This window comes from Cololabis saira, chromosome 6 (assembly GCF_033807715.1).
Source record: "Cololabis saira isolate AMF1-May2022 chromosome 6, fColSai1.1, whole genome shotgun sequence".
NCBI classification, from domain to species: Eukaryota; Metazoa; Chordata; class Actinopteri; order Beloniformes; family Belonidae; genus Cololabis; species Cololabis saira.
In genome coordinates this window covers 32001172-32145350 of record NC_084592.1, presented here as the reverse complement: position 1 = coordinate 32145350, position 144179 = coordinate 32001172, and the positions used below count along the sequence as shown (strand labels likewise).

Below are 144179 nucleotides of genomic sequence, written 5' to 3'. Positions count from 1 at the left end.
TAACTACTACTACTACTGTCATTTAGCAGAAGCTTTTATCCAAAACGACTTACATCTGAGAGAACAAACACATAATTTCGCCCAGGGTGCAATTAGGGTTAAGGGCCTTGCTCAGGGGCCCAGGGTGGTTCATCTTGGTTGCCATTCCGGGGCTATGAAATAAACCTGGTTCCTCCAGACCCAAGCCCGCCTCTGTAGCCACTAGACTACCACTCCCCCTGTAATGCAATATTGAACTATTGATATATTTTGAGCTAATATTTTAAAACATTGATCTACAAGTGATTAATCTTAACCCCTCTTTAGCAACTTCTGCAATCTGGTCCTGATTAGGAATTTTCAAGGACTTTTGCCCCTATGGCATATAAATACAAAAACAAGATTGTTTTGATTTTTTTTTTCTGAACATTTCAAACACTAGAATTAAAATATTACAAAGTGAGATGATAACTTTTTACATAAAAAGGTATTTTAGAGTTCCAGATAAAAAAAACAGATGCAGAGTGCCTGAAAACATTAGCAAAGCAACATTGATGGACTTCCAGAGAAATTGGTTGGTTGAATGAAAAATGTACTCTTTCGGCCTCTCAACAATAGGATGATACACAAGTTACACAAATCTTAATGTGGAAAAAAACTCAATTGACTAAAACAGAGATATGGTTGGATAAATAAGCCTCAGTATTTCTTTCTGGCAATGCACCAACTATAACTGCTGAGCTTGAAACTAGATTTAAAAACATTTATTGTTTTGCACATTTACTGAACCTTGTATGAATGAATTAAAGTTATGTGAAATTCTTGAAGTAACGGTATTAGGACCACTAAATGTTGGTCAAGAGTGCTGTTAATCTTGTTGTAAATTATCATGTGAAACTTGTGACGTGAACCACAATACTACATCTCTAACACATACAGTAAAAATCCAGTCTTCCAGAGAATTAAATAGGTAATAGAGTGTTTTACATTTCATTGTGACATTTATCCTACACATTCTGCTAACCCAACTTCCTTCTTTAATGTGAATAAAGATTTCAAACTTTGAATTTAGGAAAAAATGTCAATGTCTTGGAATGCTTATCCAAAGCCCAGACCTCATTCTGTCTCCTCATCATGGACTGCACCTGTGCCCTCGTCATCACCCTCATCCATTTCACCTGTTATCCTGCCTACTAATACCCTGCACAGTCCCAGCTCATTTAGTAGTATTATTTGGTCCGCATATTTGTGAGTTTCAGCCTAAACCACCTTACCGGTCTCTGCATGCATCTTTACAAACAATGTTTTCATTATTAAACCCTACTTTAGTCATGTCTGTGCTTGTGTCCGCCTACTGTTTTAAAACCTGACATTCACATAGAACATAAACGAAACTGTATTTCCCACATCAACTTATAATTTGTTGGAAACATACATTTTGAAATGTGTAGAAGACATATTTTACACACCCTGATTCTGAACATGGATAATTTAAAGACTTCATAAATTTAACACTAGACATCCACTCTTCAATTTTGTCAGCACCAGAGGAATTGATTTCACATAGTTACTGCTGAACTCACAAAAATTGAAGGTTGTATTGGTAAAGGAAAAATGAAAGAAGATGGAATCATTATACTATCCTTATTCCTGTCTGTCTCGTTGCTGATTGAGTCTTTTGTGACAAAACTTGTCCCAGGGGATGTGGAATATTAAACGTGACTGAAGGCTCACGCTTCCACTGGGAGGAAATGTCATGGCAACAAATGGGTAATAACTTTGTATGTAGATCAGCTTTTGGAGCTGCTAAATTGATAAACAAGTTTAGCTCAGAGATAGGAAAATAGGAAACAGCGGGAGACCATGAGCCCACTATCTGCTTTTAGAACAGAGAGCTGACAGACAGAAAGAAGAGACAGATGGAAAACTGGTTCTTGATTTAAATGGAACTGATTAACAGCTACTTTAAGGATAAGATCTAATTATAAGATGAACAGATTGAGAAACAAGCTAAAAAAAACCAACTGAACATCAGTCCATCAACTCTTAACACTACAACCACTGAAGCGTCTCAAAGACGGTTGGGGTTTTTATGGACGTAATTTTGCCTCAACAAAGTCTACAAGTTTGTCACTCCCTGACTTTTCCTAAATATGTGCAATTTATACTTTCTGAAGTTTTCAATGTATTAAAATAAAACACACACCAGTTGTGCCCATATATTTTCCCGACCACCACAGCGGTCCTGTAGACCGCTGTCATTGACACAACAGGTGGTCCAGTTGCAGAGTTATTGGTAAATGGGAGATTGTTACAAATTAATTTTCACGAGATGGTAAGCGGATTTTGTTCCCCCTGATTTTATCAAATTTTTCCTTATTTGATGTTCTACACCCTAATTTGGAGGGGGACAGAGAGAGAAGAAGCGAGAAGATCACCATTTTATTGGAAAGCTACCAAACAAATGCACAAAAACAAATGTGGATAGATGAAAAAGAAAAGACTTCACACTGTAGAAGAAACTTTGCAACTTTTGCAAGAAATTGTTGCGGTTTGGTATTTTAAAGGACCCAAGTGCAGGGAGAGAGAGGGAGGCCAGAGGCAGGAGTTCTCAAAAACAAAAGGGTTTAATCCAAAAAAAGGCAAAACACAAGGCGCTGCAGAGCAGGATAAACAAAAACCAGGAACAGGGAAAAACGACGAGGAGCACATGGAGGGAAGAACCAGTACGGACCGACAGGGAACCAAGGAATGACAAGACAAGATATACTGAGGGGATAACGAGACAAGACGAGACACAGGTGTGGACACAATCAGGGCAGATGGGACACAGGCGGGGCAAGACAGAACTGAAAGTTACAAACACTGGGGGGAAGTGTCAAACCCTGACAGTACCCCCCCCTCAAGGGACAGATCCCAGATGTCCCCAGAGTCCTAACCCAGGGTGGGCGGAGGGGGCCTGGAGGAGGGCCCAGGCCACACACGGCCAAAGCTCCGGGGGCCGACCTCGGGACCGGGCAGACCAGCGAGACCGCTCGGGGGGGCGTCCCCGAGGCCTAGGCCTGGGTCTTGGCGGGGGGCGTGACAGGGATTCTTGGCGTGGCTCGGGGACTTGACAGGGCTCGGGAACCTGACGGGGCTCGGGAACCTGACGGGGCTCTGGGACCGCCTCAGGAACCGAGGGCTGCGGGACCGCCTCAGGAACCGAGGGCTGCGGGACCGCCTCAGGAACAGAGGGCTGCGGGACCGCCTCAGGAACCGAGGGCTGCGGGACCGCCTCAGGAACCGAGGGCTGCGGGACCGCCTCAGGAACCGAGGGCTGCGGGACCGCCTCAGGAACAGAGGGCTGCGGGACCGCCTCAGGAACAGAGGGCTGCGGGACCGCCTCAGGAACAGAGGGCTGCGGGACCGCCTCAGGAACAGAGGGCTGCGGGACCGCCTCAGGAACAGAGGGCTGCGGGACCGCCTCAGGAACAGAGGGCTGCGGGACCGCCTCAGGAACAGAGGGCTGCGGGACCGCCTCAGGAACAGAGGGCTGCGGGACCGCCTCAGGAACAGAGGGCTGCGGGACCGCCTCAGGCACAGAGGGCTGCGGGACCGCCTCAGGCACAGAGGGCTGCGGGACCGCCTCAGGCACAGAGGGCTGCGGGACCGCCTCAGGCACAGAGGGCTGCGGGACCGCCTCAGGCACAGAGGGCTGCGGGACCGCCTCAGGCACAGAGGGCTGCGGGACCGCCTCAGGATCCGGAGTCGGGGCTGACAGGAGGCGGGGAGCCGGAGTCGGGACTGACAGGATGCGGGGAACCGGAACAGGAGCAGACAGCATGCGGGGAACCGGAACAGGAGCAGACAGGATACGGGGAACCGGAACAGGAGCAGACAGGATACGGGGAACCGGAACAGGAGCAGACAGGATGCGGGGAACCGGAACAGGAGCAGACAGGATGCGGGGAACCGGAACAGGAGCAGACAGGATGCGGGGAACCGGAACAGGAGCAGACAGGATGCGGGGAACCGGAACAGGAGCAGACAGGATGCGGGGAACCGGAACAGGAGCAGACAGGATGCGGGGAACAGGAACAGGAGCAGACAGGATGCGGGGAGCCGGCGTCGGGGGGCAGAGGATCCCCGGAGCTGCCCGAGTGGGGACCCGGGTCCGTGGCGCTGGCTGCGGGGGTACCCGGGTCCGAGGTGCCGGCTGCGGGGGTACCCGGGTCCGAGGTGCCGGCTGCGGGGGTACCCGGGTCCGAGGTGCCGGCTGCGGGGGTACCCGGGTCCGAGGTGCCGGCTGCGGGGGTACCCGGGTCCGGGGCGCTGGCCCCCCCTCAAGGGACAGATCCCAGATGTCCCCACAGTCCACATCCAGGGCGGGCTGGGGGGGAACACGGGTCCTCGGAGCTGGCTGAGGGGGGACACGGGTCCTAGGAGCTGGAGCAGGAACAGGGGTCGATGCGTCCAGGACCACCGCTAGAGCAGGAACAGGGAGCGATGCGTCCAGGACCACCGCTAGAGCAGGAACAGGGAGCGATGCGTCCAGGACCACCGCTAGAGCAGGAACAGGGAGCGATGCGTCCAGGACCACCGCTAGAGCAGGAACAGGGAGCGATGCGTCCAGGACCACCGCTGGAGCAGGAACAGGGGGCGATGCGTCCAGGACCACCGCTGGAGCAGGAACAGGGGGCGATGCGTCCAGGACCACCGCTGGAGCAGGAACAGGGGGCGATGCGTCCAGGACCACCGCTGGAGCAGGAACAGGCTGGGGCTGGGGCTGGCGCCGTCGCTTCCCCTGGGGCTGAGAACCCCCGGGCCCGCCTCGAGCCAGGCGTGTTCCCCAGAAGGGGGGAACAGGCTGGAATGCGTCCAGGACCACCCCGGGAACAGGAAGAGGTGCGTCCAGGGCCCCCACCGGAACAGGCTGGGGCTGGCGCTGACGCCGTCGCTTCCCCTGGGGCTGAGAACCCCCGGGCCCGCCTCGAGCCTGGCAGGTTCCCAGAAAGGGGTCCCCATTTTTCTCTGCCTCTCGGCGGAAGAACTCAAAAAGAGTAATATACTCTCCCGCTGGGTCCATGTTGGTCGGTCCGTTCTGTCATGGGTTTGGTATTTTAAAGGACCCAAGTGCAGGGAGAGAGAGGGAGGCCAGAGGCAGGAGTTCTCAAAAACAAAAGGGTTTAATCCAAAAAAAGGCAAAACACAAGGCGCTGCAGAGCAGGATAAACAAAAACCAGGAACAGGGAAAAACGACGAGGAGCACATGGAGGGAAGAACCAGTACGGACCGACAGGGAACCAAGGAATGACAAGACAAGATATACTGAGGGGATAACGAGACAAGACGAGACACAGGTGTGGACACAATCAGGGCAGATGGGACACAGGCGGGGCAAGACAGAACTGAAAGTTACAAACACTGGGGGGAAGTGTCAAACCCTGACAGAAATGAGCAAAGGGGGATGACAAAAAAAGTTCACTGACACAGCTGTTAGACCTACAATGTCCAACCTACAATAAAATATATCTAACACTATTATCATTATCATTAATTATAAAAACACAAACACAAAGTAAGCCATTAAAAAAAAAAAATAATAATAATACTATAAACCCAATAAATCAAGAATCAAGAGAAACATACATTTTATCCATGGGTACAGACATACCATCTTTTGTGTGTGGACTGTGTGTGTGTTGCCTATATGTTTTACATGTAGTTTGTCAAAATAATATGTTTTGAGGTGTGTGTTAGTGCTGCCAACATATTTCACATATTCTAAAACTTGATATTTTTATCTTCATGGCATAATCGGTATCAAAAAATGAAAGTTCTGATAATAGTCCCCCCCCACCCCACCCGCACGTACTCAAGCAGGCAGCGGTCTGTGAGATGGCTAGGGCGCTTGTAGGGGGGACTAGAAAGCTGGCGGTTATAGTGTCAAAATATAAAGGGGCTATAATTAATGGATGCATGTTAACAACTAGCTCGTGTTTTACACTGTAAAAGAACAGTGGTTAAAATAGAACAAAGATTAAAAAGAATAAAATGACTGACACAAATGTTTGAGGTTCATGCTCAGTTGTATTAATTCAGGAGTATGGACTTAGTTTGTAGATATTTTGAAATGATTGTATGATGTTGCAGAGCCCTTCAAAAGGTTTTTAGATAGATACATTGTCATTTTGCTCCATGAAAATCGACTGCTCCCACCTTAAAGGAGCTTGAGGCCGGATTGTGGCAGGATTTATGAAAAAAATTTGTATACATTTGAAGTTTTCTAGTAATAATGTCAGATGAAGCGTTCCAAACCCAAAAGAATGAGCCCTCTAGTGTATTTCTCCGTTGCCTTGAACAGGCTGTGTGCTGCAAAATGTGCTGCAATTCGGTCCCGAATTTCCCGCGCTGTCCTGCGGATGTGACGTCACATGACGCTGCATGCAGGTTCTCCCCGTTCTCCCGTGCCGGCTTCACTGTTGGCTGCAGTACCCCCAACGGCCGTCGTGGTGAAGGGTGGCGCTAGAGAGTCTCATTTCTTAAAAGGAGCCTCAAGCTCCTTTTAAGGCTTAAAATGCTCTAAAACCAGTGAAAAAAAATGAAATGTAAAATATCATTGACCTAATGAAAGTTGAAGTTTGAAAAGCATTCCGCAACCAAATGCAGTACTGTGTGGGGCCTGGATCGGGTTTCTGCAGGCAACGTCACTGCTCCTCCCCAATCATCTGATGGCAATATAGCAGTGACAGTTTTTCCCCAGCAGGCCAAACCCAGTCAAGAATTATAATAAATGTTACCATTATTCTGTGTGTTCGTGTGTGCATGTTTCCACACTGTGTAATGATCCTGCTGACTAAATAATGACCAATCAATAAGCACTTAGTCTTTAGTCTTTAATTTGGAGGCATCACACAGCACGAGCCTTAGTGAGGGTAAATATAAAACAAAATGAGTGTGTAGAGGTAAATACATGTCTCAGCTATTACTCTTAAAATATACTTGGATCGGGTTTAAGCAAACACGCAGGAAGAGAGACACATAGTGGTTGTTGTGACCTTTTGAGGATACAGTAGTTGAGCTCAAGCTAAACTTTAGCTGCAAGTTAAAGGTGACCTATTATGAAAAACACGTTTTTTCTTGTTTTAACATATATAAAGTGGTCTCCCCTCACCCTGCCAGCACAGGGGAGACAAAATACCATGAATTTCTGCAAGCTCTCTGACCCCCGCCGGACTGAGTCCCCAGTGTCACGTGGCCTTTTTTTGAGCCATTCTGAATCTGCGCCTAGGGTGACGTCACCATAGGCGCTCATTTCCATAGGTTCAGCCTCCGCTGCTGAAACCACGCCCACAACCAGCTCTCTGGCTCTGGCTGGAGCGGTCCATCCTTCAGCCAGTCGGACGCCAATCAGCACAGAGCCTCATTATCATACCCCCCCCCCCCCTTCCCTAAAAATGAGGCGCAGAAAAAGAGGTTAGAAGCGGTAAAACTAGTGACAGGGCCCACAGGCTGGATTTATGATTTATGTAGAAAAAACAAGCTTTAGATTGTTTTTAAGACATTCAAGGCCTGTTTAAAATATACATTAAATGCCATAATAGGTCTCCTTTAAAGGGGACCTATTATGAAAAACACGTTTTTTCTTGCTTTAACATATATGAAGTGGTCTCCCCTCACCCTGCCAACTCAGAAAAGGAGTAAAGCAACCAAATTCTGCAGGGTCTGTACAGCCGCCCGGATGAGCCGTCCAGTGTCATGTGACTTCTACGAGCCGTTCAGATTTGCGCATTTTCATTACATAAGCAAAATGCAAACCACGCCTCGGTCAGCCTCACTGCATGAAACCACGCCCACAACTAACTAAGCCGGAGCGTCCGCTATTGTTTCGAAGCGGTGTATCGTGTGGCTGTTTCAACAACGAGGGACAGTAAAAATTTGGTTTTGCATCGACACTTACCCTCATAAAAGGATCAGTACCAACAGTACGGACCTGATCTTCCAAGCAATGCACCTGAAGTTGTTTATGTACGACACCTTCAGAAGACATGCACGGTCCTTCCTTGAGCCAGCAATAGTGTATAAATGTTATTTTATTTTTTTAACAATAAAGTTGCAACTTGTGAACATTCAGTGTTGTGATTTCTTTACAGTTAACACATAGGCGCCGGAAGTGGGGGTGCGGCAGGGGCTGCAGCACCCCCTGGAAAAATTGAAATGACAATAAAAGATTATAAATATATAAATATTTTTGGTTGCTGTTTCTGTTCCACAACATTGTAAGCCACATTTGAGATGAAGGCTGAATATATGGGTAATTTTAATTAAAAAAAAGAAAAGTAGCCAGTCACACCCCCCTGGTCTGCGGACCGCTCAGGTGATCAGAACCGCAAATGTTGTTTGTAAACATCCGCATTTTTATCCACCAATTACAAATGCACAGCCAGCAGCGCTCCTTTCAAAACACAACAAAAAGCTCCAAGTCAAGACCAAGATGGATATACGTTCATTTTTTAAACCAAAAGAGAAACAGACACAAAACATTGCCGAAGCTGCTGCCAACAGCTGTGCTACCAGTGACAGTGAGTCGGAGGAGAGCGACTGCACCTGCAGCCACCGCGTCAGCGACCCCCCCAGTGTCTAACACCGGCTCACCTGATGGTGCAGCCGGCCATATGAGGACCCGGGAGGAGGAGGAGACTGCACTGCCGGTAATCCTGCTATTATATTGGTCAAATTATGCTCAAATCATTGTTACGCAACTGTTTTGGGTGAAAAAAAAATTCAAAATTTTGAAAAAATTTTGCAAAGCGCGGCCGCGAGGATTCCTCCCTGTATATAGGTTCACCAAATATTTTCAGTCACCCGCCGCCTATGTGACTATGATAATAATTATAGTCATGTTCCTTTTTTACTGTAGATGGTTGGTTCGCTATGTTTTGGTAAAGCTTGTGCGCACTGTCAGCTGTTCTTCATGCAGGGGAGGGGCAAGTGATTTCTTAAGGGAGAACCCCCGCACCCCGCACCCCCTGGCAAAAACGTCTTCCTGCGCGCCTGAGTTAACATGATTCATTTGTGTGCGTCGATTTAAAGCAGGACCGTAATTCAGGCTTTAAGATCCCACCGTGTCATAAATGCATGCGAGCGTCCGACTATCGCGTCGAGCTGCATGACATATGACGCTCTCTGTCCACACTGAAACCGTTAAACTCGCGGCCAGTTAGGGCAGTCACTGAAGCTCGGTCGCTCCTTCGCATCGCATGGGGCCGGCTGCTCTTCTGCCCGGAGCGAGGCTTTGTGTCCTCCCCTGCTACACGTCATTCAGGCAGCCAGCCAATCAGCACAGTGCCTCATTATCATAGCCTCCCCTCCCCTCAGAATCCCTCATAGAGAAGGAGGTTAGAAGCAGTAAAAATAAAGACATGGCCCAGAGGCTGAATTTCTCATTTACGTAGAAAAAACAAGCTTTTGATTGTTTTTAAGACATTCAAGGCCTGTTCAAAATATACATTAAATGCCATAATAGGTCTCCTTTAAACTACAGCTACAAACAACAGTCCAACAAGTTTTAGGGGGTTGTGTCACTTTCTTGCTCGTTACAACGGGGGTTTAACAAAATCTAAATGCATTCAGTGATAGTGCAATTGGCCCTTTTTTCTCATTAAACCTCTTTGATCAAACAAAGGCATATATACCATATAATTAGCAAATAGTAACTGAGGCAGTGATTGAATTGCCAGACAACAGGATAAGGATATAGATGTTTTATTTGTCATTGTACAGGAAATACAATAACATTTATGTTGGCATTTGTGAAAAGGAAATATTCCCCTTCTCACCACTGCATGAATGTATTATTGGTGGGGTTGGTATTTGGTAACCCACTTTTTCATGTTTCAATTTCAATTTTCAATTTCAATTTTATTTATATAGCTTCTATTACAACATAAGTTGTCTCTAGGCGCTTTCCAGAGACCCAGAACATGACCCCTGAGTAATTATTACATAAACATAACATAAACATAAACAGTGGCAGGTAAAAACTCGCCTAGTGGGAGAAAAACCTTAAGCCAAACAGTGGCAAGGAAAAACTCCCTGTGAGAAGGTGAGCAACCCCTCCCCTTCTCACCGTCACCTGTGGGTGGATGCCATGGTGTGGTGTCTCCCACGAGGCAGAGAGAAAGATTCTGGGTGGACATTCACTCACACACGCACACGCACACGCACACGCACACACACACACACACTCCCTTGGGGAAAACGAGAGGGTCGGTATGTTGTTGTTTATATTAATGATGTGTGGCGTTTGCCGACGTCGGGAGCGCGGAGCAACTCACCTGAAGCAGTTCTCTCCACACAATCATCCTGGCGGGTAGTGAGGTACCCACTGCTCGTCTCATTGTTCATCCATCCACAGTTGAAGATGCTAGTGCAGCACACGGACTCTCAAACATTCACAGACACTCGCATAAACGCACACATTCACCTGCACGTCTCCCAGCTCCGCAGTGGAAGCGCGCGCCACTGCAGGGGCTTTATCGAGCCGGGGCCCGGGTGGGCATAGCTCATGGTGCCCAGGGGTGGTTGGTTTTTGGTATGTGTCTGTAATAATTTTATGAAGTTGTATTAGATGTGTGGGCATTATATGAAGTGTTTAAAGGGGAGTAAGTATTGTTGATTATATTGTATTTTGGGTGAGTTTATATAGCAGTTGGGGACTGTTATGTTGTCGGTGTTCCCCTCAGTAATGGTTTGCCCCAATTAAGTTTGGCAGGCTGCTGTATTTAAGGAAGCCTCATTCAGCCCTTTTCAGCTCTGAGTGGAGGTAGCTCGCTGCAAGGCTATACTCCAAATCCGATCACGTGAGATCACTGTCTCAAAAACTTTTTGCTCGTGTGTGAGTGACTGTCGCCTCAGCCAATAGGAGAACCACTGACTCACAGCCTACCGTCTGTATTAGCCAATTAGAGCTGTTCCCAGAGCTGCAGGACTCTGGTGCATAATGTTTGTGTATGTGACTTCAAATCCCACAATGCTTTGCTGCATCAAGAGGACCCAGAATCCCCTCCCCACAGTTTGTATATCACAACTCCTCATCAACACTGTTGATCACCTGGAAACGGTAAGCCTCATTTCCCGTCCGTTCTGACAATATGAACATATCAGATTTTAGATATTTCATTGTTTTTAGGTAGGCAAAGTAGGCTATTATTACACAACAAAAAAAAACAAATTAAACTAGAAAACAACCAGAGGAGCATGTACAATATAAGACATAAAAAGAATCCAGACGTCATCTGCAGCAGATGTGGGAACAAGCAGATGTGGGAATAAAAATGACCGGCCCACAGATATTTTCAGTGGATGTTGTCAATGTAATTGTAACCAAGCGTTCTGGGTTTGTGTGAGGCTCACTTATCACCAGTCTGGAGATCAGACATGTCGTTCAGCCCACGGCTTCACTCTCCACTTTGAGTTCAGCTACTTTTTTTCCTCTATGGTAACCCTGCAGGGACATATCATCTCCAACACCAACACACATGAGACAGTCTGTTACATATCTCCCCCACTCAATTAGAAATGTCCCCGTCCCACTGTAGAGGACGACTAACCTGGGATCCTCCCATAGGAGGTGCCCTGCGGGTTTGGCAGGCTCTGCACTACTCACGCCATTGTCTAATGTCTCTCAACAGGAAAGGCCAATAGAAGGTCTGTCTGGCCTTCTCCCAAAATCACTCTGTGGAAAACTGTCCAGCAGCTGGATCCCATGCAGCTGCTGAAGAAGCTTGTGCACCAGAAATGAGGGGATCACCATCTGAACGTGCCTCTCTCCTGCTGGAGAGAGTATAGTCCTGCACAACAAACCATCAATGGTTGAACTCAGTCCATAGCTTCCTGAGGCAGGGGGAGGACCCTCTCAACTGTCTGCGAGGCGGTCTCACTGCGTTTCGCTGAAACCAACCTAACACCGCCCCAATTTCCGGATACTCACGTTGCAACCGCTGCAGCACTGAGTCATTGTGACAGAGAGAATATGCCGGCCATGAGCCGTTCCATGAGCGCCTCCTCATCCCCCGGCAGCACTGTCTCAACCACCGATCCTGCGGCATACACATTCGACAGGGAGCCTGCATGGTCTCTGGCCTCTGGAGACGCAGGCCGGCGAGACAAGGCATCCTCGTTTTTGTAGCGTGAGCCATCTTTGTGGATAATAGTCCAGTTGAATGGGTTGAGCTCCAAAATCCACCAGCCCATTCGTCCAGTAGGATCGTGGTCAATGGCCATTTTCCTGATGCCCCAGCAGCGGTCGATGATCCGAGATGATGGTGAACGCAGAGAGACCCACATAGTGTTTGAATTCACGCACAGCCCATAGTATGGCCTAGAGCTCCCTCTGTCGAAGGTGGAACATCTTTTTTGTGTGTGCATAAGAGCCTGGCTGGCATACGCTACAACTTGTTTGGCCCTTCCACCTGTTGAGCGAGTACTGCACCAACAGCGTCTTTGGAAGCATCCATGTATATCTTGAATGGGTGTGCAAAGTTGGGTCATGTCACCACAGGAGCGGAGGTCAGCACTTGCTTGAAAAACATGAAGGCTGTTTCACACTCTACATCCCATTTGAAAGGCACGTTTTTGAGTGCCAGGTGATTGAGCGGTGCCGCATACTGGGAGAAAGTTCTTATAAACCTCCTGTAGTAAGAGCAGAGGACCCTCTGACCTCGGATGGGTTGCAGGGAGTTATTTACTTATTTATTTAAAAAAAATAGATAAGTAAGAAAATAAATAAATAAATAATTAAACCTTTAAGAGGAAATTAAGGTCAATAAAATGACATAAAAGAATAAATAAGTAGTGCTAAACAAGTAAAAGGGGACTCAGTTAAAAGCTAAATTAAAAAGGTGAGTCTTGAGCCAACCTTTACACCGACAGACTCTGCGGCCCTGAGGCCCTCCGGCAGGCTGCTCCACAGGCGTGGGCCATAAAAGTGGAATGTAGCTTCACCAAAGGTTTTGGGTCTAACTATGCGAACAGATAAAAGACCTGTACCGGAGGATCTCAGGGTCCGCAAGGGCCGATATGGTAAAAGCAGGTCTGAGAAATAAGAAGGGCCAAGGCCGTTAAGACACTTAAAAATAAGTAAAAGAACCTTAAAATCGATCCTGAAGCGTACAGGGAGCCAATGCAGCGATTCTAAAACTGGTGTAATGTGAGCCCGCCTTCTGGTCTTCGTCACCACACATGCTGCTGAATTCTGGAGCAGTTGGAGCTGTGACATACTCTTTTTTCGGAAGACCAGAAAGCAGGGCGTTACAGTAATCTAACCTGCTAGAAATAAAAGCATGCATTAGCACCTCTGTGCTGGCCAGAGAGAGAAACGGGCAGACTCTGGCTGTATTCTTAAGATGGTAAAAATCTAACTTTGTGGCTTTCCTGATGTGTGGAATAAAATTAAGCTCAGAATCGAAAAGGACGCCCAGGTTTCTCACGCACTGTGAGGGTTTAAAATCATTCAATTTTGGTATTTCTCTCTCTTGCCTTTAGGACCAATAAGTAAAACCTCTGTTTTGTCCTGGTTGAGCTGTAAGAAGTTCTCTGCCATCCATGACTTAATATCTAAGATACAGTATAAAAGGGAATCAATAAGCCCTGTGTCATCAGGAGACACAGCAATGTACATCAGCGTAGCTGTGGAAGCTGATGCTGTGTCTCCTGATGACGTCCCCAAGTGGAAGCATGTAAAGATTAAAAAGTATTGGACCTAAAATTGAACCTTGGGGCACACCACGCTTACTTTCATGGATTCTTGAGGAACATGTATCCAGACTTACAAGAAAGTGACGATCTGTGAGGTAGGAATAAAACCAGTTAAGTTGACGCAATAACGAACTTAAAACAAAGAAAGACCAGCGCGGTCGACGAGCTGTAAGCCGCTGCATCTGTGCACGCCGCCATCTTGCCATGTCGTATATATATGTATGTAGTAATTGTGTCAACATCAATGTAATGTATAGTTTTCACAAAAGCAGCAGCTATAGAGGACTTGTGTGCATGCATGTGTGAGCACATTGAGGCAAAGGGTTATGTTGACGAGAGGGGCAGCAAGGTCGCTGGTAGTCTCCGAGAAAAACATTCATGACCAACATCAATCCTGCAGGAAAAATTACAACTGGAAAGCAAAAGACACAATACTGGTTATTTCACACAGTTATTTTTGGCAATGTGGAAGTAGAAGATGGGAGAGTGGAACTTTAAATGTCAGGGAGAAGTAATCAGTTATAGTTGTGTGTAGTCACTGCAGCTGAAGTAGACAAACAATCAGAGAACATGCAGCAGGAAGAGGTAGATCTGGTGGGAGAGCAATAAGAAAATAAAGCAAGATGTGGATGAAATTAGACAGTGAAAAGACTATTCAGGCTTTGATGCAGGATCACAAACCACCAGAGAAAATAAATGAGTTGATTTGCAAATGCAAATTGCAAATCATTCAAATATTGGAAGTGCATACAGCTCCTCTTCCCTTCCCTTTAATAAGCAAAGCAGATTAGAATTGTTGTGTGCAAGGTGAAGGCGAAAACAAGACACTAATGCTGGACTTGGAATGTAGATAAATGACACGAAGGCAGGATTAGTTACAGAATACAACAAATAAGAAAAGAAATCAGGACTGGGTCTGTAGAATTATGAAAAGCCATCAAAGTCAGAATGATTCTTAATTATGTTCCAAGAAAAGATGCTTTGAAAATACACAGTTCTGGTAAGTGAAGTGGACCGCTGCCTTTCCAAGTACTTTCCACAAGAAAGGGGGGCTTTATGCGATGATTCTTACAGGAGTATCCAAGACCCAAGAGACTCAAAATGCTGCATATATTTTTCAAAATGCCTATAAGATTAATAAATTATTACTGCAAAACCAACAACTGTCTAACCTTGTGTCTAACGTTGCTACAGGCCCATCCATCGTGGTCCAAGCAGAGGTCTGATCGTTCTATTATTAGCGTGGGTTCACTAATTTTGGATATCAGTTCAGTAGTGACAGTTGGTGTGGCAGAGTGGAGAGGTTGATGGGACACACGCACCTGTGTCCAATCCGCCTGAGTGGCTGCCGCTCTCCACCCTGCCTGCCTTATAAGGCAGAGCTGGACAGCAGCAAGGGTCGGAGGAGCTGCTGGTGGATGCTGCTCCGGGACCAGGGCGAGCATCAGCTCGCTGTGCTGGCGGCGCTGATGCCCGTGGAGCGACCCACCCCTGCGCCACGCTCGAGGTTCGCCGCAACAGCACGGGAGGAGCTGACGGCGCCGCAGCTGAGAGGCCGTGAGGCAGAAGCTGCGGGCCGCCAAGCGACGGCTCCCGAGGCGGCGGGGCCGACGGAGCGGCCCACCCCTGCACCCCGTCTGAGGTTCACCGCGGCAGCGCTGGCGGCGCCGCAGCTGAGAGGCCGGGAGGCCTTTTATTAATGCAGATCACCCAGATCACCGCCACACAGGTGCAGAAGCACCTTCTCCCACAGCATCCACCAGCAGCTCCTCCGACCCTTGCTGCTGTCCAGCTCTGCCTTATAAGGCAGGCAGGGTGGAGAGCGGCAGCAACTCAGGCGGATGGGACACAGGTGCGTGTGTCCCATCAACCTCTCCACCCTGCCACAGTTGGTATTCAGATTTGATAAAAATGACTGCAGAACAAAATTAATTAACATACTAAATTATCATAAGCTGAGACAGTCAAGCTAAAACAGACGTTTTGCGGACTGGAAAAGTCTGTCATTGCCAATTTTCAGCCCTGGTTGTTGCGCCTATTTGCAACATCCTGCACAGTATGAAGCTGAACAGAGCCTTCCACAGCACTCTTTACAAAATGTATGTTTGATTTCTCAAGAGGTTTGTTCAGTTCTAATACCGTCTATGAGGAATCTTCATAAGAAGCATGAAGGAGAGGAAAAAAAGGTACACAGTGATAGAGGACACTTAACACTTATCTCACATCCATCGTTCAGGGGAAGCTTCAGGGTTGCTTTATGGCCTCACAGTACCATACACCTTGTGAGCCACATAAAGATGACACCAAGGTGGTGACTGTGATAAACTTCATTAGCTTCTATCTGCAGAACTATACTGCAAAGACGAATACGATGCTTCCCTAATAACACAGGGGATTACTTTAAGACAAAACGTGTAATACAACAGTCTTTTATTTGCTCTTGTTTAAAGTTTAATCTGAAAAAATAATATTAATTTATTAACACATGGTGTTATTAAATGGAAGTTCATCTTGTTCAGTTTACATTTTATTTATTTATTTAGCATCAATTCACAACAAAAGCAACCTTGCAATACTTGTACTTGCAATATTTGTTTGTGTTTTCTCCAGGTACTCCCGCTTTCTCCCATAGTTCAAAAACATATATCCCAGGTAAATAATGATTCCAAATAGCTAATAGGACAGCCTGAGAGTATTTTTGGATGTTTGTCTACATGTGGCGATGGACTTGTAACCTGTGCAGGGTGCAGCCCTGATTTCACCTTAAGATAGCTGGGATAGACTCCATTAGTTTTCCATGACCCTGAACTGGATCCACAGATGATGGGTGGATAGATGGATCTTTGTCATTGTAACATCCACAATGACATTTGAATTTAATCCGCAATACAGAGATCAGTTAGAAAAATAAATAATAACACATGTGTCTTAAAGGGGACCTATTATGGCATTTAATGTATATTTTAAACAGGCCTTGAATGTCTTAAAAACAATCAAAAGCTTGTTTATTCTACATGAATCATAAATTCAGCCTCTGGGCCATGTCTTTATTTTTACCGCTTCTAGCCTCCTTTTCTATGATGGATTCTGAGGGGAGGGGAGGCTATGATAATGAGGCTCTGTGCTGATTGGCTGCTTGAATGAAGCCTCACTCTGGGAAGAAGAGCAGCCGGCTCCGTACATATTAAAGCGTGTCCCATGCGATGCGATCGAACTTCAGTGACAAAATCAATTCCATTGCTTTATTTTTTTCTATTGGACTGTCCGAACTGGCCGCAAGTTTAACGGTTTCAGTGTGGACACAGAGCGTCCGATGTCACGCAGCTCGACGCGATAGTCGGACGCTGGGTTAAATCCGTTGGTGTAATGCGGAACCATAAATCAGCCTTTAGTCACCTCGTCTTCACACAGGAAGATTTAATTGAATTCTAAACCGGGACACAATTTCTTATGTTACAAGAGAAATGAATCATGTTATCTGTAAAGAAATCACAACACTGAATTTTCACAAATGGCAACTTTATTGTTAAAAAATAAAATAACATAAGTTGTATATAAATAACATGTATGCACTATTGCTGGCTCAAGGAAGGACCGTGCATGTCTCCTGAAGGTGTCGTTGAACAGCTTCAGGTGCATGGCTTGGAAGATCTGAAACCATAAACAGAAATAAATGTATTATGGTACTAATAGAGCTCCGTAACACGGAGTAACACCGGAGCTAAGCTAAATACTTAGCCCATGCAAAGATCATACTTGTAAACAAATATAAATAACAAAAAAATAACGTCACTTACCGCTGACTCGTGTGCAGTTGCCGGGTCCGTGCTGTTGGAACTGATCCTTTTATGAGGGTAAGTGTCGATGCAAAACCTCATTTTAACTGTCCCTCGATGTTGAAACAGCCACCGCTTCTAAACAATGGCGGGCGCTCCAGCCGGCGGAGTTAGTTGTGGGCGTGGTTTCAGCAGCGGAGGCCGACCTATGGAAATCAGCGCCTATCGTTACATAACGATAGGCGCAGAATCCGAACGGCTCGTAGAAATTTTTTACTTACTTACTTTATTTTCTACTGTCCCTCGCTGTTCAGCAGCCACCGCTGTTGAACAATGGCGGACGCTCCGGCTGGCGGAGTTAGTTATGGGCGTGGTTTCAGCAGCGGAGGACGACCTATGGAAGATTCTGAACGGCTCGTAAAAGTCACATGACACTGGAAGGATCCTCCCTGGGGTGAACAGACCCTGCGGAATTCAGTTGCATTCCTCCTTCTCTGAGTTGTCAGGGTGAGGGAAGACCACTTTATATATGTTAAAGCAAGAAAAAATGTGTTTTTCATAATAGGTCTCCTTTAAGAGAATACATAAAAAAGACCAGTACAGTATATGCAGAGAGCAAGTTGCATGTGAATATTACATTTCAGCAGCAGTACAGCAGGATAAAAAAAAACAGCCTTTTGATTTTATTTTCATTTATTTTTTCCTTGCCGTTATTGTTTGTGTGAGATGGAAGCATTTCATAGAGCAACCAGGGTTAGGATGGTATAATGTGAGCTTTTTATTGAGGCAGTGGGAAATGTGTAGCTTTGGGCTATCTTTATGAAGGAAGATTCTGAAAGGCTTCCCTCTGTGCCACTGTGCAGCTGGAAAACCAAAGCTAAAAATCAAATCAAATCAAATCGAATAAATTCATTCAAATTCAGTCCAATATATGGTATCATGAATCCCAATTCTTAAAAGCTACAGAAACTAATACCCCTTTCAGACAGAAGATAAAAGCACCTACATTTGGTGGTCTATCTGAACATCTCAAATGCTAATGTGAGCATGGCTCTTAACCTGCTAACCCACCTAGTATGATTAGCTGCAATCCTTTAAAATATGATGAGTCTGAAACACAGCAGAGTGGTTAGGGGGTTGTGATGGTAACGTGGAGTAGCATACATAAAATGAATCCATTTATAAAAGTGCCTGTCCAACATAAGACACACAGGTAATCACTACGATTCAGCGGAGCACTCGTTCAGAAAGGTGACGGATTTTGGAAACAATATGAAACGAGATTGAAATAACGAAATTGAAGGATTTGGGGGAAGATCCTGCTGATGAAGAAATTCATCTGCAGATTAGTGAAGCTAGCATAAAAGAAAATTCATTATTATTAGGGCCCGAGCACTTACAGTGCGAAGGCCCTATTGTATCTGTAGGAATTTTTTCTTTATTCTCGTTTTTCTGATGAAAGGAGGGCCTTTTTGCCCCCCTAAACGTGCTCCAAAAGTCACCAAATTTTGCACGCAAGCCAGGTCTGGTGAATAATTTGATATTTCATGGTTTGCATTAATGGGCGTGGCAAAATGGCTCAACAGCGCCCCCTAGAAAAATTTATGCCTCAAGCCCCACAATACGGTTTGACGTACATGCACGAAAATCGGTACACACCTATATCATGGCGCAACTTAAAGAAAAGTCTCTTGGCGCCATGGCCGAAACCAAACAGGAAGTCAGCCATTTTGAATTAATCGTGTAATTTTGGCGCAATTTATGCCATTCCTTCGGCAGTTAATGTGCAAAATGTGCGTCTCCATCCTGCGACGACGTGCATTACTTTTCTCAGTCAAAAGCGTTACCGTGGTGATGCTAGACGCCAAAAAGTGCGCCCCCCCTTCATCTGATTGGTCCATATGTGATAGTTCCTACTTTTTGCCATAACTTTTGACTGGTTTCACATAGAGAGTCGTGGGTGGTGTCATTGGACATGGTGTTGAGTCCTTGAACATAATTGGTGCAAATTAACGCGCCCTTTCATCTGATTGGTCGATATCGGCGATGAACGGGCCCTCGCACCCTTGTGCACGTTCAGGCGTCCTGCAGTGGAAGCTTGTATGACTTGCATGTAGATGTCTTCAGGCCTGGACATTTAGCGGATGACACCAGCCACGACTCTCTATATCAAACCATTCAAAAGTTATGGCAGAAAGTAGGAACTATCAAATATCGACCAATCAGATGAAGGGGCGGGGCTAATTTGCACCAATTAAGGTGAAGGAGTCAAACCCGAGTCCGATGACACCACCCACGACTCTGTATGTCATACCATTCAAAAGTTATGGCAGAAAATTATGTTCAAGGACTCAAAACCGAGTCTGATGACACCACCCACGAATCTTTATGTCAAACAATTCAAAAGTTATTGCAGAAAATCGGAACTATCACATATCGACCAATCAGAAGAAGGGGCAGGGCTAATTTGCACCAATTAAGGTGAAGGAGTCAAACCTGAGTCCGATGACACCACCCACGACTCTGTATGTCATACCATTCAAAAGTTATGGCAGAAAATAGGGTCTATCAAATATCGACCAATCAGAAGAAGGGGCGGGGCTAATTTGCACCAATTATGTTCAAGGATTCAAAACCGAGTCAGATGACACCACCCACGACTCTTTATGTCAAACCATTCAAAAGTTATGGCAGAAAGTAGGGACTATCAAAAATGGACCAATCAGATGATGGGGGGGGGGCGTGCTTTTTGGTGTCTATCGTCGCCACTGTAACGCTTTTGACTGAGAAAAGTAATGCGCGTTGTCGCAGGATCAAGACGCACATTTTGATGTATAACACACCTGGGTGCACGTTACGGTTCGGGCGAAGAAACGGCCAAAGAAATGGCATAAATTGCACCAAAATGACATGATTAATTCAAAATGGCGCCAAGAGACTTTTCTTTAAGTTGCGACGTGATACAGGTGTGTACCGATTTTCGTGCATGTACGTCAAACCGTATTGTGGGGTTTGAGGCACGAAATTGTCTAGGGGGCGCTGTTGAGCCATTAAGGCTCAGTTATGGTTCTGCAGCGTCACACCAACGCAGAGTACACGCCGCAGCCGTGACGCCGTGCTGAACCCTTCAGACTTCTCCGTCTCTCCATTTGGTCGCGGTGCAGTACCCCCCGCGGCCACTAGTTAGCGATCTTTTTCTGAATGGTTTATCCGACTTTTTCCGGTCACAGTAAATCAAAGAAATAAGGACAACTATTGTGTAAAAAACAAAAACAAAAAAAATCACACATAAACGAAGAAAAGAGCCCTGGAAGTTCACTACTGATTCAAACCGGAAACCGGAAATGCTTCGCTTTCAAACGAACCAATCACAGCCCTCTCGGTCTGCGTGTGGACGGCGTCTCCTCGACGCGTAGTTACAATTTTCGGGAGGTGCACGTCAGAGACGGCGCAGGTGACGGCGTGTCCTCTGCGTCGATCCAAACCACACGCCGTAGGCACGGCGTCATTTTGACGCGGAAGCATAACTGAGCCTTTAGGCCACGCCCATTAATACAAACCATTAAATATCACATTTTTCACCAGGCCTGGCTTGCTTGCAAAATTTGGTGACTTTTGGGGCACATTTAGGGGGACAAAAAGCCCCTCATTTCGTCTGAAAAATAAAAACAAGGAAAAAAAAAAACGAGGGAACAAAAAAAAAAATTCCTACAGATACAATAGGGCCTTCGCACTGTACGTGCTCGGGCCCTAATAAGTTGTTCCACAGAATGCAAAACACAGCACATCTTCAATACAACACAGTGATAAACGAATAAAGTAAAGGAGCCTTATAAGTTAAAGGATTTCTTCAAGTTCACCACAGTCAACTGTAACCTTTTAAAACTAATCATAAAGGGACTTTATACTATGTGTTTAAATAATGACTAACTGTATGACTATCATTTTCTAATTATCTATAATGCAGGATCATTTCCCATTGGGTATGAATAAAATATGATTGAACTGAATTGAATTAGGCCAAGGGGTTATTAAATAGTGGGGTTGTATTCCATCATTTATAATATTGCCTTGATATGGAATAAAGGTTGTAAAAGATGGACTTGCAGACTTGCAGCCATGGCTTGCAGGCTTATAGCCATGTTATGAAAAACATAAAACATAATAGCATTCAAAAATACCGTATTTTTGAAGCCAAGGCACAATAGGGTGTAATTAAATGCGTGATGGGGAACAGAAGGGATTGTGGCCGGAATAACGTAATCCTTTGTAACGCTACATCCAGCCAGAGAAGCCCCACCCTGTCAGGTGAAAAGAAGTGGCCTGCTCACGCCTCAAGTAAGGAGGACATTTGAGCTCAGTGTAGGGCCCTACCGGGGTTGGCAGAGGGAGAGAAATGTCCAGGACTGACTTAGGTAGGAGCACTGGTTTAAAATAATTGGGAAAAACTGGGGATACAAATCTTAAAAAAAAAAAAAAACCTACAGTAGGTTTTTTTTTTCTTCACAAAAATAAAAACATTGTGACAACCCAAGTGTGTGGGGGGTTGTTTGTGTCAGTGCATGGTGTCTTGCTCTCTCTCTCCCCTTTCTGTTGCAGGTTAGATTGGCTCATTGGGCTCTGGTGTGGCTCAGTGGGCGGGCCTGCGTCCATTAAATACCCGAGGTTTCCACCTGTGCGGTTTCTGCCTCTCTGCTTCCTATTCCCAGCTTGATGCTGCAGCTCACCTGTTGTTATTTGTTGTAGCTGGCATCCAACACCCACACACACAGCCATGCACCTGCACACACTACTGATCTTCCACCTTACAGATATAGGCCATTGTCTCTGTTAACCGTAGTTGCTTTTCCTCTGTTACTCTTAGTTGATTTACCTTTGTTAAATAAATATTGTTTACTCATTACTTCCCTCCTGCGTTTGTTTGTCAGAGAGCTGAGCCAGCTCTGACAATATATTGATCATAATGTAAATGGATGTTGGCGAAAAAACAACTATAATTAAATTCTAGTAACAAAATTCGAATGAATGAATACATCAGAATAAGAATATGAATAATATTATTATCTTCTCAGTATGATTCCACCCCAACCCTCACCATCATGGTTCTAATCACTCGACTATCAAAACAAAGTTTTACTGGAAAAATAAACCACCAAGAATCAAACTCACAACTCTTCAGAAATCCAAAGCACAAGGAGGACTCGCAGCACCAAACTTCTATCATTACTATCTTGCAAATCAGTTACAATACATATAGTACAAATTGATTCACCCCCACCAATCAGATAATACATGGCTGGACATGGAACAAACATATTGCAAAAACATGACTACCTTAGACCTACCCTTTCTTAGTCATTTGATCAAACACCACCAATACTTCAAAACAACAACAATATCAGCAACTCTGACAGCCTGGTGGAAATTTCATAAAATCACACATTCCACTTTAGGCCCATCTAAATTCACCCCGATCTGGCATAACCCAGACTTTCTCGGTAACCATAAACCAATTCACCTAAACACATGGTCAACAAAAGGCATCAGCCACTAACAGCACATCATTCAGAATAACACACTAGTTTCATTCACTCACCTGGTCCAGGAGATTGGCATCAGAAGCAATCAATTTCTTGAATACTTAAATCAGCAATTCAAGCTTCATTTGACGTACAAACCATTAACCTGAATCTTCCGTCATCATGCTCAGATTTAATTAACATTATATCAACAAAAAACCTTCTCTCCAAAATATACAGAATTATGTCACATTCAGAGAAAACACTCTCCATACCAACAATAAAATGGAAACAGGACCTATCAATTACTCCTGACGCCAACTTCTGGAATCAAATCTGTCAAAACATGTATCTCATTACAAAAAACACAAACCTAATGTTAATACAATACAAAATACTTCACAGGACACACTACACAGGACAGAAAATGTTTAAAATGGGATTCTCATCTGAAATATGTACTAACTGCATCATAAAACAACCAGACACTTACGGGCTGAACGGGCCCTCGAACCCTTGTGCACGTTCAAGCGTGCTGCAGTGGAAGCGCTTGTATGACTTGCATGTAGATTCTTCAGGCCTGGACATTTAGCGGATGACACCAGCCACGACTCTCTATATCAAACCATTCAAAAGTTATGGCAGAAAGTAGGAACTATCAGATATCCACCAATCAGATGAAGGGGTGGGGCTAATTCATGCCAATGAAGGTCAAGTACTCAATATCGAGTCTGATGACACCACCCACATGTCTTTATCACAACCCGTTCAAAAGTTATGGCAGAAAGTAGGAACTATCAGATATCGACCAATCAGATGAAGGGGCGGGGCACTTTTTGGCGTCTAGCATCGCCACGGTAACGCTTTTGATTGAGAAAAGTAAGGCGCGTCGTCGCAGGATGTAGACGCACATTTTGATGTATAACACACCTGGGTGCAAGTTACGGTTCGGGCCGTATAAACTGCCAAATTATGAATGGCATAAATTGCGCAAAAATTACATGATTAATTCAAAATGGCTGACTTCCTGTTCGGTTTCGGCCATGGCGCCAAGAGACTTTTCTTTAAGTTGCGACATGATACAGGTGTGTACCGATTTTCGTGGATGTACGTCAAACCGTATTGTGGGGCTTGAGGCACAAAGTTTTTTCTGTATGGACCAATCAGATGAAGGGGGGGGCGCGCTTTTTGGCGTCTAGCGTCGCCACGGTAACGCTTTAGACTGAGAAACGTAATGCGCGTCGTCGCAGGATGGAGACGCACATTTTGATGTATAACACACCTGGATGCATGTTACTGTTCGGGCCGTATTAAATGCCGCAGGAAAACCGTATTATGGGGCTTGAGGCACAAAGTTTTCTAGGGGGCGCTGTTGAGCCATTTTGCCACGCCCATTAATGCAAACCATTAAATATCAAATTTTTCGCTAGGCCTGGCTTGCGTGCAAAATTTGGTGACTTTTTGGGGCACGTTTAGGGTGGCAAAAAGCCCCTCATTTCGTCGGAAAAATAAAAACAAGGAAAAAAAAAAAACAGGGAAAAAATAAAAATTCCTACAGATACAATAGGGCCTTTGCACTGTAAGTGCTCGGGCCCTAAAAATTAAGGGTAGTTGTGCAAAAGGCTCAAGGAGCTAACCTGTTACACCCATGGATGTATTATATTAACCTGGATACCGGACCGGAAAATGGCCGCCGTTCATTTCAATGGAAGTTGCTCGCCTGGCGCATACGCCGAAAAAGTTCCTGACTTCCGGGGTTATGGGGCCCATAGAGCATGCGCAGTTGAGTCACCCCCCATGATACTCTGGGGCTCCCATCATGCCCCGGGGCAATGAGAACGAGTATTAATATAATATGTATTAATATAATATATTAATTAACGTATATTATTAATGTATTAATATAATTATTTAATATGTATCAATATAATACATTCATGGAGTGCACGGACACAGCCGTGACGTCACGCCCAGAAAGAGACTTTTCTTTGACTTTTCTGGCCGTTAGAAAACATTTTTGACGGATATAAAGTCCATGACTTAAAAATATAGAATACAAAGATTAGTAATTAACGGTGATTACAGCTGGAGGTGTCCTGTGAACAGTTTTAGAGGCTTCTCTTTTACTATTGCGGTCTATGGGAAAAAAGCGTTTTGGGCCCCATGGGATTTTTTGTTGCAGTACCGCGGCTGGCCACTGGGAAAGATCGGCGTGCCTGCTGAGTGCGAGACCGGGGGCCTGGTTATACCCCACTTTCCCTTTGCATATGGCCTGCTCTCTCTCTCCTACCTCTGCTCGTCCTTTGCCCACAACAAGTCTGGGCTTGTCCTCTGCGCTCTGCCTTTGCTGGATTTCAGGAGAAGCAGCAGATGGACTGAAACAGTTAGACAGTCATATAGTTGCGTTGGTTTTCTCAGTTTGTGTGCGTCCATGACCACAAGTAAGTGCTGAATTGTTTATAGCTAAGACATTTAGGGACTGTTGGTGAGTATATGGTGTTGTTGTAAGTCTAACAGCTATTTATGTGATAATTTACCACTGGTTTGCATTGATTGATTATTTCCTTTATCTGTCCCTTTTATTTAGCCTTTGATCATTATTCCTGTCGTAAATTAGTTAGTAATTATTTGCACTTTTTAAATTGTGTAACGGTAGAGTTTATAGTCTATTTAGTACCATAATGTTGATTTCCTTTATTCTTTCATTTAGAACCACACACAGAGTGAAGTTGCCTGTGCATCTGTTCTATGCCATAAAGCCACAATAAACCGTTTAAGGTTATTCCTGCCTCCCGTGTCCTGACTAGACACCCCATAGCGTTGACTACTTTTCCTGAACTACCAAGAGCTTCATTACACTAGTGAAAGTACATTGATTAAAAAAAAAAAAAGGAAATGTTGACATACACTTTCTTGGCGATCTTTACTTCCTTCACTCATAGAAGAAAACAGAGTACAAGTATTTGAAGGGGAGCTCATCATTTCTCTATTACAGCAGCTATTTGGTTATATTTAATCACATTAATCATTATATTCACCATGTGGGAGACAGGCACATCCAAACATATGATACAAGATATGGAAAATGTCAAAGGATGGATTTTTATTCATTTTAAGAGAGAACCACATTGTAATACTGTTTTAAAATCTCTGGGCCACAAGGGAGAAGAAAAATGTTTCAGGCCTTCTTCATTTTCATCACAGAAGGTATAATTTGGCGCTAGAAACTGCAACAGAATAAAACCTCTGAATTATGTAAGTGTGTTTAATTTCGGGAGGAATAGTTTTACATATCCTATTCAGCTGATCCTTCTTCAGAAAGGCTAATATAGTCCAAATTATCAGTATTTGAATCCTCAAATTCCAAAACTCCTCCAACCAAAAATGTCTAAATACTGTTTTTCTGTTTTGTTGTTTTTTTCTAAATTAACTGTTATTTCAGAGGGACAACAATTATAAGTAAATATTGTTTTCCAAAACTAAAAGGTCTACTTGTAGAAATTTGACAACTTATAATGGCCCGGTTTCCCAGATCAGTTAAGTAGTTCTTAACAGCGAAAGACTTCTTTCAAACCTTCTTAAGGTGCCTGTGAAAGAAAATCGCGTTTCCCAGAGTCGCTCTTAGCTTAAGTATCTCTTTCATTAAGAAGGAAATGAAAGATGCTGCTGACCCAGTCTTTACAACCATCTTAGTGAACAAAGACTCACAGATCCAGCCGCGTCAGGCAAATCAATATCACACCAAGCAATGAGATATTAAAACAATGCACCCCGCACAAATTTTGATCTATTTTATACTTTAGATTTATATTGTTTAGCATTCATTGGTGACAGCAAAGGGGGAAAAAAAAGAAAAATAAGGAATAACAAGTGTGTTCCTGTATATGCTTTATGCATTACGCACAAATAAAACGATCATCATGAATATCATTTATTTGATAATTTGGCTGCTATACAGCATGTTCTCACTGCAAATCAACCGCGTCGCCGTGCGCGAAGCAGAACTGTTTATATGAACGCATTCGTGCGTCAGCACTTCAGTCCCCTGGACGTGCTGTGGGACCGGGCTGTCCAGGCAGCCGTGACACCGATCCTCCTGCGCCGTACCCGAGCCCGAGCACATCTATATGTGTGATGACAGGGAATCAGTGCATTGAGGAGCAGCGCTGCGTCTCCACCAGTGTTGTGCTAGTTACTGAAAAATAGTAACTAGTTACCGTTACTAGTTACTCCATTAAAAAGTAACTCAGTAACTCAGCTACTTAGACCAAAAAGTAATGCGTTACTAGGAAAAGTAACTTTTTAGTTACTTTAAATAAAAACATTATTTTAAATGCTCCCATTTCATGCCCCTCTAGCCTTCATTTCAGCAGGTACTTTATGGATTTGCATTGTGCATCGTGTTCTGCATTCTAAACAGTCTCCCCACTTCTTCACTTCCTGTATCAATAACGTTGGTTGCTTAGCAACAAGCTGAGAACGGCCAATGAGCTTCAGCAGCAGCTCAAGAACAGGAGCCTTTGATGAATCGTTCATTACAGTCCTGAAATATAATAATAACCGATGGTGGCATGTCGGTTTATAAGAATCTTTTTGCCCAGAACAAAAAAGAGCGACCCATAACTATTTTCTTCTCTTGAAAAAACCCACCTGCACCGCGGCTTTAGAAGAAAAAGACGCTACAGAGTTGGTATGCGGCGGCATCAGAAGAGCAGTGGAATACGTGCGAGGCGTGGCTGATCTCTGCAATTTGAAGCCCTCTATAATTGTAAAAAGAATTTCACTTATCACGGGTTCTTTTTGGAACATAACCCCTGCGAAAAACCAAGGATTGCTGTAATTCCACGTTGCGAAACTCGCCTTCTCTTGGCTCGCCATGACCGTCATGTTTTTGAACGCACACACGCCCACTACGTTTCCTCTGGTCTCCGCGTGCGGGGAAAAAAAGCTTCACTGTAGCCAGAAATAACGGAGTAACGCACCGTTTGGTAGTGGTAATAGCGTGACTGAATTTAAAAAGTAATGCGTTACAGTATCAGTTAGTTACCGCAAAACTAACGGCGTTACTGTAACCGGTTACTAAATAACGTTAGTCCCAACACTGGTCTCCAAACATCCGCAAATACAACGTTGATGAATGAAATAGTGAAAACGGTCAAGCAGCTAAATAAACTTCAGAATATTTTTTTGGGGTGAAGGATTCTGTTTAACTAGTCAGGAGGATACAATGTGGTCCTATATGCTGAATGATCGTTAAGTTAATTTCTCCTTTCGTCCATCTTTCACATTTAATAAAAACAATAGAAACTACATTTCCTCATTATTCTCTTACCAAGGCTACTTCTTATTTAGTTGCAGCCTTTTTTTCATAATGAAAAGGGGTCATTGAAGTATATTTATCATCTTAATTTTTCATTATAACGCACAGGCAGCAGGGAATTAGTGCGTTAGGTAGCAGTGCTGCGTGTGAAAATGCGCTGATAGTGATCGGTGATCGATTTGCCTGGCATCGATTGATTTGGTTTCAGAACCGGACAGCTCCTCCAAAGAGCTTCTGAAAGAGCGAAACTAAAGGACGGTGTTAAGAAGTCATCTGGGAAACACCCGTATCTTAGGGAATCTTCTTAGTTGAAACCTTCTTTGAACCTCTCTTAAATCCTTAAGAGAGGTTGGATCTGGGAAACCTGGCCAATAACAATAAAAATGTTGTCAACCTCAAAATCAAATTTTAAAAGAAAATCAAGGCTTCCTATTTTTTAAAGAGAAATTTTGGTATATGGAATCATAGTGACTTTAACTATGACAGAAATGTTTTTATTAATCCATCCATTCCCTATACCCACCTATCCCTTAAGAAGCCTCTCTTAGCTCTTTGAGAATAAGCCCAAGGCAGGCCCAGACTGGCTATCGGGACAATTCCCAATGGTCTTGGGCTCTGAAGTGGCCTGACTGGCCCGCTTGTAAAAAAAAAAAAAAAAACAGAAAAGTGCAGGAATGCAGGAAGATTTAGTAGACATATGTGTTGTTCAAGTTCGAGTTTTTTTGTAAAGCACTTTAAAAACAACAACAGCTGGACAAGTGAAAGAAAAATAAAAACAAAACAGGACAGCGTAAAACATAAAACACATAAATGTGTTGTGTTAGACATTTGATATTTTAATACTCGGGCTGCTTTGCTATACCAGTCTGACCACATACTGGTATATTGTCCACATCTGTCCCCGTCCAACACAGAAATAGTTGCAAAACTGTGCCAGTGATGAGGATTTTATTATCCACGTTAAATGCTGATGAGAGAACTGATTTCCCGGGAATCAGTTTAGTGTGTTTGTCTGGTTTTGCTGTAAATTATGTGATTGTAACTTTTTATCTTTGCTGGTTGAATGTGTTTGAAGTCTGAGGTTTATGTTCACAAATCCATACAGAATATGTGCTTTTGTGTGAGTGTGTGTGTGTGTGTGTGTGTGTGTGTGCGTGTGCGCGTGCGCGTGCGCGTGCGCGTGTGTGAGATGCAAAGCTTGTTATAATGTAGGTGCAGGGGGTTCAGAGGGAGGATCATCCAGTATAAAGATGAACTGGAGGACAGTCCAGTTAGTTATATTTGGCAGCAGATACAGAGCAACAGCAACTAATTGTTTCAAGAATTACACTAAACAGTTAAACATAAACAGAATACAAATATTTAGTGACAGTCCTATAGATTAGTTTTTCTTGATGTAATTATTACACTCTTTCTCCTTATATCAGGGTCATCTCAGCCTGGTTGTAGCTCAGAAGAGCGTACAAGTATGAGGGAATCTATAATAGAAAAACAAGTTTTTAGTTTAAGTTTGAATTATGTATTAAATATTATTGTTATTAATATAAAATAGAGCTGCAAACATTAATAGATTAATCAATTACTAAATTAATCACCAACTATTTCAATAATTGACTCAATGTTTGAGTCTCTTTATTTTAAGAACAAAAAATATATATATATTTTTTTACGTTACGTACAACCGCGATGATTATATACTGTAAACAGATTCATGTTGGAGTCCCCCTGCAGCATAGGCCTATAGCAGCATATCTACAATGAAGCTATGTTTGAGACAAACTATTTTAGTCTTGTCCTATAGCTGCAGGTATTACTAATGACCCTAACACACTAATGTTTGCACTAACTATAGGCTGTACTAAACAGAATCGTTTGAAGTTTGGTTTTAAAGGTGGAGGTGGTGTCAGGCTCCTTAAAACTGGTAGGACTGGTAGGAGAACTTCAGCCATCATTATTACAAACTCAGGTACTCCACAGGGATATATCCTCAGCTATCCTCTATATGCCATCAGACTTATAAACAGCTGACAGGAGTTTATAATCATGGACTACCTCATCCATCTGTGAGTGAAGGTGTAAAACAATTTCCACATGTGGAATTGCAGAATTATTTACTAAAAGCTGCACATAATTAATAAAATGATTGTGCACAATATACAGTTTAGTTTATTTTCACTCTTTTTTTAATCTACGTATATATAATTTTCCTAAGCTTATGTTTTACATTTTTCTATTTCTATTTCATTTTTTCATTTGCTGCTCATTTGATTTTTTAAGGCTATATCATTCATTGTGGACATTAAAAAAGATTTTCATTGTACAGGAAATCATATCTCCAAATGTATATGTGAAAATTAAACTTTGAATCTTGAAGTGATTCAACGCCCAGGTTATTTCTACTCTTTCCTGAGGGAAGATAGTGTTTTTCTGGGAGTGTTAAGTTTCCCCATGTTGTCACGCAATGTGTTATGCCTGAGTTTTGGTGTAAAGCTTCACCACTGCTGAGAACATCACTCTCTGTGATAATTTAAGATGTTGAAATTACTGTATTAGACAACGTCCTCAGTGCACAATGCAGTTTAATTGGTGGTCCTTAAAGTAGTATGACAGGTTAATTACATCCTTACTTTTAGCAGCTTTCATGTCCTCAAAGGCTTATTTATAGAAGTTTTTGATTCAAGTGCGTTAGTCATATTATACTTGCGTATTTTCTATGTAGTTCAGCTGTCTGTATTAAGGCTTGTGTCCATTCAACATCTCAGGGATATATATGTCCATCATGCACACCCCACTGATAATACTCCCACTTAATTTCTTAAATGGGTTCTGGCAGTCATTTCTCTGTGTCTTCGCTCTATTATCAAGCTGTCTTCCTCTTCTGGCTGCCTATCTTAGATAGCTGATATCCCTCCCTTTAAAAACTGACCCCAGACACCAGAGATTTAGCGAACTGCAGACTCACTCCCAGTTCCTTTCATCTCTGCAGCTGTCACCAGACTTTAAGCACACTATATCTCTGAATAATTTTGCACTGGACTCAGAGAAGCGCACAAAGTACCATTATCAACCACTGCAAGTACTTTTCTGTTCTTAAAGTTGAGGATAGAAAATGATGGTAAATCCAGAAGTTACACAAATACTGTTTGTACATAGAGCCTATAAATATGTGATGAAATCCCAGAATCTCAAACTAAAGCCACGTTGTAAAAGAAAGTGCCAAACATATAGATTCTCGTGATCTGTTTGAGTTGTAGTCTCTCTTTTACTGGTACTGCCTGCCTCGTTCCCATCAACCTTTTTGCAATTAAGAACGTCGATCGTATGTGAGAGAAAAATCCATGCAATACTTTTCATGAAAATAAATCACATATGCCTGTGAAGTATATCATATGCAAAAAATTAAAATGTCTCACTTTTGTTGGTTTATTATTATATATTTTACTCAGTAAGTTTCCAGCATCATCTCGTGGAGCTGGAGCCTGTATGACATCAGTGGATTGTGAGGGACTTACTTCTGCCTGTTCTGTAACAACATGAAGCCTCAAAATTACTTCTACAATCAGTGAGTAACAAACTTTGATTCAACCTTTGCTTAATAAGAGCCCATGTCTTTTCAAGGGGAGAAAATACATGTAAAAAGAAAATGGTGACAGGGTTTTTTTTATTCTTACCTTGAACTATTGGGGGCTTAGTCTGGCCACAGTCTGTGAAAGAAAACCCATCTTTTGTATGGCCTAAGATGGTTTCAGAAACCTACCAAAAAAAAACAACTTATGGCCTGTCTTGAAAACCCACTCACCACGACAAGGTGCAGGCTGGGAGTGGGAACATAAGACAAAAACACTGGTAAAACTGACAAGAGCACAAGACAACACTGTTTAGCTCCGCACCCTTGCCCCTGAGTGGGAAACAGCAGAACGTTAAAGGTGTGTGGCTAACACTAACCCTGACCCAGGTTAGGGTCATCTGAAATGAGAGAAACGCAGGAAAACACACAACAAGCACACAAGCCTTTGGAATCTGCAGGAGATAAAAACAAACAAACAGAAATAGGAACAGGCAGAGACACAAACAGCAACCATTTCAGGTCTCTAAAACTAAATCAGTACGAGGCTACTGCTATTATCTGTTCCCAAAACTGTAGGGTGAGCACACTGCAAAAAAGAAAAGCTTGAGAAAACGTAAAATTTCATGGTAACGTGATGCAAGAGATTTTTGAGTTTTCTCAACTTTTGCCTACTGTTGTTGACTTAACTAAGATTTACAAGTTCTGCCAAGAGTTCTGCAAACTTGGATTTTCTTGTTCACCTAATTAGGATAATCCTCAAATGCTAACAAAGAAATTCTGGTTTCAATACTATGGGCCAAATCCACAAAAGGATTGCGCGGCTTTTGCGGCTGCTAAACCGGTGCAAATGAGACAAAAAGAGAGCGTCCAATTCACAAAGCACCCGCAAAGGGCGAATTGCTCCACAAACTGCGCTGCCAAGCAAATAGTGGCAGTCTGCGCCGGTGCCATTTGCATGCATGCAAATTAGGTAATATTGATATTACGGCGCGAAATTGCCCCCTTTCTATGCAAATAAGCCTCATTGCAAAAAGCGCCTAATTCAGAAAGGCCAGGGCTATTTGCCACACGCAAAAATAGTGGAGCAAATACCGTCTTTCAGAAGCGTGTATTAAACTGCGCGCAAACTCCTCACTCCCCGTCTGTCTCTGTTTCTCTCTCTCTGTTTCAATATCCTTCAAGCCTGTGTGATAATGATATTAAGGGTGAAATCTACATTCAGACATGTAGACAATCAGATCAAGTGGGGTTGTGGACTTATCGGATTTAAAAATAAAAGTAACAGGACGGAGCTCAGGATTCATCCATACAGTAGGAGCTGCTTTATTACAAACAATTCCACCATAAACAATCTAGAATGTGTGTGTTTAACAGCTGACCTGTAGGTGTGTGTAGCAAAACACAGAACATGAATTACCGTCAGATCCTGATCTGGGACCTCATCTATAAAGCTTGCTTGCGCACAAAAGGGGCCTGAAAGATGCGGCGACGCGCACTGTACGGTGCGCGTTGCTCTGCGTCGATTTAACGCGGAACCTAGAATCAGCCTTGAACAGCACTGAGGGAGGAGGGAGGAGGGGGAGCGGGGCTCTTCGCACGTAAATCCACAAAGATCAGATTGCGCCCGCAAATAGCGCTGTGAATTGCGCTGCATTTGCGCCCGCAATTTGCCCCGCTTTAAGGTCCTATTCACAAAAGATTTTGCTCTAATGATATACCGGCGCAAACACGCCCATAAATCTCTGCACCTGAGTGCAATTTGCGGCTGTGATCGCAATCAGCCAGGTGACACATTATATAAATGTTGCCTTTGCGTCAAGAACACAGTAGACACGAAAATGGCAGAGAGAAAGCGAAAAATTAAATTCACAGACGACGAGCTAAATGTCCTGACCAACGAGGTGCAGAGGCATTCCTCCAAACTTCAGGCAAGAAATTTAACTCCGACAGAGAGAAACCATATCTGGCAATCAATATCCCAGTCTGTCAGTGCTGTTGGCGTTTACAAACGCACACCTTCAGACTGCAAAAGAAGGTGGCATGATCTGAAAAGGAGGACTAAAGAAAAGATATCATTTAACAACTCGCAAGCATCTGCAACTGGCGGAGGTCCACCACAGGAGCAACAGTTAACTGACATCGAGGAAACAGTGCAGCAAACCCTCCAGCCTGAACAAGTTATTGGCCTGGAGGGAATTGACACAGGCAACCTTCAAGACTTTCAAGGTGTGTATAGGCTATACCTTTTTCTGTATGCAACATATGTCACATGTTCAATTGGGATTATTTTGTTTAATAATATAACATATTTAATTGTGCAACCCCTTTTCAGATCAGCCGATGCCTGGCCCTTCCTGTACCAACCAAGTGGTCACCCAAACTCAGGAGGACACCCCCCCATCCCACCTCACACCATCCACCTCGGTGCCCAGACAAAATCTGGTCGACAGTCCACCCCCCTCAGTGCCTGTCGATTATGAGGACATCGACAAACTCCTCCATGCCGAACAAAAAAAACAAACGTCTGCACAGGAACAACTTGCCTCAACCCTAAAGGGGGTAAAATTCGAATTGAGAGGCTTGCGACGTGTACTTGAGCCAGTAGCCAGTAGCTCACGTCAGCTGGTCGGTGCTCTGGCAGGCCTGAACCAAAACATCTCGGGCTTAAGAGTACAAATGAAGGCCAGCCACGATGAAATGATGGGGGCCATGGGTCGGATCGCTGCTGCGCTTGAGGCCAATGCGTCGGTTAGGGGTGAGCCTGAGCCCGAGGTCTTGTCAGGAGGGGCCTGCCAGAGTGCCGCGTCCGTCCAAACAACCCGGCGGCAATTAAGAGAAAGGAAAGAGAAGAAATAAGTATCATGACGTTACTAAATAATTTGTTTGTTTATATAATGACCTCATTTGTCATTCACTTTGTGTTGTCGTTTTCATTCTCAATTAAACAGTTTGAGCGGAGCTGTCCATGGTCCTGAATCTTTTGTGCTCATTTATAACCTATAAGTTAGAGCGGAGCCATCCATGGTTCTGACTCTGAAGGCCGAAATACAGCCCACTGACCTTATGTGGCTAGTGAATTGCTATTTTCATTGTGTGAAGTCCAATAGGATTGATTGTTTTGTGTTGGCCTTACTGCTGAATTCGCTTTTGTTTGTGAAACACTGCGGTTAGTGGACGACCCGCTTAACTCCTGAGCCACAGCCGCCCCGAAACTGCAGACAATTCCACCCTGCTTAAGACCCCGTCCACATGTAGCCGGATATCTGCGGATATCTGCTAAACCGGAGATATTTTCCTACGTTTTGACCTGTCATCCACACGTAAACGCAAATAAACGAAGGTTTAAAAAAACTCCGGGCAAAGTGAAAATTTTTGAAAACGCCGTTTATGTAGGCTAGATGCGTGTAGACACACAACCGGAGTTTTGCGTTTTCGAACGTCACATTATGCGCCAAAACAACAAATCTGCTCTGACGTGCGACTTTTGTTTAACAGATGATCCAGCATCTGTTCTCTATAAAATAAATGGTCTCTGGTCTTGACCACCACTTACTGCGTTACACCGACACAGCCCACGCCGTAGGCAGTGTTGTGCCTGAACGCGTTCAATGAACGATCGTTCATGAACTCGTTCATATTTTGGGTGAACGTGAACTGAACGTACTGTAATTCCGCTTGATGAACGTGAACGCGAACGCGTTCATTCTGGTGTGTGTGAACGGCGTTCTTTCACAGTTCACTTCATTCAAGAGGTTGCCAGATTTCCTTAGAGCCTTCCAGGTGGAAACCCAGCTAAAACTCGCCGTAAACAGCCTTAATATGTAGCGGAAAAACCACCCAATCTGGCAACCACTGTCATAGCTGTCGCGCTGACAAATACGTCATCAAAACACTGAGCAGCGGGAGCATGGACGAAGACAGAAAACTTTGCGGCTTTATACATGATACATCCATGGACTCTACGGCGTATGACCATTTGAACGAATTTTATGAAAAAGTCAGTACTGACCTTGATTCAGGCAGTAAAAATCTCACGTTTCTCTGTAAACTTTGCCCACGTGGTTTGAAGAAGACAGTCCGGACATCCACGACGTCGACAGCAAACCTAAAACGGCACATTGAGCTAAAGCACCCGGCTAGCCTTTCAAGGTATGTGCGAGGGAATAAGAAAAACACGACAACGGCGAGCCACGTTACCACCCAAATGCCATTAACATCATTCAGTAGGGGCTCCGTTTCCTCTGTCTCCCAGCCGCAGCTGGACAACCTGGTTTTGCAGTACATCATTGGAGACCTGCAGCCTTTGAGTAAAGTGGAAAGGCCAGCTTTCATAAACTTAATTAAGGGGTTGCAGCCATCCAAAAAAGTGCCATCAAGAAAAAAAGTACAGACACTGTTAAGCAAGAAATACAAAGAAAACATATGTGAACTTAAGGCTGATCTCTCTGAGGTGGATGCTGTGTGCACAACAGCAGATTGCTGGTCAGCTGTGAATAAGTCATTTATGGGCATCACTATCCACTGGCTAAACAAAACTGATGTTTCTGAAAGACACTCTGCAGTACTGGCATGCCGGCGGATTAAAGGAGCACATACACATGATGTATTGGCAAAAGTATTGTCAGATGTTAACAAAGAATTCAAAATCCACAACAAGGTTGTGTGTACAGTAACAGACAACGCTTCAAACTTTGTCAAGGCGTTCAACTGTTTTGGGATGGATGTTGCTATTGATGCTGAAGAGCCAGAGACAGTTGATGAAACTGAACGTGAGGATAATAATGAACCAGAGTCAGCCTTTGCTGCCGCCAGTGACAGCTCAGATGAAGATGACCAGATGGAGCCTGAGCCTCTCTCAGATCTGGATCATCCCTCTCTCCCCCCTCACAGAAGGTGCATGGCTCACACCTTGAATTTAGTGGCCAAGGATACTGAAAAAGTAACTGAAAAACGCTACAAAGCAATGTCGAGGGCTGTTTTTGCGAAAGCGACTGCTCTGTGGAACAGGGTTAAGCGGAGTCCAAAGGCTTCTGATACTGTAGAGGAAAAGCTTGGGATTGGTTTTGTCGTGCCAATGACACCAGATGGAACTCTGTATTTCTTGCCATGGAGCGACTGTCTCGCATTGCAACACTAACTACCAAGGCTGAAATGAATGTGGGTGAGGTCACGTCTGCGAATGATGCCACTCCCCTACATGACGAGCTGATCCTGCACACTGTGAGTGATGACTTTGGCTTTCGTCGATTCTCGCCAGAAGAAGTCAACTTCATACACAAGTTTGTGGATGTGATGAGGCCTTTGGCACTTTCACTTAACGTCCTCCAAGCAGAGAAGAACATCTATCTTGGGTACCTGGCTCCAACCATTGTGCAACTGCAATGTCATATGAATGACCTGTTGGATGAGAGCATGAAACCCACTGCTGCAGAGGGTCTCATTACATGCCGTCCCCTTATAAAGAGCATCTTGCAGTCACTGAGCACAAGGCTGGCAGGTCTTCTGGAGAAGAGGGAGCTGATACTATCTGCTATGCTAGTGCCATTCAAGCTAGACTGGGTACAAGATGAGGAGAAACGTGTGCAGTACAGATTGATGCTGAAACGAGAATTTCAAACCTTCAACTCTGATGACTCAGATGCAAGAGACTCAGGTCAAACCCTGTCCAGTGGTGAAAGTGACAAGAAAGATCCTGCAGCTTCATTCTTCAGATTTGACAGAAACCCTCAGGTTTGTCGAAAAACTGAAGTGGACACTTATCTGGATGCCCCAACCACAGATGGGTTTGATGAATACATGCAGTTTCTAAAACTCAAAAGACTGTTCATAAAACACAACACTGCACTGCCCTCAAGTGCCCCTGTAGAGAGGCTCTTCAGCATCGGTGGTCAAATATTCAGGTAGGGATGAACTGTGATTATATTCCATAATTACTATGCTTTGGTAATAATTACAGTAAATATGCAGCCTCAGTCATAGTTCTGTCTTGGTGATATCATTCTAAAGCTTATGCAGCAAATAGTAATTTTGATTTTCAATATAAAAATTTGGTCAAATTATTTCAGTGATTGCCTCAGTACACAATTCCTGTAATACATATTACTGTTACCAATTTTGCGACAACAATGATGTTACAAATTCTTATTTTATCTCATTCAGGCCCAGGAGAAACCGGTTGGGAGATGGCAACTTTGAAAAGCAACTGATCTTGAATGCCAACAAAAAGATTTGAAGGTATATTATTGTTGTTACCTGTTTTTTGGGCTATAGAAGTACAATGTATTGCCAATGGAGATGAGTATATTGGTGCGCAGAGGTGAGCTGCATAAAAATAACAGAGCATATCTTGTTTTTACAGGAAGCAAGAAACAGCAGATCCACCAGGGAGAGACCAGCCCACTGTGACCAGTGATAAAGGATCTTCATTCAGATAAGGCATTTTCAGGCTGGACAGATAGTAACACTGTCTGTGGCCCTGCACACTTTTGGACTCCTTTTTATTTTCACTAATTGTTATTATTATTTTAGTTATTTATGTGAACTGTAACCAGTGGTGACAAATCTTCACTCAGCGTTTTCAATCACACTGGACAGGAAGTTACAGCACTGTCCATGGGCCTTGGACTGACTCTTTAAGTTATTTATTTTATTTTTTTGCTTTTTTTACTGCACTTTTATGACCCAAGTTATATAACTTTTTTTTCTTTGGCAAACAAGTCAATTAATGCAACTGACTTAATGAAAAGATAAATAATCTTTAGATGTTCTGCACTTTGAATATTGCACTTTGAGGTACAACCTTAGTTTCCTACCTCAGCCTGGTTCCTATCTCAGATAGTGTTTGTGTTAGTACAGAATTATGTCGGCACATCTTCTGGACTTTGTTGTTTCTGCAGTTTATAATGGTCTCCTTTGTATTTGTATGCCTGGTATATATATGCCAGTATTGTTTTCTTTAGGTTTCTTTTTAGTATGACTGAAATTGAATTAGATGTGAATTGTTTACAGGTTTGGAAAAGTTAAACAATTGCACTTTAAGGACTACAGTCCTGTTTTTATTTTCATAATAAAGACCATTCAAGCAGCAAGTTTTTCCTCGTGTTTTTGATAATATACTGTAGGGGTGAAAGCTGCAGCTGCTACTAGTGTGGACTGAATAGGTGGCAACAAAGTGTTGCCAGTATTATGAGGGCTGTCGCCTCAATGCTAATGTAAATCCTGGTTGTATAAGGATTCAAAATTGTATAGTTTCATAGTTTCAATGTTAAAACTGATAAAATAATTACTGTCTCTGGTTCTCTATGGGCTGTGAAAATAATTGACAAATACTAGCTCACAGCAACGTATTGGGGAAAAAAAGAACTGAACTAGTTCATTTTTGGAACCATGAACTTAGTTCAAAATTTTGAATTATGAACTATGAACTGAACTAGTTCATTTTAAAATTTGTGAACTGAACTTTGAACTAGTTCATCTTTAAAGTGAACTTTCCCAACACTGGCCGTAGGGTACGCGGCGACGCGCACCCTACGGCGTAGGGACCGCGGAGCCCGCCGCGGAGGAGCCGCGGAGCTCCCGCGGAGCCCCCGCGGAGCAGCAGATCTACAGGTTAGAATGCTAATGTGGTCGAAAACGCAGATCTTCGGTTATGTGTGGAAGGGGTTTTTTTTTTTTAAAACGATGTAATGTGGATGCAATTTTTTTTATAAACGGAGGGGGGAAATATTCGTTTTTAAAAATACCCGGCTACGTGTGGACGGGGTCTAAGTCAAACAAGGTGGAATTGTTGCAGAGACGAGATCGTTTGTAACTGAAAACGTAGCATATCACTGGAAATGTTAAGAAATGGAAAGCACAGTAGGCTACTGTATAGTCAAGTCCATTTTATTTACCGCTAAATCACAGCAGCAGTTTTCTCTTTTCAAATAGAGCAGGTTTACACCTGCTCTATTTGAAAACATTCTCTTGAACATTCTCTTTAATTTACAGAGACCCATAATTTCCCAAACATAACGTTGGAATACGGAATACTGTCATGGTTTTGTTTGCTAAGGACCCAAGTGCAGGAGAACAGGAGCCAGGAGTTGCAACAAAAAGGGTTTATTTACAAAAAGGCAAACACAAGGCGCTGCAGAGCAGGATTAACAAAAAACCAGGATCAAAAGACTACGAGGAGACATGGAGGTAGGAAACAGTACGGTCCAACAGGGGACAAAGGAATGACAAGACAAGATACTGAGGGGATAACGAGACATGACGAGACGCAGACACAATCAGGGCAGATGGGACACAGGCGGGGGGCAAGACAGAAACTGAAGGCAGGGGGGAATGTAAACCTTGACAAATACAGAATTTTACTGGAAATATCGTTGAATGATAGTTTGTCTGACATGCCTGCCCTCTTCTGCTCGTACATCAGGCAGTGGGGCAGGTGGCTCCTCTTCATCAGGGTCAGACAGCTCATCCTCGCGCTCCACAAGGCGCAGACCGGCTCTCATGGCTACGTTGTGGAGGATGCAGCACACAACCATGATCTGGCATACCTTGGGGGGACTGTAGAGCATAGCCCCACCGCTACGATCCAGGCATCTGAACCGGCTTTTCAGGATGCCAAAGGTGCGCTCAATGACACAACGTGTCCTGATGTGTGCCTGGTTGTAGGCCGCTTCCCCGTCAGTTGATGGACTGCGCACTGGAGTCATCATCCACGGTTGCAGCTGGTAGCCGCTGTCACCTATTATACAAAAGCACATATTTTTTCCCACATTTGCAATCAATATTAAAAGACAAATGTTTTCTATAAACAAACTTTCTCACCCAGTAACCAGCAGTTGTCATCCATGTTCTGCACCATTCTGTGGACACTGCTGTTTCTGAAGATGTAGCTGTCGTGCACGGACCCAGGGAATTTGGCAACCACATTAGTTATGACGCTATTTGCGTCGCACACTACCTGGACGTTGATAGAATGAGTGTGTTTTCTATTTCTAAACACATACTCGTTGTCCCCTGGTGGTACTAGCGGGATGTGCGTACAGTCAATAGCCCCCACAACATTCGGGAAGCCGGCAACATTAAAGAATGTCTGTTTGGTCTCAGCAATGTCCTGTCGGTTTTGGGGGAACGTAATGAACCTGCCCACTCTTCGAAGAATAGCTGGTACGACATCCCACATGGCCCTGCTGACAGATGATTGAGAGAGGCCAGAGACTCCTGCGATGGGTGTCTGGAAGGACCCAGACGCAAGAACCTGAAGTGTGGACATCAGTTTCACAATGCCAGGTACGGCATGACATCTTTGGGTGGCAGGCTCAATGTCTTCCTTGATATCCTCGAGTAGAGTAAGGATTGTATGACCTGGAAACCTGTATCTGCGAATGATGTCGCTCTCACTTAATTCAAAAAGTGATATTCTTGTTCGGAATATCCGCTCTCGAGCACGCCTGGCATTACGATGCCTTCTCCTGGCTACAATCACTGCTGCCATGATCACTGGGCAATCCGGGCGTGGCAGCCCTTATATACACGATTCACTTACCACCAGCTGAGTGCAATTTGCCCTTTTCTGGTGAGCGGAGCTGTTTCCAGTGTTCTCCGTAATTCAGCACACAGATTGGTCCATAATGAAAACTGCAGAGAGCACAACAGCCTCAACTTTCACGTATTTGTACTTCTCTAGTATTTCGCATGTAGCTAGATAGATAGATAGAACTTTATTCATCCCCAAAGGGAAATTCAATCGTCCAGCAGCTCATCAAAACATAAACATAAAAATCAACCACACTTCCATTCAGACAATAAAAGCACATTCATAATATTAAAAGAAACATATAAGGTTTAAAAAAAAGAGTGCACTGGCCACCATCGTGTGGTAGAACATAGCCATCATCTCCACACACACATCAAAAGACCTCAGTGTCTGTATGACATAAGCTAATGAAATGTCAAATGTTAAGAGGCTGTGCGCATTTACGCACAAGGCACAGCACCAGTAACTTCATTAACACCGGATCGGGATCAGATCAGGATCTGACGGTAATTCATGTTCTTTGTTTTGCTACACACACCTACAGGTCAGCTGTTAAACACACACATTCTAGATTTATATGTTTATATGGTGGAATTGTTTGTAATAAAGCAGCCCCTTATGTATGGATGAATCCTGAACTCCGTCCTGTTACTTTTATTTTTAAATCCGATAAGTCCACAACCCCACTTGATCTGATTGTCTACAGTCATGTCTGAATGTAGATTTCACCCTTAATATCATTCAGTATCACACAGGCTTGAATGACATTGAAGAGAAAGAGAGAAACAGAGACAGATGGGGAGTGAGGAGTTTGCGCGCAGTTTAATACACGCTTCTGAAAGACGGTATTTGCTCCACTATTTTTGCGTGTGGCAAATAGCGCTGGCCTTTCTGAATTAGGCGCTTTTTGCAATGAGGCTTATTTGCATAGAAAGGGGGCAATTTTGCGCCGAATGTATGAATATTACCTAATTTGCATGCATGCAAATGGCACCGGCGCAGACTGCCACTATTTGCTTGGCAGCGCAGTTTGTGGAGCAACTCGCCCTTTGCGGGTGCTTTGTGAATTAGACGCTCTCTTTTTGTCTCATTTGCACCGGTTTAGCGGCCGCAAAAGCCGCGCAATCCTTTTGTTAGGATTTAGCCTATCACATATCACAACATATATCAGACTTATAATAAAAAATAGCGCTGATCGTGTCCCTCTGTGTTTGAAGCGTCAGTCAGGACTCTGCTGGTGCTGCTGCAGCCGCGATGACACGCCGGGAACCTCCTCCACTGCTTTAGGACAGAACAAATGAGGGGCTTCGTATAGCGTTTAGGGGCTCCACGGAGCCCCTCATTTCTTCCCTAAAGGGACACAGATTTTTTTATATATATAATGAGTTTTACGCGCGCGTGAAACCTTTACGTGCGGGTGTAAGCATAAATTAGGGTCCCGCGTTAAAACGACGCAGAGCCTACGGCGTAGGGTACACAGCGACGCGCGCCTACGCCGTAGGCTCTGCGTTGGTGACGCAGAACCATAAACCCGCCCTGAGCAGCTCTGAGGGGAGACGGGAGGGGAGGAGGGGGAGCGGGGGGTGAAGCGGGTCTGCCGGGCCCTTCGCACAGGGTGTGATTTGCAGTTAATGGCTGATCCTACCGTTAGTTTTTAAACTGTAAAAAGTGGGGGGGACAAAAACATGATTTTAAAAAGACGGGGGGACATGCCCCCCCTGTTGCGCCGGGGCACTCACGGCGTTCCGCGCAGCAACGGCGTTCTGCTACTCACTCGCTTTATTTTATATTATTTATTTTTCTACTTTTACTCTGACCACCAAATAATGTCGTTTTCCTGTCCTCCACCTCATCCACAACATCTCGATCTCAGATCTCAGTGAAATTCAGTGGCACTGTGGCTCGACTTTATTTTTTATTTCTGCAGTTTTCATGGACCAATCTGTTTGCTGAAATATGGAGAACACTGGAAACAGCTCCGCTCGACTCAGACAAGTGCAAATTGCACTCAGCCGCAAAACTTTATGGGCGTGTTTGCTCCGGTATATCATTAGAGCAAAATCTTTTGTGAATAGGACCTTAAAGCGGGGCAAATTGCGGGCGCTAATGCAGCGCAATTCACAGCGCTATTTGCGGGCGCAATCTATTCTTTGTGGATTTACCCCTATGTATTTCTACCTTCACCAAACTCAAATATTTTTGTTGAATAAACGTACAATTATTCCTTCTATGCCATGTATTTCTACCTTCATCAAACTCAGATATTATTATTATAATAATAATAGAATTCTTACTTCAGTGAGTTGAAAATGTACCTACATAAACCAAGGAAAATGTATGTTGCCGTTATTGTATTTGAAAAATGCTCAATATAAATATATAATGAATAAAACAAAGCACAGATGAATGTTACCTGAAATAATTTTATAACATAACAGTGCTTCAAGAACATTACAGAAATTGACATGACCCATGACATTCTGAAAAGAAGCATTGCTGTATGGTGCTTCAAGCACCACAGCAGAAACTTTAAAATGTACGTCCAGGACCAAAAAGGAAACCCCAACTGGATGACACTTCAACAAATAAAATACTTATAAAATAAAATGCAAGATGAAGTAAAATGCAAGATAAAATAAAATGCAAGATAAAATCTCACCATATAGTGTCCACAACAGAGATTCTTCTGACAGAATTTGACATTTCTAATGATGAATTACCCACTTAAACCGCATATTGTCCTCCCAGGTCAAATTGATCCAATCTGTTTTGTTCCTTCCTTCTTTCCTCACTCCTTTACTTCCTTCCTCCTTCCCCTCTGTCCCTTTCCTTTCTTCCCCTCCTACATACCGTCTTCCCCTCCATCCTTCCTTTTTCCTACATACCTTCTTCCCCTCCTTCCTTCCTTTTTCCTACATACCTTCTTCCCGTCCTTCCTTCCTTCTTCCTATATACCTTCTTCCCCTCCATCCCCCTTTGCTCCCTCCCTCCTTTCCTTCCTAAGCCCATCCTTCCTATCAGTCCTTCCTCTTTTCCTTTCTCCCTCTCTCCTTCCTTCTTTCTTAACCTCCTTTCTTCATCCGCTCCATCCTCCTTTCCTACCTTCTTACTCTGTACTCTCTTCTTTCTTTGACCCAAAGACAACAGGAGGTTCAACCTACACCTACTCATCCTGCCATGCCAGTTCTCTTTTTCTTTTTTGCATATACATATATTACAGTTTTACTTGAACAATGGTGCATTTTAACAGTTTAAACAATATGCAACACATTTTCTTTTTACTACAATGCACTTGAACAGAGTAAAGAACACAAGTTCGGCCGGGCACAAGTCATTCAAAGCAAAAGCTTTGTTTTCAGAGACCTTGTGCGCTGTGAGCATCGAGAGCAACCAAGCTCGAAAAAGATGGTCTGAATTGCTTCAAAGGTATACCTCATTTGCTTTGGGTAGTCGATGTTGAGGGCATACAGAAGGCCAAAGAGTTAAGCCAAGGCAGTATCAAGGTCTGAAATGTTATGTAGCACGATGTCCCCTTCCAGCACGACTGCGTGGTCTCGCACAGATATACCGGCATCGTCTTGCATGGCGGTGAGAATGGCAACAGATGCACCTTCCAGCACTGGTTCCAAAAAGTCATTGTCCTGAAGAAAAATAACAGATAAATTATTGAGAGCTAAGAAAAACTAAAAAGACAAGATACATTTCTTCTGGTTTTAAACTTTAACTAACATACCCTGCTTATCACTTAGGTTTTAAAAAGAAAACACATCTTTTTCTGTAATTAATGGCACAGTAGCTTTCACCCACCAACCTTGTGATGAGTTTTGTACAAAAGTTTTTTTTTGTAAAGGAACACCAGCCAACAATGGCCAGCTGTTTCCCTTCAGCAGAAAAAAAGGGAGCGAGAATTATAGAAAACTGCAATCCTCACCCCAAAATTATCTGGACTGATGAACTGCACTGATGTGGTGTATATTTCTATTTTGGATTAAATCCTTTAAAGGAGATCTATTATGCCAATCCGGATTTTAGTACATAGATACAATGTTATAACGTTGGATGTCAACTTCAAACCTCAGCAAAGTTACAAAACATGAGCTGTAGGCTTCCTGCCGTAATCTGTGATTTCTCTAAAAAGCTTGTTGCGAGATTATCGTGAGATGTGTTCAAAACCTGATCAGGTAAATGTCCATAGACTCCGTGCACCAGCAGCACTACTTCCTGAAAGAAAGTGGGCATCTTATTTCCTGTCCTATACTCTTGGATTAAGTGATTAATCAGGTGTGCGCTGGGTATGCCACACACCTGATTAATCACTTAATCCAGTGCTTCTCAATCCTGGTCCTCGTGGGCCCCTGTCCTGCATGTTTTAGATGTTTCCCTGCACCAACACACCTGATTCTAATTAAAAGTCCACATTAGCTTTTCACCAAGGTCTGCACAACTCTGTTGATGACACAGGTACTTGTATCACGGTGTGCTGAAGCAGGGTAGCATCTAAAACATGCAGGACAGGGGCCCACGAGGAACAGGATTGAGAAACACTGACTTAATCCAATGGTATAGGACATGAAATAAGATGCCCACTTCCTTTCAGGAAGTAGTAGAGATGGTGCATAGAGCCTATAGGGATCAATGCTCCAACAGTGTGGAGTCTGCATATCGCCCTGCCCCTGGAAGCATCCTTTGAGCTGGCCAATCAGAGAAAAGTGGATCACATGGGGAGGGGGTAGCCGCCAAAACCATAGACATATATAAAGGCTAGATGACTCGCCCGCGCTGCTGCCAATGCAGAGCGACGTCGTCACACGGCGGCCATCTTGCCACAGGAGAGCTCGCCACTCATAACATTGTGTTTAATGGTGCATGTACTGCTTAAACAACCTTAACTTGCTCAATTCTCAACAGATTTTCAAACAGTTTGGTTTGTTATGAACATCAGAGAATGTAGTTATGACACTGCATACTTGTGAATTATTATAAACATTGAAAAACGTACTTTTATATGAAAATAACCATAAACAGATAGCTATGACATGGTATTTATATTAAATCAATATTTCTATAGTATTCTTAGTAATATTTATAACATATATACATATATATATTATTACCATAAAACATGTGTATATATAAATATATATACACATGTTATAATGTCATATAAATACATGTTATAATATATATATATATATATATATATATATATATATATATATATATATATATATATATATATATACACACACATACACACACATGTCAAGCTAACACGGCAAGCTAATTGGTGCACACCGTTATAATCCCGCTTCAAATGTCTTAATTTCAGACGTGGCCGACGTTTAACAATGTCACAGACTTAAAACATAGACGTAAAAGTAGGGCTTGAAATATCACTAGGCGTTTGTAGAAAACGCCCGACAACACATTTAATTAACTTTACATTACCTGTATGAGCAAATTTGTCGTCCTCTCACGCTTCTGGAAAATGCAGACAGGTGGTCGGCTCGGGGTCGGCTTGTTCAGACCGTTCAGACTTGTTCAGACCGTTCAGACTTGTTCAGACCGTTCAGACTTGTTCAGACCGTTCAGACTTGTTCAGACATGTCTTGCGCATGCGCAGGTCAGGTATCTATGGGGTTTCCCATGGGCCCCCAACTGAACTCAAAAAATCTACTCAAAAGTTAAAAATCTTTGTTGTGCTGTTTAGAAAATCATACTTAGGACAACAATGGGAGAAATTAGTTGGGGAGACAAGTTTTTGTAGGTTGCAAATGGAAAGCTTTATTTCTGAGTCTGTTTACTTTGAAAAGTTTAATTAGATCAACAATTACTACTTTTCATTTTGTAGGTGAGTGAGCAGGTGTGTATGTGTAAATGTGTGTGTGCAAGGTGAAAACAAGGAGCAGGAATGTCAGGAACACCTTCAAGGTTCCTTCTGTGTACTACCGACCGATGGTTCGACCGCTTGATGTGTTGGAGTTTTTTGGAGGTAGGCCTCTCTCTGAACACTTACATGATTTGAACACTTTAGCCCTCGCAAGATTGACATCCTGGCTGTCCTTCTGATGATATAGCTCACATGTAAATGTTTCCTGTGCCTTAATAATTCTAATGATGAGGTGAAACTGGTTCCATGTTTTCTAAACAGAGTAATTTATTCTATTTTGGAGTCTAATGTTTTGTACATCTTTGTTTTGCCAACCACGTACAGATAATTTACAGCATCACATCTAGAGAAGACATGCAGACCAACAAGGGCATCACACTTTTCTTCACCATGACTGGCATGTAGACAGTGGAGGTCAGTGATGTTTGGGCTTCTCTCTTTGTTTGTGTGGAAGCACAGAGGGCTGTGGAAAGACATTGGTGTTAGGGCTCTTGATCACCAGGTTACTGGTGTTTTTGGTTGCATGAGCTGCTGTATCATGTCTCTCCTGAGTCGTCTCACGGTATTGGAGCTCCTGAATTTTGAAATCAGGCACCTCTTCATTTTAATTGTGTGACATTTGCCTCCATGCCCCACATACCTGTATACTCTCAATAGTGTTTTTTTTTTTTATGGAATATGTGCTCCAGCAAGTTTTCCACGACCACGAGACCAGGTTGTTTGAAGCAGAAACATGGATCGATGAGCTGGAGACGCTTGCTGTTTGAGCCTGCGTTCGCGTCCGTTTGCGTTCACAACCAGCGTGTCGTACCGGCGGTAACCGATTGGGGTCAGTATGCGGAGACAAAGTTAGAAAAGTAATAAAATATTTAGTAGTAGTATAATAAATCAGTGGGTGGAATAAGGATAAATAAACAAGACAGCGACTCTGGATGAAGAGGAGACCACTGCACTGCTTTTCTTGTGATCTTGGTAAAGAAAACAGCGCGATCGGAGATGGTTTGTCGGGCCGTTCAACCAAAGCCGTCGGAAGACTGGAGAGCTCGTTCATCCTGCCGATGCAACAACTGATGATGAGAAACATCGACAATATTTCTGCATTTCCTGCATTTCATTTGATGACTTGTTACATGGGATTGTCCAGCTGATTCATCCTGCGCTACACCCTGACGGGGACGAGCTGTCGAGTTGCAGCAGCCAGTTGGAGCATGCACGCACATGTCCTCAGGAGATTCATTTTTAAATTTGATGCAGGTAAATTAAAAATTGAGCCCAGGCCGCACCTGGATCGCTTGGTGGACTTCGATCACCCCTAGTGTAGACCAATGAATGCATTTACCTGGTTATGATCTCCTGCCACCACTGACTCTCGTTCAAAAGGTGCTACAAATTTAGACTTCCTACAATGTTATCTGTCAATTGAAGTCAAGGTGGACATCCATGTGGTTGTGCTCACACCTAAAATAACCAGTCATTACCTTGTCAAACCACGGTTTGGTTTAAAAAAACTCAGTTTTATTTCAGTAACAGAAATTAAACAGAAGGCAAAATTCAACAAAACAATTTGTTGTACTTTCATATTCTGGAACGTATACAGACTCAGACATGATCAAAACTATTTAAAGTATTGAATTGATTTACATGAAATGTTGGAAATGTATGGATAATGTATTCATGTGTTGAAAATGTGCATATCTGAGTAACAGGCGTTGGATGAATTTAGGAGCCATTAGCTCTCCTGATATCCAAGCCTCCACATTTGACTAATAAGAAATCATCATCAATCGTTCTGATTCTTTGTCTTTGCCATTCTGAAATGAATAAAAGCTGTTTGAGTTATGCTTGCTGCAAAACTACTCAAAGTACCAGAGATTAAAATTAGATGACTGAAAATGAGCAGAATGTGGCCACTATAATTCTTTTGAGTCTTTAATTTGTCTGATTTACTGAAATCAATTCTACTGAAATCTCTACTGAAAAACCCAATTTTCTTGCCTTCTGGGCTGCATATTTGTAAACCAGTCATTACTGTGTACCTGTAAATAAAACAGTTTATCTGAACACTGAATTCACCTAAACAAGTATTTATGCCTTAAGGTTATACAGTATTGACACACAGCGTTATAACTCCCAAACAGGAAACAAACAACAAATATTAGTCCAAAACAAATAATATGGATATTATTGCTGAAGAAATGTGAAAGAGAACAAAGTAAAACTATATTTTTCAAGGTTGATCTACGTGTCACAAGTCTAAAATATGTTAACATGAGTTGTTGATATGTTTCGCATATCTCTGCTGTTATTGAGAGATGTCACTGCAGTCATTCCCAGAGTCTTTTTTGTTTGTATATGTGATCCCAAACAGACCCAAGATATTCTGAAGCATGAGGTCAACAATTTCTTCCTCCTCTGAGGGCTGTACAAGAAAAGAACAAAATCAACGTCAGCAAGTTCTCATGTCACAAGCACGATCTTCGCTGGAATACACAATACCTGTGTTTTGAATTAACTCTTTGCAGAGCAGGTAACTGTACATCTACATAACACACTTGTTTCCAGTATTTGTTATGAGAAAAAAAAAGGTAAGGATGAGTATTTTATTTTCTGGCCATACATGGTTGAGGGAAGCTGTTTGTGTATTAGGTTCATGTCTGTCTTGTTTTGATTTGTGTTTATTTTATTGTGGGGTCTTTGAGTTTCTGATCGTGGAGTATATTCTGCTGAGGCTAATCTGACTGGTTATTTTATTTTGTTTAAATCTCCTAAAGATCTGGATAATTTGTCCAATCACACAGAATTCCATGGAAACAGCTGGTACCGTAATCTATTACTGTATCTTTAGTTCATGTTTTGCGTGTCAATCATAACTGTTGTTTTGGAGTTAAATCTTTCTGTTCCCCTCACTCCTTTACCCCTTAGGGGACCTGAGGTTCAGGTAGGGCTGGGCGATATATCGAGATTTTAATATATATCGATATATTTTCAAACGCGATATGGTACGAGACAATATCGTTTATATCGATTATTAAAAAAATAAATAAATTTTTTTTTTTATGATTTTGATATAGCTTATTTTGTGACAAATTGAATTGAATGTTTTATTTGAGATTTTCACAAATGTTTTGTTACTTGCACAACTGTCAACCTCAGTGGAAAAGTCTGCCCGCTACTGTCTACATTGTATTAATTGCACAGTGTATTTTAATTTAATTGTTATGCAGGAAAGGGATATTTGTTTTATTTTATTCAAGAAGCATTTTCGTTCTATATATATGCAGGCAGTTTATTTTTATTTCATTTTTTTTTTATACATTTTGATATTGTGCAGACCTCTGTTAATAAAAGGTACCTGTGTGACATTTGGCACGAGGCTTTGTATTAAAACTGACTTTTTTTAAGGGTTTGCCTCAGAAAAAAATGAAGCTAACAGAGATGCTATGCTGTAATGCTTTGGGGGAAACCCCAATTATGGCACAGAAAAAATATCGATATATATCGAGTATCACCATTCAGCTAGAAAATATCGAGATATGACTTTTGGTACATATCGCCCAGCCCTAGGTTCAGGGAATGTTTTTGGTCTCAACAATGGACATTCAAAACGCCTGTCTGCAGGACAAAGGTCATTTACAGGTGCACATTGGTGGCACATTGTCATGGTTACTCCTAGTATTTTAAAAACTCCTGTTTGTTTCCACAGGCAGGGTTGATCACAAGGACAATTCCTGGGACACAGCATCTGTAACCTCACCAGGACTGCTGTTTATGGTGACACAAACCATCTGTTCTTGTGATTATTGATTATTTGTCAGTGAAGTGCTTTTTATGTGTACTGCACAGTAGGTGTACATTTTCATAATATAGAAAAGTCTTAACAGAAATGAGGAGGTTTTCATAAAAATTACCTTGTGCTGTATTTGCTCCTTGTTTAGTGCAACTAGGATGACTGATATAAAAAGATTGAGCAACAAAAACGTCATGAACACGATACAGGAACCAACGAGTATTCCACCGAGCACAGGGTTGCTGTCCAGGACCTAGACAATAAAAAAAAAACATCTTTTCTAGATCCTTATTTAGAGAATTTGTAGTTTATCTTAATTGTTACACAAAAACCATTAAATAAGTACATTAATAAATATTAAATTCCAACATTTTCAGACTCTTTCCTAGATGCTTGAGGACTACCAGGTGAAAATTTGCCTGCAGATTCTTTGTGGTCCACAAATAGTTTGTATCCAAAATGAATCCCATCTGTTACAAAACAATCCATATTCCAGTTTAGATCACTCACCTCATCATAGTTAAAGATGCCTGCCTGCAAACTGATAAAAGTCAGAAGGGAATCCATGAACGTTTTATAAGATGAAATCTTCCATCCATAAATCACGTTGCTCTGAAAAGTAATAGGCAGCAAAGATAGTATAGGATCCACTGTAAACATCTCTGGTCATCACAGTTCATGATTTTGATTAAATTAAATGTGGACCTTAGGAACTGACTCCAAAAGGGTGGGTATTACTGCTGTTGGTTGCATGAGCACTACAAAAGACAGGAGCCTCTTGTTCACCAGTGTGAACCTTAAAGGGAACCATGGCTATTAAGACATGTAGGTCTTAAAAGATAAATGTTGGTATCAATTATAACAATTTGATATAAAAAACCTTTTTGATGTCTTCGTTTTTATAAAATTTGAAAATATAATTTAACTCGTAGGTCGCCATTGTTGTTTACATTCTGGGTAGTGACGTCAGACGGTGGCTCCTGCTAACCCCTGTACACTGTTTTGACACCCAGAAACAGATAAACACAGCTAAACAGGTGACGGCGCAACAGAAACACAGATGAAAATGCAGCTAAAAACATTAAGGTGACGGCGCACCTACAAAAAAGTAAAAAAAGAAAAAAAGTACAGCACCATAAAGCATGAACTATAAAAACACCATAAAACTCAGACAGACTAACCGACCACACGTTTCAACTAGCAGATAACCGATGCTACAATAAAAAGCCCAGCCAGATCTGGCGTCATTAAATTAAATAAAGATGTTCTTGCCTATTTGACGCGAAGTCTGCGCCTCCCGTTTCGTCAAAGTCCCGAGCCAGTCCCCTCAGCCTCTGGTCTGTCATCAAACGGTGGACCCAGCACCGAGGCCGGTTTTAGGGGGTGGCAGGGGTGGGCTATGCCCACCCAAACGTGCATCCTGCCCACCGGCGTCTCCATCCCGGCGAGAGTGGAGGGCGGAGAGTGGGTGGCTAATGCACTGGTAAGATGCACAGGACTTTGATCATTTTTGCAGATCTCCCGTGCATCACAGCACACGAGAACTTTGATCCAGTTTGCCTGAACCGAGACGTCTTATGGGCTCCCTCGTCAGCCTCCACGGCCGGGAGAGTGCTCTCATCTATGTTTTAGATACCTGTCCCAGTTAAACTAACGCGGCTTATCTTCCCAGAGCCACAGCTCTACGTCATCGCCCCCAGAATGCATTGCGCAGGTAAAACATGGCGCCTCCCGCAGGTCAAAATATGTGATAAACATTGTAGATTTTTAAAGCAATTAGATTATTTTATGTGTTTCTAACAACATATTTTAGTATAAGAGAACAATTGTGGCTAATTAGGGACTACAAGTCTTAATAACCAGGGTTCCTTTTAATGTACTGATAAGTATCCCCACCTGTGCAGCACCTATCACCTTAAGCGAATCCAGAGTGGAACAGAGCGCAACCCCTCTCGAGGAGATTGGTTATGGAGCCCAAGCCATGTGTTGAGGTGAGTCCAACTATACTTAGCCAGAACTTCTCAACCTTGTGCAACAGCTCAGGCTACTTCCCAACCAGAGGTTACATTACATGTCCCTAGAGCCAGATTCTGCAATCTGTGGGCAATTTAGAATCGTCAATCAACCTAACTTACATTTTTTTGGACTGTGGGAAAGAACCAGAGTACCCAGAAGGAACCCATGCAAGCAATAGGAGAACAAGCAAACTCCACACAGAAAGACTGTTGCCAGGCCCGGGAGTCGAATCAGGAACCTTCTTGCTGTGAGACACAGTGCTTTGTTGTGTACATTTTACAGCACTGTGTTGCAGCTCTAAAATCGTATCACGTTTAAGTCCAATGTCAGCAGTACATACCATTGAGCAAGTTGTATTGTTCTTGTTGTATTGTGTTCATTATGTCTTCAGATTGATAGCTTGGTGGTTTCTTTTGTTCAGACAAGGATCCGAGTTCTTACCTTCAAACTTTACTGACAGTTTCAGCAGAACTCGGTAGTAACAACAGCTGATAAGACGTGTCACATTCCACCACGTGACACTCTCTGAGGAAGGCGGAAGTTCTGCCAAAACTGTCAGTAAAGTTTGAAGGTAAGAACACGGATCCTTGTCTGAACAAAAGAAAACCACAAAGCTTATATTATTCTCGTTCAGAAATTCATCAACAGGAGTTAAAAACGTTCTCATACACAAAATAGATCATGTTTTGCATGTCACTACAGAAAGGCATTTGCACCTTCTTGTAATTCTGCTCTCTAAATTGATTTCTACATTATTGATTTATTCTAACTTTTGACAGTTTGGGAGTGGAGACTTATGTTGTCACCGACTAGCTCATGATTGAGTCCAGTCATAAAAACAAGGAAGTCCACCTTAGATCTGATTAAAAGATCTGACAGGAAACCCAAAAGTGTAATATTTTTCAAGGAAAAATGTCAACAGCAGCAAATCAAGAGCGGATTAATCCACTCATTGCTCTTCACCCTCAATTTAAGAGGCAGATTAATTTCAGCAAGCAGAATTACAATTCAAATGCAGATATCTTGGAAATATCTTGCACTGGTATGAAGGAACAAACTCTTGCACATATTGAACAACCAAAGCAGGATCTTGCTTGTACACACAGCTATTTTTATTTTTTTTGCTGCTTAATTGTACTGCCTCCACCAGTAATTTTCCTGTGGGAATAAAACAACTTAATCATGAAGTTGTCTCTTGCACTTTTAACATTTAACATAAATATACTCTAATGACTCAAGATCCTTGCCATTGAAAGTAATAAGAACTGGATAGAGTAATGTTTGAAAAAAGAAAAGTCTTTGTGAAGCTGAATGATACTTACTGTACTGGAGTATGCTACTAATATGATCACTATTATCACAAGGAAACTGGATATGTCGCTCCAGGCTCGCTGCAGTGCAGCTGTGATCATATACATCTTGGGGTTCAGTCTCAGCAGGTGCCATAATTTGATAGTAGCAAGGAGGACCAGGAAGGCGATCAGATACTGGAGCACCAAGTCCGCTGTGGCTGTCTCATAAAAACTAGCAAATCTGCATGGACAACAGAGTTATTAGTTATCAGAAGTATGAAACCAAACAACACTCGAGAATAGTGCAAACAATTTGAGTAGGACTAAGATAAAAGAAGGTAAACAACACTTCCATGCCCTATCTACTTTGTATTTTAGATAAGACTTATAGCTAAGAAAAATGCTGCATCTCAGTCTCACTGGTCTTTGTGGTTTTGGTAGTAGGTCAAATCCCGGTTTCCAAGTAAGGTCCTCTTGATAAGCACAGCTACGGCACTCCAGCTCAGTAGGATGATGCTCAGCTCCAGAAGGTTCCACTTGTTTTTGAAATAAAGCCAACGCTGATTTTTCATTAGTTTACCCTTTATTAAGAAAAAAAAGACAATATGTTTGTAATGCAATGCTAGCAAAATTGTGTCTAAACTGTGTATCCTGCTTTTGGCCCCTTTGACAGATGGTATAAGTGCCAGCCCATCCAAGATAGAGCATAATTATCCAGTTTAAGCTTTTGTCACCACCTAATTGTGAAATCCCAAATAGGATTTTAAAGCCTTTACACAGCAAAGGGATAACCAAGTTCCAAATGTTAAATACTGTATCTCATAATACCATATTTCATGTTTCCAAAACGTTTGATAAACACTTAGGCTACAGGTAGAACTGACTTGACTGATCCTTTTATTCGTCCTGGTATAGGCCAAGGCTGCTGGTGGACCTGTGATCGATAGGATCCTTTACTTACACTGCATGCTCTGTTCTCTGTTTGCATTTCAGTCATAGTTCTACTATTACTATAAAATTAAATAATTTGTAACATTTGAAAAATGAATCATGAAATGCTGGGAAGTGAATTCTGCACACAGAGTAAGAGCAAGCATGTTAGCTTGGAAGATGGAGGCAAAGCATTTACCAGTTGGAAATATGGTGCTTAATTTGATTATGTCAGGAAGAAAGCTGACAGGAACCTTATTGTCATATAAATGGTGTGTAAGTACCCATTATGTCCCTAAAACTGCAGATATCTGGACTTTTAGGCTTCTGTGGTGTGCAAACTCATCAAAAGCAAATCCACTCCATAAATGGACCTCATAACTAAGTGATGGCCACTCTGACTGAGAGTGGATCTAACTATTTAAGAGCATTGAAAACAGACCAGCCTGCTGATTCTGACCATGAAAAGGAAGACGCTGCAGAGAGGATAAGGAGCTAACATTCACAGATATTAGAAATACCCTCTCAAATAAACATGATGATGATTATTTTTTACTCTCACAGATTTGCTTCACACCCTGCAGGTAACTTACAGATTTATGGGTGCACAAAGAAACAGGATCTGTATTTTTCTATGCAGAACTATTTTATAACTATAATGGTCAAGAGCTATTCAGTTATTACAAGTTACAGAATTTCTTAGTTAATTTCCTATAATAAACAGCGCTTCAGCCATGCTTTCAAATGCACACAAGTCTGAATAACAAGAAAAAGATACAATTAGAAATGTTAAGCGATGCAACAAAATGTGACACTGCAAATTACTTTTCAGTCACAAATAAAGAAATAATATTGTTCTTTTGAAAAGTACCAACGAATATATCATTCTTTTTTATATGTTTATATGTATATTGGATTTTTACTGTTAACTTTATTTCTCTTTTTTCTCTCTTCTATGGGGAGACTGGCCTAAGGATTTTGTGTTTGTTGGCATCTCTGTTCTTTCCTCGTTCATCCCAACTGCTTGAAACAGATGGCTGCCTTTCCTGAGTCTGGTTTTGTTGGACACTCCTCCTCTCTCACCCACCACCCCAATCATGTGTAGGCCCTGGGACTGAAGTGAAAACTCGACTTCATGCAATCTGCTGGTCTCCTTAACTTGGCTGCTTATTACAAACTGACACTTTGACCTCAATTAATCGAATTTGAATTATCTGGACTGAATTGGATTATAATTAATAAAACTATATCTAACTGACCCTGAATTCAGCTTGATACATAACTTCAACTATCTATCTTTGCAATTACAATGTAACATTCTCCAAGTGGCCCCTAATGAATAAAGTGAAAGAAAAGAAGGAAATTGGATGGATGGATCGAAGTTAACAGCATCTGCTTAATATTCCCTTTTTGCAAAGTGTATAAATGTTTATTTCAATCATAATTGAACGGCATGAGGTTCATGGGTAATTTGGAAGATCATTATAAAAATAAAGAAAAGATTACGAGAGAGAAAGTGGAACATATAAGCAAGCTTTTAAGGGGACAAAGATCTTATGATCATATTGGTGCTTTTACCTGCAGGAACATGTAATAGAGGATAAAAAGTAAATAAATGATCTCAGCGGCCATGACAAAGAAGTAAAGGCCATCGGTCGACTGGTAAAGGCGAACACTCTGCAACTCACTGTGGAAATGAAAAGCCCCTGGAAAACAAGTGAAAGGATTTAGGTAACATTCAGGGGAGTAGGAAGTCAATCATAAAATGTGCTCAAATTGCAATTATATGCACTCAAAGTAAATAAATAAACCTGGGGTTATTTCATCTCCACAAACGTATCATTAACAAAGCTTTAAATGGATTATTACTGCGATTGTGAATTATCCGTGCTCACCGACTGCTGGGGTTTCCATCAAGAGTGTAACAATACAGAAGAGGTTCACGTTGGCGTTGTAAACTGTGAACTCCACAAAGATGGCCCTTGTGTACATGTCAAGCCATTTATTCCTGAAAAGATGCTCAAGTGTGCTGTAGATGAAGGGAACAAGAATTCTAATAATAGGTCTCATTTGTCTTTTTTTAAATATATATTCAAATGTAAACCCCCCCATAACATATTACAAATATATGCAGTATGTTTATGGCATAACATATCTTTGGCGCTCGTGTTGACACATTCAGTCCAATTGGCCATTTTGCATACCTGCTGGCATTTGATAGATCTGGACCGAGCTCCGTCACGAAGCCCCCTCCCCTGTAGAGAACCACTTTTCCCCAGACAGCTCGAGCCCTGAGCTGAGCCTGCGTCTGGTACGTCCAGGGACTGGAAGGGCCTGCAGAACTATTATCCCTCACAGAATGGTTCCAGCCAGGTTTATAGGATCCCATGTCCTCCACCTCCCATGAATACAGAGCACGGCAGTCTGGCACCAAACTAAGCATGGAGTCTGCAATCTGACATGAGTTCTTCTGCACTCTCAACTGACGAAGACGAGCATTACCAACCAGCTTGGAGTTTCCATCCGTGATAAACCCTGAAACAGTTGCAGAGTTACTGTAGAATATTGTCAAGAAGCGTTACTTTTATGTTTTATAGTCCTCATACTCTGGGTATTGCTATTCAAGTTTCTGATCTGATGAACCCTGTATTTTCATTCTGACACACTGGATGAATATACTAGCTATGTGTGGACTCATATGAGCACGCATCTGATTTGCTTTAAATTTTATTTTCAGCAACAACTCTTATAAGTTTATTCAGATAGATAATGCCACATGGTTGATGAGACAAAAAAGAGACAACATTGCTATACATGTTTGAAATTCCTCATGGCTAGAATCATCTGGAATGCGGCTTTCAATCCTTTTTTATAAAGTCTAACTGAAAGCTTCATTATGCAATATTATACAAATAACAAGGTACGGAATACTGAAAGCCTTCTATTCCCTGACTGATTGCCATTTCATTCCACAGGATGAGAGCTTGATGCCTTCTTTCTATGGATAATATTTAAAAGTTCATAGCTAATAAACAACAACCTTTTAAAACTGAAGACTGTTGGCCGATGAGGACATAAACTATATCCCAGCTGCTTAAGCTGTACTACTCAGGGCTTTTTTTTCTTAAGTAAATAATGCACCTCATCAAACTTGTAAAAGAAAAAAAGGAAACAGATGATGATAAAAATAAAAAAAAATCTGTTTTTGCATCTCTTTGACAGTGTTAACGCTTTATCTTTCATACCATATTGGGGAGGATACACATACTGATTCATGGAGATGAATCCCTACCTGGATATTCTCCAAAGAGGTTGGTGAGTAGAGAGACGTTGGCCCAGGTGAACACATCCTCTAGATTCATGCTCTCTGAGATTCTCCCAGTGAAGCGATTCCTAATGTGTTGGTTTAGGAAAAAGGCATTGGGGTCTCTCTGGCCATATGCCACCAGCAGTAACATCCACAAGAAGCCCATGTAGGCTGGAAGAACCACCACAAACAGATAATGTTGGTTTCACAGATTTACAGTGCAACATAGTGTGTAACATGTTCTTTTAGTTCAACCCCAGTTCCAAAATAAAAAATCTTAAGCATCTCTTAAGAGAAGGACGTGGCCAACAAAAGGCTGAACAAAATAAACGGTCCTTCAAAAACTAAACTGGTTCAATGGCATCTGGTCAGTAATATGAGTGGGTCTAAAAACGTCAGCCGAGGTTGCGTCTCCCAGGAGACAAAATGGGCAGCGGTTTACCAGTCTGCAAAAAATAAGCTGTCAACAAACTGAAACAATTCCAAAATAATGATTCTAATTGTGTACATTTGAAGACTCTGACAACAAAAAATCCCTAGAATCCGGAGAAATGTCTGTGCACAGGATTCATTAAAAATTAATTATAATACTTAAGACTTTCAGACAACATTGCATGAAAAAAAACATTGCATGTTTCTGTAATGGCAGCAGCAAGGGGGCTTAGTGGTTAGGACTGTTGCCTCACAGCAAGAAGGCTCCTGGTTTAAATCCTGGGCCTGGCACATTGAGTTTGCATGTTGTCCGTGTCCTTGTGTGGGTTCCATGCGGGTACTCCGGCTTCCACCCAGTCAAAAAATATGCATGTTAGGTTGATTGACGACTCTAAATTGCTCAAACTGGGTGTGTACATGGTTGTTGTCGATATATATGTAGCCCTGTGACGGACTGGCGACCGGTCCAGGGTGTACTGTACCTCTGCCTGTCGTCTGTAATGAGCTTTCACCCTTGAAAACATTTCCTGGTCTGCCCAGAAGTGTTAATTCTATACACTGGTCTACTGGGTTTATGTTTGCATTCTGTATTCATTTACACTTTACAAAGTGCTTGATAATTTGAAATTGCAACGCAAAATACATAATACAGTAAATATATATATTTTTTTTTTTTACGTTCAGTTTTTATTGATGTAACTCACTCAAAATCTCCCTGAGGAGAGCAAAGGCCTTCTGCTGCATAACCTTTCTCTTTTTCATCCTCTCAATTTCCACAGGAGGAGGTGGCTCATACAGATGGTATTCCCGTCGGAAATTTTGTTGGTCCTTACCTTTTTCTGTTGGAGATATTATAAAACTGAACATTTCTTACAATTTAAGAAAGACAGAAAGTATGTATTGGAAGTATTAATACCTTACCTAGATTCCTGTCATATTTTACAAATTCTATATTTTGTACATTATCTTCATCAAGTTTCTTTACTACCAATGCAAAGAAAACTGCAAGGCATAGCACCTGTGGAATGATGAAAAAACGAATACAAAATTGAAGTGAGCAAAATAAGATTTAAATTATGAGAAAGCTATGAAAATGAGCGACTCATTAAGCTGTAGAAATGCTAGACTTGCAGTATGGAAGTGGCAAATGGATTTCTTCTCACCTTTACAGGCTGAATGAGGAGAAGACTCTGGAAAAACGACACAATCATGGATACCAGCCAGTTTATAGAGCGATCCTTCCCAAATTTCAACCCATACAGCATTGTGAAATATCCTGATACAAAGCTGGTGGCGATCACCAGCAGCCAGCCAACAAAGACAAACCACCAGGGGAACAATCCATGACAGAAGCACCACCTTTTCTTCCGACTCCCCTCACAAGCAGCGCTGTTTCCTGTGCTGGACCTTTGAATGGATAATGAAAAAGGAAAGTAAAGTAATCAGCCTCTACAATAAAAACGTGTCTAAGTATAAGTGTGCCAAAGGCTCAACCCAAGAGAATGAAGGATTTTTTTATTGTTCCTGAGACTGCTAGATTAATAAATCAGCATTTTAGCTCTAAGATGGCTACAAGGTACAGAAGTGAACTGAGCACATTGCGTTGAAGGTGCTGCGCAACATGTGCAAAATAGGAATAGATCTACTTAACAACAGACTGATGAAGGAAATGTCACTTTTTCTTCTCTGAGCATCATACAGCTTTCCTCATAATGACCACACCCATTCTTTCTATCATTGGCTGTAGTTGGGATGTGGCATCATCTATAGTTCCAGATATTTAGCATGCATCTTATTTGTCTGGTGGCAGAGTTGGCTCTTCACTGTTGTTAAACCTTTTCTATGCTGTTTTTACATACTGATTGAGTGCGGGTCGGCTAGCTCTGATTGCGAATTGATTTGCCTCAGTTCAAAGTTTTCGGTTGGTGTGCTCTGCAACTTGCAAACCAGGCCTAAAATGGTTTTATGTGAAAGAAGCCTTCGTCAGAACAATGCATGCCGGCCTAGCCCACCCAAACATGTGTTTTGGCCAACTGAATAAAATAACAGACCAACAAAGGCGGTCCAGTCAATAGAAAATAGCACAGAAAACTTTGGAGAAAACTGGAAAAATAGTGTGGTGATTATTGTACAACTTTGATTATATTATGTAAAATAAAAAAAAATACAATGAGTACTTCTCATGGGTTGTTTCATCTACAGTAATGGAGCTCAATGCGAAGAGCTGATCTTCAAGGAAACTCTTCATGCCCTGGACTTGCTGCAGGGCCTGGTGGTAGGTGCGGGGGTTGGGGAGGCTGGACGGGTGCAGCACACTCAGCTCCTTGTCAATGTGACACAGTTGCCTGTACAAATACATGGTTTTGTTGCTCTTTTTTGGAATGTCTTCTGCTCCAGGTACAGGACGCTCACAGGCACTGCTCTCTGAAAATACAGTTTAGTTCAGTTCACTGTATATAAGTTATTAAACAAAGTTCAAAGCATTTTGTGGTGTGTTTGGTGAGATAGTGAAGGAAAAATCCACGTCGACACCTTTTGCACTTATTTGACTGGTATTTATCTGTATTTATTTAAACTAGTCATGACCAATCATTACATTTTCTAGCAATGGTTTGTAACTATATCTTTATAGATCTGTACAGCCATTCAATTATCTAGAAAGGCATGTTTTATCATTGAAACGACTAAGGAGTTTTCTCCAAGTAAAGGAAATGGAAGTGGAGGACTACGCTACAGCAAGTCCCAGCAATCAAAAATTTGGTGAGAAATCTGATCTAATGACTCAGCAAACATTAAATTCATGATTAATACAAGTTATCTGTTTGTAAGCAAGCTTGATCATTTTTATCCCCAACAGATAAATGCTTTTAGGAACTTATCAAGTTGTGTAATGATTTTTGTCTAAAAGCCCATTTCCATCTACCTTTTACATCGTAATATACCCTTCACACAGGGGATCAATTCATATGTGATGAGAACACTTTCTGCATCAAGCCCCTGCTCTTTTTTCCCCTCAGAAAACTATCATGCTCAATAACATTGATATAATGGAAGAATGCAAAGCTGAACATCTTACATAAGAGCATTGTTCCCACAGCAGAACACACCTGCAATTGAGAGTGAGTTTCACTCAGTTGTTAAAGTGCATTATTACCAGGTTTGTTATTCTGTTTGATGAAATCTTCCACCACAGAGAGGATAGCATTGATGTCAGTGTCTTGTCCAGGTCCAAACGCAGATTCCACAAGTGGGATGTTGCTTTTTGCCGTCTGTGTGAGTGAATGGGCAATTGTTGTGATATCCTACAAACCAAAAGAATCAAAAACAGACATAAAATCACATGTGTTATACTAAAATATAATGTGTAGTATCTGAAAATGGGATTGACATATAAAAACACATTCTGTGCATGTATAAGGAATAATATATTATTAAATGGTTGCAATAATCAGTTTTAACAATTTGAATGAGTTGATAGCTCACAGAGTGAAAAGCACATGCCTTAATGATGGTGTCTAGAGTTGTATTGACACTCATGCTGGTCACCGCCTGTGAGTTAACAGTGTGTAAAGTGCTGTCCTGCTGGTGGGTTTTTGTTGTCTTTGATTTGCGCTTACAACAAGATGTCTCCCGAGGACGACTGTTTCTGAAGATACTAACTATGAGGATATTCACTGGGAACATTATTAAGGAGCTCTGAACTCCAATCATGAACTGCTGCCAGGTGAACTCAAAGTGACCTGAAGAAAAGAGGAGGACTGATATCAGGAACAGACAGGACATTGTATTTAGGTTGGGTTTTTTTTAGGGTAGAATGAACTGCAATTGTTGTGTTTCATACCCAAGTCCATGACCTGGTCAGAGGGATCTGATGGGATCCCATAAAACATGATGCTGGTCAGCATGGTGCAGAGTAGCAGAGAGAAACAACATGACACCCTCTGCACACACGTGAAAGTGCTGCTCGGTGGTCGACTGATCACAGAGTACCAGAGGTGACCGTCGCTGAAGTCTTTTGTCATCTTCATGAAGAATAAATTACTGAAAAATGCCAGCATTTTGAAATAAAACACTTTTAAACATTCCCAAACTCCTAATTGGTGATGGATTTGCATCATCTCTTTTTTAATGCTTTAAAAGCTTGGCAGACATACGTGGCTATTCAACGTTTCAAAAAGAAAGAAAGCCATAAATCCTGTGTAAATCCCCAGCTTAGTGTTTAGGTGTAATAAAACTGTAGTTAGAAGAACATTTTATAGCAATTATTTTCATTTCTCAAATAGTTACATGAATTATGAACTGATATATCAGATATATGTCCCTGAGAGTACCACGTACATGTTTAATGTTTTGTTTCTTCTTTTCACTATATGATCAAATTAATAGTTATGTTTTTTGTCGTCAAATTAAAAGTTAAAACTGTTGGTTACTCACCACATTTCTATTCTACAAAGTCTATCAATTTTATTAAAATATTAATGGAATGAAATTGTGGTTTTATATGTTTTATAAATAATCCTTTCCCTTATTTCTCTGTCATTTCTGATGCTTTCATAAGACAGAATGATTAGAAATGTTTCACCGAATGCTGAAATGCTTGCAGACCTGAAAGTTTGGCTCAGCTGAAAACCTGTTATATTATTTTTTAAATTGACTTTGTAACATTTCAAAAACAAGTTTCCTTTTCTTACAGTAAACATACTGTTATGTGAAATGAAATTGCAAGACAGCTACTGAATCTCATTTGCATTTGATTCGTGCTTTCAACATTCAAATTCAAATGAGAAAAACGCCGGCTTGGGTTTTATGTCACCCTGAGGACCTTGGCTTCTTTTTGTAATTTTTCTGGCCAAAGTACATAAATACTTGTACCTTACCTGAACTTCTTCAGATCCATCTCTTCTGAAACAGGAAAAACTTTATCGAGCAGGCAGTCCCCCATATCTAATGCGAGCCAGGAATTGCACATAAAATACCACTTCTGTTTGGTTTGTAAATCCTGCGCCACAACGTTGCCTACGTACCTGAAAAACAGCAAATACTGTACTTGGTCTTATTCATTCAAAGTTATTGTGTCCGTAATTCAATTTATGCTTCTGCTGACAGCTTTAAGTGGCCATATTGCACACTTTCATGTTTTCTGACATATCTACAGTTAGTTTGATGAAGCTTCAAGGCTACAAAAAAAGAAAAAACATTTAGCAGTTGTTTCCAAGATATCTCCAAAGAAATGTGGTTTTGATTTTGAGGGAAAGTTGGATGACGTGGTTTGAAGGATGCAGATTTTAGTTTAAGGGTCCAGTAACAGTGTTTGTGTTTGTTTGTTCGTAACACTTCTCAGAGGACTGTTTTATGTACTAGGGGATTGGCTGCTGGGTTAACAGAAAGGATAAAGCAGAAAAACCCTGGATGAGAAAAGATCCCTTTCTGCTGGAGCCCAATTTTAAAATTTAAAATTTTTTCAATTAAAAAAAAAAGAAAAAAAATCCCCTCTCTGTCATCAATTCCCCCCAAAAGTCTTTTGATATCTCAGTGATTTGAGTTCTTGTGAAAACTTTGCCCCGATCTGATCTGTGGCATGCACAAGCTCCTGCCTTGCCCCCTCCCACCTCCTCCTTGTCTCTGCCTTTACTGCGAGGGCCCACAAAACAAACATAATGGCCGGACTTGAGGATCATTTAAACATAATTGGACAGCTTTTTCAGCTTGGTAAAACATATGCTGACATTTCTACCACGCTGCAGTAGTTCGGTGTTCAGAGGTGCTCGGAAATGTCGGTGACAAGATTCTGTGCCCAACACCAACTCAGGTGAAAAAGACATTTGTCAGACGCAGAACTGGAAACTGCTGTCCTGTCATCAAGAGATAAGGTAAGCGCTTGCATTTTAACATGTAGCTTACAAACTAAAACGATACGCTTTTCATATTCATTATTTTTTGTAAATAGTGTTTTGTGGTCGCCTATAACATTATACAAGCACATTTTAAGGTTCAAAAGCACAATGGGCGGCTACAGCCATTCTGACGTCCCACCAGTTCGACAACAGGTCTCTTAATTGTCTAAATGGCAACAAATCATTTTCTGTCACACGTCTGATCATTCCAAAAATTCTTGCCTCCTATGGCCTTTTTTGAAAACGTTGTGCCTTTACAACAAGTTACGTGGTCCCTGTCTGCGCTCTGCTACGAAATTAAGCACAACCAAGTGTGGGTATTCCTCTATCACCATGTTTTGAAGAAGGGAGCCACCTGCTGAGTAACGCATTTCAGAATGATAAATAATTATATAATAAATGTTATTTATAGGCGCTTTTACAAATGCTTAATGACACTTTAAAATTATGTTGGATCCATCTCGGTACAAAGTATTTATAAATTTATGACAGGAAAAGAAATCCCCCACTTACTGTTGTGATTGGGATGAAAGTACTACCAAATGTTTTGATTATTACACACGGGGCCTTTGTATTTTGAGGTGGGGATGAGTGCTCTCTTTTTGAAATAATAACATGGTCACCCTATTGAATACACTGTGCCTAATTCCTAATTGTATGTCAAGTTTCATAAAAGTCACACAACAGTTTTTGTTATTGACTTATTTAAATCTTAAATAAGAATTAAGTCTTAGCTAAAAGGCTGGCCAAATTATTTAATTTAACTATTTTTTGTCTTGAAAGACTAGTGGGAAGGATTCCTAGAGAGGGTCAGCAGCCGTATACAGTAATGAGCTGCGCCGCCAGGTAAGTACATAACCTGTGTTTGTGAGCAAAAAGATGATTTTTGAAATTAGTGACATCATGGAAAATGGAATGTAAATTTACAGTATATTATCAGTATATGCATGTATTAGGTTTGTGAATAATTAAAATATTTTAGCTAATTTCATGTTAATGCACTTTTCATGGATTACATTGTAATTGTTTTAGGGTGCACGTAATCGATATTCAGTTCCTTACCATGCGGAATACATGGGCCACAAACATGGGCCATGTCATTCCAATGTTTGGAATGACACATGTCTTAGCTCTTGTTTACAGACAAGTAGTCAAGGTTAAAATTAAAGTAAATTATAAGCTTGACTTATAATTATTGCACTGTTCTATGTGCATTTTAATGTGAAATAAATCTGAATGTCTAACTAGGCATATGCATACAGTATATTTACAGTGATTTTTTGTAAGAAATTGGTTTAAATAAAACCAGTTGTAGATGAATAAATGATATAATTTTCTTGGTTTTATTTTGAAAAACGAATGATACAGAATTATAATGGACTATGATATAAACGATACAAATGACACAAAAAATGATGAATAAATAGAAAAATGTTATTTAACTATCTGTTTGATTTTACTGGCCCACCGTTAACATTAACTACCTGAAAGTGGGTTTCTGATTTGAAATCAAAGGTAGGTCTTAAGTTGATCTTGATGACAGTCTAGTGAGGTAAACTGACACTAGTAATGGTATATTATTAGTACAATGCTTCAACTCTGTCAGAAAACAGTAAAATAATGTATACAGTGATGATTTAGTACAGTGTTTCTCAACCCTGGTCCTCGTGGGCCCCTATCCTGCATGTTTTAGATGTTTCCCTGCACCAACACACCTGATTCTAATTAATGGTCCTAATTACCTTGTCACCAAGGTCTGCACAGCTCTGTTGATGACACAGGTACTTTTATCGCGGTGTGCTGAAGCAGGGTAGCATCTAAAACATGCAGGACAGGGGTGCCTAGAGGACCAGGGTTGAGAAACACTGATTTAGTAAGTCACCCTTGATTGTTATGCACAAAATTGCTTTATATCATTTGCGAATTTTGCAGCATAATGCCAAGAAAAGAGAAGTTACGAAAGCAGAAAGAAAAGGAACTACTGCGAGCAGCTGAGGGTAGCAGCTCTCTTTTATCCTGGATTAGTAAAGCAACCATAACATCTCAGCATACCAGTCTTTAAGTGTAAAGAGTACCCTTGGAGCCGGGTTATCGAGGGGGTCCGCTTGACACCCCATGTCAATCAATGAAAAAGGACAGGCAACACAGTATTTGGGTTATTACTACAATTTCCCAGCTTGGGATAAATAAAGTATATCTATCTATCTGATAAACACAGGGAATCAACTGCTTCCTGATAGGTTGGGATCAATCACAGGAGTTGTGTCTATTCTTAAAGGGAACCCTGCATATTAAGACATGTAGGTCTTAAAAGATAAATGTTGGTATCAATTATAACAATGTGATATAAAAAACCTTGTTGATGTCTTCGTTTTTATAAAATTTGAAAATATAATTTAACATGTAGGTCGCCATTGTTTTTTACGTTCTGGGTAGTACGTCACACGGTGGCTCCTGCTAACCCCCGTCCACTGTTCTGACACCCAGAAACAGATGAAAACACAGCTAAACAGGTGACGGCGCACCAGAAACACAGATGAAAACACAGCTGAACATTAAGGTGACGGCGCACCTACAAAAAAGTAAAATAAAATTAAAAAAAAGTGCAGCCCCATACAGCATGAACTATAAAAACACCATAAAACTCAGATAGACTAACAGACCACACGTTTCAACCAGCAGATAACCGATGCTACAATAAAAACCCCAGCCAGATCTGGCGTCATTAAATTAAATAAAGATGTTCTTGCCTATTTGAAGCGAAGTCTGCGCCTCCCGTTTCGTCAAAGTCCCGGGCCAGTCCCCTCAGCGTCGGGTCTGTCATCACCCAGCACCGAGGCCGGTTTTAGGGGGGAGAGGGGGGGGCTATGCCCACTCAAACGTGCATATTGCCCACCGGCGTCTCCATCCCGGCGGCTGCAGCGAGAGCGGAGAGCGCAGAGCGGAGAGCGGGTGGCGGAGCGCTGCGGGCTGTAGAGCCCCGGCTACGCAGGCTACGCCGTAGGCTACGCCGTCTACGCAGGAGCCTAATGCACTGGTAAGATGCGCACAACATTGATCATTTTTGCAGATCTCCCGTGCATCACAGAACTTTGATCCAGTTTGCCTGAACCGAGACGTCTTATGGGCTCCCTCGTCAGCCTCCACGGCCGGGAGAGAGCTGCTCAACTATGTTTTAGATACCTGTCCCAGTTAAACTAATGGGGCTTATCTTCCCAGAGCCACCGTCGTACGTCATCGCCCCCAGAATACATTGCGCAGGTAAAACATGGCGCCTCCCGCAGGTCAAAATATGTAATAAACATTGTAGATTTTTAAAGCAATTAGATTATTTTATGTGTTTCTAACAACATATTTTAGTATAAGAGAACAATTGTGGCTAATTAGGGACTACATGTCTTAATATGCAGGGTTCCCTTTAAGCCCTTAGCTCTGCCAACTGAAATATAACAATTTAGAAAACACTTGAACTGAATCTGCTTGTTTTCAGGAAGAGATTTTTTTTGTGATTATTGGTGTTTATCATTTAGGGGTAATTACAACTTTTGGGAGTTTGGCGGGCACAAGAGATACTCCAGATGTTAAAGAGATTAAAATTAGATAGAAAAAGAAAATGAACATAATATGACCACTTTAACTGCATTTAATTTGTTCTACTGAGGATATTAGCAACAATGATATGTGTATGCTATTTAGAATTATAATGTTGCAACGATATGTTTGCTTGTTTTTTTTTCTGTCACTAACACGTCTGCGTTCTCATACCAGGCGGGATGACTTCCTGAGTTGTCGTGCCAGAGTCTGATGCCCTTCAGCTCTCCCAGGAAGAAGGGGGTAGTTATCAGAAACATATCCATTGCTCCCCTTTCAAACACAGGTTTCTTTGAATCGCTGAGGTGGTGGGGTTCACTGTTTCCTTCTGCACCCAGAAGAGTAACGATTACCTGAAACAATCCAAGATGTCCCATGCTGAAAACAAACTAAAATGATTTGAGTTTTTAATTAAAAAAAAGGATAAAAAGTTGAACAAGTCTATTTCTAGGTGGTTGTAACAGCAGAACAAGCATGAACATGTTGTAATAGGAATGACAACCCTGAGGCTAATGTGTTGTTAATGGTAGTATTTATTTTAATCTTTATTTTTTTCCCTCGCTGAGGTTTGATTTTAATTAAATATTTATCCGGCATGTTGTTTCTGTTTCAGCTCTCCAAGAGCCCCAACATGGAAATGCTGGTTTATGTAGCTTTTAGATGTTTTGAAGTGTTATACAACTGGAAACATACAGTAAATGAAAGGATCGCTGACAAGAACAGTTGGTGGCCCGATACTAGTGGAACAAAAGCTTTGGAAAAAAGGGGAAAAATAAGAAGCAGTTTTGGGCTCCTTATTTAGACCTGTTATTCTTAAAAGGAACCCTGGTTATTAAGACTTGTAGTCCCTAATTAGCCACAATTGTTCTCTTATACTAAAATATGTTGTTAGAAACACATAAAATAATCTAATTGCTTTAAAAATCTACAATGTTTATCACATATTTTGACCTGCGGGAGGCGCCATGTTTTACTTGCGCAATGCATTCTGGGGGCGATGACGTACAACGGTGGCTCTGGGAAGATAAGCCGTGTTAGTTTAACTGCGACAGGTATCTAAAACATAGATGAGCAGCACTCTCCCGGCCGTGGAGGCTGACGAGGGATCCCATAAGACGTCTCGGTTCAGGCAAACTGGATCAAAGTTCTGTGATGCACGGGAGATCTGCAAAAATGATCATAGTCGTGCGCATCTTACCAGTGCATTAGGCTACGGCGTCAACGGCGTAGGCTCCTGCGTAGACGGCGTAGGCTACGCCGTCTACGCAGGAGCCTACGTAGCCGTAGTCGGCGTAGCCGTGGCTCTATGAGCATGCAGCGCTCCGCCATCCGCTCTCTGCTCTCGCCGGCTAGTTGAAACGTGTGGTCAGTTAGTCTATCTGAGTTTTATGGGGTTTTTATAGTTCATGCTTTATGGTGCGGCACTTTTTTTTTTTTTTTTAAACTTTTTTGTAGGTGCGCCGTCACCTTAATGTTTAGCTGTGTTTTGATCTGTGTTTCTGGTGCGCCGTCACCTGTTTAGCTGTGTTTTCATCTGTTTCTGGGTGTCAAAACAGTGGACGGGGGCTAGCAGCGGCCACCGTCTGACGTCAGTACCCAGTATGTAAACAACAATGGCGACCTACATGTTAAATTATATTTTCAAATTTTATAAAAACGAAGACATCAAAAAGGTTTTTTATATCACATTGTTATAATTGATACCAACATTTATCTTTTAAGACCTACATGTCTTAATAGCCAGGGTTCCTTTTAATGGTAGTATTTATTTTAATCTTTATTTTTTTCCTTGCTGAGGTTTGATTTTAATTAAATATTTATCCGGCATGTTGTTTCTGTTTCAGCTCTCCAAGAGCCCCAACATGGAAATGCTGGTTTATGTAGCTTTTAGATGTTTTGAAGTGTTATACAACTGGAAACATACAGTAAATGAAAGGATCGCTGACAAGAACAGTTGGTGGCCCGATACTAGTGGAACAAAAGCTTTGGAAAAAAGGGGAAAAAAGAAGAAGCAGTTTTGGGCTCCTTATTTAGACCTGTTATTCTTAAGAGTTTTGACAGGAGGGAACAATATAATTTTGCCCAAATATTTCAAAGGCATAATTCAAGATACTTTTTTTTTTACTTCACCTACCTCATTTGTAGAGTCATTTACAAACTTCTGATGCTGAATTTTACAGTGATGACAATTCTTCTGAGTACAATCCCCCAGCACCCCAGACTCAAGCTGGTTTGCTGGATTGTACCACTCAGGCTCCCCACATGCACCAGTGAGCCTTGTCTCTGATTCGCCACTTTCACTTCCTTGCATCATTTTTAATACATGCTGCAGTGTTAGTTTGCTCCCTCGTGTGCCTCAGCCATTAACATGTGCCATGATAAAAAGATAATCGGCATTCTTGACATCACCTGTTACTGCTCATAATGTTATGGTGGATCGGTGTAACATTTCACTATTCATTATTATTTATGGTCTACTTATAAATAAATAAATGTTTACTGTTAGGATGATGACACTGAGCTCAACTGTTCCAACTCCCATCCCCCTTAAAAACTCTACAGAAACTCCTGGTATTTGTGCAATGTTATCAAAGTCAACACTATTAAAAATGAAATTGTATTTATTGGAACTAAATCCACTCAATCCACATCTAAGAGCTTTAGCCTTAACCTTGGCTACTCCTCTATTTCTTCCTGGGTGTCATCCTGGACTCCCTCTTTTTATGCTCATGTTTAATGATCACTGATTAATATTAGGCACTTATTCTCTCTATACTTACCTGAGAGGATGTGGAGGCTCCAAAACGATATCCAGTGTTGACACGCAACAGATAGCCGTACCCATCCCTGGGGTCATTGTCCTCAAGGACGGTCACCTTCACCTGTTTACAAGTAAACACAAAAAAAGGAAAAAAATGCAACAACAGAGGCCTTTCTCTCCAAAAATACAGCAATTAAACTAGTAGACAGACTTTCAGCTGTAAAACCATAGCTCCCCTGTAAGCGCAATACAAGATATTTCATTTATAATTCCCACTCTGTCACTGGGATATTTGTTTTATTTATATAGCAGAGGTACTCTACCTTGGCTGTGTCTTTGATATCCTTGCACCTTGCCCACACGACCACCAAGAGGTAAGTCACAAAGAGGGCTCCGACAAAGCACACAACCACTGGATTTTGAGCGAAGGTTGCAAACAGCTCAGCAGTGCGAGATGGGTCAACAAGATTGGGAGTGACAAAGACAGAGCTTCCAAAGAAGGTGAGGTGATTGCAGAGGCACTGGGTGACCAAATGTGTGGACTTGATCCCAACCTTGAAAGCCAGCAGTCTTTATTGTCAAAAAAAAATTATCAGCATGTTTTAAATTAGAGAAATATTTATGGATTATACTTACTCTACATCCAGAATCGCTCCACTCCAATTTTGATTCATTCCAAAATTTACACGAGGTCGTGATTGGGGTAATTGATAAAGTGGCATTGATGGATTTTATACCTGGACCCACGATAGGCCTTACCACGAGATAGTGGACCCCAGCGTGTCCCTTTAAATTCTTAGGGTCAAGGAGCCATGTGTACCTCTCCTCTGCATCGGACACACAAATATCCACCTTATACTCAAGTAACCAATATATCGTACAAACACAATCCTGTCACTGTCTGAACACAAAAATACTTATTACCTTGTGTAGCACCCTGAAAGGGCATTTCCGTCATCGCTACATGATTTGTCTCAGTGGGATACTCCATATAACCAAGGAACAGTTTGAAGGGTAAAGGATCCACTGAAGGCACCATCTTTAAAAGCACATAAGCATTGTTGTAGTAAAAGCAAAATGCATACATAAGCTTGAAGATTTGACCATATACTTGGTTATATGACAGCATTTGTATTGTTATATCATCTTTCTCTCCAAGTTAAACTGTAATCAGTAATAGTTAACCAGGGACATTAGAAATTACAGCGGTTGTTTCATCATTGTGACATTTCAAATTTTGTTGTGGTTAGTGTAGCAAATAGTACAGCAAAGCTAGACTGTTTTGAAGCTTTTAGTCAGAACTAAAAGTGCAACCCTGCATGGCTAGAGGAAGGGAAATGTCGGCAAGTGACTGAAATGGCATGCTGCATATAAAGTTTTATTCCTAGTATTAGAACTTTGGTGAGGAAATTATGCAACTGGAGTAGATATTTATGATTCCCAGAGAGTGGTTTAGTAATCAAAGAGACTTTTAATGCTGCGCCATGACATAAAAATGTTTCTTATTTTCTGATACATTGTGTGTACAGAGAGGTCAAGAGGGCCATTAAAACTGCCAAGCTGGAGTATAAAAAAAGTGGAGGAAAAATTAATCACAGGGGACCTCCGCTCAGCCTGGCAGGGCCTCAAAACCATGGCCTCTGTGAACACTGCTTCCACCTCCCCTAGAACCATCCAGGTGGAGTGCAGCACCCCCTCCTCCCTCCCTGACGACCTCAATGCCTTCTACTCCAGGTTTGAGTCAGACAACTCCACCCAGCTGGAGGATTCCAGATTCAGAAGAAATAAAGAAAGAAAAAAGAAAAATTCCTACAGATACAATAGGGCCTTCGCACTGCAAGTGCTCGGGCCCTAATAATAATAACAATAATGACTTGAATATATATAGAGCCCTTCAAGGCACCCAGAGCACTTTACAGAGATCATTATTCATTCATACACATCCTCACTGGTGGTGGTAGCTACGTTTTGTAGCCACAGCTGCCCTGGGGCAGACTGACGGAAGCATGGCTGCTCATGGACACTGCTCATGCCAATTTCCATGCCTATATCACCAACCAAACAATTACATCACTTAATTGATCGACCAATGTGGCGGCCATCTTGAAAAAACGGCCGCCAACTTGAAATTTCAAGTGGCCCGAACAATTTTCTTGTCAAGTGACCCATGGAGACTGCTCATGCCAATTTTCATGCTTGTATCACAAAATGCACGATTATGTGACTTATCTGCTCCACTAAATGGACCCACTCCAGTTTGCCTATCGCGCAGGCAGAAGCATTGATGATGCAAAAATCTTCATCATGGACTCCATTCACAAACACCTGGAGCTCCCTGACTCATCCGCCAGACTACTGTTTGCTGACTTCTCATCAGCATTCAACACCCTGCAGCCCCACATCCTGGCTACTAAACTTTCCTCCCACTTTCACCTGGATGATCAGTTAATCCTGTGGATCCTGGACTTTCTGACCAACAGGACTCAGAGGGTTCGGGTCAACAACTCTCTCTCTGAACTCTGCTCCACTTTCACTGGCTCCCCCCAGGCAGGGCTGTGTGCTCTCCCCCCTGCTCTTCATCCTCTACACCGATGACTGCAGAGCCTCACAGCCCAACTGCCATCTGGTCAAGTACGCTGACGACACAGTTCTCCTGTCGCTGCTGTCAGGCCCCTCACAACATCACGGACCCGTTCTTCAGGAGTTCGTGGAGTAGTGTGACAGCTCCAAACTGGAACTAAAAACCAGCAAGACCAAAGAGATGGTGGTGACCTTCTCCAGTAGACAGAGGGATCTGGCTGCTGCAGTCACCACCACCATCCACGGGAAGCCAGTGGAGGTAGTCGAGGAGTACAAATACCTGGGCACCATCTTTGACAACCTCCTGAAATTCTCCGCCAACACAGAGGAGATTCTCAGGAAGTGTCACCAACGGCTGTACATCATCAGGAAACTCAACTCCTTTGGAGTCAGCACACACATCATGATGACTTTCTACTATGCCTTCCTGGAAAGCATCATGACCTTCTGAATGACCTGCTGGTTCTACTCCCTCAGCACCCAGAACAGGAACAGACTGCAGAGCACTGCATCATTATGCTCCAAAATCATCGACCTGCCAGTCAGAACTCTGTCACAGGTTTTTAACCAACAGGCCCTCAGCCAGGCAGCTAAAATCATGAAGGACCCCTCCCACATACTTCACTCCGCATTTCAGTGGCTCCCCTCCAGGCAGCGCCTGCAGGACTGAGAGGAGGAGAGCCACCTTTGTCCCAAAAGCTACTCTGCTACATAACTCCAGCTGCTAAACACCATCCCACATCCACAGACCCCCCCGGACTACTCCATACTCCTGTTACATTGTTTACATTGTTTACACTGTTGACACTTTATAGCACTACAGTCACTCTATTTGACATTTTTAGATATTTTTATATTATATATTTTGTATATACGATACATGCTTTATTTATCTGCATTTATTCTGTACTTTCAACGTCATGCTGCTTAGTTGTTTTTGTTTTTGCAATTGCCCCTCGGGGATAAATAAAGTTTTCTGAATCTGAATCAACCCAGTTTATCTTCTGCAGTTTATACATGCAGCCTTTGGGAAGCATTATTCAGAATCACAGCATTCATTTTCATTGCCATGCTGATGATACGCAGTTCTATTTGTCTACGGAGCCAGATGAAACAGAACCGTTAGCTAAACTTCAGGCATGTTTTAAAGACTGTTCCTAATAGAGTTCTCCGTTCTCAGAGTGCAGGTTTACTCGTAGTTCCTAGAGTATCCAAATGTAGATTTGGAGGACAGGCCTTCAGCTATCAGGCACCATTACTATGGAACCAACTTCCAGTTTGGGTTAAGGAGGCTGACACCACTTCCACCTTTGAAACCAAACTTAAATCGTTTCTGTTTAGTAAAGACTAGTTAGTGTAAACTCTAGTGTGTTAAGGCAAGTAGTCATCACTGCAGCTACCGGACAAGACTACAGCAGCTCGTCTTAAACATTGCTTCATTGTAGACATGCTGCTATAGACCTACGCTGCAGGGCGGCAGCAACATGATCCACTGATCCACTTACCCTTCTTCTCTCCTTTTCTTCTCTTTTCTGTCTTCAGATCAATCCTCAGTTATTAATTACAAGCATCTCATTACCATAATTGTAAGCAATATTAGCATGATTAGCATGTAAAAAACCTTACACAGCCCACTTCATATTAAAGCAATATAATTATATTTTTCATGCATTCAGGTTTAGTATGTACAGAATTAGATAAACACACCTTTAATATCACAGTAGAGTCATTTGAGGGAATGTTGATGATCGTTGTGCTGTAGTTCCCCAGGTCCAAAACAGAGCTGTTCACCTGCCCTCCAATCACCCGTGGTAAAAGAATCTGAAGTCCAAGCCATAAGACATAACCACATATCAATAAACCTTTTAATAAAAGACCTCAAAGCAGTTCTTTGTAAACTTAGCACTTTTAAATTGAGAAAAATATGTCAAATTCCTACAAGCTTTAATAATTTAGCAGTTACTTTACTAAGCTTCTTTATATTCATTTTCATTTTAACTATTTACTCATAAGTGATTCCTTGTGCACAGGCAGTTTTATGACAGAGAATACTGTTCAGTAATCATTCAATTCAGGATATCATGAATGGGGATGTTTTTGTTCTGATATTTTATGGCTCTGATCTTAACATTTGAGTGAAGAAAATATCTAATTCCTTCCTCTGTTTTAATGGATGCTAATAATTGCAGCATGCTAAGTGCACATTCAGGCTGAACAAAGCTTAGTATCTTTTATTGAATTTTATTGAATTTTTTTTGTTTTACAAATTGATTTGGGTATCAATGTTTCCCAAACAGACAACACCTGAGCTTGAAGATACCTGCAGCACACATGTTCGCGCAAAGTGGAATGATTAAAGCAGCACAATGTAACTTTCAGCTTTTGTTGGGTTTGGCGGCTCCTTTGGACAAAATCGGTAGTGCTTTACCAGAAAGAACACTACATTTCCCATGAGCACCAGCGCGTACTGCCGGAAAACTCCTGTCCCCGTCGATGTTGAAAAACACTAAGTTCAACTTGGTTTTATTAAGTTGTTTCAGCGAGATAATGCGCCCTATACGCTCTGCACCTTTTTCCTGTCACGTTTTTTAGAGGGACTTGGTCATAAATTAGTAGTCCAACATACTTACTGACAAAATAAAAAAAAAAATGTATAACCTGTGAATAACTGAATGCCCATTCCTTATGTTTTGCAGATCAGCCCTGCACAATTTTACAGTTCTCAGGAAAAATACTAGAACCCAAGACGAATCCCCTGTATGTGAAAACATTCTAATTTTCATACTTATTGAACATAGAACTCTACATTTACATTTGTATCATAACAATTCTGTCTCTCTTGTTTTATCCCCATAAATCCCCATCGGTCGGACATCCCTCCTCGTCTTTCTTCTCATGCCAGCGAGTGAATGCCGGGCCAATGTTTATTCTTGTCCGGGCATTTAGCTTGTTACTCTCCAGCTTTCTTTTTTCGCCTCCTCCGATAAAACTTTTATTTTCTTCGGATTTTTCACTGCTTCGGCCATGATACCAGCTCCGCGTTTAGCGTTTAGCTCACCACCAGTTCTCCTGAGCTCTGCGCTCCACGCCCCGCCCAGCTTTGGTCTCAACTACGAATCGGGAAGGAGGGGGAAGTGACGTATGCTGTAAAGCAGTCAAAGCCGTAAAGATTTTTAGTTTTTTAGTGTGAAAGGGTTCCTACCATCCACCTCGAAGTTACATAGTGCCAGTGAAGGCGATACAGACCCCGCAGACCATGACAGAGGTGTCATTAAACCTGTTGGAAGTTGATGTACCATCACAATGACTCTGGAAAAGTTACATAGTGCTGCTTTAAGAGTCTTCTTTTATACATTACAGTTCTAGGAAGTGTATTACGGTCTAGTGGTACCTCCTCCAGTCCTTTTTTTTACATTCAAAGCTCTCTTCACTGTGGTACAATTGCATTTTATCAAAATGTTAGAAACACAAAAGTGTGCATAGCTATCCTGAAACACATTTGTTATTGTCCTTCCATTAAAGAAAGACAAATCTACAGCAATCTGAAAACTGAAAACTGACTAATGAAAACTAGACATTGCTTTTGAATTGTGGTACAACAGAATCATAAAATAAATAAATAATGAAACTGGCCAACACAAAAACGATGGTATTCAACTTAAAGGGGACCTATTATGGCATATAATCCCTATTTTAAACAGGCCTTGAATGTTTTAAAAACAAGCTTTTGATTGTTTTTGCTAAATAAATTAGAAATGCAGCCTCTGAGCCATGTTTTTATCTTCCCAGTTACTAACCTCCTTCTCTATGTGGGATTCTGTGTGGGCGGGAGGCTATGATAATGAGGCTCTGTGCTGATTGGCTGCCTGAATGACACGATACACCGCTACGAAAAAATGGCGCGCCGTTTTTAGCTGAACATTTGTCGGATGCAGGTTTCTATTTTCTTCCTGTCGCTCGTGTTGAAAGCCGGTTGAAAGTGCTTTAGGAAACAGTCACGGATGAGGAACGGCTGATCCAGTTAGTTGAAATGAGAAGTTATCTCTGATAACTCCTCATTTCACTACAAAAACCTCAATAAAGTGGCAGCTGCTGGAGGGAGATGGACAGAGAGCGTCCAATGTCACGCAGTGCGACACGATAGTCGGACACTCGCATGCAGTTAGGACACGGTGTTTAGTTGTGGGTGTGGTTTGTATTTTGGTTACGTAACGAAAATCAGCAGAATCTGAACGGCTCGTAGAAGCCACATCACACTGGACGGCTCATCCGGGCGGCTGTACAGACACTGCAGAATTTGGTTGCTTTCCTCCTTCTCTGAGTTGGCAGGCTGAGGGGAGACCACTTTATATGTTAAAGCAAGAGAAAACGTGTTTTTCATAATAGGTCCCCTTTAATATTTTGTTGCACAACCTTTTGAGCAATCACTGCAATCAAATTATTTTGATAACTCTCAATGAAGTTTCTGCAACTGTAAACAAGTACTTCATGTGTAGACTTCTGCAACTGTCTATGCTTTCTTCAGACTTCCTGTTTCAGCTTTTTCCACAGCTTTTTCCACAGATGTTTAGCAACACTTTGATTAGACCACAGAAAGCCTATTAGACCAGTGTTTTGTTCTTAGCCATTCCTGTGGGTTTTTTTGGATGTGTGTTTGGGGTCATTATTGTGTTTTAGGACTTGTGACTGTCCCTGTATTTACTGTATGTTTACGCTTAATGAACTATGCTTGAATGGAGCCTAAATGCCAAAGCCAAATGTTTGTTACGATTAAAGTGTTCCAAACTTACTGCGTGAGTTGTCTGACTGAAATAAATGTATATAAATTCCAATTTGACTTTTTCATGATTATTGCTTTCAACAGTGGAACCTCCCCGGCTGCCCACTTTACCTCAAACAGTGATGGATGGTGCAATCTGACACAAATATACCTTGATCTTGTACTTCACCCTAAATCACTTTTGGAATGTTTCTGGGCTATTTGGTTTCCATGACCATATTATCCATATTATCCATATATTGTGTTATTTTCCTCTTATGTTCATGTCCAGGGAAGTTGAAACAGTCACTTGAACCTTAAACGTATGAATCGACTTCATGTCTGAAGATCAAAATGCTGAAAGATCATCTTTGCCTTTAACCTGCTTGTCTCACCTTTGGTGTTTTGACAACATGTCGGCACTGGATATGGGTATTCAATCGGATTTAGTTCTGTTGACTGTGAGTGACAGTATTTCCATTTCCTTAGGACATTATCACACTCTTAGGGCCAATCTCATCAGCTATTCTGCCAAACTGAAGAGCGCTTTGAGTATAAAAAGTACTGCATGAGGTGTTGTTGGCTTTGATTGCCGTTAGTCCTTAACACTGTGGAGTGTTAAGGACTCGCACCCTGTAATGCATCAAGGGAGACCCTTAATCATTCCACCTTGCAACCAGTTCTGTTAGAGGCACTGAAGATGCACATACCTAAGTAGGTTGTGTGTCTTGGGGCACAGGTGCATCCTGTCTGGGAGCCACAATGCTCCAAACCAAATTCCTGTCACCTTTCATTTACCGTAAAAAAGATAGTATGCTGCCTATATACCTTCCATTTCACAGTGTCAGATCTAGTTCCTCGTTTCAAGCAGTGAACAATTACCTAATCCATAATTTTACAAGAGAATAATTGATTATTTAAAAAGAGGATACTGCAGTCTCTAAAGTGAGCTCAATGTCAATATGCTGTCAGCGTTAAAGATGCTTCCCATGGTAAACTGTTGTTGCACTGACCTCAATATCATCACTTAAGTTCTCCACGGGGATACCAGATCCATTTTTTGTTGTGAGGGATAAAGCTCCTACTACGCTGCTGATGTCGCCTCTTTCATTCCAAGAAAATGGGTTTTTATCAAACGTCACCATCTGTACAGTCACGTGAATCATGGATGGGGGTTAAACCTCATTGCAAGTCAGACAATTTAGAAAATGTAGAAAAGCTGTGAAGTAACACGCACTCTATTGACAAAGCACTTGACAAACAAACATGACATTACTGACTTACTCGCACATCCACTGTTTCTTCTAAAGGAAACGTGTCTGATGGTAGTTCTGGGAGAGAAAACGTTGGGAGGGAACTGTTGGCAGCATTTACAGATTCTTTGTGCAAACCCTCTGGTCTCACTCTGTCAGAGAGGAAGAGCAGATTCATATAAAGCTTCTATGAAGTGTTAGTTAGGAAGGTTAATGTGTGTATTGATTTGTTGTTTTTTTTTACCAATTCTTTCAGCTTATCTTTTTAAAAGAAAATCCCGTATTAAGTAAATGTCAATAGAAACACTGGACCGCTTTCATGAAGTCTTTGTTAATCATTTTGATTTGCACACGGATCACTTAATGCACAATCAAAAACACTGCAAAAACTCATGTACGAATGCCTGCCAGTAGCAAATTGCCTAGCATTTAATGCCAAACTAATTCTCAGATATGAATCAGTTGCTGATGAATTAGAGTTAATCCCTGCAGGAACTATAAGGAGGAGATAATTCCTATATAAAGGTGCATCTTTATCCTACATGTGTACATGGCATATGTGACACATTAGGCTCTGCAAACAGTTAGAAAGCTTAATTCTGCTCACATACACAGTGCTCACTTTTCAGCAACATTACAACATGACAAACACGCCAACAAATTGTTCACTAAACATGGGACACCCCTCAAATGTTAAGGAGGGTGCAAAATGCTGCAGTAATTGTTCTACAGATACTCAAATTATGCCGGTTACCAGAAAGCCATAAAGGGTTTTAAATCCTACTGCTGCTTATTTACAGTAAAGTCTGGGAGTGACGACTTCTCAGACATGTTTCAGGAGGATAACCTGTGAGTCTCTGATATCTCTTTGCTTTGTAGGAAGAAATCTTGTGATTGTGCTTGACGAGCCACATACAGTGAAAAAGGCTTTTTGTTGTTTCTAAACTCTGGAGCAAACATGTTGAATAGACATCCAAGGTGACCTAATACTGGTAACTGTAAAGCCAGTTGGAAGATTGAACTTACCTATGGACAACCATACTGATATGTGTTTGATTAATGACAGTTGGTCCCTCATCTGTCCCCTTCACTTTCAACAGGGAACTCTGTACATCGCTTAATGCATCAAGAAGAACGTCTGAGATGTTTTTCTGCAAAAGATACACAGAATGGAGAAGTTTTGTTTTACATTATTGTGTGGTTTATGATTCATAAATTCATACCGAACATTAAACAGGTAGAATAGTATAGGTTTCAAATGTACCGTTTTTGGATAAGAAAAGCTAAAACTTATAGGACAGGTGAAATGCACAGGGCTGTCTGCCCATTTCTGGGGAAAGTGCCTTATATTCCATCCTGGTTTCCACAAAACAAACTAACAATGTGTCTTGCTCTAAATCTGTAGATTTGTGGCGACCTCACAGTCTGTATGCACTTTCACTTGTTTCAACAAGGGCATCTCACTAAAATGTGAGATGATGATCTTGAAAACCTTGTGAAATGGACAATGAAGCTACAGTGACCCCGGTGTCACTTCAGCGTGTAACAGCTGTCCAGCACCAAGCATGCTAGTAGGTTTTATTTTCAGTGTTGTATTGTGTAGAGGATAATTAAAGTGGCTGTGTTTTAGGTAAATATTTTAAATACCTAAGCCTAAAAAATCATAAGGGACAACACACTTGAAAAGTGACAAACTATAGTTGTTTCTGGACTGCATGTTATGTATTGTGGATACAATATTAGGAAGTCAAGGGGTCTTCATTCGTATGTCATTTTTTTGTTGTTGTTGTTCTTCTCAAAAATCTTCTTACCACTTCACAACCTTTTTTGGGCATTTTAAAAGGTAAAACATAGATTTTAAAAAAAAACAACATATTCATATGCAAACTGTGGGCATATCAAGAGTTTTAAAGGCAGAGACAGACATGCAACAATTTTAGAGCCTGCATGTTGTTATTTCACAGCTTTTGAGCAACAGTATTATTGTTGAAATTCTACATTTGGCACAGTGGACCGACATAGCATTTACAGTCAGTTATATACTGTATTTGAGACCAAGACATAATATTTTCCTCAGTACTTGTCTTTGCTGATCAAGTTTTAACTTAAAGAGTTAGACTACTTTTGAAATACACTGTTACAAACTACCCCAACCCTTGAGATAAAATCTAAAAAGAAAATAAACCACTAGAATATACCATTAAGGCACATAAATGTTCAACAATGTATTGATTGTTCTATGTGGAGCAAAGTAGCTATTAAACTAAGTTTTAAATTAAAAGACCAACAGGTAAAGAATAAAAGAGCAGGTACTTTGGGGTGGTTGGACATACAGTACAGACCAAATGTTTGGATACATATTCTCATTCAAACAAATGGGGAAGTGTGTCCAAACCTTTGGTCTGTACTGTATACACGAAGAGCCCCTTGTGTATTCCTTTGAGAAGTTAATCGTATCTGCACAAGCTTTGAAGTCAGTGACTCACACTAGAAGAATAGTCCAGGATATTTCCTACTCCCTCCATAATGGATCCGCTGGCAGTGAACAGTTCCTCCTTATCGGCTTCATTCACATCCATATGCAGGAGACATGAACTGAGATTTGCAAACAACAAAGAAGCAACGACCTGGGGTTGGAAAACAATGCATTAAATCACAATGAAAGAACCATTTAACTTCTGCACCACCATAATAAAAATATGTATTTTACATTCTATTCCTAATGATATAAAGTAAACTGTCAAAGACAAAACTGTTAAAGACATTTTTTCAATTGCAGTTGAATTGCAAAATAGTAGTGTTGTTTTTGGGAGCCTGTTTCAATTTTAGTTTTAGTCTACTCTTTGGGTCAAGCCTCACGTATTTTATGACTGCTATATGTGCACGTGTAGACCAATGTGGAGACCATCTGCAAAATCTCGAACAGGATGTTCTTCTCCGATTGAGAATTTACTTCAGTCAGTACAACAGGAATACTGTACTCCAATGCTTAATGCAATAACTTTTAACTTTGAAAAAGAAACAACCATGTTATTAGTGTCCTTCATCCAAATAAGGTTGGAGTAGGTTGAGTATTGTCTTAAGTTAAATGTGTTACTGAGTTGATGCAGTGATTGCAACAATTGAATAACTTTTTTTTCTCAATAGTAGTGACTGAGAGCATTATGTTAAAAGCCAATTATTTTCTTTCTTTCTTGGAAGCTCCCTTTTTAATAATCCACCTTTATATCTGCAGCCGTTTCATGTAGTAATACCACTTCTTTTACGATTAAAAAAATAAAAAATAAATAAATAAATAATAAATAGTAATACCACTTCTGACCACATGGGGGAATACACCTGAACAAATTATTGCATGGGGTTAATTTATGCATTACGTTTTTGTATGGTTCAAAAAAGGTTTTTGATAACTGTATCTGTCATAAATAGTGTGAAGGCATGTATACAGTTCCAGTTTGATATCTTTCTCTCAACAGTTTAAAGAGCAGCTGTAGCTCAGAAGACACAGTATCCATCCATCAAGTTCAAGGTGTTTCTTGTTATCTTCTTCTTCACAGTTTATGGTACAAATGCTTCAACATGTAGAGATATTTCTAAATAAATGTTATGTTGTAAATTATCCACATGCAGTACCTGTGCAGACAAACTGAGCTCGGTCCCTTCCTGGACCAGAGCAGTGAGTCCTCTGGCTACCAGCTCAATTTCCTTTGTAGAGCTACACGGGACCTCATTCATAGTGTCAACCATTATGTCCAGCATATCCTCCCTGAGCTTTAAGAGAAAAAAACATAAAAAAGCAAGAATTCTGTCAAGTATTTTACAGTATAATGCAGTTCAAAGAAATATCAAGGGAAAGACACTTTATAGCTACGAACTTAGTTTGTCAACAGACATCGTCAGAGTTTGAGATTATATGGTTCTAGTGGCCTTTATTATAAGCAGCTTGATCGGAAATTGGGGAAGAAAGAGTGGGTGGAGGACATGCAGCGAAGGGGTCACATGCTCTGAGCTGAACCTCAGACAGGCACACAAGGTCTGAAGCCTCTGTATAAAGGATGCCTGCCAAATGAGTGAGCTGTCCAGTATCCTCTGCTTACTACTATTGTGGAAGAGTTTTAAAAAAGAAAATTGTTGATAAGGCTATAAGAGTATCTCCAAGCAGCTTTATATTCCCAGCACATGGCTGCAAAAGGTCAGAAGAACAGTGATGGTGGACAAAAAATGTGTTCAAAAACATTCAAGCTAAGTTCAAAAGTCCAGGTTAGTCAGTATCTGAGATCTATTGAGCAACAAAGAGCTTCATGGAAAATGCTCCAGACAGACTAAATGAAAAATATATAAGACTGGAACCTTTTGAAATAAATTTCTGATGAGACACAACATTTATGAGAAAATGTCTTTTGGGCTCTTTCTTTTTGGGATCTTTCTTAACCCCATCAGGTTTGCAGTCACCACAAAAAAAACATACAGCCTTCAAAGAAAAGAACACCGTATCTGCTGTGAAACACTGAAGGATGTTGATTAGGTTGTTTACTCAGGAGGCACTCGGATCCCTGGGGTCTCCTCCCATTGGAGCGTCAAATATGCACAACGCCCCTTAACATATTGGATGAGTAGCACGGTCAGACTGGGGACTGAAGAAGAGCGACCACAGACGTCACTCTTCTGCACCGCTTGGCATTGCAAATTCCATTTAAATTATGGAATTCTTGTTGCGGGACGGGCATGAAAAACAAAAAAGCAATGTCCTTTTCTTAATCATTTCAATTAAGTAACAGAAAGAGGATTCTTGAATAAGAAAATAAAAATGCAGTTTGGATGATTTATTATTAATTTTATTTGAGTGAGAAGATGCAGGTATATTTTGAATATGAAATAGCATTTCTGTTATTCCGTTTAATTTTGAATTATGGTACAGATTTGCTTCCATATGTTCCACCTCTGCAGTGCTTTTATTCTGAAGTAATAATGGTGTTACACTTCATTTTGTGCTGGTACACCTGGGAGTTAGTAACGGAGGAAAATGAGTGTTGTGCGAATTTGCATAGCAGAAAGTGGCAACAGGGCCACCGGGATGGCTGTAAAATCCATGCAGAGGATGAATAAAGCCCATCTCAGGGACGGTGAAAGATGACACAATTCAACAGTCTCACTGTCAAAACGTCATGTGACAAGCAGGGGAAACATGCTTAGAGAGAAATAAAATAATGTAAAGGAAATGGACTATCTTTAGGTTGTAGTATCCCATAATGCTTTGGGAAAGCATAAACTGGCATAAAGGGAATACTAATGTGGCTTTATGATGTCCCTGTTAAAGCACAGCTGAAGAGTGGAGGCAGAATGAAGTAGGGATTTCCAATGATCTCTGTGATCTCTGAGTGAAAGTGGGTTTAGAAAGAAATAGCGTGTGCTTTCTCTTATTCACCTTCATAGTTACTGATGGTAGTGTGGTGCAGCTGACTACCCACATCTCTTAAATCCTCCAATCCTCAAAGCATTTCAATAAACCGAATTGGGGTTTATGTAATAACTGTAGTTTTATCTGCATCCTGTAGTACCTGACCTCTAAATATGTAATACTTGAAAGTGTGTGTGATATTTGTCAGTTTTTTTTATGTCAGCACATAGTCACACCTCTTTTCTCATTTAAATCCCAGTAGTATATTTTAACACATGTAAAGTATCAAGTATACAAGAACATTTTTACACTTTCGCTCAGCGTTGATGATTATACTGCACTTAACTCATTTTGGCAATGCAAGACAGTTTCTCCACAGGTCTAGGTAATCTTTTGCCTTACTGTGAGGTTACCTTTCGCCTGTCTTCCTTCTTTCTTTTATTAGATTGACGGTTGACTTTATTGGCCACTGAAGAGATGATTTGTCCTATCCGTTCCCGAGACAGTAGATATTGATTCTTTAGCTGAGCTACAGTGTTCTGGACCAGAGTGTTGAGATGCTTTGGTGAACTTGAGTTTCCTGTTAAATCAAGAACCTGACAAAAACAAGTCATTAGCATACAGAAGTGTAAAAAAGTATATATTTTTAAATTAATGTAATTAATAATTATATACATTTTCATAAGTTTTCACTTTTCTTTGACAAACCTTTGCAGTTAGATTGGTGGAAATGACATCACTGTCACTTCTTGCAGTTGCTGTTATAAGCAGGTTGTGATCAGTACTTCTGTCTCCAAGAGGAAGGAACACTGCCTTTACTTTCTTGTCATTACTGCAGAGTATATGCTTATCTGTTCAAACGCAGAAAAAAAAAGAATTACAGGAGTTCTGGGAGAGCACACACGGCTTAGTTTGTAGATGGCATATTAAGTGAGATTATTCATGTTAGATGAATCAGTTTTTCTAGTATGGAAGTACCTACCCTTAGCTGTAAAACAATACTGACAGTTATTACAAGTAGGTTGAGTTGTGCAGGTTATATTGAATGCATCAAGGATTGTTCCATCCGATGGGGAAATGATGCATGAGAAGCGATTAAAACTCATGGTAGTTTCTTCTGAACTTGAACCATCGCCAGAGTAGAATGTTCTGTCTTTGTTGGTTCCAGCATCTGTTGCGTTTGGATCATCCGTGGGTGACGATGTCCCAATGATGTATGTTGTATAATAGGGTTTAACAGTGTCTTTTAGAAAATAAAATAAAGTTATTTAATATCCATTGATCCCTTCTTGTAGTCATGTCGATGAACAGACTGCATGTACTTTTGTACTAAAGTAGTTAATTCTTCTATAAGCATGGTATACACTGCATGATTTTAGACTTGCAGATTAAATGACAGTCATGAAGGAACTGTGATGACATCTTTTGTCATAGCTCCATATCGACTATCATACAGGGTGAGCCATTCTGTAACAGCTGTCTCAAAAGATCTTGGGACCAAATACTACCTGAAATAATCTGGTTGATAATATCAGAAATCCATGAAATTACTAATGCATACTAACTAATGCAACTTGCTTCTTCTCCCTAACCCTGACCTCCTCCTTCTATTCTCCTTTGAATTAGTTTCAGCACACATGAAAGGAAATATTAAAGTATGGTTCATTGTTTTATTTAGCTTTTTTGTTGTTGATTGCTTCATACCATTCTTGACTTTGCGTCCAAGATCAAGCACTGATGATTTTGGGTACAACTGTAGAAATCGTGCAGTGTATAGGAGCTCTTCCTAGATATTCAGTAAAGAGCAATGCCTAATCAAATGAACTTCATTGCACAAATTCATTTGTACAAACGATAATTTTGATAGTAAATTAATACATTCTTCATCACCTCAAATGTGGCTATCAAATATGGACAGATTATCTGAAATATTAACTGCTGTTTTGATATGTACGCACCAAATATCACCACCACCGTGACATTCTGGCCCCGGGACTTGGCTGCCAACAGATTTTCGTATCCTACTTTGTAATCAAGCTTTGCCTTCTGTTCTTCAGTTAGTGGAATTTGTCCTGCATCTTTGTAGCATTGCTTTGTTTCTTTCTGGAAGTAAATGATCATGTAAATTCATTAAGCCAACATCAGATTTCTTTTTTTATGTGATCTTTAAACAAGCACTACATAACTTTTCATCCTTAATTTACAGTTTCAGAAATCCTTCTGATGTAACATTATCCCATCCCACCGACACAATGTGTCTGTCCAGCCGGAAATTATACTGAAGATTGGATCTGTATCGTGTTATGACAATATGTCAGACCAACAACATTAACGCCTCTACTGAGATCGTCACTATTCTTGAAATATTCCTCATGGCAGAAGTTAGAGAGGAGCAGAAAATCTAGTAATGGTTTTGAATCTTTGGCAAGAAGTACAAGAAGAAAAGTGGTCCAAGTTGATGCTAAACATGGCATGTTCTTGCTTGCCATCTTACTTTTTAAGTGTAAAAGTGTGAAACTAAAACCCTAATTCCCAAGTAATTGGGACACTATAAATTGTGAATAAGCACATAAAGTTGTTAAACTGATTTGCAAATCTCATAAACTCTTTTATTCCCAAGTAGAACATAAACAACAAACACCTGCTTGTATATGTGGAGAAATAAGGCGTGCTGGCTACATTAGAGCTAACTTTGTTACTGTGATTTCATCACTTATTGCGTCTTCAAGAGTTACTGTCGGCTCTGTAGGGTTTACTGTCCTTTACCTGTTATTCAACACGTAGGCTTGTACGATGTGTGTCACGGTCAACTTTGGACTTGTATTTGCAGCAGTACTGGACTATACTTGATATTCTGGGGGGCATCATGAGTAAAAAGAAGAGGAGGAAGAAGAGAAAAAATCCATCTAAGAAACTAGATTTCCTCCATTGTTCCCCAATGGTGGAATGACCTACCAAACTCTGTCCGATCCTCGGGGTCCGTACTTTTAAGAGCAAGCTAAAGACTCAGCTCTTGCATCTAGTAAACTTCTCTGCTCATCAGAATTAGTGATAAGATTTATCCAGCTCTTTGCATGACTCAGCACTGAGAAAGCTGCATGCACTTATGACAAAATGATCTTATGATGGTGTCTTTTAAGATGTAGTTTTCTTGTAAAAAGGGACTGTTGTATTGGGTGGGAAGGGAACAACAATAATAAAAGTTCTAGCACTGGCATGGCAGCACCTGTGTCCACTGGACTCACAGCAGTCTGACCAGCACTTATCCAGCTGGACCCTCCTATGTAATTTCTTGCTTGTGTTGTTTTCTCAGATGTAAGTCGCTCTGGAAATGACAGTAGTTGTAATTGTAGTAGTAGTAGATTTTTCTGACTTACTTCCCAGTCATTGTCATTGTTTGGGTCCTCGATGTACCACACAACTTCTGGACAGGAATCAATATTACAAGTAAGTTCAAGCTTTGCATCCTTGTTTTGCTCTATTGGATCACACCCTTCAGTGCAAGTGATCCTGTGGAATAAAATATATTGAGATATTTTGGTTTATTTAGAACAAAAACATCTGCAGCCTTAGAAGGATATCTTGTAAAATTATGAAAATGAAAAAACAACCAACAACTACCAATTCATCTTTAGGCTACATCATGTAATTTTGAAATTAATTAGCTTGAAAGCTTATTTTAAAGTCAATCTTTCTGTTTTTAGATACATTGCTGTGAAAAAATTACAGGCACACACGAAACAGACAGATTTTATGCAAACTGTGTAAAGAAGCCAGATAACAGGAAACAAAGAAGGAATCAGAGTAAGTCAGTTTCTGAAATAGTATGTACCTTATTTTATCTGATGTGTAGAACGTCGGGGTGAGAGTAACGCATATGGAGTTGTCAGCCCTTAGACCATTGTCCCATTTCAACTCTAGATTATATTTATCGAAGTGAAATGGATGTGGCAGGCACCGTCCTTCAATGATGTGTGTCTTTTCTTTGGTGATCTTCTTGCATTCACAGGTTTTTTCTGTAAACACAGTTTGAGGATAGAGTTTCAGCTGACTCCAACAAAAGACGTTCATTAGACACATTGAGAATCTAGAGCGGGTGTCATCACTGACTGTTGTATTAGAATTAATAGTCATATTGGTATCTTTAAATCTATCCACAGTGGTGGTTTTTGAGAGGTTAAAACAAGCTCTCTGTGGGGAACAGCTGCTTCACATGCCCGACTTATCTCTCCTTTCCTCTTTTAGACAGATGTGTCGGGCAGAAGGCTGGGGGCCGTCTCGTCTCAGTAGGTTCAGGGGTTTCAACCACCCTATACTGTACCTCAGCTGGAACAGTCAGAGCAGAAGACAAGGTATGGTGGAGAAGGAGTGCCCTCTTTTCAGACCATGCCCCACTGGAGTGGCTCCACGCCAAGCTCAGTTCGTTTTTTTCAAGATGGGTGCGAAGAAAATTGCATTCACAAATATCATGCTGAGGTTGACTATCTGAAATCAACCAAGCTGCTACAGCAGACACAATTCCAAACCTGGGATCCGTGTCCCCCTTGCATGGTAATCTTCTCAAATGTGTAAAGTCTCCAACAAAGAATGTTGAGAGTATTGTGGGCTGGTAAATGATCATATTATTATTATTATATAGTTGTTATGGACTGTAGCACTGTGACATAAGACTACGACTGTCAGGAACGCAGCAAATTTGTGAAAACGATGGAAACTGGAATGGCAACCAAATGAAGGAACTGCTGGCGACTAATGCCTAGGACAAAACTTCGAAGTAGATTAGTGTTGTTTTAGGGGAAATATTTTAATCTTTGATGAGGTTGTTTGAAAAAGTGTGAAGATGGGGTTATACAATGGTGATTAATAAATTGAAATGATTTGTAAAAAATGAATAAATAAATAAAATCCTTGTATGGTCCTGTGGGAGTGCCTCAGTTTCCACAGCAACTAAGCTTCACACCTGCAGTGCATCTAATCAGTGGCAGTATTTATTCCAGGTTGGCTCTCCTGTCATTGCCGGATTGTTGATTCACCTTGCTGTATCACCATATTCAGTTCGCTTCTACTTTTTGAAGGATCTTTAATTGCTCTGATCCTGTTTAACCAAATTGGTTAAAAAGAAAGTTCACTCTCAAAGATGTCTGCATGGTTTTCTTTTTTCTTTTTGCAATCCGAAGGCTGGATCCCTGCTGGCAATTCTGTAATTTTATTCAGTTTTAGACACGGAGACCTATATTTATGAATACACCTTTTAAGTACAGTATAGTGTATCTTACCACATTTCCATCTGTAACTTTTAGCATCAGTAAATATGGACATGTCACTGACTGAAAGCTCAATACTTTGATCTTTGCCAGTTATTGATTTAGCAGGATGTGCAATCATATCCCATGAAGCTCTTGCAATTCTAACAGGTTGTTTTGCCTGAAAAGACACACACGGTTCAGAAATATTATATGGGGTGAAATGCAACAAAAATGAGCAAAACCACTAAAGTAATTCTTCTTTACACCTTCATTGTTGTGAAGTAAATTACCATTCTCTTGTAAAGACTCAATGAACGTTTATTAATATCATGTTTAGTGACTGAATTCTTGCCACAGGAGGTAGGCATGTCCACATCCACCACTAGAGAGGAGAAGGCATTCCAGGCTCTGACTTTCATTTGCATAGATTCTGTAGGAAAATGAATATTAAACACAATGATCAGTGAATTATTGCAGGTTTTTCCCCTAATATAATCAGAACCATACCACCGAGAACCACACCCCTTGCAAAGCAGGGGGTGTTGTTCATTGACCACCATTAACCACCCCGAACACAATCAGAACCACACTCCCTGCATTTATTATGGGCATGCCAGTAGTGGCATCCCATATTGCAATTCCAAACACAAGCCATTGACCACCATTAACCACCCTGGACCACCGGGCACCACACAACCAGAACCTTGATGGAGTTTTGAATGTAGTGGCTGAGCATTTACGTTGTATACTTTCCAAGCTCATTACGTTTTTGGACATTTCCCAGGCATCATTACTACATCAGTAGCTCTGGATCAAACCTGCATAATGTTCAGGAGGAATGTTTGTCCAGTCATCCTTCCAGAACTGCTTCTGGTTTATATTTTGTTAGGGTGTCTAGTATGAATCTCTCTGTTAAGAAACCTTTTCTGTGAGGCATGGTTCTAATCAGCAGATACTTCTTATGAACCACACATTTTAAATATATTTGTGTTTTTATCCATCAGAGTAGCTGTTAGCCATACCTTATACTAATTTCAGTAAATGGACTCCAGGTGTGCTGCTGACTTTGAACAGCTTGCATTAAAGTAATTAGTCTAAATGTCCATTACTTCATCAGACATTAGACATTTTTGACATCAGCTTAAGCTCATTGTGTTTGTCTATTGTGGCTTAGATTGAAGATCAGACCACATTTAAGGTAAGGTAGGAAACAAGTCACTTTGAATATTTTCTCGTTGGTGTGTGCCCTACGTTTTCTTACCTTGAACAGGGTATCCAATGTGAAAAATTCCCCTTTTGGTATTCATTTTTCTAGTTTCAGAAAATGAACTACTGCTTCCAGTTAGTGAAAAGATGAGCAGCACAGGTTCTCCACAGTCAAGGGAAACATCAAGAGTCACATATGGAGAGCTGAAACAGTCACCACTCTCTTTCAGCAGGGAGACATTTAGACCTGCTATTTTCTCCAAAATGCAAACCTGCACAATACATAGACAGACAAAATATATATTGTATTCACCTTCATTTTTCCTCAACAGTAAAACAGATTTGATTATTGAGGGTCAAAGTAAGGGCCTCACACCTAATTGCCATATGAGTCAGTATACTGATTCTGACAAATGTTCAGCAATGAATTGATATTGACGTTAAAATTGATCTTAGAGGCTGTTTTACCTCTTTATGGATTTGATGCCGACAGGTTTTAATTTAAACTTGCACAGAGGACTTTGTGAGCAGGAATAAAGGAGAATATTGTCTTCATTGTGCACAATAGTTGCTCGGCTATGAAACCGTCAATATTGTCAGCTGATAATAAAGCCGCGACAACAGCTACCACGGAAAGACCGGTGAGTAAGTGTCTGTGTTGACGTCACTATAAAAAGGCTTATAACTGCAACACCAAGGCCTTCATCATTTTAGAGGTATGACAAAAATTAAAAATCACATAAAAAGGGAAAAGTACGTGTCTTTTCATGCATCTTATGAACAAAATTGGACAATCTAACATTTCATTTGCAAGATATAATGTGAAAGTGAGACTTATATGAAAATAGCAGATAAAACAACAAATTTAAGTTCCAATAATATAAAAAAACAACATTTAATCATTAATCAGATCAAAATGCATCACATTGTTGGAATTTTGCCTGTCTTCTTGCTCTAAAGTTGATTTACCTGCAGTTCTGCAGACACGGGAGAATAAGTGACCATATTAGATGCATAAAGAGTCAGGTGGTGGCAGCCGGGCCTGAGCTGCTTCACTGCCTCTGGTGCCACTGTGATGTTCTGCGGTGCAGTTCCATCAGCTACAGATACACCAGCCAACAACTTTGCTCCACTTTGAATTCTGTAGGCCACATTCGTACCTGGAAGGAAGAAAAATATTAATTGCAAAAGAATTAAAATATATAGAATAGAATATAAAAAAAACATCAAAACATGATGCTTTCAAACTATAATTACAAATTAAACAGGATGAAAGATTAATAGTTTTTTTTTTTTTTTTTTAATCTCAGTACCAACCTGCCTTTACTCCCATTTGAACTTGAAAAGCTCCTTCATTTAGAACTCTGCAGTTGCTTTCATGAAAAGATTTTTTCCCGCTATAGCACCTGATGCCTCCAATCTCAGTAACAGGCTCTTGAATGGCAATTATTTTCAGAGCTGTAATGTGCATTTCGCTGCTGGTGCATTCAACAGCCACAATAAATGCACCTGCATTGGTGTATTTGTGCCCCACAGTTATCTCCAACCTGAGAAAATTAACATAAAGGAACACATATCTGGTGATGCAGGGTTGACCCATTTCTTCTGAAAGAAAAAGCATTAATTCAGTTATGTGCTAGACAAATATCAGTCAGTGCTTCAAAGTGCAACAATTATTTTAAGTAAACATAGCCAACTTCAATAATGAAGGTTATTGTTCTCAGAGTGGTCCAGTTGGACATTATGTAATAAACATTGATATTCTGAGAACATTTCTCCGATAATAAGTTGAAAGTAAAATGACTGTGGTGTTGCCATTCCCATAATGATCAAAATGAGTCCAAATTATTTTTGAACTAGGTCCTACAAAACAGCCAGGCTAAAAATGAAATTCATTCAGTTGTCGACCATGTCCATAAAATATAATTAAAGTAAATTTAGCAAAGCAGCTGGAAAGAATATATAATAAAGCTGAAATTAGAAATACATGCAAAGTCAAAATCAGTGTAAAGTTTGCTTCAAGTAAATACAACTGACAAAGATCCAATTGAAAAATGCTGCTGTTTAACTTAAATGTCTTCACTGTGGGATCATTAAACTCTTATTTTAACGCTTAGCATTTTGCAAAGATTAAGTTAAGTCATGATTTTTCATTGCAACTTTATTTAATTTGTGAATATACATCTATTTTACATTTTAGGCCTGAAACAATTCAAGAAAAGTTACTACAGGGCCAATTTATTGCCAATGAGAAGAAAATGAAATATGAAATTAAAAGATCATTGATTTGGTACAAAAGCAGTATCCATGAAATGTCTCTGAAGAGCAAAGATGGGATGAGGATCTTCCCTTCGTCAGCTCAGCTCTCTTCAGGCGAAAGGCAGGGGTAAACCCTGGACAGATCACCATTCCATCAAAGGGCTACATGATGGAGTAGAAGACCCTTGCAAGCACAGGGTGAACATGCAAACTCCATTCAGTGAGGAGTTGAAACCAGCAACCTTTGAGCAGCAAGACAACAGCACAGCTGCTGTCGCCGTGCTGCCTTCTTAGTCAATATTCTTTTTAAATTCTATTTCATATTTTACATTTTTTGTGTGGTTTACTTATCAAGAATTTTCACAAAGCATGTGTTTTCCGCATACAGGGATTTAGTGAATAATATATATAAAAATATAACTGTAAAATAAAATGAGCTTTGGTGGAACAAAAGGAGGGTAAAGTCAACAAAATACTACAAAAGCAGCCAAATAAAATAGCAACAAAGCAGAAGACAAAACAAAAGTAACAAAGCAAAACAAAAACCCAAAGTAGACGCAGGAAAAAAAGGGAAATCAAACATTAAAATACATAAAAATAGAATGAATCATCAGAAAAAAGACAGGATTAGGTTTGTGTGCGCCACCAGTGCAGGAAACACAGAGCTCAGGATTATCAGGCAGAACAGGGTGCAGGGATACAGCTGAATGGGAATGATGTGATATACACAGCACTGCAGCTTTTTGGAAAAATGAAGCCCACAAATGTCTAAACTGTGTATTAAGCAACATAATAAAACGAAAAAAAAAAAGTAAGATGAAGCAGCAGTACTCACCATCATCACTGACAGTATACTTACTGCCAGTGCATGACCCAGATGACAGCATAGCCAGTGACAGCACAACTGAATGAATTCTGAATTAATGCTGCTTCTCTATCTTCTCTAAGAATGTTGCCATGCAGTTATTTGCATCTTAAAACTTCCCCTATTTCCCTTTGTCTTGTTTTAAAACTTCATGTCTCTCATTAAGTCTTTATGTGTAAATGTCAAACCTCTGCTGATTTCAAACCTGAAGAGTTCAGATCTTCCACTGCAGACGCAACTGGAATAGGTTACCATGATTAAGAGGCTGCATGCGAGTGTCACTTCACCAGGGCCAAGACCAAGCATGGAGTGGTGTTAAGTACATCACGACAGGACTGTGGAGCAGTGGAAATGCCTTCGCTGAAGTGGAGAAAGACGCTTGTCTGTTTAGCAGTCAGTTGGATGAACCTGGGTCTGCGGGATGGGAGAATGTTACCCGCCTCACTGCAATGAGCCAGCTGTGAAGTTTGGTGAAATGTTACAAAGCTGTTTTTCTAGGGTTTGGGTGAGGTTACTTGTCCCCAGTGTCCCCATGTCTTTATCTTCCCATTCTCTAACCTCCTTCTCTATGTGGGATTCTGAGTGGGCGGGGCTATGATAACGAGGCACTGTGCTGATTGGTTGCCTGAATGACACGATACACCGCTACGAAAAAATGGTGGAAGCTCCGGCCGGCGGAGTTACCATGTCCTAACTGCATGCGATGCGAGCGAGCGTCAGCGACAAAATCAATTCCATTGCTTTATTAGGGCCCGAGCACTTACAGTGCGAAGGCCCTATTGTATCTGTAGGAATTCTATATTTCTTTTCTTTCTGACCAAAGAAGGGCCTTTTTGCCCCCCTAAACGTGCCCCAAAAGTCACCAAATTTTGCACGCAAGCCAGGCCTGGCGAAAAATGTGATATTTAATGGTTTGCATTAATGAGCGTGGCCTAATGGCTCAACAGCGCCCCCTAGAAAACTTTGTGCCTCAAGCCCCACAATACGGTTTGACGGTACATGCACGAAAATCGTTACACACCTGTATCATGTCGTAACTTAAAGAAAAGTATCTTGGCGCCATGGCCGAAGCCGAACAGGAAGTCGGCCATTTTGAATGAATCGTGTCATTTTGGCGAAATTTATGCCATTTCTTCAGCCGCTTCAGAGCCCGAGCCGTAACGTGGACCCAGTGTCACATCAAAATGTGCGTCTCTATCCGGCGACAACGCGCATTACTTTTCTCAGTCAAAAGCGTTACCGTGGCGACGCTAGACGCCAAAAAGCGCGCCCACCCTTCATCTGATTGGTCCAGACAGAAAAAACTTTGTGCCTCAAGCCCCACAATACGGTTTGACGTACATGCACGGAAATCGCTACACACCTGTATCATGTTGCAACTTAAAGAAAAGTCTCTTGGCGCGATGGCCGAAACCGAACAGGAAGTCAGCCATTTTGAATTAATCGCGTAATTTTGGCGCAATTTATGCCATTCCTTCGGCCGTTTCTTCGCCCGAACTGTAACGTGCACCCAGGTGTGTTATACATCAAAATGTACGTCTCCATCCTGTGATGACGCGCATTACTTTTCTCTGTCAAAAGCGTTACTTGACCTTCATTGGCATGAATTAGCCCCGCCCCTTCTTCTGATTGGTCGATATTTGATAGATCCGATTTTCTGCAATAACTTTTGAATGGTTTGACATAAAGACTCGTGGGTGGTGTCATCAGACTCGGTTTTGAGTCCTTGAACATAATATCTGCAAATTAGCCCTGTCCCTTCATCTGATCGGTCGATATCTGATAGTTCCTACTTTCTGCCATAACTTTTGAATGGTTTGATATTAGGGGTGTAACAATATATTGCGCCACGAAATTTCGCGATACAAAAACGTCACGAAACGTGTCGTGGAGGTGACAAAGTGTATCGCGATATTATGTTATTAATATTAATCTATTGTGTTGACTAGAAACGCGCATCCGAGCACGCGTGCCGACCGCGGCTCGACCCGCGGACCAAAATCTTCCTCCGCTCAGAAGAAACTAGTTCCGTTTTGCGGTCCCGATCACGGACTTTTAGGGTTTTGAGCTCTGAACCTTCAAGTCTGGTGTAGAGTTAAGCCTTACCTTATTAAATTAAACCTTTTTCTGGTCGGGGAAAACTTCTTCAGAGTTCGAGAGTACTTTACTGTCCGCTCAACAGTGTAGGATTTTAGAACGTCAACACAGCAGCTAGTGCCGTAATGTGGCGTATCACTCCGCCCAATCTAAAACAGACTAGCACTACAGATAAACTGACTAGTGTCAGTATAGTCCATGATTTACATCAGAATATAAAGAATATATTTATAAAATAATGAACCCTGAATTACCAAAATAACCTTCTTAACAAAAATAAATCTCCTAGTACACTTATAAGGTGAGCATGAATCAATCTTTTTTATTATGTAAAATTGTATGTATTTATTTACTTAATTTTAGTTGTTACATTTCTGGAAAAGAAAAAAGTAAAATCATACATGAGAGAAACTATTCAGTTTGTGGCAAAATATTTGTACTTGTATGAAACTGAAGATGCATAATGCCAACCTGACATTTAGTTTTAGTTCAGTTTGTGGAAAATGGTTGGCTTGGCTTTCTCTTTAAAACTGAAACAGTTATAAAGCATTACAAACTGTAACAATAGGGCAAACACACATTATTGTTTTGTATTTTGTGTCTTTCAAATAAAAAAACATTTTTTCCAGTCATATGTTCCTCATTCAAGGTTGTTAAAAAGATACTGCTATAATATTGTATCGTATCGTTATCGTGACCTCAATATCGTTATCGTACCGTATCGTGAGATTAGTGTATCGTTATACCCCTATTTGATATAGAGAGTCGTGGCTGGTGTCATCCGCTAAATATCTAGGCCTGAAGAATCGACATGCAAGTCATTCAAGCGCTTCCACTGCAGCACGCCTGAACAGGCACAAGGGTGCGAGGGCCCGTTCATCGCTGCTTGCAGCTTTAATTTTCTATTGGACTGTCCTAACTGGCCGCGAGCGACACAGCACGCCGTTTTGAGCTGAACATTTGTCGGACGCCCTGCTTCTATTTTCTTCCTGCCGATCGCGTTGAAAGCCGGTTGAAAGCGCTGTATAATAAAGTGGCAGCTGGCTGGAGGGAGATGGACAGAGAGTGTCCAATGTCACGCAGTGTGACGCGATAGACGGACGCTCGCATGCAGTTAGGACACGGTGTTTAGTTGTGGGCGTGGTTTGCATTTTGGTTACGTAACAAAAGGGAGCAGAATCTGAACGGCTCGTAGAAGCCACATCATACTGGAGGCTCATCCGGGCGGCTGTACAGACACTGCAGAATTTGGTTGCTTTCCTCCTTCTCTGAGTTGGCAGGCTGAGGGGAGACCACTTTATATATGTTAAAGCAAGAAAAAACGTTTTTTTCATAAAAGGTCCCCTTTAACACTTCAGCATACTGACATTTTCAGAAAACCACAGTTATTTATTGTCATAAAAGTCTTCACCACTCTTGCAAGACTGGAGTTTGAACCTATGGTTTCAGGGGGAATTGGTTGCAGCTGAAGTTGGTGTACAGAAGGCTGAATGGCAGCAGAACGGAAGGGGCGAGGGCAATATGTGGGTGGATAAAGTTTGATGAACCAGTGAGGAGCTCAGTGGTGAACTGTCTCACCCACACATGAAGAGGAAACTCTTGTGTGGAAAATCTGTGCTGAATATTTCAGTTTGATATCAAACCCACATAGTGAGTCATACATAATAAGCAGGTGCTTTAACATCGGTACTCACCCCTGTGGACCAAGCAGGTGGAAAATATGACCATCTCCAGTACTCAGCTTGCAGTCTAGGTTTTTGTGGGGCAAACAGACGAGACACTTCACTGTGATGGTGACATGATCAGAAACAGCAGCTACTGCAGTCACTGACAGAGCCAGCCCTGATGGTGGAGCAGAGTGACCAAAAAACACTGTTAAACAACTGAGCTTTTGCAAAAATCTATCAGAAAGCAAACATTCAATATAGCAGAGGGTTTTCTTTTTTGTTTTGTTTGTTTGGTTGTTTGTTTTCACCACATTAAATATTGACATAAGAGGAAATACATTAACTGGAAAATTACGACAAACTTCCCTCAAATATAAAGTAGCTGTTTAAAAGATTTTGTTTCATTCAAAGTGTTGCTTTACAGGAAATATTTAATTCACAATGCCTTATAGGGTGCAACGTTTTACAGTTAATTTACAGTTGCAACCAACATTTGTGATAAAAAGTAAGTATGGATCAAAGTAAGGAAGAGTAAAATTGTTAAATATAATCATGGATCTTCACTTCCTCTTTCTTCCTTTTCTTTAAACAACAGCATGTGCTCAAAACAAAACAAGAATGACTGCATTAAACGTTAATATGTATATATAGGGGCGGCAGTAGCTCAGGTGGTAGAGCGGGTCGTCCAATGATCGGCGGTTCGAATCCAGCTCTGTCCCAGTTTGCTGTCGTAGTGTCCTTGGGCAAGACACCTTACCCACCTTGCCCCGTGTGAATGTGTATGGCCCCCAGGGCAGCTGTGGCTACAAAACGTAGCTACCACCACCGGAGAGAATGTGTATGAATGAATAATGATCTAAGTGTAACACTTTGAGATTCATTGAATGTAAAGTGTGTTACAAGTTGAATTCATTATATATATATATATATATATATATATATATATATATATATATATATATATATATATATATATATATATAAATAAATAAATAATATAGTCTTGTCTTTCCCTTCCTCTTCGCTGGTCCGTTTATGGTTTTTCCTGACTCTGTGGTTTGTTCTGTGGTTCCCCAAAGTATGGGCTTTATGATATCTTTTGGATTCCTGCTTAGCAGCCCTTTTTGTTTAATCAAAATTATTTTTGTTTTGAAACTCCTGCCGCCCCTCTCTCCTGCACTTGGGTCCTGCTCCTCTCACCTCATAACAAAATTGGTATCAGGCTAGACTGGGCTAAAATTGGAGCGGTGGATTGATAGCTGAATATCTTTGCTTTGTGAAAGGAGAATACATGGTATTAACGACAAAGAAATAAGTCAGACCTGGATGCCCTCTGCTGGATTTATTTACTTATCTATTTTCCCCCTGACCTACCTTTTTTGCAGTGGTAGCTTACAGCCAGGTAACTCTTCTGCTGAGGACAGAGTTCAGCAAAGGACTTCAGAACTTCAGCAATATGACAGAAGTGAAGGCCATGACATTGAGCTGGGAAACGGGGAACACAAGACACTCCTGATAACACACACCAGCTATTACAGTATAACAGAAAATGCATTACAGACTCGTGAACTTTCAATATTAGAGAAAATAAAGTCAATACAATTCCCACCAAATTAGATAGTGGCAGATAGTCTAAGTGAAATAATTTATTGCTGACTTTTTAACCTTGCTTACGTTCAACATGTTTCTCATTCTCCCATTCTCTCACACACACTCACACACACACACACACACACACACACACACACACACACACACACACACACCTGAATATAGGCCGATGTCAAATTGTCGTCATAATCTGAAAAATGTAAAACATTTTTCAAATTTACTTTCAGCCTGTTATTCAGAAATAGATTCTGTGAATGGATGCCAATGTACTACAATCCTTACTTAGTTGAATGCTGTTGAATGTTGAGTAAGCATTTAAATCCTGTTTCTCTTTATTATAGTATCTTCTGCCAATTTTCACCAACTATTTTGCATTTTTTTAAGCCATTCTGGTATCAAAATGTTCAGCTCATTTAGTTTTATACTGTTATGACTTTTGGTCCTTCAAATCCTTAAACTTCTTTCTAAAACCTGAGGTCCATTGAAATATAATGGGTAAATATTTAAATCCTTGACAAACTTCCATCAATTTCAGACCTTATTACTACAGCATACTTTCAACAAGAGAAATCATGCAAACTTTAAACCACTTCACATGACTTTAAACTCTTATAGGCTAATTGGATTCAGTATTTTCAAATATTTTTTTCTTTTGAAATGTTACACTTTTACAGATTTCATGACAAATTCAGCGTTGATAATGGATTTCAATTGTGGACTGATCAGAAATCCTTGAAAAACTTTGATAGCTTTGAGAGCTCACGACTTCAGCATACTTTCACCTAGAGACACTGTTCAAACGTTGAAGGAGTCACAAGACTTTGGACTAGAACAGTGGTTCTCAACCTTATTGGGGTCCTGGATCCCCTGCAAATTTGTGATAAACTCTTAGGACTCTTAGGAGGCTTTAAATCAGTGGTCCTCGAGATCTACTGTCCTGCATGTTTTAGATGCTACTCTGCTTCAGCACACCGTGATATAAAATGCTGTGTCAACAACAGAACTGTCCAGACCTTGATAAAAAGCTACTGAGGACCGTTAATTAGAACCAGGTGTTTCGGGTTTCTGGGTTTTGATTTGATGCAGCGACACAGTCAGAAGAGCAGTGAAATACGCGTTTGTCCTGCTGTACTTATTGTATTTTTTTTCATAATAATTTTTCTACCATATGTCAACATATGACAGATGGTGCTGGTAAAATATGGTTAAATTAATTTTCACCTATTAAACAATTAGATATTTAAACTCTGATTGCGCAAATATATTTACCATCCCCATAAACCCACCAGTGTAACCTCAATTCAGTATTTAAAACGTCTAATTCTATGTAAAACGCAAATATATTTTGTAAAACTACATATCCCTACAGCCACACCCTCCAGCTCGCTACAAATCAGCACCAGACTTGTTTTTTTTTCTTACTCTTTTTTCAAAGCTTGGCGCTACATAGGGGGGCATTACCAAAGATTCAGCGCAGTTTGTAGGTCCAGGCAGGTCCAGGCAGGTCTTGTAGGATTGAACATCAGCGAAGGTAAGGAATGAAGGCACATGTCGATGCAATTAAGAAGCTAGCCTATATGAGTAACTTTGGTGAAGCTTTTTTGAGGAAGATGAAGAGGTTTTTAGCCATCAGACTTTTAGCTCTGCCTTGCTAGTTTATGTTTTTAATGGTGAAACAGCCACTTCATCTAACCTTTTTTAACCATATAATGACATAGAATGATGTCAATTAGTATAGTTGTTTAGGTAATAATAATAAACAGTTGTTATTACAGTTTTTCTCTATTGCCAAAACACAAAACCCAGTACTCTAAACCAAATGACCAGTTGCCTAAGCACATTTAGTAAAACTACCGCCCTTTTGCCACAACCACAAACACAATTCACCTGTAGACACTGTTCACAAAACCCATCCCCTTTTTCTCAAAACTCTAAACACATTTTGCCGTGCTAAAACACATTTTGCATATAACTCTGCTCCAATATGCATTGTGAAGCTCATGTGATGCAAAATGCTACCCACAATCAGCAAAACTTGAACACAATGAACATACCTGGTGTCAATCAGTAAACACAACGACTCATAATTGAAAACACTTATTGCAAATGATGTGACCACACCTATATGAGTCAAGACAGTTTGCTGAAGGCTCAAAAACAAAAATGGATGATCAAGACAGAAGAAGAGGAGTTCGTATCAGAGGAGGGAGAGGAGTTCGTGTCAGAGGAGGGAGAGGAGCGGGCCGAGGAGGGAGAGGAGAAGGAGGGCAAGCAAGACAATGCATTTTCATTACAGATGAAATGAGAGCAACAGTCATTGACCACGTCATTGTCCACGGCATGACAATGACCGAAGCGGGACAACGAGTCCAACCAAACCTCAGCAGATTCTCAGTGGCCACCATTACTGTATTCGGGCCTTCAGAGAACACAACAGGTACTTTATGTAGTAGTTTTTTAGTCACTACACTAGATGTACACAGTATACAGTAGTATAGTGGAGTGCACCTACATACAGACAAGTGCAGTCATGGTTACAGTAAAAGTGTGTACTGCAAGGACCATTTCTGACCAAATGACTATGTTTGTTTCTCTAGAGTTGAAAGATTGCCATTTGCAGGTGGGAGGGCTTCCAGATTCACACCAGCCCAAGAGGTCCTCATTGTGGATATGGTTCGGGAGAACAATGTGATCAGACTACGGGAGATACGGGAGAGGATCATTGGTGACAATTTGAACTTTCTGACCATTGACAATGTCAGCCTGACAACCATAGACAGAGTCCTCAAGCGCCAGAGAGTAAGAATGAAGCAGGCCTATAGGGTACCCTTTGAGCGCAACTCTGACAGAATAAAACACCTCCGTCACCAGTATGTGCAAGTAAGTACAGTATAATCCATGGCCTACAGTACTTTACATACAATACTATACTGTCGTACTGTAATGTGCTGTATTGACTCTTTCTGAACACCTGAAAACGCTATTTGTTTCCACAGAGGATGTTCCAGTTGGAGTCCATGGCCAGACCCCATGAATTTATATTTGTGGATGAGGCTGGCTTCAACCTCACAAAAAGGAGGAGGAGAGGCCGTAACATCATAGGACGGAGAGCTATCATTGATGTGCCCGGCCAAAGTGGAGGAAACATCACTCTCTGCGCTGCCATGAGTTCTAGAGGGCTTCTCCACCGGCATGCTGAACTTGGTGCCTACAACACTGAGCGTCTCCTCACCTTCCTAGGAGAGCTCAGAGATGTTTTGCATGACAATGACCACCTGAATGCTCGGCCAGCAGATTCCTGGGCCAGCTGATCTTCCCATATACGTCATCCTCTGGGACAATGCTAGCTTCCATCGCAGCATCCAGGTCAGAGAGTGGTTTAACATCAATCAGCAATTCATTAATGTGTGTCTACCACCCTACTCTCCGTTTCTAAACCCAATAGAGGAGTTCTTCTCATCATGGCGGTGGAAGGTCTATGACCGCCAACCTTACACCAGAGAGAACCTTCTCAGGGCTATGGACCTGGCCTGTGATGATGTGGCTGTGGAGGCGTTCCAAGGCTGGGTGCGGCATGCCAGGGCATTCTTCCCACGTTGTTTGGCTATGGACAATATTGCCTGTGACGTTGATGAGGTCCTGTGGCCCGACCCAGCCCGACATGATGCCGCCCCATGATTTCGGTGTCAACATACAACATACTGTGTCAATTCTCAAACGTACTGTAATACAGTTTTTCACAATTGTTTAAACACATTTATTGGAACATCAGACACAATGTGCACAACCTGAAACTCATGTTTCAGGTGACTAAACCAATCCTGCTGAACTCCAAGCACATTTACTGCTCTAGACTCAAATTCCTATTCCATACCACACATTTCTCATAACACTACACACAATTCCCAATATCCTGCACACTCTTCCTGAATTCCCTCTCTTGCTGTTCACACAGAACACACAGTCAATCACATTTCTAAACTCCAAAGGCTGTTGTGCAATATGCAATCAGCAATTTGCCATTGAATTCATATTAATTGATGAAGCGGGTTCAACCTTGTAAAAAGAAGGCGCCGAGGGAGGAATATTATTGGCCAGCGTGCCATCACAGAGGTCCCTGGCCGGCAGGAGGGAACATAACAATGTGTGCTGCCATCAATTTGATTGATTTGATATGTTTATTTGTATATATATATATATATATATATATATATATATATATATATATATATATATATATATATATATACACACACACATATTTATTTATATATATATATATATTTATATATATATATATATATATATATATATATATATATATATATATATATATATATATATATATATATATATATATATATAAATATGAGAGAAAGAAAGAAACAAAGTAAATAAATAAGAAAAATAAATAAATGTTGCTCAAACTGGCAAACTGGACCACGGCGTCCTCCATCACCATGCCACCCTTGGCCCCTACAACACTGCACTTCTTCTAGCTTTCCTACTCATACTGTAAAATATTACGTATTTGTTGTTACAATAAATAATTGTGTGTTGTTTTCTATTTGAGTAGCCTATACTGTACATAAGAATACTATATGGTGATACATTACATCCAACAGCTGAAGGTGTAACACTGGACATACAAATGCATGATTCTACTGAGACATTCATATAGTGTTTTCCATTCATACTATAGTGTCTTCCATTCTGCACATCAGTGTTCACTGGGTGCTTAGAAATGTCTACTCAAATGATGTATGTTTGGCATTTGAGAAGGAAATACCATTTAGTGAAGAGTTAACATTGTTTTGAGGATAGAGTGTGCTTTTGCAAGAGAAGTGTAGGATTTTGAATTTTGTGTGTGAGTTTTGTAATTTGTGTTTAGAGTTTTGAGAAAGTGAGGTAGTCTATCAGGAAATGTGTTTAAACAATTGTGAAAAACTGTAAAAGAAATCGCACCCTGAACATTGTGTTCTCAATTGTTACTGTACTGTATTGTGTGTAATGGATCCTTTACAGTAGTCATTTTTGCATTGAGTTGTGATATTACTGCATTTTCTGCATTATGTAACTATTCCCATGAAATGCACAAATCTATAGTAAATGCCCAAAACATATTTGAGAATAAATAAGGGTTGCTCAAATGCATCCTGGCAGTTGTGAAACTGTAAAAAGAACAGTCTCACACTGTGAAAATTGTGTTTTCAATTTTTTTGGTAATGTGCTTAATGATGCTCAGTAGTGTTTATATTTTTGCAGGCCTTGAGTGGTATTTTGGTGTCAGAGTTTACTTTTGAGCATATGAGCAACTGTTTTGGTGTGATGGATTGGTTTTTGAGCATATGAGCAACTGTTTTGGTGTGATGGGTTGGTTTTTGAGCATATGAGCATCTGTTTTGATGTGATGGGTTGGTTTTTGAGCATATGAGCAACTGTTTTGGTGTGATGGGTTGGTTTTTGAGCATATGAGCAACTGTTTTGATGTGATGGGTTGGTTTTGAAAAGAAACTGAGGTTTAGTGTACGTAGCTTTAGAAAAGTGTTTTGTGTTTAGAGTTTTGTGAAAAGTGAGGGCAGTATCGTGAAATGTGTTTAAGCAATAGAGAAAAACTGTAAAAAAAAAAATGCTTAATTTCTGTTGATTCAACAATGGTCATTATGTGTATAGGCTATAATTCAAATAAAATAAAAATTGATAGCACAAATATCTTAACAGCTCATTTAACTACATAATGTAGTGATTGTGTGTCTGTGTCGGTGAGAATGCGGTATGGAAGGGCCCTGCCATGGAGGATTCGGGCCTCCATTGGCAGGACATCAAAACTTAATAATTTATCATTATTATATTATACAAAGATGGTTATTATTATTATTATTAGTAGTATTATTATTATGTATAGTATATCATATTATTATTAGTATAGATATTGGATAGTTGAATGGATGAATGAATGGGATGCCTGGGTCTGGGGCCCTCCGTTGTCGGGCCTGCACGGGTGTCGCCCTGTTGGGGGGTTCCCTCTCTCCGGGCCCGTCTCCGGTCCCCCCCGCTGCCTCTGCGGCGGGGCGCCCCTCTGGTCTTGGAGGGCCACTTTCGTGGGGGACGGGTGCGCCTGCCCGCGTCGGCGGCCGGGGCGGCTCTGTCTCTCCGGGCGGGCTGGCCCCCTGCCGGGTGGGGGTCGTTGGCCTGAAGGGTGAGGGCCTCCTGGCCGCGTGTCCGGCCCGGACCGGGTGGCCGGGGATCCCGCGGTCCGCCGCCGCGGGATCCCTGGCTGCTTCTTCCCGCGCCGTGGGGGCCTCGCAGGTGGGTTGCCTCCCTCCTACTTCTCCCCTCTGTGGGGTTGCCGGTGGCCTGGGTTCCGGGCTCTTCCGTGTCGGCCTCTGGTCTCGCGGGTGGCGGGGTTGCTCCCCCCCCTCCCCCACTATAGATACACTTCAGGTGGAACTTTGTTTGGTTTATTACACACACACACACACACACACACACACATATAGTCACTTAGTCACATGCATATACACACACACACACACACACACACACACACACGCATGATCATATACATACACACACACACACATATGGCGCTTTTGCATTAGTCTCACTTCTCCCCGGTTCTACCCGCTATGGCCCCGTTTTGCGCTTTCGCACTAGGGCTGAGACGGGTAAAGCCGCTCCAAGTCGGTACTTTTTTCTGTAACCATTTCAGCCAGGTTCTTAGCGGGCTGAGAAGGGACTATTTCTGAGGTCACCACCCTCCTCGCCACTGATTGGTCGGGGGGCGGGGACGTCACCACCCTCCGCGCCTCTGATTGGTCGGGGGGCGGGGCCGTCAGACGTTTGAATCAGGAAGCGGGAGTCAGAGCGAGGCGACCCGCGGCGATTTTATTATAAAGCACAAAACGTCTGTTTGGTGATCCAACTCTGAGGTGCAGATGTTCATAAACCTGGTGGCTGTCGAGAAAAAATTAAAAAAGCGATGTAGACGGGCTGTTTTACTCTCAGCCGCTCCGGCTCCAGCTGATTTCTGATCAGCGCTGACGTGAACAAAGGTGTTGCGCAATCGAGTACGTCACAGCAGCTTCACCCAAACCTGCCCGCTTCTCCCCTGGCAGTGCGAAAACACACAGTGGAACCGTGTAAAGCCGCGCCGAGCCGAGTCGGGCCAAGTAAGTCCTAGTGCAAAAGCGGCAATAGACATACACACTGGCTTGTTCACCTGCATGCTGGCTCTCTAGTTTTTGGGTTTAGGTAGCGGTAGCGATAGCTTAGCTCAGACTGCGACAATCAGATCTCAAGATTTAGGTCGATTGCTGTTATTGTTTTGGTTGGCTCCGTGCAACTGGAAGGCAGTGCAGAGTGATTAACAGCGGAGTGACATGAGCTTTCTTGGGTTGGTTAATAGTGCAGCAGATTAACTCATTTTATCAACACGATACTTCACTTTGGTATAGAAGCATGAAATTTGGCACAGATACTCTCCAAGATCTACTCTTTAGGGAACAGGCGCGTGCCACTCAAAATTCCAAGATGGCGGCCCCAAAATCCAAGATGACCGCCCAAAAACAAGCTTTTTCCTTTATAACTCAAAATACCTTGATTTTTAGCCCCATAGATATATTAAAGTTGAATATAAAGTAGCGATAGCTTAGCTCAGACTGCGACGATCAGATCTCAAGATTTAGGTCGATTGCTGTTATTGTTTTGGTTGGCTCCGTGCCGGTTTCGTGCTTTGTTTGTGGTTTTTTGTTGCAGATTTCCAGTGCTTGACGTGTGTCTCCGTGTGTTCCTGCTTCCTGGATTGGCAGTGGATGTCGTCACCCCCCCCCAAAAAAAAACAAAAAAAAAAACACTGGGTTTGTATGTGTATATTTATGTATGTGTACGCATATGTGTGCGTATATATATGTATATATATTAAATATAGTAATAATGCACATATATATACTTTTGGTTTCTACCGTCATGGTATCAATCATTAATATGTGTGCAGACAAGGTAGGAAAAAAAAAAAAAAAAAAAAAAACTACATAATGTAATGAATGATTCAAATAGCATACAAGCCACTTGGTTTTGTCCATAGCGGCGCACTTTGCAACCAACATAGCAACGACAGAAAATGTAAAAATGTAACAATTTTATCCCGAGACCTGAAAGATTCATCGTAATAACTAACAAACCAAATATCATATACAGCAACTGAAGGAATGTTATGAAATTTCAATGTATATTTCTCACTAGAAATATGATCAAAACGCTTTTATATGTCGAAACTACCTTAAAATAATGCATTTTCCACTGAGAAAGACAAGGATGGCCGTCATGTTTTTATTTTACAAGGCAGCTGCGGGCCGTGACATGACCTTTCGGCGGGCCAATAGAAAATAATAGGGAAAAAAACGTGAACATGTCACAATTTGAGAGGCTTCATTGTGAAACTAATACGTTTTGTACTGTGGACCAACGTTGCTATTTCACATTTGGATGTGAGAATGGGTTGCTTCAAATCATCCTCCTCTCCTCAAAACAGAGTTCCTTTCTTCAGCTTCTCTTCTGTTCAGCTCATCTACTTGTTTTCAACTGATCTTCCTGCCTCAAGGTCTGAGCTGCTGCTGCTGCCGCTGCCGCTGCTGCTGCTGCTGCTGCCGCCGCTACCACTACCACTACCACTACTACTACTAGGGGTGTAACGGTAGACAAAAATCTCGGTTCGGTACGTACCTCGGTTTGGAGGTCACGGTTCGGTTCATTTTCGGTACAGTAAGAAAACAAAATGCAAAATATAAACGTGCTAGTTGTTTATTACACACACACAAAATAACATTGGCTCAGACTTAAAAAAAAATATCTCCCTGATGTGCAAAATTGAACAGTTGCTCAGATTAAATAACATTTATAAGGCTCAGACTTATAAACAACAAAATCTTAAATACAAATCTTTTCTACATCAAATGTGCAAAATTGAACAAATGCAACACTGAACAGTTTAAAGTTGTTGCTCAGATTAAAAAACATTTATAACCCTGCGTTCACACTGAAAGCGTCAGTGCCTGCAGCGGGGCGGGGGTGGGCAGGGTTTCAAGCTGCGCTGCAGAACTGAAGGGAACAGTGGGAACAGCCTACACATATAGCGTACACATCTTAATTTTCCTATTTCACCATAGATCACACTTTGGGACGCCTTCTTTATATTTTAGCGTTATTGCCGCGTAGATAAGAGTGAGTTTGATGCTCCTTAACAAGTTTGGTCCGCGGATCAACATCAACCCAGCGAGCCTTTGCTCCCGGTGGCTGATTTATGGTTCCGGGTCACACCAGCGTAGGGTACGCAGCAACGCACACCGTACCGCGACCCTACGCCGTCGATTTAACGCAGAACCATAATTCAGGCGAAGCTGCAGTCTGTCTGCGCTGATACTGACACACCGGGTCGGAGCGGATTTGGTCATGATTTTTAACCTGTGTTTTGTGATTAATAAGCACGGGTTATTGCCAATACTAGCGGCATTACCATGACATCGGCTACAACTGTTGCTTGTTGTTTCTCGGTGTGAGCGCAACTGCCTTTGTGCAGCTGCAGCAGCGCTCTGCTCCACAACGTGCGGTCCTCTACTTAATATGTCCGTGTGGAAACTTGTTCGGTACGCCTCCGTTCCGAACCGAACACGCTATACCGAACGGTTCAATTACAAATACATGTACCGTTACACCCCTAACTACTACTGTCATTTACCAGACGGTTTTATCCAAAGCAACTTACATCTGAGAGAACAACACAAGCAAGAAATCACATAGGAGGGTACAGCTGAATAAGTGCTGGTCAGACTGCTGTGAGTCCAGTTGGACATAGGTGCTGCCATGCTAGTGCTAGAATTTTTTATTTTCTTTCCACCCAACCCAACAGTCCCTTTATACAAGAAAGCTACGTCTAAAAAGACACCATCATCTGATCATTTTGTCATAAGTGCATGCAGCTTACTCAGTGCTGAGTCCCAATCTTCTAACTAATTCTGATGAGCAGAGAAGTTTACTAGATGCAGAAGTGCCCCATAAAGAGCTGAGTCTTTAGCTTGCTCTTAAAAGTAGGTACAGACCCTGCAGATCAGACAGTTTGGTAGGTCGTTCTACCATCGGGAACAATAGAGGAGAAGATTCTAGTTACTGATTTCACGCCACGTTGTGGTGGAAGCACCAGGCGTCTTTCACTGGCTGAGCAAAGTTGTCGAGAGGGAGTGTAGCTCTGGATGAAGGAGTGAAGGTGGGCAGGAGCCATTTCGGTAATTGTTTGGTAGCAAAAAGCAGAGCTTTGAACTTGATGCGCACTGCAACTGGAAGGCAGTGCAGAGTGATTAACAGCGGAGTGACATGAGCTTTCTTGGGTTGGTTAATAGTGCAGCAGATTAACTAATTTTATCAACACGATACTTCACTTTGGTATAGAAGCATGAAATTTGGCACAGATACTCTCCAAGATCTACTCTTTAGGGAACAGGCGCGTGCCACTCAAAATTCCAAGATGGCGGCCCCAAAATCCAAGATGACCGCCCAAAAACATGCTTTTTCCTTTATAACTCAAAATACCTTGATTTTTAGCCCCATAGATATATTAAAGTTGAATATAAAGTTGGGTATTGTGGACATTTTGGTACTATTAAGACAACCTGGGGGTTGTCTTATTAGTTAAAGATGTCGGCCCTTTTTTCAAGATGGCCATCAAATTCTCATTATAGTAGAGTATAGTAGAGTTAATGTCACTACACAACCAGGGCACACTGGTGACATCACTGCTGTGGAACTCAGCATGGGGTTCAGTGCCAGCTGATCTAGTTGTACTAATACTGTAGTTGTTGTCTAGTAGTGATAGTATAGCTTTGTTTAGTGTCCCAAATGCTGTCTAACAGCCCCATGTCAATTAGGTAGTACTAGTTAGATGTAGTTAGATAGCCGCACCTGAATTGACGGGTTGTGCCAGTGCGGGAGAGCCGAGCCAAAGGTAAGTGGGGCATTACAAGACTTGTTCATGTATTCTTACCTGGAAGGTGTACAGATCACACGGGATTTAAATGGCACTGGATGAATGATCGGGCTAGGTGTAGGTGACCCGAACCTAGTTGAATCCCATAACCGAATGTGTAGCATTATGATTAAGGTGGTATATAAGGATAACCCCTCGGCCTTAATCAGACATGGCAAATGCAAACCCAATGTTAGCTAAGAGGCAAACTGATTGGAAGAAATGCTGTCTTTGTCAGACAGACAAGAAAGAAGATCTCCAATCACCACCTACGCATCATGTTCTTCAACATGATGGCTATACAATGCTCGCCACCAACGTTCCACTCTTCCATGAGATCAAGCAAATGCCAATTATCCTGGACCTGGGAAGGCTGGATGACGGTGGTGGGATAGAAGCTACTTTGAGAAGGAACCAAGCAAAGTACCAATTAAACTGTCGAGCTTTGTTCAACAACACAAAGTTACTTCGTGCAAGGAAGAGACACTCCAATACTCAGTGCAGTGAAACAGATGACAGTCAAGTAAAGCATCGCAGATCCATGATGCAAAAAAGTAAGGATGATCAGGTTTGCTTTCTTTGTGATGAGATATCTTCTGCATCTGAGCTCAGCCAGGTCATGACAATGCACACAAACAACAGACTACATGAATGTGCACACACACTGAATGATGGTAAATTATTGGCTAAACTCAGTGGGGGTGATGCCATTGCACAGGAGCTGAAATACCATCCTGCATGCCTCGCTTGTCTTTACAACAGGGAGAAACTCCACCTCAGAAGACTTGAGTCCCTTCAGAGTGAAACAGTTCAAACAGATCTCTTTCCTCAGGCTCTCTGTGAATTGGTGAACTATATTGTAGACACCAGTCACAGTTCTGATGGTCCTACCTCCTTCCGACTTGCAGATATGTGCAACCTGTACCAGCAGCGTCTGGAGCAACTGGGTGTTAACTCCCCTACAGTAAACTGTACTAGACTTAAAGGAGCTTGAGGCAGGATGGAGGCAGGATTTATGAAAAGAATTCGTATACGTTTTAAGTTTTCTAGTAATAATGTCAGATGAAGTGTTCCAAACCAAAAAGAATGAGCCCTCTAGTGTATCTCTCGGTTGCCTTGAACATGCTGTGTGCTGCAAAATGTGCTGCATGGCTGGGGCCGACTTTCCCGCGCTGGGCTGCGGATGTGACGTCACATGATGCTGCATGCACGTTCTCCCCGTTCTCCCGTGCCGGCTTTGCTGTTGGCTGCAGTACCCCCGACTGGCGTCGTGGCGAAGGGTGGCGCTAGAGAGTCTTTTTCTTAAAAGGAGCCTCATGCTCCTTTAAGGAAAAACTGTTGGAAGAGATCCCTGAACTCACAGCGAACAAAACAGGCAAATATGTACTTTTGGCTTTCAAGAAAGATGTTGGCTCTACTCTCTCTCAAGCATCTGAATACTCAGAGGCAGTTATCATAGCCAAAGCTGCCAAAATCCTGAGAAAAAAAATTCTGGACCATAAGTCTAGATTTGATGGAACTTTCCATGAGGGATGTATCAAAGATGCCATTCCTCCAACTCTCCTGCAGTTCATTGGTATGGTAGAACATGGGACCGACATCAAATCACAGCTGACATTTGGCAGTTCACAGTCCGACCAGGCTATTGCGCAGCTGTTGCAGTACAACTGCTTTTCCAGATACAAAGAGGGAGCAGCTACCCAGAGACATTCTACAGATAGGGAAACTCCATTCCGAGTATATATTGGTATGTCTGTTCATGCAAAAACCAGGAAGAGAAGCCTGGTTGAAATGCTGCATGAACATGGTATGAGCATTTCGTATGACCGGGTGCTGGAGATATCAGCTCAATTGGGAGATGCCACAGTCACTAAGTATGTTGAGGAGGGTGTTGTGTGTCCACCAGTGCTACGTAAAGGACTGTTTACTACTGCTGTCATGGACAACATTGACCACAACCCCTCTGCAACAACTGCTAGAACATCGTTTCATGGCACCAGTGTCTCGGTATTTCAACATCCAACAACAGAAAGCAGTGGTGAGGAGCGCCGACAGCTCAGGTTTGGTCCAGAGAGAGTCAAGTCTGTTCCAGAACTTCCTGACTCTTTCACAAACATCCACCCTGCTTTTTTCAAGAAAAAGAATCCTTCGCCGCCAAATACTCCAATGCCAAGCCCAGCCACCGATGTATTCGGGCCACAACTTGCTCTTGAGTATGACTGGCTAGAGAAGGTAATAGTTGTGGAAGAAGTAGATGATACAGCAAACCTAACATGGTCAGCACACCATGCTTCATTAAAGAGGAGCCCAGAATTTAATGTAAGTATCACATCACTGTTGCCACTTCTCAGAGACCAAGCCCTCTCTGTGGCTACCGTTAAACATGTGATGGACAAAGTACAGGAAATAGTGACTTACCTAAACCCAGGCCAAGTACCCGTCATCACAGCCGATCAGCCAATATATGCCCACGCAAAGCAAGTGCAGTGGCACTGGCCTGAGAAATATGGAGAGGATAAGTACGTTGTCATGTTTGGGGGTCTCCACATTGAAATGGCAGCACTCATGTCCATTGGCACTCTTCTCCAGGGAAGTGGGTGGACAGGGGCGTTAGTTGAAGCTGGAGTTGCTTCATCTGGCACTGCAGATTCATTTCTGTCAGGGAGGAGGCAGACAAAGCAGCACCCTGGGCCTCCAGGTTGAGGGTTGGCCATGGGGATATCTAAGATTAAGACAACCCCCAGGTTGTCTTAATAGTAAGTAACCCTACTGAAAATATCAGGTTATGAGAGTAACATTTTCATAAATCCATGTTCTCGTAACAACAATCTAACAAAATTCTCACTTTTCCGGGTATAGTTTCTATATGATGTATCTCAAGAACCGTAATGGATACAGACATGTACTTGGTACCAAAATGTCCACAATACCTAAGTTTATATTCAACTTCAATATATTTATGGGGCTTAGAACCAAAGCATTTTGAATTATAAAGGAAAGAACAAATTTTTGGGCGGACATCTTGGATTTTGGGGCCTCCATCTTGGAATTTTGAGTGACACGCGCCTGTTCCCTAAAGATTAGACCTTGGAGAGTATCTGTACCAAATTCCATGCTTCTATACCAAAGTGAAGTATCGTTTCACTAATCTGCTTTACTATAAAGACCAGACGTGGTGCTGCATTCTTGATCTTCAGCTCTTCTTCTCCTCTTCAGCTGATGTTCCTCTTTTGAGGTAGACTTCTTGTCTTCGGCTCATTTTACTGGCTTCAGTTGAACTACTCTTCAGCTGATCTTCCTCTCTTAACATTATGTTCTCCTCTTCAGCTTGTTTTCCTGTATTAAGACTGCCTCTTAAATCTTCCTCTCTTTATCAAATATTCCTCTTTTCAGTGCCTCCTGTCTTCAACTCCTATCTCCTCTTCCATTATCATAAGAGTTCCTAGATGTCTGAGCTACGCTTTACCATTTTCTTCAAATATTTACCCAACTTTAACAATTGCTTTGATTTTCAGCTTTTTGTTCATCAAATTCAGCTCTCAACGCACCTCAACGTTCAGCCTTGCATTTTTGAAGGAAATGTAGCCTTTTCTAGTTATTTTATTCCTTTTATCTTTTTACATTTTGCTTTGATATTTCACTTTGAAACCTTGTTGTATATTAAGATACATTTCACTTACATGTACTGACTGATCCAGTAATAAAATGGGAGCTGTAAAGAATGAGAGGAAATGGCAGCAGAGAGGGAGTTAACTGAGCCGAAACCACATGTTGGGAGAATTGCACAGCAACATCAATAACAGTAACTAAGGCAGCAACATGCAGAGAGGATAATATGAAATTCAACACTCCTGTCCTGTCGATACAGAGGCTGGTGGCATTATCAAGCATTCTGCCTGGGCAGGTCACTGCTGACCTCTCTTTGCTTGCCAAGTTTGACAGTTTCCATGATACCCAGATCAAAACAGCATTGAAGGATAGGAGTATTGGATTTACCAGTACATGCTGCTCCCCTGCCTATATTGGCCCTTTCATTAACTGAAGAATTTGTAATACCATTTCATGCTTTTTAAAATCTTGTTCTGACTCCTTGTTGACACCACTGCCATTCGCCACATAAATATAAGTGGCTTTGTAAATTCGACAACCTTTCCCCCATTGTAAAAATACCAGGTAATTAATGAGAACCTTTTTAGCCAGATAAGTTAAATTCATGCCTGGTTTGTATCTAGTTTTCCTAGGTAATGGCGAACCAAAATCTACAATAGCAGTATGTAATAATTGATGTTAGTTATGTAAATTACCACGGTTATCAATGAATGATAAAAACACATATGCAGAAGTTTTTGTTACTGTTTTTGTTAGCACCATACAGTTTAATCAGAATACAATGTTTTCTGGTTGTTTGAATTCATTTTGAAGGCCAGTGTATGTCCTAATAAAAGCAATGTATTAAGGGATAGAAACTCAGGCTAATAAAGTTACTAGTAATAGAAATGGCTTGTTTTTGTGAAATATATTTCATTTCATTTCCGCAAATGATGAGGTAACCTGTCTGTTCCAGTCTGTTCGAGCACAACTAGTCACTCATTATGAGTCAGCAGATATGTTCAAACGTCTACACCATCTAAAGCAAACTTTCACATTCTGGATTTGACTGCAACACATGCAACTCATGCATATTTACTGTATCTCTAAAATCAACAAGTCTGGTCATTTTGTGGTTAAACTTAAATTGTGTAGTCATGACCTTTGCCAAAACAAGCAGTTTTGGGGTATACCATCCGTTACATACATTCTACGTCTAAACCTAACTAAACAACGAGTGGAAACACAGCTTGCCTTAAACACATTAAAAAAGGACATCATAGAATAAAGGGGTGGCTAGGAATCAGTCAATTGTCCTCTTAATGGAAGGCCCCCTGTCACATTTTAAAATGTCACTTTCACGACACACTGAACCCCACATTGCCCCCCAAACACACTGGTGAAAAATGGGAAAAGAGAGAGTCAGAAAGCTGAGTGCAGTTGGAGAAAAACAAATCTCCAGGTTTCTTATCACATCTACAGTATGAACTCCATTTTACTCTTAAGAAGTTTCAAACAAATAAATAATTTTAGTGCAAACAAACAGTTGCAAACCAATAAATATATATATATATATATATATATATATATATATATATATATATATATATATATATATATATATATAGTGCAAAAGAACATTAGCAAACTGTAACATCAAAAATATTTTTTTGTGAAAAAGATATTTTGCAAACAAGTAACATCAGAGGTAACAACAGAGGTTCGGGTAGATGGCAGAGCTCTGTACTGCCGTATCTCTCTCTCAATAAACCAGCCGTCCCAATAGTTGACCACAATTTAATATCTGTTTGTCATTAAGTAATTAGCTTTTGATTTAGCTAGATAGCAATACACTGAATTTACGCAACAAAATAATCTTCAGTGAACGTTACATTGTTCACATTTCACGCCACACCGGTGCCCCTCTTAAGTTGCAGCAACGTTAACCTCACTACACCAACATAAACAAGTTGGCTGAATGTTGCTAAACGTAGAACTACAAGTTGAAATCCCAGACACTGTACCGTCCTGTGTACTGGATGAAGCGGAGCCTGGCAGAGATTCTGAGAGAGGTCGCTCTTGCCCGGTAACGTCGGGCTGAGTTGCATATTCAGAGGAAGATGTATTTGGTCTTCTTGCATTCAAACATGGAACAAGGTTCAGTTCGTGAATTGATCCCGTGCACAGTCAAATGTTTCTTTAAATTGCTCATGTTTCCGGCCTTAGCAATTATGCCCCACCCATAGCTGTCAAGTTTTGGATTTAAAAATACAGGAAATTATCCGCCGCTGTCCCACCAGCCCAACCGAGGTCCAGTATCTTACATTTTAAGATAGATTTACGAGAAATCCAAAATAACTACCTGTCAACCACTTACAAACTACAATTATGTGCTCCGAATCTGATCAGCCGACCTTTGTTGACACTGAAACGCTGTGGACATTCCTACGTATGTAATTCCTATAATAGAGCCTAAATGAAAACACTAAAAGGGAATTCAAGCACACTTATTTATTTTAAAGGGGACCTATTATGAAAAACACGTTTTTTCTTGCTTTAACATATATAAAGTGGTCTCCCCTCAGCCTGCCAACTCAGAGAAGGAGGAAAGCAACTAAATTCTGCAGTGTCTGTACAGCCGCCCGGATGAGCCGTCCAGTGTGATGTGGTTTCTACGAGCCGTTCAGATTCTGATCCCTTTCGTTACGTAACCAAAATGCGATTTACATAGGTTGGCCTCCGATGCGTGAAACCACGACCACAACTAACTCTGCCGGCCGGAGCTTCCGCCATTTTTTCGTAGCGGTGTATCGCGTCATTCAGGCAGCCAATCAGCACAGTGCCTCATTATCATAGCCCCGCCCACTCAGAATCCTGCATAGAGACTGGGAAGCTGCAGACATTCCTCAGAGGCTGAATTTCTAATTTATTTAGCAAAAAAAATCAAAAGCTTGTTTTTAAGACATTCAAGGCCTGTTTAAAATAGGTATTAGATGCCATAATAGGTCCCCTTTAAATATTTTCAGTTCATGTACATATTGATTGTCTTCAAGTGAAACATTTACATTTTCACTCGTGGCTCTCTGGCATTCACTGACTGATGACACAGACGCATGTTTCTGTGCCTCCGGCTGAACTAACTTTCACAAAGCGTAACTGAGCCCCATCCTGCTCCTCTTTAGGAAAGTAAATTTGGTTTCGCATTTTTTGAGATATTTAAACGATATTTGAAAGTCTTTGCTTTTTGGGCAGAAATATCTTCTCTCTGGTTACATCCTTCCATCTCTCTGATTTGTTGTTCCGAGTGCTCTGGGTGGAAGTTCTCGCGAGGCTAGAGGCGACAACGGCGGATTTTTTTTTTTTTTATAAAAAAAAAAAAGGTTTGCTCCCGTTGTCGCCACCAGCCTCGCGAGAACTTCCACCCAGGCTACAGCAGGTGGCATTTCTCGCGAGGTTAGTGACAATTCAGTTTGCAGTTTAAAAATTATTATTTATAAAACGGGAAATTTACGGTAAAATACTAATAGGGGAGGACGGCGGGAAAGAGGATTAAAATACGGTAGTTTCCTGGCCAAAACGGGAGTCTTTGACAGGTATGCACCCACCCCACCGATCGGAGGGGTGGTGTTCTGCCAATTTCTGCTGCTTTGACAAAAAATGCTACCTAATGATTTTCTACCTTTGTAGAGCTACAATTTTACTGTGTTTTACTCCTTAGCCCACTTCCTTTTCCCCCAAGTGGTCCTTGTCGCTTGCCAGGCCGTTATTGTGTTCTTAATGAGCTGCCTGGCGAATGACTGAATGAATATCAAATAAAGTGATAGAATTGGGGTTTTTTTCTCTTTATCATAGGCTATAATGTTCACAAAGTGTAATGCAATTCATGTCATGGGTAATGTATTTTGAAGGATCAAATACTTAACGTCCCATATTATCAATTTTACATCGTGCAAGAAATGATGGACGTGGCCATCAAACTTTGAAAATCGACTGTGCGCATGCGCAGAACCACAAAGTAGCATTTTTCGGCAGGTACCAGGGGGTGGAATTCATGGTGGAATTTCACAGAAACAGCAGAAACTGCCTTTTCCAGAGCAAAAACTAAAAATCATAAAACCCCAGCAGCTCCTTGGTAGAGAAATGTAACAAAACAGGATATCTATGCAGCATCCTCTGAACATTATGAAACAGAATAGATACAGTAACTTTCAAATAACTACCTGGTACGAAGCTTGAAGAGAAGTTGCTGAAGTCTTACTTGCGGCGCGGTGAAAAGTGAGCAGACTTGCCCACTGGAGATTGTTGCCACCAGAAACCTGGTGTCACGGCATGGTTTGACTACATCTCCACAAAAAAACAGAGGGGCTGCTACGGGTCCCAATCAGTTGCTGTAAATCCCAACATGATATTTTTCTTCTTTGTAAAGTCTCTTTTTTTCCCTTTTTCTTTTCTGGTGGCTCAGAGTCTGTTACGTTCGGAACAAGCGGTCTTTTTTTTAATATGAGCCATCAGGATCTAGTTCTTTTTTTCTTCTTCTCCTTTGTGTTACTGTGCTTATCCTGTTCTTTGTTTTTTTTTTTTTTTTTTTTTAACATTATTGCAATTTCGAGCGCTAACTTGAAATTTTCAAGTTAATGAGCGTTCCCCCAACAGCTTCCTGCAAATATTTCATAATAAAAGCATTTTAAAGAAATGAAGGGTGTGTGCCCACTGAAACGCTAGGGGGCTTATAATTTGAAAAGGATGCAGATCATGTTACGTTAGTATTAACAGTGTCATGCAGTAACTTACACAATGCAAACGGGTGCAATATTTCTTATTAAAATAGAACGAATTGCACTTGTAAAGAGTAAAATAAGGTCCTGTTAGCCTCTTTAGTTTAGGTAGATTAAGGTATCGGTCACATTTGAGTAAAATAATAATCTATTTCTATAAATGTCAGAGGATCTTTTTAAAAAAACTGTAGTTTTTTCAGAACCAGAGTCAGAACCAAACGTGGAGAAGCTGCATTCAGTTTATATGCTCCACATGTCTGTAAAACACTCCCAGAAAGCCTCAGATCAGCTGAAGTAGGGCTGCAGCTATCGAATATAGTAATCGAGTGTTCTACTGAAAATTCCATTGATTAATAGAGTAATCGGATAAAACATATTTTTAAAAAGAGGGACCACCACCCCGGTTTGCCACTCCGGCGGCACTTTCTCCTTCGCCCATACAATGTTGCAGAGGCGTGTCAACCATGGAGACAGAGAACATGGTCCACTTAGTGTCCCCAGCCTCCATCGGAATTTGTGAGAAAGTTCTATTGGAGATGAAAGTTGAAGACTTCCCTGACAGAGGGCTCAGCCAGACCATCACGATACATTTGGGTCTTCCCGGTCTGTCCAACTTCCTCCTCCGCCAACGTATCCAACTCACCACCAGATGGTGATCAGTTGACAGCTCAGCCCCTCTCTTTACCCGAGTGTCCAAGACATACGGCCGAAGATCAGATGAAACGACAACAAAGTCGATCATTGACCCCCGGCCTAGGGTGTCCTGGTGCCACTTGCACTGATGGACACCCTTATGCTAGAACATGGTATTCGTTATGGACAACCTGTGACTCGCACAGAAGTCTCATTACAGAGCACCACTCGGGTTCAGATCAGGGAGGCCATTCCTCCCAATCACGCCTCTCCAGGTATCACTGTGAATGCTCACGTGAGCATTGAAGTCCCCCAGTAGAACAATAGAGTCTCCATTTGGAGCATTATCAAGTACTCCTCCCAGGGATTCCAAGAAGGCCAGTTACTCCGTACTGCTGTTTGGCCCGTAGGCACAAACAACAGTGAGAGACCTTTTCCCGACCCGAAGGCGCAAGGAAGCGACCCTCTCATTCACTGGGGTAAACTCCAACACATTGCGGCTGAGCTGGGGGGCTATAAACAAGCCCAAATCAGCTTTCCACACCACACCACCTCTCACCTTGGGCAACTCCAGAGTAGTGGCGGGTCCAGCCCCTTTTGGCGTCTATCATCGCCACAGTAACACTTTTGACTGAGAAAAGTAATGCGCATCGTCGCAGGATGGAGACGCACATTTTGATGTATAACACACCTGGGTGCACTTTACGGTTCGGGCCGCATTATATGCCGAAGGAATTGCATAAATTGCGCCAAAATTACACGATTGATTCAAAATGGCTGACTTCCTATTCGGTTTCGGCCATGGCGCCAAGAGACTTTTCTTTAAGTTGCGACATGATACAGGTGTTTACCGATTTTCGTGCATGTACGTTAAACCGTATTGTGGGGCTTGAGGCACAAAGTTTTCTAGGGGGCGCTGTTGAGCCATTAGGCCACGCCCATTAATGCAAACCATTAAATATCAAATCTTTTGCCAGGCCTGGCTTGCGTGCAAAATTTGGTGACTTTTGGGCCACGTTTAGGGGGGCAAAAAGGCCCTCATTTCGTCGGAAAAATAAAAATAAAAATGAGGAAAAAAAGAAATAAATTCCTACAGATACAATAGGGCCTTCGCACTGTAAGTGCTCGGGCCCTAATGATCTACAACTGCACCCTAAAGTACAACCTAAAGTGATCAACAAATAAATACATAAAAGCTGTAGAAAAATTATATAACTCCAGTCCATTTAACATTTATACAGGAATTCAAGGATAGAATAAAGGTTAAAAGGCATTGCAACAGGGAAGTTCCCCCTCTATGCTGAATGTTGACTTCTGTTGGTCTTTATACAACCTGGAAGAGGGCATTGGTTTGTCCTCCAGACCAAAGCTTTTGTGATTTAAATTTGCATTGGTGACTATTGTCATGAATGTTTTTCTCAGGTAAACTTTGAGATTGACTGAGTTCACCCTCATGCTTACTCACAAAAGCTGCAATGTTCCGCATAGATTACCATTCACAACATAAGCAAAGTTAAAACTGAATAGATGGATAGTCTTTTTGTATCATGAGTTAAATGCATGAGTCAATATTTAGACTGAAGTTTGGATATACGTTAAAAGCTTGTCTGAAACACGACAAGCTTTTAAGATATTATAGTCTAGGTTTTCATCTGTAAATATCCTGATGGACATTATTCCTTTCCAACAACAGGGAGGCAAAATGTTGCTTTTGTTGTCTGACAAACATTACTAATGCAGGTGGATTAAGTTGCATCACTGTTCCATTCATACAAAATCTTTTATACTGCCTACATGGCATGTTTACATGACATTTACATAAATGAGTTGGCAGACTAGAGAAGCAGCTATAATTATTGTGCACACAAGATCAGATACTACTCAAGTTTTCTTGATGTAATATACTGTAAATTAACATAGCAAGATTAACAACTGTATATTGATGAATTAATTGGAAACTATTCTGTTGTGTTTTACCTTTAACAGAGTCTAAAACATCCGCCCAGCCACACTCATGTTGTGTGATTCCTTGTGTAGGGACCCTTGATAGACAGTAATGACTGTTTTCACGGCCGTAAAAGCCACTGTCTATCATTAATACATGACCAGGACCGCACTGCAGAGTGGTGTTGCGACCTGGGCACACAATACTTCTCCCAGACTCTGAGGAGGGAAAAAAAAGAAAGAGAACAAAAAAAAGCAATACAAAGAGGTAAGGCACTCAGAGTCATTCAGTCTGCAACCTTGCCAATATGATTCAGAATACACACCAAACTGGCAGATAAAATCAATCTTTCTGTCACAGTCTCTTGTTGCCTGCCATCGGAAGTCAGAGGCTTTCAGTATGTGTCCACAAGCTGCGCCTGGCGGTGGCCTGCTCACCCAGTTTGAATAGGCTACAGCTGAACCATCCAGCCACACTAGAGGACCTGAGGATGGAGCAAAGCAGCAAGATACATGCAACATTTGGGAACCTTTCAGAATGTTAACACATTTTCATGCATTTCTTTATTGAGAAAAATTATCTTATCCACTCTAAGTGGACCACAACACTTTGGTTGTGAAGTCTTTACGCTGACTCCCTGTATATCAGAGACTAGACTTTAAAATGCTTCTGTTAGTTTATAAATCACTGAATAGTTTAGGACCAAAACACATCAGAGACTTCTTGTTGCCATATCAACCACCCAGACCTCTCAGCTCTTCTGGTTCAGGTGTACTGTGTGTCCCCAGAATCAGAACCAAAAATGGAGAAGCAGCATTCATCTTGTTTGCTCCACACATCAGGAACAAACTTCCAGAAAACAGCAGGAACGCTGAAACCCTCAATTCTTTTAAATCAAGGTCAAAAGTACTTTTGTTTACAGCTGCCTTTGACTGAATTATTTAACCATTCTGCATATAAATGTAAACAAAGCACTACATTGTAAACTAGATTAACTAAATTTGTATAATGCCACTGCACTGTAACTCATAATCTTCTCTTTTTTTACTTTTCACGTTTTCATTATGTAAAGCATTAATCATAATAATAATAATTCCCTTATTGCTGAAATGTCCTTTCCAAATGGCCTAGCCTTGCCTTGCATTGCATACTGTATATGTTAGAGAAATATGAAAACCTTTAATTTGCAGTTATTTTATTATTCCCTGGATAAGCAGAGGAAAATGGATCGACGGATGGACATTTTATCATTTTGTTGTCATTCAAGAAGTGTAACGATATGTTTTTAATCTATGTGATAATAACTGAATGTTCTCTGTTTTTTTAAATCTTTTTATAGATTAGAAGTGGATACAACATGTGTACGCCAACAGCTGTCATTAGTAGTGCTCTTTGATCGATGTCTTTAGTTACCACTACTTGACACATTCTGGATGTTTCCCTGCTCCAACACACCTAATTCATCAGCATGCCATCAGAGTCTACACAAATCTTTCAAGTAGCCATTATATTGAACCAGTGTGTCTGAGAAGGGAAACATAAATTGCTTGCAGAGCTGTATTACCTGTATGGCTGTGTTGTGCAGTTGTTTGCATACTGAATATTACATTTTGAAAAATGGGTGCATATCTAGCATGCAGTTTTGAAATTGGGCCAAGTTCTGCAAACTTAACAGGCCAGTTCTGATCAGTCAGTCCTCAATCTGTAAAACCAACCAAAAGAACCATCTTGAAAAAGGTCTGGCCCAACTATTGAGAAAGATGCTCTTTTCAAGGGAGCAGAAATAATTTCCAGTGTCAGTCAGACAAGGACAAAGCCACTGCCCCACAGAAGAACTTTGCTGCTGCTGATACATTTGATGAAGGTGATGTCTATACAGAGCAGTTTTGGAAAACTGAAAAAAGACTTTTCTGTGAATGAGACCCAAATAGAAAATGTTTCTTTAAATGAAAATCAATGTGTTTGAAAAAAGAAAATAACGACATTCAAACATTAAACCTTTACACTGATAAAACACTAACGTGATGCATTTTAGCACCAAAGTAGTAAACTATAAAATATACCAGCAAACTGTGCTGCATGTTTCCATAGGAAACACAGTGTACATCAATGGACACATTTGTAGACACAAATATGAAGTTGGAGTTCATATTTTAAATTGCCATGATTATTATAAAGAAGAGAGCATTACTTAATTAATCTTTTTATGGGAAAAGCTGTGCTTTGCTTCTGATTGACAGCTTGGTTTGTCAGATGCCAGGTAGTACAGAAGAGAGATTAGTACTCCAAAGGGTAATCACCTCCGCTGAGAATGAATGACCTGCTCCCTCTCCCTGCCGATGACATTTACAGATTCATGCTGTCATAAAAAGAGTTAGTAACATCTTCAATGACCCAGAGTGTTACCCTCTGAAAGGCATTTGAGAAAAAAAAAAAAAACCCAAAACTAACCAATGTATGTCTCAGTATAGCTTTTATCATTTATCTATTTTTTTATAGCATTACTTTTTTCTGCTCTTCTCCAGTGGCCAAATAAACTGTCCAATTTCATTGCACTTTAGAATAACAATCAATGTCTGTCAAAGGTTTATCTGAGTCAGTGAGCAGATGCCTATTTATTTCTTTTTCACGTCTCATCTTGCACCTCACCTTCAGCATTCATAGAATATTGTTGATTTGGAGAGAAAGATGGTGCCATTCCAAGCCACATGTCCTTTTCAGAGTCCAGGTGTTCTTCTAGGAAATATTGAGTGTCTTTATTTGGTATGAAGGCTAGGTGTCCCCCACTCTCTTCACACCATTCTTGAGCACTGTGAAAAGTGAGCTGTACACCCACAAATCCAAAGCAGGAGCCTCCAAAAGCCATCTGCTGCTCCGGACAGGAGGCTTTATCCTCTTTTTCAATTTCAGCAGAAGACTGCTGGGTGAGTGTCAAGAAAATCAGCAGTTGTAGCATTGATGAGCACATGCTTTCTGCTTTTATCTCAAAAAAGCAAAATTTCTTCTCACTGCTTCTCTATTAACCTTTCAAAGATTTCAGAGCAGCAATAATGTTCCATTAGACTCTGGTGACATCCTACTTTTAAATGGGTCTTACATGAGTATTTCTTGTACACCTTTTCCTGGGTCCTGTTTGTTTACCCAACGTCCAGAGTCACTCAATAACCAATGAGCGACTCGTTGCTTTGTATTTTGTGCACACACAGGAACAAAAGGAATGGCTGAAAAGGAGTGCCAGATGGCGAAGAAGTCTGATGTTCGGTTATAGTTGGAATAGAGTGGGAATTTACAGAATAAATCACCTATGAGTTTCCTATGAGGAGATTCTCCATCCTGACCCAATTAAAAAGTTCAAAAAGATACTACCCGGTATTCATTCTGTGACTCTTTATTTGGTCAAGAAGCACTAATTAAATTTTAAATATGCATAAGACAATAACAAAAAACTTTATTCTTTTAGTAAAAGAACAACTTGACCTAAAAAGTGTGACTTAAATCTTAACTCTCCTAACTTATCCAACCTCGCAAAACAAAATACAGCACATTAGGTATAAACACATTTAATTAGCAACAAAACACACAAACCCTTGGCATTTACTGGTTTTCAGTACTGACATAAAATGTGGCCTGGTCCTTGTTTAGGTCACATTTACAACGAACAAATGTAATTTCTCCTGTCTTTATTGAACATACCATTAAAACTTTCACTCTGCTTGAGGGAAATTTCCAATAAAGCCACATGAAATCATAATATATAGTGTGTTATGAGCTGAAGCCCAACATGTTTGTCTGTGTTTGTGACTTAGATGAAAAGCAGATCAAATTTTATGAGAAATTTATGCAGAAAAAAAAGTTCAGATAATTTTTAATGGGGTTTAATACATAAAATTAATGTGAACAGATCAGCCTCATTGATCTGCTCACTTATCTAAAAGCTGATTCAGATACAGTAATTAGACAATGTCAGGCCCAATTTTTTATAGTTTTGGATCGGTGCATCCCTAGAAAGTACAATTTTAAATAAATAGCAGTGTTTTCAAAGTAACCCACAGTGATTAACATATTCAGCCAGGAGTTCAACTCAACTGCACTAGGTTTATTTCCATTAAGTTTTTATGGCAAAACTCAAGTTTTTCTTATCACTATATTTGTATATTAATTCTTAATATCCATAAAACCTACCTGTAAAATGATTGCATTCCCATTAATATAAAAAGTCATATTTTGTTTTGTCACAATAAGTTATTTCAAGAATAATAGCAAGGGGATGCTTGAACCTTTTCAGTCAGTTTCAGGGTCACCTTTTCAGGGTCAGTTTAATTTCTGCCAATATTCTATGTCTTCGTAACTCAAATAAGACAATGACTTAAAATCTTAAATTAAATCAGATTTTACTTACCTTGGGACTTAGATTTAATAAAATTGCAAACAAAAATATGTTTTGTGTCCAATTAAAAGTTTAATTTATGGTTTAAATCGTATAAATCAGAATCAGAATCAGAAAAAGCTTTATTGCCAGGTCAGACATAAATCAGATGAGAGAACTTGACTCCGGTTTACACCGATGGCACCATTAATACGGACGCCAAATAACATGTATTTGTGCACATATGCACAATTTGGCAAACTGTTTAGAGGAGGGTTTCCTATTCTGTGCTCATGTATTTTATGTATTTATTCATTCATTCATTCATTCATTCATTCATTCATTTATGACCGACAACGAGAATCCTTTCGGCAGTCCCTGTGTTTTTAAATTATTACTGAAGTTGTTGTTTTTCCTACATGTTACTGAAGTCACCACTATTGCACTTTATTTGCTAAAACAGTTTGCACTCTCATTTTAATGTTTATTTTGTGATTGCTGTTATTTGTGGACGTGTGCTGCTGCCTTCCTTGGCCAGGTCACCCTTGTGAAAGAGGTCTTGATCTCAATGGGTCTTTTATCTGGTTAAATAAAGGTGAAATAAATTTTAAAAATATTCATTCGTGTATGTATCTATCTTCTGATTTATCTCTTTATTTCTGCAAGCTGATTGTTTTAAACAAGAAAAAAACCCAAGTGCTGTTTAACACCATCAGCTCATGTACATCCTGTCACTCCTCTTACACCTGTGTTCTGCAAAGCTGACTGCAATGAATTTTTAAATTCTGGACATTAAGGACAACATTTCAACGTCTTCCTCTTATAATCCTATTGTCATGGCACCTGTACCTCCTTTTTTAAACCAATAACTCAGGTTGATATTTCAGCTCTCTAGGCAGAATGAAACCTTTCTTTGTGCCCAACGGATGCTCTACCTTGTAGACTCTTTTTTTTTTTAAGTATTTGATGTTATTGGGTTACCAAACTGATTAATCTCTCGCTTTCGAATGGTGTTGTTCTCAGTTCATTTGAACATGCTTTTGTGGAACCTCTCCTTTAAAAACCAAATCAGGACCCAGCAGATCTTTTTGGGATCCAAAAAGGTCTGGCCTATTTTAAAACTTTGTTTTTTCTCCAAAATCCTAGTGAAGGTGCTCTATGAACAATTGGTTTCCACCTTAGAGAAGTTTGATGTTCTTGACATTTTTCAGTTCGGTTTGTGAAAGCATAATTTTACTCTGCTTAAGGTTTCTAGTGACATTATGATGTCTGCAGACTCTGGGAATTGTATTGTCCTAGTCTTTTTAGATCTGTCTTCAGCATTTGATACTGTTGATCATCACATCTTGTTAAAGGAGCATGAGGCTCCTTTTAAGAAATGAGACTCATTAGCGCCACCCTTCGCCATGACGGCTGTCGGGGGTACTGCAGCCAACAGCGAAGCCGGCACGGGAGAACGGGGAGAACGCGCATGCAGCTTCATTTGACGTCACATCCGCAGGACAGCGCGGGAAATTCGGGTCCAGAGTTGCAGCACATTTTGCAGCACACAGCCTGTTCAAGGCAACGGAGAGATACACTAGAGGGCTCATTCGTTTTGGTTTGGAACGCTTCATCTGACCTTATTACTAGAAAACTTAAAACATATACGAATTTTTTTCAGAAATCCTGCCTCAATCCTGCCTCATGCTCCTTTAACAAGACTGCATGACTTAGTCGGAATGTCAGGTCCTGTTCTGCCGTGGTTCGCTTCTTACTTATTGGGTAGGAGTTAGTATCTGACAATGCTGACTTGCTGTTGCTGTCCTGGTGTTAACTTTCAGAGCCTTGCATGGTCAGGCTCCCCCCTACATCATAGGCTTGTTATGTCCCTACACCCCCTCTCAAAGGCTAAGGTCACTGGACCTGAACCTACTGATGGTCTCTCGTACATGTTTCAGGACCGGAGGAGATTGCTCTTTACAGGTTTTTGCGCTCGGGAATGAGCTTCCCCTCTTCCTACGTTCTTTGGACTCTGCTAATGCTTTTAAGAGTAATCTCAAAACCCACTTATTCCTCCAAGCATTTTAACTATGGCAGAATAGGGGTTGTTTTTATCACAATCATATTTTAACTATCTTTATTGTATTTGTTGTTCATTGTATCTGTATTTTTCTTTTGTGAAGCACTTTGTGACATCTGTGTGTGAAAGGTTCTATAGGCTATATATAAACTTACTTACTTACCTACTTACTTCCAAGGGTGCAGCCAGCACAAGCCATGCACATTTCATCAAAAAAATGCAGCAGACTATGGGTTGAGGGCTGAGTGAACCACCACGTGAAAAATGCAAGTTTATTCCCCAAATTAACAGCTAACAGGATTAAATTACCCTTTGTGACACCCAAAAAACCACATATGCCACTATATAACGATATAACATTCCAATAATATGTATAGACATAATTATACGGGCAGCACGGTGGCTTGGTGGTTAGAACTGTTGCTTCACAGCAAGAAGGTCCCCGGTTCGACTCCCAGGCCTGGCAGGGTCTCTCTGTGTGGAGTTTGCATGTTCTCCCCGTGCTTGCCTGGGTTCCCTCCGGTTACTCCGGCTTCCTCCCACAGTCCAAAAACATGCGTAGTAGGTTACTTGGTAAATCTAAATGGCCCGTAGGTGTGAGTGTGACTGTGTCTGGTTGTGTCTATATATGTGGCCCTGTGATGGACTGGCTACCTGTCCAGGGTGTAACTCCTGCCTCTCGCCTCAAAATTAGCTGGGATAGGCTCCAGCAGACCCCCGTGACCCTGCAAAGGATAAAGCGAGTATAGATAATGGATGGATGGATGGATAATTATATACCATAACACCCCCCACAGATTAATGCACTTGACCTTCCCCTGTTTGATGTTTTGAAATGTTGTACCTCAGTCGTACGTGCTTCCACTTAAGAACAGAACATGAGGCGTGACAAAGGAAGTCAGCATGCAGGTACGTTTAAATAAACTGAGCATCAAACAGAAACCAGGAGTAAATGAGACATGAAATTGTGGGAGGCCTCACGACTAGTAATTATCTCATGGTTATGTAGCCGGGTGGAGAATCAAGTTCACACTTTAGCCACCAGGTGGCTCCGGATATTTTGAGCACCCCAAATCCAAGGTAGTTAGTCAGGCGGAAATTACGTCATGTGAAAACGGGAAGAAAGAGAGTTTCCCCCGCTACGAGAAAACCGTTACGGTGGCCATCCTCTGCCAATATTTTGGAGAACATTTTCGGTATGGTCATTAATTTCCCGTTAGGAACAATATGCCCAAAGTTTGGTTTGTGGTTATTAAATTGCTGTTATGAATGTAAAATGTATCATGTGTATGGAAGCCCATTTCCGCCACTAAAATAAAAAAATAAAGTCATCATTATGACATCAAAATTGAAATTATGAGATAGACAGTCATAATTATGAGATAAAAAAGTCGAAATTATATGATAGAAAGTCTAAATTATGAGAAGAAAAATCCTAATTATGAGATACATTCACAGTACGGTCAAAGTAGCACCTCTTTAGCATATTCAATTTACAAGGAAATGGAGTGTAGTCACTGTTTGGTTTAAGTTCTGTCACGGTTTGGTTTAACCCTTTATAGGGCGAGTAACCATATACGGTAATTTCCTGACATGAAAAACTACTTTCCCCACACTTCTCAGTTGTTTGTTTGTGCAGAATTAGTGAAATCAATGAAATAGTTAGCATGAATAAGGGTGATCCCATACATGATCATACGCCCCCGTGTGGTAAAACTAGTGCAAGTGACTAAGGAACCTTTTATAGACATATGCCAGATACTCTAGTAAGCAATACTTTGTGTATTTTTTTTACAAATACACCCCCTTATGGTCAAACTAGTTCAAGTGACAGTGTCCTTTTGTAGACATATGCCTGGTGCATCTAGTAAGTCATACTTCGGGTGTTTTCGTTATACAAATAGCGCATTATAAGGTAAGACAATATTGGATGTTGCATTGGATGTTGCCACAGATTTGTATAGCATAATATCAGTACCACCATTAATTCTAATGCTATTCTTCACTTCTTGTTATGTGGCATGGTCAACCTGCCTGCTGCTGGTGGAGAGAGAGGGTCAGGAGGTGATTGGGCTGATTGGACGAAATATATGGATGGAGAAAAAGAGAAGCCCTATAAGTCAAGTTATACCATTTATGGAGAAAAGTTCTAATATCTCTATGAAGAGAGTATCATAAATATTATATTGTACGTGTTTTTTGTATTTTTATACATATCCAATGTATGGGTACAATTTCACCCACAATGGGCAAGTAACCATACATGGTAACTTCAGTGTTAGATACAATGTTACTCGCGATGGGCAAGGAACCATATATGGTAACTTCTTTGACCTTGATTTGCATCAAGAATAAAAAAAAAAAAGAAAAATACTCTGGTAGTAGCCCCCAATAACACTCTAGGGTTGAAATTGTACATTTCCAATTATTTCAATGAGTGCCCTATAAAGGGTTAAGTTCCTGTTTTATTTTCAAACCCGTGTCTTTGTTTGTTCTGTTTTGACTTCCCTTGTTCCCATGTGCCCTGATCGTCTGCACCTGTGTCTCGTTAACCCCTCTGTGTATATCTGGTCTTGTCTTTCCCCTGCTCCCTGCTGGGGTGGTAAAGCCGTTGTTGGGGTGGGAAATTCACTCCTCGGCACTACTTTCAGAGAGGAAGCGTGGAGGTAGTTGACAACAGCTGGACTGTGAATGGGCAGGAGATGGCAGACGCAAGTGACGGATCAGGAAGTGAGATGGGAGGAATTGAAGTAGATGGTGGGAGGGATGACAACTGGAATTTGGCAGGTCAAAAAAACAGAAGAAAACGTAAAAAAGAGAGACAGCAAAATGATAGTCAACTCAGAAGGAACAGATAGTGAGGTAGGTGGAACAACAGTAGTGAGGCAAAGTGAGGAATATAAAATTATCATCAAACTGTCAAGGTTTGACATTCCCCCCAGCTTTCAGTTTCTGTTTTGCCCCGCCTGTGTCCCATCTGCCCTGATTGTGTCTGCACCTGTGTCTCGTTATCCCCTGTGTATATCTGGTCTTGTCATTCCCTTGTTCCCTGTCGGACCGTACTGTTTGTTCCCCATGTTTCCTGCCATGGTTTTCCTCCAAGTTTTGATCCCTGTTTCTTTGAGTTTTTTGATCCTGCTCTGCAGCGTTTTAGTTTGGGTTGGCGGCGTTGACGTCAGCCCCAGCTAGCCGCTGTTCCGGCGGTGGTCTCGGGCGCGTCGTCGGTGGGGGTCCCGGACGCATCAGCCCCTGCTCCGGTGATGGTCCCGGATCCCCTGCAGCCAGAGCCACGGACCCGGGCTCCCCCACAGCCAGCGTCATGGACCCGGGCTCCCCCGCAGCCAGAGCCTCGGACCCGGGTACCCCCGCAGCCAGCGCCCCGGACCCGTGTACCCCCGCAGCCAGCGCCTCGGACCCGGGTTCCCCCGCAGCCAGCGCCCTGAACCCGGGTACCACCGCAGCCAAGCCAAGTTCCCGAGCCAAGTCAAGTTCCCGAGCCAAGTCAAGTTCCTGGGCCAAGTCAAGTTCCCGGGCCAAGTCAAGTTCCCGGGCCAAGTCAAGTTCCCGGGCCAAGTCAAGTTCCCGGGCCAAGTCAGGTTCCCGGGCCAAGTCAGGAGTCCCCGTCACGCCAAGAGTCGAAGATAGGAAGAAGTCGACTAGGGGAGTCATTTCAGGAATACCTACGGTTGTGTCAACTGAACAGATTAAAGATAATGTGGTGGGTGCAAAGGTGTTAGAAGCCAGATGGCTGAAAGCCACCAGACATGGAGAGAAATGTGACAGCCTGTCAGTATTGATTACATTTGACGAGCCCAGGTTGCCGGGCAAAGTGTATATAGGATATACAGTATAAGCTAAGAGGTGAGATCATACATGTATCCCGCCACCACTGCGATGCTATAAATGTCAAAAATATGGTCATGTAGCAGCAATTTGCAAAGGCAAGCAAAGATGTGGTAGCTATATGTGCAGGTGAGCATGAGTACGGCAAATGTGAAGAAGGAGTTAAGCTAAAGTGTTGCAATTGTGGAGGGGTGCATACTTCTGCTTATCGAGGGTGTGAAATTAGCAAAAAAGCGGCTGAGGTGCAGAGAGTTAAAATCTCCCAGAGGATTTCATATGCAGAGGCGGTGAAGAAAATAAAGCAGACGGATGCCCCTAAAACAGTGGCAGCAGAGAGTAACAGCAGACCTTGTGGAGGATGTGCTAAGCCAGACATAAAGGAGGATACGCTGATGGTAGGCAAGAATTAATTTGTGCTGTTTATGGTTGAGGTGATCAATTGTTCAGCACAAGCAAGCAGAAAAACTGAAAAGATTAAGATTATTGTGAGAGCAGCTGAGAAATATCTTGGACTGGCGGGAATAAGCTGGGAAGCAGTAGAGGACATGTTAGCTAGAGAAACATCTAACTCTCAGACATGGGCTGGTGGATCGTCATGTTCTTAATTATTTTACAGTGGAATGCAAGGAGTATTATCTCTAATGGACAAGAATTCAAAAAGTTTGTGTCAAATTTGTCGGACAAACCGCATGTAATATGTATTCAAGAGACATGGTTAAAACCACAATGGGATTTTGTTATGTATGGGTACACTGCAATAAGGAATGATAGGGAAACTGGGAAAGGTGGAGGAGTGGCAACATTTGTGAGGAATGGGTTGAGCTATAATTTAGTCAAGATAGGAAAGGAAAAAGAGTCTATTGTAATCAAGGTATGGACAGAAAAAAGCAGCATTACAATAGTAAATTACTATAACCCATGTAATAGACTGTACTGATATATTGAATGATGCAAGTGGGCTGACACAAGGGAAGGTAATATGGTATGGGGACTTTAATGCGCACAGCACATTATGGGGGAGCAATAATACAGATGCAAATGGGTCAGTAATAGAGGAGTTTATAGATGAAAGTTAGGGTTAGTGAAGAAAACGAGGGCAAGGGGTTCAATTGGGACGCAGCCTAAATCACCATTTTTGGAACTTCTGCCTTCCGCTCTCCTGTATTTGGGTCCTATCTACAACAATACATGACATTGTGGGTACATTGAGGACTACTTTAAAGGATCATGAGGCAGGATTGAGGCAGGATTTATGAAAAAAATTAGTATACGTTTTAAGTTTTCTAGTAATAATGTCAGATGAAGCGTTCCAAACCAAAACGAATGAGCCGTCTAGCGTATCTCTCCGTTGCCTTGAACAGGCTGTGTGCTGCAAAATGTGCTGCAATTCGGACTCCGAATTTCCCGCGCTGGGCGGCGGATGTGACGTCACATGACGCTGCTTGCACGTTCTCCCCATTCTCCCGTGCCGGCTTTGCTGTTGGCTGCAGTACCTTCGACGGCCATCGTGGCAAAGGGTGGCGCTAGAGAGTCTCATTTCTTAAAAGGAGCCTCATTCTCCTTTAAACGTGGCTTTAGAACAGATGAAATTCTTCATTTGCTTGCTGATTCACATGGGATTGTACTAAGCAAACGCACCCTTGAAAGGATTTGAAGCAAGAAGCAGCTCTGGTGTAGAAAGAATAAAACTGATGTAGCTGAGGTGGCCTTCATTCAACACCAACTGGACACATCTGGTCAGTGCCATGGTTACAGATAGATGCACCAGAAATGTTGGTTACATGGAATTGTGACAGACAGAGAAACAATTTGAATATTGCTACAGGTATTGGATGGTGAAGGTGTTGATCTGAGGACAAGAAACACACTGCGAAGGCGTGTTTACCACAGCTGTGGCCCAAATGTTTGGCTGATACGACAAGCTTAAGCCATTTGGAATTGCAATCAGTGGATGCATTGATGGGTTTTCCAGAAAGAGGATATGGCTTTGGTCCAAGCACTGGAAACCAGCGGTTTGAATGATGGTGGCTGATCTTGCGAAGTGAGTCTGTCCAGTTTTGGATGGACCTATTTGACAAACTGAGAGAAGATGGCTACTTCTCGGACCAGTCCTTGATCCAGTTTTGCTTTCTTCAAACAATACAGGTAATTGACACATTATGATAAACGAATGCATAATGTGTAAAAAAAATAAATAAAGAAATTGCCTGTGTTCTGTGGAGAGAATGAAAAATGCATAAATTGTTTGTGGTTGGCAAAAACAATAATGTGGGTTGAGGTATTCAGGGAAGCTGTGTATCAAATAAGTCTGCATCATTTAAAGATGCCCTCCAGACATGTATTATGTAAGATGTATAAAAAAGACTCTGCTTTGAACAATATTGTGTCTGATTTGGTTTTTCTACAAAAAGTATAATTATCATGTTAAAATCCTAAAAATGGCATCTACTCCTCCCTCATTAAAAATTCCAGAGTCTATAAATATGCATTTATAATTTTCACTTCTTCAAACAAGATGTCTCCTACTTCCCTATATTTTTGCACACTCTATCTGACTGAATATTATTTGTCTCCTATGAACAACTTAATGAGGTTGCATTGACTTGGAACAACCACAGAGTCCGTCAAGTCCAAAACTCACGATCACCTCATGGACGCCCATCTATATTGCATGCAGTCCCTAAACTGTACAGAGGCAGAGACTGTTTGCACAACGTGGACCTGGAGAAGGTTCAAACCTGTCTTGAAAAGTGTGTGTTCCAGGACTTCCCATGTGATGAAGATGTGTTCCATTTCTGTATGGACCTAATGACGGAGTGTAATCTGAAATTAACAACTGATGTTTTTGAAACAGTTAACCTGTATATCAAACTCAGACAGCTGATAAACAATGAACTAGATCTAGATAATTAACTTTCATGGGCCTGTGTCACATTTTATATTTCAGAATTTTTTTCCTTTTTTTTCCAATCCTGTTACATTCTAGGACAAATTGAAACGATTGCAATTGTCAAAATTGTAATACATGTTTTCATCTGTGATGAATGTAAATATAATTGTAGCTATTTTAGACAGATCAAAGATGTACCAAATATTTTCTGTTCTTTCTTAAAGATATAGTATGTACACACAAAATACTTTGTTATCCTTAAATTGAGTAAAAATCCACAGATGTATCAGCTGAATTATTTATTCAAATATTTAAACAATCACACCATACAAAACTGAATATGATTTTATTTTAACTGCAATTTCATCTGACTTGCTACAACAGCGTGCCTTTAATAGTAACCCATCTATAGGCTTATGGACTAGCTGACGATGCCAATCTGTCTTTTGGTAAATAAAAGCACCTGAATAAATAAGAGTGCTTGCAATGTGAAATATTGCTGTTAAGGATAATGTTTTGTTTGATTTAGGTAATGTCTTCAAACTAATAAAACAGAGTGCATTTGGATCAACAGCAGTTATTGTGAACATAACAGGTAATGAATGACCCTGTACAAATATAAAAAAGTAAAGTAAACAGTCTTAGTATATTTGCAACAGCAAAATTTAATTTATTTTGATACCCTTTGGTGTAGCTCACTAATGTCCACATGTTAACTTATAGAGTAAACCTGATGTAAAGTGATGTTTTCTCAAAAAGAGCAGTGGGGCTGGCTATACTGTGTGTGTGTGTGTGTGTGTGTGTGTGTGTGTGTGTGTGTGTGTGTGTGTGTGTGTGTGTGTGTGTGTGTGTGTGTGTGTAAGTGTGTAAGTGAGATGAATAACAAATACTTTGAAGTTTGTAAATGTATCAAATTGAAAACAGGTTCGTCCATTTTTCTGATATCCCAAATTACCCTTGACATTACCACATGTGATTCTTTAATAACCAGAACAGAATGTTGTCTGAAATAACTCATTTAGACTCAGGTTATTGGTGGTGATGTGTACCAATATAAACCATCAATCAAATACTTCTTTAACAGAGGTATTCACAGTAAATGATCTACATTAAAACATACCACTTAAAATAACATGAAAACAATGTTCAACAAAACAAAAGTGGCAAATAGCAGTAGAAGAATGTGCGCAGTATGTTGAAGCTGTGACACTCCATAAGGTTAAACAAGGTAGATGCAGTACTTCCTGCATGAACAAAACTTATGGAAAATCTACAAAACTTAAACATTAATCTCTGATGGCAGTCCAGTTCCTGTTGTCTGAATTTTTTGTATCTTCGTCACCTTCTTAAAATAATTGCCTAAGTCATTTTTTGCAATTTTTTAGGAAACACAAAAAACTGAACCATTTGTTGAATAAATGATATTTACAAACAATTTTAATCAAAAAAGTTGTAACAACAGATGTCTTTTGACATATGTAACAAGGTTACAATTTACAGTTTATTTTTGTTGATGAAACTCCACCAAATCTTTAATTTATTATATTCAGTCAATGTTACTGTTCCATTCCAATTGTGTGTATACCTGTACTGTCACTTTAAGGGCGAGCTGCATTCCCGAGCTCATGACGTCACAAAGCTGCGTCTGCTCCTCAGTTTTGCTGGATTCTCTGAGAGCAGGTATGCTGTGTGTTCCCGTCAGAGTTAATCTTTTTTATTTAGTTTTCTTAACAGTGCTAAACAACAGTATGCAACCATAAATGATTTCAGTAAGCTTGTGATTATACAGAGGTGCATTAGAGTTGAATGTGAAGTCTGTAAATACACTTTTGCAACAGTTATAGGACACGTGCATTTTCCGATTCTACAGGATTCCATGCGGTTTGCAGAGCGGGTGTTAAAGGAGACTGCATGTTCACACTGTTGTTTGTTTATTTTGTGACTGTACAGGTATGTTTTATTTCGTTTTGTTATGCATTGGCATTTTCTATTAATTGCAATTGGTATGTTGAAACGGATGTGTGTGGCTAATTATAATGTTTTGTCCATGGTTTTCAAATAACATGAGATGCACTTTTGCTGTTAGTAATTACAAATTAATTACAAAGTGCATATTTTCTGAGTTTTGCTGGATTCTCTGAGAGCAGGATTCCATGCGGTTTGCAGAGCGGGTGTTAAAGGAGACTGCATGTTCACACTGTTGTTTGTTTATTTTGTGACTGTACAGCGCCACCTTGCCACCACCAGTAAAGAGCAACCAACTGCTACCTGTGGTCCGACTGTCTTCTTCTGACCAACCAGAACACAACGCAGAGGCTATCAGGGGTTAACGGATGTGCAGCCAGCCAGTTAGACTGTGTAGTAGAGCTAAGCACACCCGTTACAATGGTGCCGTGACCTTTCCAGGATGGGACTACAGATCGACGTCAGCTCGTTCACCGTGGGAGGCTGCTTGCATTTACTGTTGAGGTGTTGAGGTATATTTTTTTTGGTTTTTCCTTTTTTTTTCCCCCGATTGTGCCAGTTTCTCGGGAGACTTTTTTTTCGTGGACTGAGTTAATGTTCACGAAAGACTCTAAATACTTGTAGTGAACTCCACTTATTATTTCTTTGGATTGAGAGCGTGAAAAAAAATAAAAAAATTAGGACCATAGAGAAGAAATTAATCTTGTTTATATGGTGTATTAGATTTGCCAGTTTGGTTCTTTTCTACTTTTTTTTCTCTCCCCCTTTTCTCTCGGAGTATATGCTGTGTGTGTAATGAAAAAGGAAAATGGCGGAGGGTAAAACATTTACGGTTGAAGGTGGTGATGTGGGTGAATTTGGTGTACCTTCTTTGATCCAGTTAGGTTTGGGGAGGGGTTTCAGTCGACCCTCTGAGCCCAGGACACCCGGACATAGAGACACTGTATTAGGCACTCCACTGCATGCATCGACACGTAATGTAGATCGTACCATGCCAGGCCAGATTGAGCAGAACGAAGATTTGAGCTCACTCATCACGCATTTAGCTCACAAGATTGGTGAATCAATTACAGCTAAGCTACAATCAGAACGCGTTACACACGGCTCTACACCTCCGGTGCAGGCTGCAGAGACAACACAGTCCAGCATAAATGTTGTCATGCACTCAGATGCGAGGGAACCCCCTATATTCAGGGGTGATGGCTCAGACAAATTCACGGTTCATGAATGGGAGAACCTTATGTCCCAGTACTTGAGGAGGCGGGACATTCCAGTCAGGGAGCATTCACATGAGATCTTGGCGAGGCTTATGGGCAAAGCAGGGGATGTGGTGAGAATTATACTGCGTAACAACACATCTCTCAACCACACTGCTGACCCTCATGTGATCTATGACATTCTGAAAAGACACTTTAGCGAAATGACTTACTCAAACATGCCTTTGGCCGATTTCTATAATACAGTGCCCGTGCAAGGTGAGGATGCTATGGCATATTGGATCAGGCTGAATAAAACGATTGACGTTGCGAGTGAATGCCTGAAGAGGCAAGGCCGTAGCATTGATGACCCCAGCCGCGAGGTCAGTATGATGTTCATCAAGCACTGTCCTGACCCATCTCTTGCGAGTGTTTTCAAGTTTAAGTCTGCGGAAAAATGGTCAGCCTGTGATATTCAGGAGAGGCTCGATGAGCACATGCAGGAGACAAGGAACAGGGCAGTTAAGTCATTCAGGACCAACACATCAGAACAGAGGGTCCAATCGCAGTGTCAGGTGCCCGTAGTTGACAATACCAATACATCTCTCTTGAATAATGCACCTGTTTTGAACACCGCTGTGCCACAGATGTTGTCTCCAGCACCTCCTGCTGCCGCTGGTGTTGACAATGACTGCATGAAGAGTTTGGTGAACCTGTTGGGACAGTTGGTCACACAGCAGACACAAGTGCCAGCTGGCTTCAACACTCAACCTGCAACTCAAAAGGTGTGCAGGGTTTGTGCGTCTCCTGGCCATTCCACAGTGGCTCACTGCAGACGAGAGAACAGATGTCTTAAGTGCCTATGTCCCGGTCACTGGAAGAAGGATTGCCCTCAGCAGGTCGGTCCGCGTCGCTTTCAGACTACCGATGGCGTTGGCAGTCAGAGCCAGCATTTAAACTTGTGAACCCACACCCGGGGAGGGTCGGTGTGGGTGACATAGATGACTCCCTCTCTAAAACATGTGACCTGGCTCAACTGTATAGAGACAGCTGCGCCGCAGCGCCTCAAGGGTCCCGAATAGTTGTTCAAGCCACCCAGAAAATCCAAGCTTTTGGGGAGTTGTTCTATGCTCCAGTTCTTGTCAGTCACTCCGTGCAGCTTAAGGGCATGATGGACTCTGGGTCCATGGCGTGTAGTATCAGCGAGCGTGCAGTGGAGGAACTCAGATCTGCTGGTGTTCTGCCTGAGAAGCAGCACCCTGCCGAAAGAATTGTTTTGATTGGTTGTGGTGGTTTGCAAACTCAAGCTGAGGGCTTTTATGACTTGGAGGTGCTGATCTATGGTGTTCGCTGTGTCGTGCCTACTTTGGTTGTACCTGGTCAGCGTGACGATCTCATATTGGGTTCTAACCTTATCAAACATGTTACTCATGTCCTGAAGGGTGGTGATGACTACTGGGCCATTGCGTCTGGACATGGACGTCAGTGTGACCCTGAAGTTGAGCACTTTCTGTCAATGTTTACGAACGTTGAACGCTGGAAGGGGGAGATCTTCCCTGAGAAAATAGGCACTGTCAAGCTCACCCAAGCGGTGACACTCTTACCCAAACATGAACACTTAGTTTGGGGCAGACTCCCTGCAAATGTGCCTTTGTCACCGGGCAGTACCGTGATTGTGGAGCCGACTGGATCCAGGGCCATACCACGTGGTGTCTTAGTGGGTCGTCTCGTCACACCTTTTTGGGGTGATAGATGGGTGCCGATGATAGTTGTGAACCCATCTGACAAACCCATCACACTGAAGCGGAACAGCAAAATGGCTGATGTGTCTCCGTGCTTGGCGATCGAGGATTTTGATGCTTTCCAAGGTCTGCAGGTGGTTGGTGGAGATCGGGAACCTGCTTCAGAGAGGCAGCGGTATGGCGTTTCGTCCACTACCTGTCCTGCCGTTCCGTCGGCTGAAGGTCTGTCAGCGTTGGGCCTTGGTGACATAGACTTGGATTCATGCCGGGTTAGCGAGACCTGTAAGTCTCAGCTGATACAGATGCTGACTGAGTATCAGGACATTTTCTCCAAGCATTCATTGGACTGTGGTGAGGTTGAAGGGTACACACACCGGATTCGTCTCACGGACGATCGCCCTTTTCGCTTGCCATACCGGAGAGTTCCCCCAGCTCACTATCAGAAGTTGAGGCAGGTTCTAACAGACATGGAGGAGAAGGGGATTATCAGGAAGTCCATGAGTGAATATGCTTCACCTTTGGTGATGGTGTGGAAGAAAGACGGTGGACTACGGATTTGCACTGACTTCAGGTGGTTGAATGCCCGGACATTGAAGGATGCCCATCCCTTGCCTCATCAGTCTGACTGCTTGGCTGCCCTTGGTGGCAACTGCCTCTTTAGTACTATGGATCTCACTTCTGGTTTTTTCAACATCCCGATGCATGAAGACGACAAGAAGTATACGGCTTTCACGACTCCCCTTGGACTGTATGAGTACAATCGCATGCCACAGGGTTTGTGTAATAGTCCGGCGTCCTTTATGAGGATGATGCTTGGGATTTTTGGAGACATGAATTTCACAAAGCTTCTGTGCTACCTTGATGATCTTCTTATTGTTGCACCATCAGAAGTTGAGGCCATGTCCCGACTCCGCACAGTATTTCAGAGATTGCGGGAGAACAACTTGAAACTGGCCCCCAAGAAGTGCCATTTGCTGCAAGAGCAAGTTGGGTTTCTTGGTCATGTTATCAATAGTCGAGGCGTGTCTGTTGATTCTACAAAGGTGGAGGTAATCTCCAGCATGAAAGTTGAAGACCTCATGGAGGAAAATGGGTGCACGCCTTCTGTTCGCAGAATTAAATCATTCCTCGGCATGGTCCAGTATTATCAACATTTCTTGCCGAACTGTTCCTCTGTTGCAAAACCCTTGTTTGCACTTACAGCGGGGCAGAAGAGACGGGGAAAGTCTGCTAAAGAGAGGAAGTCTCAAGGTGTCTTTCGTAAACTTACCCCCGCAGATTGGTCAGTGGAATGTGGTAATGCTTTTGACCGATTGAAGACCATGCTGTTGGAGTGTGTGGTGCTTGCTCATCCTGACTTTGACGAGCCGTTTATCCTGGCAGTAGATGCATCACTGGATGGACTAGGGGCAGTACTCTCCCAGGTGCCCAAAGGCGAAGTCAAGGCCAGACCTGTTGCATTTGCGAGTAAGACACTCAGTGGGTCGCAGCGGAAGTATCCAGCCTACAGACTTGAGTTTATGGCTCTGAAGTGGAGCGTATGTGAGAAGTTTGGCCACTGGCTGAAGGGCCGTCAATTCACCATCTGGACAGATAACAATCCGCTCACTTACCTTCTGACGAAACCGAAGCTTGACGCGTGTGAGATTCGCTGGGTGTCGAAACTTGCTTCCTACTCCTTTGACCTGAAACACCTGCCTGGGAGAAGGAATGTGGTGGCAGATGCCTTGAGTCGAGACCCCTTTGTGAAGCCTATTGGCAGGAGGTTATTGGAGGAGCCTTACCCCACTCTGACTCAGGAGGCCAGTGGGGTGGAAGAAGATTCTGTGCAGGATGTCTTCAGGGTCAGTTGTCAGCCTCAGGTACTGGCATCAGTGAACCAATCTGTACAAAGGGGTGTGTGTCATGCAGCAGAGGTCAGGGCTGTTTGTCAGGCTCACAGTGACTGGGTTGACGCAGCAGAGTCTAGGGCTCTCTGTTTAGTCCAACATGTCCAGCACCTGTCTAGCGGTCAAGAGGGATTGCCCATGTTCTCTGCCCATGAGTTACAGTTGGGTCAACGACAAGACTCCACTATCTCTACAGTGTTGGCCTTTGTAAATGCCAAGAGGCGGCCATCCAGGCGAGAAAAGCATGGGGCCGACTCAAAGGTCCTCAGATTGTTCAAGCAATGGGAGAAGTTGGAAGTTCGTGATGATGTTTTGTACAGAGTGGTGAAGGATCCTGTATCCAAGCGAAAGAGATTCCAATATGTGCTGCCTCAGAGTCTGAGAGACACAGCATTGTCAGGCATCCATGATCTGGCGGGTCATCAGGGCCAGGACCGTACTCTCTCACTTGCAAGACAGCGTTTCTATTGGCCCGATATGGAGAAGGATATACGGACATATGTCAGATGTTGTCAGAGATGTGTATTTGGGAAGTCTCCGGAACCAGCTGCTCGTGCACCACTGGAGAGCATCAGAAGCTCTGCCCCGATGGAGTTAGTGTGCATGGACTTCTGGTCGGCAGAGGACAGTAAACAGCGGTCTGTGGATGTCCTGGTGGTCACCGATCACTTCACGAAACTTGCTCATGCATTTCCCTGTACCAATCAGACAGCAAAGCAGGTCGCCAAGAAGCTCTGGGATAATGTGTTTTGTGTCTATGGTTTTCCGCAGAGGTTACATTCTGACCGGGGTACCAATTTTGAAAGCAGCCTAATTGCAGAGCTCCTCCGGTTAGCTGGTGTCGCCAAGTCCCGCACGACAGCCTATCACCCAATGGGAAATGGAGGAACAGAGAGGTTCAATCGCACCCTGGGCAACATGCTACGTGCCCTTCCTCTTAAGGAAAAGCACCGGTGGCCACAACAGATTCAGACCCTCACGTTCGCTTATAATGCCACCGTCCATGAGACTACGGGTTATGCACCTTTTTTTCTCATGTTTGGACGTATCCCTAGGCTGCCGGTGGATATTATGTTCAAGCAGGTTCTGAATGACGCTGAGGTGGCCGACTATGACTCATACGCCAAGTCCCTGCTTTCCTGCTTGAGTAGCGCTATGGAAATCGCTCAGAAACACTCTTCCATTGAGCAGCAACACCAGGCCCGGCAGTACAACAGGCGGGTCAAAGGCACTTACCTGTCCGTGGGAGATCGTGTTTTAGTGGCAAATAAGGGAGAGCGGGGAAAGAGAAAGCTGGCTGACAAGTGGGAGGATAGAGTGTACACGGTTGTGGATGTGAATCCCAGTATTCATGTGTACAAGATAGAGGATGTGGAGGGCCACAGAAAGGTTGTACATAGAAATCTTTTGTTGGAAGTCAACTTTTTGCCTCTCCCTGGGTTAGATCAGGGTGAGGATGCCCGTACAACTGACATGTCATTTGACAGTGAAGAGTCAGATCAGGATGAGACCGTTTCAGTGTCTGGAGGATTGACTCGGGAGGATGATGTACATGATTGTACTCAGTTGGATCAAGAGGACTGTGACGACGATTCGGCTTCGATTCCTGAAGGACTGAACCCAGACGCTCCAGTATTCAGTCCTGCTGGTGCCGCTGTTGGCCACCCATTCATCCCACTGACACAGCGTGCTGACACTTCAGTTCGCACTGACTCGCGTGTACACGCTGACGTTGATGATCAGATCGGGAGACGGACAGGGAGGCTGAGGAAACCAGTTATTAGACTGATCGAATCTATGCAGCAGGGACCCTTACTGATGGGGATTTGAGTGTTTTAGTTTTTTTCTGGTACTCTGTTCTCGTTTTGATGAATATGCCACTGTCTTCGACAGTTTTTTTTTTTGAGGGGGGGGCAAGTGTTGTGTGGCGTATTCGGCGTCACATTAAGCTAAGGGGATTCGGAGATGTGCTCAATCTCTTCTTTCCCTGATCCTT

At 41.6% G+C, this 144179-nt stretch overlaps 1 protein-coding gene and 1 long non-coding RNA gene across 2 annotated transcripts; both read right to left on the bottom strand.

The window, feature by feature from the left end:
- Positions 1–49564: 49564 nt before the first annotated feature.
- Positions 49565–79815, bottom strand: LOC133445610 (polycystin-1-like protein 2). Its single transcript, XM_061722932.1, has 24 exons — positions 79684–79815; positions 75619–75732; positions 72256–72370; positions 71968–72158; positions 71655–71885; positions 71351–71452; positions 68745–68923; positions 63963–64109; positions 62927–63126; positions 62587–62825; positions 62240–62387; positions 61263–61509; positions 60249–60492; positions 60007–60103; positions 59790–59924; positions 58639–58824; positions 57551–57881; positions 57242–57375; positions 56925–57052; positions 54837–54997; positions 54447–54657; positions 51619–51720; positions 51230–51361; positions 49565–49740 (listed from the first exon to the last, which is right to left on the bottom strand). The coding sequence occupies exons 1-24, from the start codon at positions 79813–79815 to the stop codon at positions 49624–49626; spliced, it is 4023 nt and encodes a 1340-aa protein (XP_061578916.1). The 3' UTR covers positions 49565–49623.
- Positions 79816–83626: 3811 nt separating this feature from the next.
- LOC133446508 (uncharacterized) lies at positions 83627–86077 on the bottom strand. Its single transcript, XR_009782842.1, has 3 exons — positions 86030–86077; positions 85735–85917; positions 83627–83694 (listed from the first exon to the last, which is right to left on the bottom strand). It is a non-coding gene; the product is annotated as an uncharacterized LOC133446508 (long non-coding RNA).
- Positions 86078–144179: the final 58102 nt, after the last annotated feature.

Bases quoted from the DNA above. Each gene is read 5' to 3' on its own strand.
- LOC133445610 (XM_061722932.1), bottom strand. From the start codon at position 79,815: ATGGTGACGTTTGATAAAAACCCATTTTCTTGGAATGAAAGAGGCGAC. The intron at 71,453-71,654 runs GTAGAGTACCTC...ACTTGTAAACAG, and splicing joins ATATCAAAGACACAGCCAAG to GTGAAGGTGACCGTCCTTGA. The intron at 63,127-63,962 runs GTAAGGTACAAG...GGCATTTTTCAG, and splicing joins ATGGATCTGAAGAAGTTCAG to TAATTTATTCTTCATGAAGA.